Here is a 131,620-nt window from a genome sequence, read left to right on the forward strand (position 1 = left end):
ACTTGGAGCAGTATTCAAGGATGGATGACCTGTTGATATCAGGGCTTGAAATAAAACGCTCTTATGCACAGGCAGCAGCCAGTGGTGGGGGAGAGGAAAACCAGCTAAATCCTGCTTCAAATCCTGAATTACCAATGTTCGAACAACAGGTAATCAACTTCTTTGATAATAATGGCATTACAATAGACAGTAAGAACATTGCCGCTTGCCATACTTTGCCTCAGAAAGACCGCAAAAAGACAAATATCCTGATTGGCTTTGTCAACAGGAAGCACAAAATGGAGGTGCTTAGGAATGCCAGAAAATTAAAGGGAACGGGTGTTTATGTGAATGAGCACCTAACTAAGAGAAATGCTGCAATTGCAAGAGAAGCAAGGATTCTGAGGAAAGAAAGGAAGATTCAAGACACCTGGACAAGAAACTGTAGAGTTTTCATCAAGCTGAACGGACCTCGTGAAGAAGCAAAAGTGATCGCTGTCAAGGATATAACAGAGCTGGATCAATACAAATGACTGAATATTGCTGTGTATCACCCAGATTGAAAGAAGTCAACGCTATGAAACACAATAAACTGGATATATGACACAACCAGACAACACAGTAAGAGCAGATTCTGGTCATTCTGATTATGAAAATCTGCAATTTAAAACGTTCGATTATACAGAGTATAAACCACAAGACATGCAAAATGATCTTGATCCAGAGAACAATTTTTATACAAAAATAAAGAATACTTGTGAATACTTTACCGAGGACCATTTGAGGCCCAAATGAATCTCAGAGACTTCATTGTCCATTATACATTTCAACTGTAGGAGTCTTAATACACATTTTTCTAAGATCTTAGATTGTTTAGCACAAACAAAAAACTACATTTTCTGCAATAGCAATCTCAGAGACATGGGCTTGGCTATGAAGAGCAATCTTCCTTGTACCAAATAGAAGGATATAATGCGTTCTTCAAAAGTAGAAATTGTCAAAAAGGCGGGGGAGTAGCATTGAACATTGATCAGAACTTGAGAAGTAAACTTGTCAGTAGGAAGTGTCTAATCCTGGATAATATCATGGAATGTGTTACAGTAGAGATTGAGATTGAAAAGTCAAGAAATGCCATAATAAGTTGTGTGTATTGAAAACCAGGGTCCTGTATGGAAAAGTTTCAGGAAACAATGATTGATCTGTATGAGGATATAAATAGTAAAAGGCTCTTTGTCTGTGGAGATTTCAATGTTGATCTGCTCAATCCTCAAAAACAAAATACTGTTACAGAATTTATTCACTCCATGTACAGTTTATGCTTGTATCCATCCATAACAAGACCAACTCGAATAACAAAAGCAGTGCAACCCTGATTGATAACATATTCACTAATGCTACAGAAAGTGAAATAACAAGTGGAGTTTTAATTACTGATATATCCGACCATCTACCAGTCTTTACAGTAATAAAGAGAGTTATCAAATCAGTAACACAAAACAAAAAAAATCATAGTAAAAAGGTTAAAATCTCAAGAGGCTATTTCTAGACTAAAGAATGAACTAAAGGAACAAAACTGGGATAATGTTTATGTAGACGATGTAAATATTGCATATGATGCATTTCTCAAAATATTTATGACTTTGTATGAAAAACATTGCCCTCTAGTTAGTAAAGTAATGAACCATAAATGTACAGAAAAGCCCTGGTTTACTAGGGGTATTCAAAAAGCATGTAAGAGAAAGAATAAAGTGTACAAAGACTTCTTGAGAAAGAGGACAAAAGAGGCAGAATGTACTTATAAGCAATACAAGAACAGATTAACTAGTATTATAAGATCAAGTCAAATGAACTATTATGGAGAAGAATAAAAGTAACATTAAAAATACTTGGAGTGTTTTAAACAAACTAATCAAAAAGGGAAATCAAAATGCTGACATTCCAACTGAATTCCTAACAAACGATAGAACTTTGATCAATCAACCCAATGAAATTGTAAATCAGTTTAACCAATATTTCACGAATATTGGCCCTAAACTGGCTAAAGAAATAGTCAACACTAATCAAGTTGATGCTTTAAGCAAAATACCAACCACTGATAAAACTATATTTATTCAAGCTACTGATGAAAATGAAATAATTTCAGTGGTCAAAAACTGCAAGACTAAGACGTCAGCTGACTGGAATGGACTGGACATGTCAGTATTAAAAGACATTATTGAATGTGTTGTCAAACCAATCTCGTACATTTTTAATCTTTCTTTACAATCGGGGGTTTTCCCAGAAAAAATGAAGATGGCTAAAGTGATGCCTATCCACAAGGCTGGTGATAAACATGAATTCACTCATTATAGACCCATTTCCATTCTGTCACAGTTTTCTAAGATACTGGAGAAGATATTCCATAAAAGATTATTCAGTTATGTAGATAAGCAAAGTATTCTTTGTGAACAGCAGTATGGTTTTAGACCTAATAGGACCACTACCTTAGCATTAGTGGACCTTGTAGAAAAAATATCAAATGCCATAGACAACAAACAATATGCTGTTGGTGTGTTCTTAGACCTCACCAAAGCTTTTGATACAGTGAATCATGAATTGCTACTCCAAAAACTTTACAGATATGGGATGAGAGGAGTGGCCTTTTCTTGGCTCCAGACTTATTTGAAGAATAGATCTCAGTATGTCCACATCAATGGCACTGATTCCCAGTTGCTGACAGTGACCTGCGGCCTCCCACAGGGGGCAGTGTTGGGTCCTTTTCTGTTTCTTATGTATATTAATGACCTTTGCTTAGTTTCAAAAACATTAAACCTTATTTTATTCGCTGATGACACCAACATGCTTAGTTGTGGTAAAAATTTAGAAACATTAATTGATATAGTAGAAAAACAATTATTTTTGTTAAAGAAGTGGTTTGATTCAAATAAGTTAACCCTCAATTTAAACAAAACCAAATGTATAGTTTTTGGAAATCGTGCCATTGATGTTCATAGAAATGTAATAATTAATGACACTGAGATAGAACGAGTGAATGAAATAACATTTCTTGGAGTACTTTTACAAAATAAGCTCAGCTGGAAGCCCCATATAAACCACATCAAGGCAAAACTATGTAAATCTCTTGCAATAATATCTAAAGTCAAAGAACTTTTACATGAAAAAATGTATATATTTTATACTGTTCCCTGGTCCTTCCTTACATGACCTATGGTCTAGAAGTTTGGGGAACACTTATAAAACTAATCTTAATCCAATTACTATAATTCAAAAAAGAGCGATCCGCATTGTGAATAAAGTGGCTTACAGGGAACATACAAATGAGCTTTTCATCAAGCTAAAAGCATTAAAATTAAAGGACTTGGTTGACTTTAAAACAGCACAATTTATGTACAACATAAGCCATAACAAGTTACCTGTGCATATTCAGGGATTATTCCAAAAACGAGACTGTGGTTATAATTTCCGAAAGGAAGAAATGTTTAAAAAAACATATGTGAGAACAAGTGCAAAGCAGCATTGTGTTTCTTTTGTTGGGATTAATGTCTGGAGTAAATTGGGCCAAGAGCAAAAAGACTGTAAAACTTTAATTCAATTTAAAACTCTTTTGAAGATATCATTTATAAAAACATATGTTGAGAATGGATGCTAAGGATGCAAAAATTAAGAAGATTCTTTCTTTTCTTCTTTGGGACGATCTGAAAATAAAAAATGTATGAGTGCATGCATAAGACAAGGGCAGCTTCTATTGTTTATGTGTGTAAATACACTGGGATAGGAGCAATAAGCTTAGCTTCTGCCTATTCCACTTCAGACTTGATGTTTATCTATGTCTTTATCTGTTAAATGTTTAAATGTCTGAATAAATCAAAATAAATCTGAATCTGAATCTGAGTCTCTGTCACTTGGTTCTGTGGCAGAGGTCGGGAACCAACGTCCAATGTTTTCTGATTGATTTATTAGGTATAAATTGTATTTGTTTCTTTGCACAGTAAAACAAAGCAGCAGAAACACAGCAAGAACAAAAAGCAGACTGTGCAGCTGAGATTCAGAAAAGCCCTCCAAGCTTCAAACAGGAATCGGACCTCAAAAGTTCTGACGTCCAAATCCAAAAGTCCTCTAATATAGAAACCTGGTCACAAGTTGACATTGGATCAAACAGCAAGCGTAAGGTGGCCCACAGGAAACAGCAACAACATCCAATAAAATAAAGATGAAGTGATAAATCCAACAAGAGGTTTGTGTGTGTTCTCAGATGTTGTGGTCCTCTTTCACACACACCAACATCCTGTGGCTCACTCTCAGTGTGTGAGGAGAGTGGCAGAGGTGAAGAGGTTCAGGGAGAACAGGGAGAAGCAGCCTGATGGACAGATTGTGTTTCTGTGTATGAGAGTCATGTCATGTCCATGTTTGCATGCTGAAAGAGGATGTGCTGCTCTGACCCCCCTCCTCCTTTCAGGGTGGAGCCTGCTGGAGTCCGATGGTTGACACCAGGTCTGAGGAAGTGTGAGTGTCTTTTTACTGTCATTCATCAAAACACTGTGACATCACTCATTCACATCTGTGATGTCATCATCACACTGATGATGACACATTAATAACTGCAGCTGTGTTGTGTCTTTTTCTCTCCATCAGATTCCTGTGAGCTCACAGTCGACACAAACACAGTCAGCAGAAACATCAAACTGTCTGACAACAACAGGAAGATGACACATGAGGAGGAGGATCAGTCATATCCTGATCATCCAGAGAGGTTTGACTTCTGGCCTCAGCTGCTGTGTAGAACTGGTCTGACTGGTCGCTGTTACTGGGAGGTCGAGTGGAGAGGAGATGTTTCTATATCAGTGAGTTACAGAAGAATCAGCAGGAAAGGAGTCAGTAAAGACTGTTTGTTTGGATTCAATGATCAGTCCTGGAGTCTGGACTGTGATGATGGTCGTTACTCTGTCAGGCACAATAACAGAAAAACAGACATCTCCTCCTCCTCCTCCTCCTCCTCTCCTCCTCCTCCTCCTCCTCCTCCTCCTCCTCCTCCTCCTCCTCCTCCTCCTCCTCCTCCTCCTCCTCCTCCTCCTCCTCCTCCTCCTCCTCCTCCTCCTCCTCTGGTAGAGTAGCAGTGTATGTGGACTGTCCTGCTGGCACTCTGTCCTTCTACAGAGTCTCCTCTGACTCACTGATCCACCTCCACACCTTCAACACCACATTCACTGAACCTCTTTATCCTGGATTTGGGTTCTGGTCCAGTTCTGGTTCCTCCTCAGTGCGTCTGTGTGGTGTTTAGTGTGCAGAGTCTCCTCCTGTCACAGAAACATTGTCAGTGCTGAACAGTTGAGTCTGTACAGGATCACAGTCACATCAATCTTTCAGCTTCTTGGAATAAATTCATCAGTCAACTTTGTACAAAATGATTCAAAGTGATTGAAAAGATTCTTCATTTCCATTTGAAACTTCTTCTTCCATTAAATTGTGGATTAAATTGCGTTGACTTGTACTTTCTGTCATGTGTTGTTTTGAATTCTGGCTCTTGTTCCAATAAAATCCACAACTATTAGTGAAATGTAAGAAAGAGAAAACATTGAGTCGTCTGCAGCTTTAATTGTAAAGAATCATTGTGAACAAAGTTGTAAATGGACAGTAAAATCTGATCAAATGTACTCGACACTCCACCTGAAACACTCTGACTTGTTTCATGTGTTTCTAATGATGAAACTAAAAGTTTGATGGTGTTGGTTAACACATGTAATTCTGTCCGTAGTGACAGAGTCAGAAACTGCACAACATCTCTTCATTTCTGTCTGATTATTCTATGAGAAGAAAACACATTTGAATGACAATCATTGTGTTTCTCTCAGTGTTTTGTGGCTGTTGAAGTCCGGCTGTATTTTCAGGACGTTTGTTGGATTTGAATCTGGTCCGTCAAACTAAACAGCTGTGAGAAAAGTCTTTCTCTGTCTGAGCCGGTTGGCTGAAGATGTTTGGAAGTCTGAGAGCCGGATGAAATACTGAAACACTTTCACACATCACAAACTAAACTGTCCTCGTGAAGTTTTGAAACAAGTGCTGAAGAGATTTGAGCTCATGTTTGATGCTTCTGAACGTTGATGTTCAGAGCAAAGAGTCCAAAACTTGTACAAATGATTCCCTTTAGTTTCAATCTGACTTTGTTTGTGAAACCATCAGCTGACGAGTTTATAATCAGACTGAAAGATGTCGCACAGCATCACTGAAATGTTTCTCCTCTGATAAAGTAGCTCAATATAACAACATCAAATATTTACAATATTAATGAGGTAAGAAGACATTTTGTTCCAACAGAACACTGTTTGAAGCCAGAGAGGTGGCAGGGTCCGCCACATATAAACCCAGTGAAACAGTATAAAGTGTGTTGTCCTTTAAGGTCACTTTGTTTCTTCAGTCATGAAAACAAAGAGAGTTTGTTTCTTTAGTTTGTTGATCAGCTGATGAAGATCTTTGTCTGCTCCTTGTTGTTTCTTCCACTAAACTACAGACTGCTCCTTTAAACTTTCTTTCCTGGCAGCAGAAATCCAGTGAAGAACAAAAACTTTGACTTGATTTTAGAAAATATGTGAAACAAGTATTATTCTGTGTGATTGCAGCACAGCGAGCACAACTTCAACTCCTCTTTTTATTTCATTATTCTGACTCCTTTCAGGATAAAAGAGGTTTTTTTTTAATCTTCTTGAAGCTGAAACATGTTTTCTTTGAGAGAAGGAAGAAATAAATCCTAAAAGCAAAAGAGAATGAGTGTAACAGTTTGCTGAGACATGAATTGATGGTGAAATGAAAGCAGGTGGCAGCACAGAATCAGTGGGACTCAGAGATCTTCTGTCCTGACGACTCTCATCAATCTGTATGTGACTCATTTGTTTAACACTCACATTCAATCATTCATTTTCTCTTCATTTCTTTTGTTCAACGCTTTAAGTTCTCACCAAATCTGTTCAATGCTTCAATATGTGTGTGAATCAATAAGTCATGTAGTGATTATGGGTCGTTCCAACCAGCCAACTCACCCACAATCCAGAACTTTTCCCGCTTCTCCAGAACACTTCATGTAGAAACTTCAATGAACTGAATGTGATCGTGCAGCTGAACTCCAAATACTTTTGAACTTGTGGTTGAGTTTTCAACTTTGACTCTTTCAACTCAATCATTTCAGGACAAAACAACTATTTGGATGTTCCAAGTTGTCATGAATTGAAGCAAAGTTTCAACACAAATGTCTTTAAAAAGAATGTGTGACATGAGCTGGCAGGTCCTGGGTCAGTCGGTGTGGAGCGACCCGTATCTACAGAACATCTAAATATCTTATTTTACTCTGTCCTTTACTGATGTTCTGAAAATAACACACGTGTCATACTTTCCATACCACTTCACTTTTTATATTTCAACACTTTGAGCTGAAAAACATTCAGGACGTGAAATCAAACGTCTGTGAAGCTTTATTTAACAAGATGTGTGTCACTCACATGTTGATGTTTCTGCTTGTTTTATGTGTTTTTATAACCGTGATGAGAAGAAACAAAAACCTGTGATGGTGTTCATAAACTCATCTGATGGTTTCCATGGTGACATAATAAACAGATGGATGTTTTATTACAGAAACAGAATATTAACAGCTGATTAGAATACCAAACAAACAAGTGTGTATTATGATGTATATATTCATTAAAGTGTCTCATTGTGCTGACGTGGTGTTTTTCTGCTCTTCACTTCATGTTATTTATTGTTTTCAGTCTTTCTACTGTTGTGAATTCTGACAACACATGTGACACGTTTGCAGCAGTTTGATGACTTTTACTTTGAAAATACTCAGGCAGGAAGAATGAAAGAGGTGAAAGCTGCTTTTAGAAGCAGGTGAGCATCATCCCAGATGGTCTACTAGACCATCTGGGATGATGCTCACCTGCTTTCACCTCTTTCATTCACAACATGGAGACGGTTGCTGTGTCGGCTGACATCACATCACACCTTCATGAGCTCCAGTTAAAGCTGCAGGGCCGGAACCATTCAGCGGCCCGTTGGATGACAGAACTTTTCAAAGGAGGTGACACAGACGTTGAGGTGGGCTCATGTGGGATCTCTGCAGCTGGAGCTCATTGATCTGTGAGGAAGTGATGCATGAAGAGCATTTAGAGGCCACTGACCTGCTGCTTTCTGGCTGCTGCACACTGTTTTCATGCTCTAACCAAAGCAGCACTGCACACCTGGACCACGTTTGGACCCGCTGACGGCTGCCAGTGGGCTTTTTCCACCCACCGTCAACAATATGAAGAACGAGTGTGGTTCCAGGCTCACAGGTGAACACCTACAGATCTGCATGAGAACGGCAGCGACTCCATTCAGCCCAGATTGAAATCAGTGGCAGGACCATCACATGCCCATTCCTCTCAGGAAGACAAGTCAAAGAAAAGAAGCACATATTCATTTGCACTTTTTATTGACTGTTTTCTCAACATGTTTTGAGCTGAAATGTCGTCCTGAACTTCTTCAGGCTGGAACTTGTTGAAGTGAAGCGTAAAAAAAGCTTATTGGGAGCTGTTTGCACTTTGGATTGATTTCATACTGAGCTTTGTGTTTTCTGTCACTTGAAATAAAGGCCTGAAATGAATTCTCCTGGGACGACTTTTATTGATGGTAGAATATCTGCTTGATGAGTGTCCAAGTGTTGGACAGTGAATGTGGGGAAGGAAGGCTGTAAGACACAAGCTGGACTTTGTGAGGTTCTGACCTTTTACTGGGAGGAGATGTTACTAACTGGACCTCAGAGAGAAACCACATGACAATAAAGCTTTCATTGATTCAATCAGTCAACTGACTGAGGCATTGGAACTAGATGTGCTCAAAGAGAATCACACTCCCCCACCCACAGAAATGGTACATTCCGGGGGCGGGGCCACTGCAGTGCACCTGATCAGCCACCTGTAGCCACACACACACACACACACACACACAGAGACACACACAGACGCAGGTGGGAAACAGCTGGAGAAGTGATGGATGAAAGGAATTTGGTGTGTTTGAATGATGGCAGAGGAACCAGGGTGAACATTACTGCAGGTGCTGAGTCAGCATTAGACATGACTCTAGAAAGAGAGGAAGCACAATGAGTCAGTGTCCAGGTGTGTTAGACAGGAGGGAAGAAACAGGTGAAGCAAGTGATGATGAAGCCTTTACATTGGCAGACATGACGAGGGCCATCAATACATCAGAACCAACCTCTCCTGGGATAGATAGGATTTGCTATGTGAGGCTAAAACACCTGGAGGAAGGAGCGTTATCAAAGCTGCTGCAACTTTATACCAACATATGGAAAGAGGGAAGATTAGCAAGTGCATGGAAAGAAAGAGGCAGCAGTGATTCCTGGAAGAAAACCTGGAGAGGATCCTTCACAGCCCTTCACCAGCTACACACCAACAGCACTAACATCACATGTGTATAGAGGATGATAACACAGAGGTTATCATATGATCCTGACAAGAGAGAAATGCTGCTGCTGCTGCTGCTGCTGCTGGCACTGATTATCAAAGTGCTTTTAGAAAAGGAAGAAACACAATGGATGCAGTGATGAGGCTGCAAACTGAGAGAAGAAGGCAAATAAAGAGCCAGTAGTTGAGTGTTTGTTGATGCTGAACAAGCCTTTGACATGATGTGGAAGGAAGGATTGTTAATAAAGCTGTGCAACATGGCTGTGAGAGGGAGGGAGGGAGGGAGGGAGGGAGGGAGGGCTTTTCATTGGATAAAGGATTTCTTCTTCTCTGTGTGGAAGGAAAATACAGGTACCAGTTGGATCACATTGATCAGATCAGTGTGCAGCTGAGAATGAGACTCCTGGAGGTGGTGTGATCAGTCCGTTACTCTTCACTATGATGATCCATGATCATCCGTGTTCTCTAAAGTAGCAGCAGATACAGGCAGCTCACTCTCTGTGGATGATGATGGGGCCTCGTGGAAAAGAGGAAGGAATGTGGCGCATGTCATTGTCAAAGTGCCAGGGGCTGTTGATGAGCTGGTGGAGTGGGGTTGTTCTCTGAGGAGAAAACCCAGACACTTTATTTCAGCAGGAAAACAAGAGAGGAAGGAATGAAACTAAGGATGTGTGGGAACCACTCACAAAGAGTTTGGGAGCAGTGTTTGATTCACGGCTAACACGGCCAGCAGCTCATATTGGCAGAATGAAAGAAAAAAGTCATGGAGGTGTTGAGATGTCTGACAGGTTGCTGGGCACTGAGAAGAATCTCTGTGGCTGTGATTAGATCTGTGTGTGTGATTATGGCAGTATTGCCTCTGGATCAGCTGCCTGCCAGGTCTCATGTGAAGAAGCTGGATGTGATTCAGGCACTGAGAGTTTGCAGTGGGGCTTTAAAACACCTCCAGTACCTGCTGCTGTACAGGTAGAGATGGAGAGATGCCACTGGGGCTGAGGAGGAAGCAGCTGATGGGGAATTACTGGCCACATTTGCAGGGACACAGTGATTCTCACCCCACAAAACAAGTTGTGCAGGAGTGCTGGGAGAATGGGAAGAGTGGGGAATGATGTGGCAGATGAACTGGGAGTCTTAGCAGTGAGGAGAAGCCCCACAGTGGTGTGTCCACAGACCATCACCACCATGGTTGACTGGGTGGCCACAAACAGACTGCTGAACAGAAAAGGAAAAGCTCCAACAGACAAACTTGGTAAGTGCTGTTAAATATCATGTAACAGTGATTCTATGCTGATATATACAGATGGAGCTACAGAACCTGAGACAGCAGTGGCAGGATTTGGGGCGGCTGAACCAGCAAAGGGAACTGGGAGAAACAGAAGAACATGAAACACGCTGGAGATGCTGCAGTGTTGCTGGAGTTCAGATGGTGGAAGAGTCCAGACACAACAAGGTACTGATGGGCTCACAGTCTTCATCGCTTCTGGCAGCTTGAAATCAGTCAGTCATTCCAACGGCCGTCAGGACGTTTGATATGAAGTTCTTCAGTCACTCTCAAGAAGAGTGAACAGAGGAGGTCCGCTTAGATTGATGTGGAACCAGCATGGAGGGCTGAGGGGGAATAATGAGAGGGCAGGTGAGTTAGCAAAGAGGGCGCTAAGGAAAGGAAGGATAAAAATGGAAGTGAGCATCAGTGAGGCTGCAGGTGAAGAGTGTCGTCTGGGGGAAAACCAAGCAAATGTGGCAAGAGAGGTGAGACAGAGAGGGCAAAGGGAGGCAGCATCAGGATCACCTGGGCAGGTACGGGAACAGGAGACAGGAAGTGGTGATGATGAGCTGAAGGCTGGACCACTGTACACTGAAGAATCACTGAAACTGGCAGGAAGCATCAGACAGGACTGTGTGGGAGGAGTCAGGAAGAGGAGGAGGAGTCTGGATCAGGTACTTCTGAGCTGTAGGGCAGGTATGAATGTTTCCATCATTGAACATTTAAATGAGCCTCTTCACTGGCTGTAATATTAAACATGCTGGTTTCACTTCCTCCGTTTGTTGACTTGAAGGTTTTCTAACTTGCTGTGAAACCTGTTGAGTGTGTTTTTCATTCAGTTCAGGACGTCAGCAGGTTAAAACTCCTCATGACTTGTTGCATGTAGGTGATGTCACCTGTTCCTGTGTCTGGATATATAATCTGAGTATTACGTCACAGTTTCAAACTTTAACAAGTCGTTTGTGAGCGGCTGAAACAAAGAAAGAGAAGCTTGAAGTCAACACAGTACAAACATCCAGCTGTGAAATAAAACTACTTCATGTGACGGCCAGTGAAAAGTATGAAAGGTGTTATTTTCAGAACATCAGTGAAGGAAGAGTTTGGACCTGCAGCACAGATTTCTATGGAAGAAGTAGATAGCAGAAGCAAAGATGGCCCCATTAAACCCAGTGAGAGTGGAGCTGCAGCAGCTGAGTTCAGACAGTGAGAGCAGACAATGGTCAGTCATATACACACTGTATACCTGAACTCTCATATGAATGACATGTGGAGGACTCTTCCTGTCAGCTCACCTTGTAGGAGCACCAGCAGGTGAAGTCCACCCCCCAGTCGTGCAGCTTCAGCTGGGCGTTTCCTGCAGCGTGGGCGCAGTGGAACCCCACGTAACAACCCTGACCCTGCACAACAAGGAAAACATTCTATCTTTATCTGCCTTCTTCAATAATGTCACTGACTGCAAGTTTAAAGGAGCACAACGTGGAAATGTTCCAGTACAAGAACCTCAACGTTGTTGGACTTTAGTGGAGTTAATGACAGTTAAGACATGAAATATATTGTAGGAATGAAAAGAGTTGATATTTCTGTAAGTCTGAGCGATGGATGGATCAAATAAATGCTTTAAATAGTTTACAAAGCTGCTGTTGAACAAAAGGAATATAGAGGTTTAGAAACAGCTGCTGGTGACGATCCAGAACCAGGAAGTGAAACACTGACGGCTTATTTCATCATTTGTTTCTCAACACAAAAACACAAAGAAGTCTGTTTTCCTTCCTTCTGATTGGACGCTCACATCACAAAGAGGGAGTTCCAGAACCGGGCCACGGGCTGAACCTGATGTGGACTTTGAGTGTGTGTGACTGATTGTGTGTGTGTTGAGTCACACAGTAGGTGTGGATCATAAACTGCTCTGTTTGCTGCAGTTTGTCACTTTAACACAGAACTTCCATCCACATTAATATGAAGCATGAAGGTTTGTATTGAACTCATCACTGTTGGGATCAATGTGCTGAACAACACTCATCAATACACTTTAAATAACTAGATTTACGTCTTTGCGTCATCAAGCCCCGCCCCCTGCTGTTTCCGGTTTACAGTTAACTTTCACTTTCACTGATCCTCTGACGCAGCAGCTTCTTCTCTCCGTTTAAAGGTAATTTAACGGACATTTGAAATGTGTTACACTTTAATGACTCGGTGTAATGAGAGTAGAAGTGGAGTGAGTTGGTCAGTGTGTGAACACAGAGTGGTTGTCACTGTGTAGCTCCACTTACTGATGACTGAAGGCAGCTTCTCCTGCCTGAATCAGCCTGTGGAGGAGGCCGAGACGAGCCGCCGCTCTCCCGCTGTCTGACGCACTAAACGCGGCTGGAGAGCAGCTGTTCGCCTGGATGCGGGAGCTGGAGGTGCTGAGGGGGCTGCAGCACCCCCTAAAACGAGGCTGTAACATAGGCCGAATTTACAAGAAGGCCCGAATCATTAAGAATGTGTCATCAACAGCGTTTCACACAGTTTATAAAGGTTCTCTTAACTCAACAACTCACTAAATGGAGCGATTTCTGAAGGGAGTCTGGGGACTTCCTGTCCCTCCTCCTCTCCCTGCTGCTGTTGACTGTAGCTGATGTGACTTATAATATGATGGTGTTCAGGTTCTTGTTCAGAATCATCAGATACTTGTTGGTACATGTCTCCATGACACCATCTAGTGGACTGACAGTAGAAGTGCAGCATTCATGTGACGCTGATATGAAGCAGCCAATCAGAGGAGGAGCAGCTGATGTTCTGACAGGAGACATGATGGAAAGGCTGATTTCAGTTGATGTGCAGATGAATGATTTGTGTTTCCTCTCCAGATGAAAGTGTGTGTGAGTTGAGCAGCATGAATCAGTGTGAGGACAGAGAGGAGGGAGGCCCTCCCTCTAAAACCACAGGACCTGGACCTGGACCTGGACCTGAGCCCAGCTGTGTGTCCTTCAAGAGTGATCAGTCAAAGGATGCGATCATTGATTTCAAACAAGCACTTGTGTCAGACAGACAGTAAGTTGTTGTCCTGTTGCTCTCTGTTGAGGTCTGTCCTCATTAAATCCAGTCTGACCAGTTGCCTGATGGTCTTCATGTTCTCAGAGTGATGATGGAGGTCAGAGCAGGATTAGTATTAAAGGACAGGTTCACATTTCTTCATGTCCATCCCTAAACAACTCTGACAGGACAGTGTTCCTCCTGTGGACAAACAGCAGTGACTCACCTCCTGCTGAAATCTGACCCTGCTGCTGAGGAGAGGAAGGGCTGTGTGTTATATCTGACGTTACAAGGGCCCGACCCATCCGGACCTCATGGGGCCGGTACCCAAACCCATATGAAGAGTAAAAAACTCTGATGACTGATATATCGGCCGATTAGATATAAAATATATAAAAACAAATAACTTATTTTCTGATCTCTTAAATATAGTTCAAACACTTGAGACAAAGATATGAACTGAAGGCAGAACATTTTACTGTTTTACAATATTTATTAAATATGCAACAAATAATAAAGTTTTACAAATACGTTTAAAGTTACGTGGAGCACTTTGAAACTCAGACGTTAAGTATTACAAGTCATGTTTACATGAATATTGCTAATATTTACAAATGATGAATTCATTATTATCTTTATATTTAGGCCGTTGTGTCGTTAATCACACAAAAGCAAAACACAAAAAAGTCAATAAAGACTTTCAGGTCACAAATCAGACAAATTAAATATCAAAATCAAATTTGTACAAAAAACAAACTGGTACTTTAGTTTTTTGGTGTCAGATTAAAATGTATTGCAGAAATAATATAAACAAAAAGACATAATGAATATAAGTTTATTGAGACTCTTCACCAGTTTGCACTGGACAGTTAGCATCCAGCTAGCTTGCGTTAGCTGTGTGTTGCTGTCCACAGTATTAAACGGGTCAATAAGAGCTGGAGGGACTTAACCAGACAAGCTGCTGAACCAACCCAGTAAACTGACTGACTGTTGATTCACAGTGGGATCAGCAGTACGACCAACACTGTGATGTCAGAGGAAACCATCTGATTCAATGATGTCATCAACACTTTAACTCAAAGGACCTTCAGCTTGTGTTTGTCTCTGAGTGGACAGACACAATGTGACTGATTCTTCATGATTCCTCCACAGAGTCGACCAGGAGAGCTCAGAGGTTCCCAGAGGTCCGTCTGTCCAGCAGCATCAGACACACCTGGACTCCATACTTATGGTCTGTACATGAACAACAACTACTTTTACATCCAGTCTGTTCACAATAATCTCCATGCTGCACTTTACAGACCAGTGGTGAATCTGTCCAACATGGATCTGATGTTTGGCTCCATGATGTTAGATGTTGTCATTCACATTATATTCTGTTTCAGCTGCTGGAGGAGAACATTGTGACTTTTGTAAAGAACGAGCTGAAGAAGGTCCAGAAGGTTCTGAGTTCAGATTACCCAGAATGCTACCCAGAGAGTCAGAGGGAGGATGAGGAGGTGTTGGAAGGTGAGGATGAAGAGCAGAGGAGGAGCAGCAGAGAGGCATTTCTGAAGATCACACTTCACTTCCTGAGGAGAATGAAGCAGGAGGAGTTGGCTGACCGTCTGCAGAGCAGTAAGATGATTTCACTAAAGATTTAACATGATGGATCAATGAGACGTTTACTGAAGTCTGATGATGATGAATTTGTTTATATATACAATCTTTAGGGGAAGGAAATTGTCTTATTGTCTTTAAAAATAACTTCATGATCTTTTTTGTTGTGTGTTTATTTAGAAAGTCATTCTGCAGTTTGTCAGCGTAAACTTAAATCTAACCTTCAGAAGAAGTTCCAGTGTGTGTTTGAGGGGATCGCTAAAGCAGGAAACCCAACCCTTCTGAATCAGATCTACACAGAGCTCTACATCACAGAGGGAGGGACTGCAGAGGTCAATGATGAACATGAGGTCAGACAGATTGAAACAGCATCCAGGAAACCACACAGACCAGAAACAACAGTCAGACAAGAAGACTTCTTTAAAGCCTCACCTGGAAGAGACATACCAGTCAGAACAGTGATGACGAAGGGAGTGGCTGGCATCGGGAAAACAGTTTTAACACAGAAGTTCACTCTGGACTGGGCTGAAGACAAAGACAACCAGGACATACAGTTCACATTTCCATTCACTTTTAGAGAGCTGAATGTGCTGAAAGAGAAAAAGTTTAGCTTGGTGGAACTTGTTCATCACTTCTTCACTGAAACCAAAGAAATCTGCAGGTTTGAAGAGTTCCAGGTTGTGTTCATCTTTGACGGTCTGGATGAGTGTCGACTTCCTCTGGACTTCCACAACACTAAAATCCTGACTGATGCCACAAAATCCACCTCAGTGGATGTGCTGCTGACAAACCTCATCAGGGGAAACTTGCTTCCCTCTGCTAGCCTCTGGATAACCACACGACCTGCAGCAGCCAATCAGATCCCTCCTGGGTGTGTTGACATGGTGACAGAGGTCAGAGGGTTCACTGACCCACAGAAGGAGGAGTACTTCAGGAAGAGATTCAGAGATGAGGAGCAGGCCAGCAGAATCATCTCCCACATCAAGACATCACGAAGCCTCCACATCATGTGTCACATCCCAGTCTTCTGCTGGATCACTGCTACAGTTCTGGAGAATGTGTTGAAGACCAGAGAGGGAGGAGAGCTGCCCAAGACCCTGACTGAGATGTACATCCACTTCCTGGTGGTTCAGGCCAAACTGAAGAATGTCAAGTATGATGGAGGAGCTGAGACAGATTCACACTGGACTCCAGAGAGCAGGAAGATGATTGAGTCTCTGGGAAAACTGGCTTTTGATCAGCTGCAGAAAGGAAACCTGATCTTCTATGAATCAGACCTGACAGAGTGTGGCATCGATATCACAGCAGCGTCAGTGTACTCAGGAGTGTTCACACAGATCTTTAAAGAGGAGAGTGGACTGTACCAGGACAAGGTGTTCTGCTTCATCCATCTGAGTGTTCAGGAGTTTCTGGCTGCTCTTCATGTCCATCTGACATTCATCAACTCTGGAGTCAATCTGCTGGCAGAAGAAAAAACAGCAGACCATCAATCTGCAGAGACACGTCTCTACCAGAGTGCTGTGGACCAGGCCTTACAGAGTCCAAATGGACACCTGGACTTGTTCCTCCGCTTCCTCCTGGGTCTTTCACTGCAGACCAATCAGACTCTCCTGCGAGGTCTGCAGACACAGACAGGAAGTAGCTCACAGACCAATCAGGAAACAGTCGGTTACATCAAGAATAAGTTTGAAGAGACTCTGTCTGCAGAGAGAAGCATCAATCTGTTCCACTGTCTGAATGAACTGAACGATCGTTCTCTAGTGGAGGAGATCCAACAGTACCTGACATCAGGAAGTCTCTCCACAGATAAACTGTCTCCTGCTCAGTGGTCAGCTCTGGTCTTCATCTTACTGTCATCAGAAAAACATCTGGATGTGTTTGACCTGAAGAAATACTCTGCTTCAGAGGAGGCTCTTCTGAGGCTGCTGCCAGTGGTCAAAGCCTCCAACAAAGCTCTGTAAGTGTGGAGAAGTTTCTTCAGAATGCAGTAAATGTGCTGTTGCTTACCCAAATACAAATATTATTTTCTTTTTCTGCTCATTATTCTTTATCCAGGCTGAGTGGCTGTAACCTCTCAGAGAGAAGCTGTGAAGCTCTGTCCTCAGTTCTCAGCTCCCAGTCCTCTAGTCTGAGAGAGCTGGACCTGAGTATCAACAACCTGCAGGATTCAGGAGTGAAGCGACTTTCTGCTGAACTGAAGAGTCCACACTGTGTCCTTGAAACTCTCAGGTCTGGATTCATTACTTTATTTCATTATTTCATGTAACAGTACAATTGGAGCAGGTCTGAACCAGACAGGGTAAGAAAACAAGTAAAAAAATATATATCATATATCAGAGGATCACCAAAATAATTACATTTCATCCTGATGGAAGCATGAATGCATTTTATATAAAATGTGGTTCCGTCAGTTTATCCTGTACTTTAGTCCCGATTGTCATGAGGTTTGGTTCAGACATTCATGCTCCCCTCAGGATGAACTGTGATTACTTTGGTGATCCTCTGACTTTTCTTCTAGCTCCATCATCAGTTCATCATTTTAATCTGTACAATATGTTGGTTCATGACCAGGTATTTGCAAAACTAATGGAATTTCCATCAGCTTCAGTTATACTCTGTGTTTAGTGCTGATTAGGGATGAAAAGGTATGAAAATTTCACACCGCGGTAATAGTGACCAAGATTATCACGGTATCGGTATACCACGGTATTTTCAAAATGTCTTCAAAGTGTTGAAAAAACACTGATAAATTGAAATAATTTCATCAAGATTTATATTTAGATATATTTATTATATATTAAAATTGTCCAAATTCAAACCTTAACAAAAAGCTGCAAAATCAACATTAAGTTGTTATAAAATAATGTATCAAAACTGTGCAAAATAGGTCATTGGCTTTTTGTGATGAGGCAGCCTGTTTTTGAAACGTGTCCTTTAATGTGTTACAGTGGTAGAATGAGATGTAGTGGCAGCAGCACTCGATTGGCCAGCAGACTCTCTCTGTGAAAAAAATGAATAGAAAATGTCATTATTAATTATTACTGTTACTTAATACTAAGGGTGCAACCAACAGATCACAAAACTCACAATTTAGATCACATTACTTTTGTGAGGAACAGGTTGGATCATTTTTTTTAGATCAAATCAAAATGGATTATTGTTGTTAAATGAATTATGAATACTCTATTTTGGCTCTTATCTCTATCTAGACACTTGTTATATTCACCATTTTATATTATTCTTTATATACTGTCTATTCTACAAATAATCCACAAGTATGCTATATTTCTGATATTACTCACATATTGGCTGTCTGTCTCTCTGTCTGCCTGCTCATCTGTTGTCAGTGGACTCGGTCAGTCTGATTGGTCAGATGCTGCTGAGCCTCAGGTAGACACTGCTCCAGTGAACAGAGCTCAGATGAAAGTCAGTCATCTCAGTCAGTTTGTGTTCACTAACTCAGTCCACCCAGTACGTGTTTGTCTCAAATCCTCCTCACTGCAGCTCTACATCAATATTTGGGGAATTATTAGATCGACGATTCTTATAATAACCAGAATACACCCAGACTTCAGATTTGGTTCTCTTTGAAGGCGGAAAAATGCTGTGAGGGCCGCTACTATCATGTCCTCCCTCCAAGTCTTCTTCACTACATAACAAGCGCACGTTGCACGCTGCGCATGCGCCTCAAGTTTTCCACTGTTATCGGCCACAGCGGTTCCCATGGTTATTAAAACTTAAACAGTAACCTTCACCGGTGGGAATTTTCGATGGTTTACCTTGACACCGGTAACCGTTATATCCCTAGTGCTGATCATTTCAGGTTTTGCAGTACTGGCACAAGTCTAATTGTCTGTTCAGGACGAATTAATCTGTGTTCGTCTGGTAATGCCTCGCTGCATGTTTAGTATGCAGCTGTTTTTATCTGAAATAGTTACGTTTCGTTTTGATTGAAAGTAAAGAGAGTTGTGTGCATAAGCCTCTTGTTTACAACTCACAACACATGCGCCACCTGCTTATTGCATCTTGCTCAAGCGCAGAACGTACACATTACAGTGGAGTTGACAGCAGCAGTTATCAGGACCCTCAGCTGATGTGTGATGTGTGTTGTTTTGTGTGTCTGCAGGCTGTCAGGCTGTCTGATCACAGAGGAAGGCTGTACTTCTCTGGCCTCAGCTCTGGACTCCAACCCCTCCCATCTGAGAGAGCTGGACCTGAGGTACAATCATCCAGGAGACTCAGGAGTGAAGCAACTGTCTGCTCGACTGGCGGATCCAGGCTGTAGACTGGAAACTCTCAGGTAGGAGGAGTCCTGCTGCAGCCACAGACAGTCAGTGTGAGACTCTGTATCTGAATTGTAGATGGTTCAGTGTCTCGAGGTCTGCTTCATTTACTCCACCTCCAGTTCAGTTCAGGAGAAAAGGCAGCATAGCTTAAAGCCAAGGGTTACGAGTGAAGAGAGGAAGATGAAAAGAAGGGATGAAGATAAGTGACCAGGAGAGTCTTGTCACAAATACTAAGTTACACCTCTTTTTTCAGACTAGTTAAGTGCCTGTTCAAAATGTGCCTTTCTCATCCAAACTCATCCAAACTACTTCACACTCCACACTAACTGCAGAGGGTTATTAAAAAATTAACATTAAATCTAATTTCCACCACGTCACTGCTGTGTTATGACATTAATCATGACAATAGACCCTCTGTGTCAGATGTCTGATCAGAAAATACTGAACCTCAAATGCAAAAGATTTCTGTGACAAATAAATAAAATCAATGAACAGTGGCAGCTCCTGACACATTTCTCGGGAGGGGGCAACTGTTCTGATGATGACTGAGGTGACCCGTTCAATGGGAGAATTAATAGGCAGCAAGACAATTGCCACATCTTGTTATTTTCTGGTCAACTTATATAGCAATACCAAATGTAACGGCTACAGGGAAAAGTTACATCCAGGAGTGTTCAACAAATAAAAGTATCTTGGCTCTACAAATGAAGATCAACAGAGAAATAAACTGTGAATCAGTTTACCTTCAAATATCTTTGAACATGGATGGATACGCTTTACCATTAATTATAAAGGGGACAACATATAAGTCAAAAACAACATCAGAAGTATTTATTTATAGCTCTTTTAAGTACCGTATTGACACGAATATAAGACGACCCCTCTTTTCAAGACTAATCTTCAGAAAAAGACTGATAACCAAAATTGGTTCCTCAGTAACAAACTCACATCCCCTCCTGTCAATCTCTTGGAAGCGGCCGCTTAGAAGACCACGATAAGCTTTTCTCTTACTGTTAGCGTTTTCAGACGATTGGCTCTACAAATGAAGATCAACTGTGAATCAGTTTACCTTCACATATCTTTGAACATGGACGGATAAGATTGCTTTACCAATAGAATAGAATAGATCTTTATTGTTATTGTACATTGTACAACGAAATTGCAAAGCAAACGCATTATTAGTGCAAATTATAGATAAAACATAAGAACAATGATACTGGGATAAATATGAATAAAAATTATAGCTGCTGCGCAGTGATGGGTCGGGTCCAGGCTATTTTTGGCTATTTGAAGACAAGACAGTTGACAACGATGTTCATCTTGGACCACTTCAGGGTGGAACTCACAACTTCTGGAACCAAAGCCTGTCATCTATCACTCTGAGCTAATTGGCAAGTGGCAATACAACAGTGGCTTCACAAATTGATTCACTATTGTGCAGGCAGATTTGAAACCACTGTAAAAAATTCAGTTATCAAGACAAAAATCTGAAAATACACATATTGCAGCATGGAGATGTTGGTAAATAGTTTTTAAAAATGATTGATTTGCTCCATAAGTGAATAACTGATGTTTAAAAATGCCGCTTGCATTGACTGCAATTATTCACATGAGAGCAGAATTCAAAATGTTCTCAAAAATTCAGTTTTTTAGGTAAAATTCCGATTTTTGTCAAACATCATCTACCATGACTCTAAAAAATGTTCAATTTTTTTGTGAACATTTAAAATTTATTTATCAATTTGCAGGTATATATTGTCGTGGAAATGTTCTGCTCTTGGTGAAGAATGAAATAGAGACTTCTTGCCGGCAGACAAAGTTTTATTTTCTTTGCAAAGAAAAGGTCAATCAACATGCGAGCAGTTCAAAATGAAGAAAGACCCTGAACATCAGGAAACTTGAACATTTATGCCTGAGGAAAAACCCACCCCTTGGGTGTGTTTTGCGTCCTTTGTCTGCTGTGGGGTCGGCCCCCTACTCAGAATGTCTTTTCACACTCTTGCCTTTCACAGGTATCGGCACCGACATCCTGGAGTGTGATTGAGGGGTCTAATGAACACAATTTAAAATACAAAAGGGTTTGAGTATATCATGAAACTTGAAAGGTTGGGTGTCTCCGAAACTTGAAATGCAATTACAAGGTCTAGACATTAAAATACACAAATGGGTTGCAAACAAAGAGATCTGATACCTTGGGGGAAAGCAGGGTGTGGAGGCATCTCAAGTAAGAAGGGAATATTAAAATTTACCACTACAATGTTTACAGTAGTGTTCACAGTCAAACATTTTCATGCACTGTAGGCAAAAACTGTTGGAGGAGATAGGTTTTTATAATTTTTGATGGACTTCATAATTTTTAATAGGTTTAAATGTACAAAAATTTCTTTAGTATTGGGGCTACAGTTTGATGAAAGTGTGTTCTAGTGGGTTGATTTGTTATGAATTTTCAATGTTTTGAACTTTAGATGCTTGCCATAGCGCCACCATCAGGACTATTGGCTTGGGTTTACAGCTAAGTTTATCTGGCATGAGACTGGACCTTTATGCAAAATTTGGTTAACTTTCACCCATGATCCGGTCCAAGCTATTTGTTTTTATTTAATTCAGAAGCTTGGTGTGATGCCACCATCAGGACAACTGTCTTGTGTTTCATGTTTAGGACATCTGACATTTTGATCTGTCATCAACATCATCATCCCTGCTGGGTTTCAAACCCACAACCCCTGACAGCAAGAACCAGCTCCTAACTCACTGAGCTAATTGGCTGGAAGTGAGGCCTGCAGTGTAGCTTCATTTATCGACTCAGGGAGTCACTGTCCGGGCAGATTTCAAAAATGGTCAAAATGTCAGAAATTCTGTTACCTGAACAAAAATCTGGTAATACATATATTGCATCTTGACAGCATGGAAATGTTGGTGATTTGTTTTTAACTCTAGGTGTTTTGCTTCATAAGAGAAAATCTGATGTTTAAAAATGCCACTCTTACATTGACTCCAGTTGTTCCCATGAGAGCAGAATTCAAAATGTTCTCAAAAATTCAGTTTTTGAGATAAAATTCTGATATTTGCCAAACTTCATCAACCATGACTCCAAAATATTTATAATTTTCAGGAAGATTGAAAATGTATTTAGCAAGAATTTGATAGTATATGTTTACAGTACTGTTTACAGTCAAACATTTTGATGCACTGTAGGCTTAATTTTTGATAAATAAAAAATCCGAGAAAGAACTTTTGTGGAGGACGGTCTGAAGATGCTCTCTAGCAAGTTTAGTGACAATTGAGCACAAATTGTGGGAGGAGATAGGTTTTATAAGTTTTACAGGTTTTGAAAAAAACTGAGTGATGGACTTCATAATTTGTAATGAGTTTAAGTGGACTAAAGTTTCAGCAGTAATGGGGCTACAGTTTGGTGAAAGTTTGAAAACTGTAGCATGTACTGTTGATTTTGTAGGTATTTTAGTTTTAGTTTTAGTTTAGTTTTTAAAATTTAAACGCTTAATGTGCTGCCCCCCCATTCTTTTTTGCCTTGATTGTATTCAGCGCCACTGTTGCTCTTGGGTAAAAACTGTTCTTGAATCTGTTTGTCCGGCATTTTATCGTCCTGTATCTCCTGCCCAAGGGCAGCAGTTCAAAGAGTTTATGTCCCGGGTGGGTCCCTTTTGATGTTTTGAGCTTTTTCAAGGCACCTCGCACCTCGCAGCGAGTGATCTTCCTGGCAGTGTTTATGACCCACTGAAGTGCTTTCCTCTCTGCCGCTCTGCAGCTGGCATACCAGCGATAGAAAGACACAAGCAGTTTTTGTAGTAAGTAAGTAAAGTCTCTGCTGTGACTTTTTGATGGTCACTGAGGTGTTCGCACTCCACGACAGGTCCTCCTCAATCTGAATGTCCAGGAACCTGAAGTCAGAGACCCTTTCCACATAGTACCCGCTGATGTGCAGTGGTTGGATACTTTCCGTTTTCTTCCTCCGGAAGTCCACGATCAACTCCTTCGTCTTGGTGGTGTTAAGGACCAGGTTATTTTCCCTGCACCACAGACTCAGCTGCTCCACTTCATTCCTGTAGGCAGACTCATCCCCCTCAGACATGAGTCCCACTACTGTGGTGTCATCTGCAAATTTGATAGTGGTGTTGCTGGCATGCGCAGGGGTGTAGTCATGAGTGTAGAGGGATTAGAGTAGGGGGCTCAGCACCCAGCCCTGGGGGGAGCCGGTGCTGAAGCTGATAGATGCTGAGAGGTGGGAGCCTACTCTCACCCTCTGAGAGCAATTTGTCAGGAAGTCCAGTATCCAGTGCGAGATGGAGGAAGCCCCGTCAGTTTGGGCACCAGTCTGTGGGGAGGATGGTATTGAACGCAGAACTAAAATCAACAAAGAGTAGCACTGCATAGCTCCCCTGCTGCTCTAGGTGGTTCAGAGCAGTGTGGAGGGCTGTTGCGATAGGGTCCTCTGTAGATCTGTTTGTCCTGTGCGCAAACTGGTGAGAGTCCAATGCATTTGGCAGACTTAAGATGATGTGCCCCCGAACCAGAGTTTCAAAGCACTTCATAATGATCAATGTAAGTGCCACTCGACGGTAGTCATTCAGGCTGCTTACTGCTGTTTTTTTTGGCAGTGGAACAATAACAGAGGAATTTAGACAGGGTGGGACGGTGTACTGGGACAGGGACTGGTTCAAGATCCTGGTAAAGACAACAGCCAGCTGGTCTGCAAAGTTCTTCAGTACTCGTCCAGGTACGCCATCTGGTACGGCAGCTTTCCTCGGATTCACCCCCCTTAAGGCTGATTTATGCTTCTGCGTCGCGGCGACGGCGTTGCTATGTCGTTGACGCAGACCCCTACGCGGACCCTACGCCGTAGCCTGACGTGTGCCTCCAAAAAATCCTGACTACGCGTCACGTTGACACGTTGAGACGTGAACGGCAAGGACTGTGATTGGTCCGCTCAGAACGTGATTTCCGGCAGTTGCTTTTCCGGTCAACAGTATAACAACACCGCCACCGCATTTGTTGTTCAATATCCACGAGCTCTATCTCCAAAAACACCCGCTCCATCTCAGTTGCCATTGTTTACTGTCTGACTGGAAGAAAACCAAGGAATCCGATATGAACCCCCCGAAACCAAACAGAGACACAGCCACACCCCCCTAGCCGCTTGGCGGAACAACGCGTTTCCTCGACGCAGAACTACGAATGCTCAATGACGGCGTAGGGTCAACGACGTAGCTACGCCGTCGCCGCGGCGCAGAAGCATAAACCAGGCTTTAGTGTGCACCGCACCTCATGTTCCTCCAACACGAGGACGTTGTCACGGGTTGAGGGGTGTGATGTGACTGCATGTGGTTGCTCTGCCTCAAAGCGAGCGAAGAAGATGTTCAGTTTCTCCGCCAGCGAAGCGTCTCCATCAGCCACCACAAGGATGTTGAATTTGTAGCCGGTTATGTGCTGCACCCCCTGCCACACCTGCCTTGTGTTGTTGCTGCTGAGGTGTCCCTCTATCCTCCTCTGGTATGCTGTCTTGGCCTCTCTGATTCCTCTCCTCAGACTGGCTCTGGCAGCACTGTGCTGTGCCCCATCACTACACCTGAAGGCCTTGTTTCTCTCCTTCAGCAGGGTCTTGATCTCTCCTGTCATCCAGGGCTTTTGATTTCGGTAGACCCGGATGCGCTTCTTGGTGGTAACAATATCCATGCAGAACTTGATAAAGCTCAGTATGGATAAAGTGTAGTCCTCCAGGTCCTGGTTCAAAGATGCCCCCGTTTGTTCTGTCAAAGCAATCCTGGAGCTGTTGAGAGGTGTCCTCAGGCCAGATTTTAACAGTCGGGGGAGCACTTTTCCTGAGGGGGGGGGGAGTGTATACTGGGATTAACAGCACGGACAGGTGGTCGGACTGGCCCAGGTGTGGTAGTGGCTTCGCCCTGTAGCTACTCTTGATATTAGAGTATGCCTTGTCCAGAGTTTTCTTACCTAGTTGCACACTTGTGCTGATGGAATTTAGGGAGCTGAGTTTTCAATTCTTTATGGTTTAAGTCCCCAGCAATGATGTGCACCGCCTCAGCATATGCGGTTTGTTGACTGCTAATGGAGTCATGTAACAGTCCGAGAGCTGAGCTAGCACTAGCTGCCGGTATTATGTAAACAGCAGTTAGCATGACAACATTAAACTCCCGTGGAAAGTAGATGGGCCTGCATTTCACAGTAATGTACTCAAGGTCAGAAGGACAGTGACTGGTAACAGTAGCCGTTTTTAGACAGAACACCAAGCCGGCAATTTGCCCGCCCTTTTGGCGGCTCGGTCCGCGGTTTTAGACAGAGGGCGGCAAATTGGGGGTCTGTTGTGGTCCTCCGATTTTCCGCCTCGGAGGGTACACATATTTCCGCCTCGCCTGCTATCTAAAAACGAGGCGGCAATGTGCCGGCCTCTGCGTGACGTGGGAGGAGGTTTAAAACCAGGAAACAGCTGATCACAGCAGTTAGTCCTTCATCTCACCTGCTTGATGTTGTGTCGGAAAGCTAAGGACAGTCGCTTCTAGGGCTGCACAATTCTGGAAAAAATGTGAATCATGATTTTTTTGCTTAGAATTGAGATCACGATTCTCTGGCTCGATTTTTTTCACAAAATATTTATTACACTGATGAGTAAAAACACATTGTGGTATTGGAGGACTTCTGACTGATGTTACTGATGTAGGAGGATGTTGGAGGGAGGCAGAGATCATCTGAGAGGGATTAAAACACAGTGTTTCTTTAAACAGACATCTGGAGACACATGTCAGATGTTATGAACTTGCTGTGAAGCTCCAACTGGACGAGACTTCTGCCTCACAACAATCACTGATCACGTTGGTCATTTTCTCCTGAAGCTAACGTCTGCAGCCATCAATAATAACTGTTACAGCAGCTAATCAGCCGAGATCTGAGGAGCTGCTGTGAACTCTGCTGTCCAGCTCTGAGAGAGGTGTGTGCAGCAGAGTCAGTAAATGTTGGATCTTAAAGCTGCCATGTGAAAACTACATTATTGTAGACAAACGTGAAAGACGCTGCAGATGGAGACAGCTTTTATTTTGTAGCCTGCTGCAGTGTGATTATTGGAAGGACTTTCAGAATAAAAGGGGAATGTAAATGATGAACAGTAGCCGTGTGCAGTGATATAGATCATTGAGGATGACGAACACTGAGATGCATCGAGAATCGTCGACAGCTGAATCGTAATGGAATCGTGAGGCTGCTGAAGATTCACACCTCTAAAATGTTTGTTACATGAAGAATGCAAAAGTCAAATGTAGTTTGTTTTCTAAAGTGCACATAGCACTCCTTCATCCTCCACCATTGATAGTGGCCTCATGTGTGTTAGCAGCATACTGAGGATACCATCAGTCAGAACAGCTGCTGGCTGTGGTGTCATGGGGCGTCCTTCCTCACAACGTAGTCACCATGTTGACTTGTTTCTTTGTCAAGTGACACACACAATATTATATCATATCAGTGCATAGTAGCACAATTGACATGAAGCTCAGTGAACTCAGTACACGCCTTGTTGTTTTAGTTCATATCTGCTGATGTAAAGAGCAAATACAGATCAGGGCCCGTATTCACAAAGACTTTTATCTTAAGGTTAGGAGTACTCCTAAATCGGACTAAAAGTTTTTATGTAGGAGTCGTTTCTTAAAAGTAATTCACAAAGCCGCTGAGACCGACTTTTAGTTATGAAAACAGTGAACTCCTAAACTAGAAGTAACTCTCTGTTGCTATGGATGACGTCATTTTATAAGGACGCACTTCGAAGCGTGACAACGGTGATTGGTTGTGGAGTGACAGGGCAGCCCATTGACAAGTCATTTAGGCTGCGCAATGCATGAAGTGAAAATAAGGAAGTTGCCTACAAGCCCATGACAAAGCCTCTGAAAAAATATTGGATAAAGAAATTTATTTATGATGAGAATTAAGTGCCCCCCCCCCCCCCCAACAAAAACGCTTCGGACAAAAATGACAAATTAGAAGACTGCGATGAAAAACGTGAATTGCCAATAAAAGCGGCATTTGCTCGAAAAGCTGCGTCAAACCACTCTCCATTAAAATTCGGGAATTGTGTGTTGATCCGGCCTATTTCACAACAATGTCCAGTATATTGTAACATGCGTCAAAGACAATTTGTGTATAGATGGGATGCAACTTTTTCCCTCTCCCTCTCACTTTTTCCAATTGACAAAGCTCTATTCACACAGGACTAGTATAACCTGGGACCTCCAGTAATTTGTAATAATTGCGGAGGTCGTCTGTGATCTTAATCCTGTGTGAATCTGCCATGTCCGTAATTTGTAAAGTAAAGATTCCGCAAATTTCCTCCCATATTTCACCAAACACAGAGGTCATGTGATAATATTAGTCCCGTGTGAATCAGCATCTCTGTGATTTGGGGTCGTTTTTTGTTTTTCTTGAGGTTTTTTGTGTTTTCCACCTTTTTCTGCCTTTTTCCCGGTCGAGAATTATGGAGGCTGCGTTGGGAATTATAAATGAAAGTTTTGACAGCATTTTGGGTGCAAATTCAGGAGGCTCATCAGAAGAGCGAAATCTGGAAAGATGATTAGATGGATTACATGCATGGCAGCATGCGGTAAGGAACATGTTTCCATCTTTCAACAGGCTCACCTGTTATTATATAAAAAATATCCATATCTAACAGTTGTGCTGCTCCAGCAAGGGCTCCGGTGCGATCGACCCGGGGGATAATGTCAGTAAATTAGAGTTAAAACCCAGACTTTGCTTATCCTGTGTGAATGCGCTGCAGGAAACACAGACATGGTGGAATAATTTCTAAATCACTGGAGGTCCCCAGATAATACTAGTCCCGTGCGAAGAGCTGCATTTTCGCTGTAGCCAAATACCGGAGTGTTGCAAAACATTTTAACTCTGGCGTTATTGGATTGTTTCGGTTGATTGGGGACGTTATTGCGTCCCTCACCAGTTGGTGACCGCAACTTCAGTCCCTTCGCGGTCCATCAGACATCGTTTTAATAATTCCCTGTTATTTAGCGTCTCCAACACATTCAGCTGTGACCAGGTCTTAGTGAGTCAGGAGTCCTCTGGACTACTTCTAAGGTCTCCCAGACTTAGGTGCTACTTTTAGGCTTAAAATGTTTTGTGAATAACTCTTATTTTCAAAAATTAGGAGTCTTTAAGTTACGACCGACACGCCCATTATTTTTAGGAGTTGCTCCTAAATTCGGATGTTAGGAGCTACTTTTAGCCTTAAGATCCTTTGTGAATACGGGCCCAGGCCTGTACAATAAAACACAACAACAACAGAGCAGCACTTCCTCACAACATGTGAAAAGTAGAAACATATCAGAGAAACACATGTTAAACATGGAATAGATTACATGTTAAACATGTAATAGATTACATGTTAAACATGTAATAGATTACAAAGGCTTTGTTGAGCCAGTAGATGCAGAAACATGAACAGTCCTACTAGGGGAGAACCCAAAGAGCTGTGATCCAGCAGCAGTCTATGTTCTGCTGCCACAAACTGAGGGACAGTGAGTGACAGTCAGCTGACAGTTGTTCATCTTATATGTGATGATACTTATTATTTAGTGTTGTGCTGTTATTGTCAGCTTTGGTTACACTTATATCTATGTTGTGTTTCATCTACTGTACTAGTCTTTACACTACAATCTTCTTCTTCTTTTCTTGCTTTGGCCACATGTTTGTGTCACATCGTGCAATAAACACATTTTGAATTTAGAAAGTAAATAAAAAGATAAATGTACATTGTGAATGCAGCCTGAGCCATGCACTGAGAATAAAAAGGACATGTAATATATATTTTAACACAACAGATGTGCTCAAGTTTCTCTGTGAAGAAATAAAGACTTGACTACGACATGAAATATTGTAAAACCTCCTCTGATGTCCTCCAGTGTCTCTGAGCGTACTTCAGCTAATTACCCACCAGGGGGCGACACTGATCCATCACAGACCTGAGAGCACAGACGGAAGCTGTTTCTGTCTTAAACGTTGGTTGTTACATTGAAACCTGTAATGTAGCCGGGCCCTAATCTTGTGTTTGCAGGAACAACAGGTTTACTAATGGATGAAGTGGATCAGGTCCAAAAGTTCATCCTGTCCAAACTTTAGTCAGTCAGCCTGTCCAACAAACAAACATGCTGCTCATTAAAACACTGAACAATAAGTGACTAAAGGGACAGACACTACGGATCAGTGGAGACAGCTTCTGGCTTTGAAACCTTTACTAAGTCACCCTATTATATCATATCAGTTTGCATAATGGAGGCTGTTGGACCAGGACTCCTGTTTTATCATCAGACTGGCAGAACATGCTTCCAGTTAATGGACTCCTCAGCTGGACATACTCCTTCTTTACCTTGTGACTTATCACTCATGCTGACACCTGCAAAGACAGAAAACATTATCAAGCTAGCTAGTGTTGTTATCTCACTACAAAGGGTCATTTGATGATACATGCTAACACATGCTGTCAACATAATAAATATGAATGTAGGCTACATGTAGCAGCCTAATCGCTACCTCAGAATAATAAGGTTCTATCTGCGTTCACATCAGTTTTCAGATATTGAGGTTTAAAGTTTTAGCATTGCAAATAACAAAACTGAAACATGGAGCACATTTCTTTATAGCAGCAGAGTTACATACACCATAAATGGATTCTACATCTGAGATATCACAATTCTACAAAGGAACAATGATTATCACAGAATTTTAACAATTAACTTATACATACTGTTGGGATGTTCAATTTATATGATAAAAAGTGTCTTTTTATTGGTTAATATGTTAAATCTTCACTTGCTTCAGTCCCTCCTGCAGGTGATCTTTCTTTTATTCCCTCTCCGCCTGCATTTTCCTCTCTACAAGCACATTACAACACCATCAGAGCAACAAATACAGCCACATCCAAACAATGCCTTGCCAAACATCAGTTCAAAGTAGATTTTCATGCCAAGACCTGTGCTAGGTAGCGCTAGCTAATGTTAGCTAGCATTAGCTAACATGATTCAAAAAGATGTCCTCAGCAATCATTTCATGCCTTACATCATTTCCAACTTGATTTGAATAATATTGTAAGGCTAGTTACTGCTAACGCTAACTTGTATCACATTCTTAATCTAGTTACTGCTAGCTGACGTAAGCTAACGCTGATACTAATAAACATTAGCAGGGCTGCCAAGTTTCAGAAAATGACAAGAGTGAGACTTTAGCAGTTTAGCCATAAATTTGGCCTTTTTTAACATCGATTTATTCCTTAAGCCTGATGTCCTCACCTCAAACTTAATAAACCAGATATTAGAAATGAAAATTGTAACAAGAATTTTGACAAAATACATATATCAGGGTTCTAGCAGTTTTCAGTAAGTCAAATTTAAGACCTTTTTAAGACATTTTAAGACCATAAAAATTTAAGACCTTCACGACGCATTAGGAAAAAAAATTTAAATAAATTCTGAAAGAATCATTTTATTACAATCCATCCATCCATCCATCCATTTTTGTCCGCTTATCCGGGGCCGGGTCGAGGGGGCAGCTGCCTGAGCAGGGACACCCATACTTCCCTCTCCCCAGACACTTCCTCTCGCTCTTCTTGGAGGATCCCGCTGGATGGTTTGCCAGAATTTCTTCGAGGCCGACCAGTACTCCTCCTCCATGGCCTCACCGAACTCTTCCCAGACCTGAGTTTTTGCTTCCACGACTGCCCGTGCTGCCGCATGCTTGGCCTGCCGGTACTCGTCAGCTGCCTCAGGAGCCAGCCAGGCTCGGTAGGACTACTTCTTCAGCTTGACAGCAACCCTTACTTCCGGGGTCCACCACCGGGTTCGGGGATTGCACCGGAGACCTTACGGCCACAGCTCCGGACAGCCGCGTCAACAGTGGAAGTGGAGAACATGGTCCATTCGGACTCAATGTCCCCCGCCTCCCTCGGGATCTGGTCAAAGCTCTCCCGGAGGTGGGAGTTAAAGATCTCCCTGACAGAGGGTTCCACCAGACGTTCCCAGCAGACCCTCACGATACGTTTGGGTCTGCCAGGTCTGTCCAGCTTCCTCCCCTGCCAGTAGATCCGACTCACCGCCAGGTGGTGATCAGTTGACAGCTCAGCCCCTCTCTTCACCCGAGTGTCCAAGACATACGGCCGGAGGTCAGATGACACGACCACGAGCACAGAAGTTCAGTAACAAAACACCACTCGGGTTCAGATCGGGGAGGGAGTTCCTCCCAATCACACCCCTCCAGTTAACACTGTCGCTGCCCATGTGGGCGTTGAAGTCCCCCAGTAGAACGACGGAGTCCCCGGTTGGACCACTCTCCAGTACCCCTCCCAGGGACTCCAAGAAGGCCGGGTACTCTGCACCGCTGTTCGGCCCATAAGCCGAGACAAGGGTGAGAGTCCTATCCCTGACCCGAAGGCGAAGGGAAACGACTCCCTCTCGTTAACCGGGGAAAACTCCAACACATGGCGGCTGAGCTGGGGGGCTATAAGCAAGCCCACACCAGCACGCCGCCTCTCACCGCAGGCAACTCCAGAGTAGAAGAGAGTCCAGCCTCTCTCAAGGAGTTGGGTTCCAGAGCCCAGACTGTGCGTGGAGGTGAGCCCGACTATTTCTAGCCGGTACCGCTCAACCTCCCGCACCAGCTCAGGCTCTTTCCCCCCAGTGAGGTGACATTCCATGTCCCCATGGCTAGAGTCACCATCCGGGGATTGGGCCGTCGGGGCCCCCGCCCACGACTGCCACCCATATCCCACTGCACCGGCCCCTTCTGAACCCTCCCTCGAGTGGTGAGCCCATGGGAGGGCGGGCCCACGTCACTCATTCGGGCTGCGCCCGGCCGATCCCAAGGACAAAGACCCAGCCACCAGGCGCTTGCCTGCGAGCCCCAACCCCAGGCCTGGCTCCAGGGTGGGGCCCCGGTAACGCCAATCTGGGCGACATGAACGTCCTCGGTGTTGGTCTTTCATTAGGGGCTTGTGAACCGATCTTAGTCTGACCCATCACCTAGCCTTGGGAGACCCTACCAGGGGCATTAAGCCCCGTACAACATAGCTCCTAGGATCATTCAGGTGCTCAAACCCCTCCACCACGATAAGGTGCCGGTTCAATATCGTATATTTAACGATATAATGATTTCAGTAACATGAACAGGCAAAAAACAAACTTGCCTTTAAATAGAGTATATTTAATTTCATATTAATTAAAAAGCGCACTGCAACTTACAAATGCAAGAAAAAGAAGCACCCGCTCTCTCTCTCTCTCTCACACACACACACACTCACCCACTCTCTCTCAATTTCAACAAGCTTTATTGGCATGACTGTGGTTCACAATATTGCCAAAGCGTACAGGACTACAGAAAAAAAAATGAAATAATAATAAACAATAATAATGATGATGATAACAATAACAATAATAGCAATAATAACAACAATAATAAACAGTATATCAGTGTGCAGGTAAGAACCCAGTCAGGATCAGCTGGTTCAGGTGTTGTTGTGCAGCTCGTCTCTTCTCCTGTGGCAGCATTCACAGATCTCGCTGCGTCTACAGCAGGGCCAGTTTCTTCTCCCAGTAAATGTTGTAGTTTTTCTTGGTCTGATAGTTTGGGGAAGTCTGGGGTTGTACCTGTGATTTTAATGTATATCTGGGTTCTGATGTCTGTGAATGTGTCACAGTGCAACAGGAAGTGCTGCTCTGTCTCCACCTGTCTGTGTGGACAGAACCGACACAGCCGGTCCTCTCTGGACAGCCGGGTCTGTCTGTGTGGACAGAACCGACACGGCCGGTCCTCTCTGGACAGCCGGGTCTGTCTGTGTGGACAGAACCGACACGGCCGGTCCTCTCTGGACAGCCGGGTCTGTCTGTGTGGACAGAACCGACACGGCCGGCCCTCTCTGGACAGCCGGGTCTGTCTGTGTGGACAGAACCGACACGGCCGGCCCTCTCTGGACAGCCGGGTCTGTCTGTGTGGACAGAACCGACACAGCCGGTCCTCTCTGGACAGCCGGGTCTGTCTGTGTCTGCCGCTCTCTAAGGCCCGGCTGTGGTCGCTGAGTCTGTACATAGTCAACGTTTTCCTCAGTCTCGGGTCAGTTACAGAGCTCAGATAATCTGCCATGGAGTATTGTCTGTTTAGGGCCAAATAGCATTGAAGTTTGCTTTGGGTTTTGGTTGTGGATGTCCAGTAGTTGATGTAATTGTCTTTTTCTTTTGCTATAATTTGGTGGGGCTGGATGGTGTGAGAGCGGTCTTGGTGCCCGGTGCTGTTGGAGCTCAGCCTGTGGACCAGCTGACTGAGGGGACTCCCTCCTTTGCTCTCCTCTTGGCATCGTAGGTCTTTGTAGTGGTAGGAGCTGGGCTCGCTGGCTCTGAGGTGTTGGTAGAACTTTATTGCTCTGTTTTGGATCAGAACTAACAGGAACTTGGCCCAGTTCAGCTCTGCATCCGTTATTGGGGGTGTTCCTGGAACTCTGAGGATGCTTTTGCAGACCTCAGTGTGCAAGCTTTCCATTGGGTGTTTGTCCCATTTTTGGAAGTCTTGGTTCATGAGAGGGCCCCACACTTCACTACCATACAGTACAACTGGTTCAATTATCGATTTAAATATTTTGATCCAGATTTTGACAGGGATATCTATGTTTGAAGACTTTTTTATAGTCCAGAAAGCTCTTCTGCCTTTATCTCTGAGATCTTTAATGGCCAGATTGAAATGTCCCGTCGATGTGATATTTAGTCCTAGATATGTGTAGCTGTGTGTGTGTTCTCTGTCTGTAGAGTCCAGGTGGAACCTGTGGGGATGTTTCTGACTCTTGCGTCGTTTCTGGAAGACCATGACTTTTGTCTTCTCCAGGTTAACGGTCAGGGCCCGGGTCTGACAGAACTTTTGCAGGTGATCTAGTTGCTTTAGTAGAGCCTCCTTTGATGGAGCGAGCAGTATTAGGTCATCTGCAAACAGTAAACATTTGACTTCTGTGTCAGAGAGGGTGAGACCAGGGATCTCTGACTCTTCCAGGGATTTGGCCAGTTGGTTGATGTAAATGTTAAACAGGGTGGGGCTCAGACTGCAGCCCTGCTTCACTCCTCTACTTTGGTGGAAGAAGTCTGTTTCCCTAGTTCCAGTTTTGACAGCACATTTATTATTTATATACATTGTCTTAATAATATCGTAGATTTTTCCTCTAATACCTTTTTCTAGTAATTTCAGAAACAGACCATGATGCCAAATTGAGTCGAATGCTTTCTTGAAATCTACAAAACAAGAGAAGATGGTGTTGTTGTTCTGGTGGACGTGTTTCTGGATGAGGGTGTGGAGGGTGTAGATGTGGTCAGTGGTTCTGTGTTGTGGTGTAAAACCAATCTGACTCTTGTTCAGGACTTTGTGCTCACTGAGGAAGTTTTGCAGTTGACTGTTTAAGATGCTGCAGAATAACTTCCCCAGGTTGCTGCTGACACATAGGCCTCTGTTACTGTTTGGATCATATTTGTCTCCACTTTTGAAGATTGGAGTGTTAAGCCCTTGGCTCCAGGTGTCAGGAAAATTTCCAATGTTTAGTATCAGATTGAATAATTTCAACATGGCAGTCTTGATTTTCTGGCTGCTAAACTGGAGCATTTCATTTAAGATGCCATCAGGGCCACTTGCTTTCCTCGGCTGCAGGGCCTGGATCTTAGCCAGCAGCTCCCCTTCATTAATCTCATAATCTAATCTAATCTTGTTTGTCTCTAATGATTGATTCAAGGATTTCTAGTTTGTTGAGCAGATTATTTTGGTCTGAATCCAGTGTGATTGCACTGTATAGATTTTCAAAATGTTTCTTCCATATTTCCCCGTTTTGAATAGCCAATTCTTCCTTGTTTGACTTGTTGAATGAATGCCATTTTTTCCCAAAATTGTTTGAGTCAATGGACTCCTCAATTTCTCCAAGTTGACGCTGTTCATGCTGCTCCTTTTTAGCTCTCAGTGTTTTTCTATATGATTTCAATGTTTCCCAGTACTGGAGGCGGAGCTCATGATTGTCAGGTTGTCAGTGTTTTTCATTGGATAATTTTCGGAGTGTTTTTCTCAGACACCTGCAGTCAGAGTCAAACCACTTTTCATTAGCTGAGTTTGAACTTTGATACTCAGATTTTTTCAGATTGGATAGAGATGCTGTGCTGTCAAATATGGAGTTAATAACCCGCACAGCCTGGTTCAGGCCGTCGGTGCTGTGGGGATATGAGGTGGTGATAAAATAACTGGGATTGGACTGTTGGATGACCGATGGCTCTGTGGTAGTCATCCTTACTATTACTTGTCCATCTATAGGGTTGTTTGGAGGGGTTGAGTTTACTGGGCTCTGCTACATGGGGGTCAGCTGGTGTCTTCCTAATGTATAGGGTGATTTTGCTGTGATCAGATAAGGGTGTGAGGGGGCTGACGGTGAATGCTCTTACACTGAAGGGCTCCAGGTCTGTAATACTGTAGTCCACAGTGCTGTTGCCAAGAGGAGAGCTGTGAGTGTAGAGACCAAACGAGTCCCCTCGAAGCCGACCGTTGACGATGCACAGACCCAGCGTGCGACACAACTGCAGCAGTTGCTGCCCGTTTCTGTTGACGGTTTTGTCGAAGTTGTTCCTGTTTCGGTGTGAAGGAGAGGGGATGTTGATCTGGCCAGGTATATATCTGTCTCCCTGTGCATTGATCAGATCTGGTTCTGTGCCTGTTCTGGCGTTAAGGTCACCACAGATCAGCACTTTTCTTTGTGTCTGGTAGAAGCTGATCTCATCTTCAAGGATGGAGAAGCTGTTTTCGTTATAGTAAGGGGACTCTGATGGGGGATATAGGCTGTACACATGAATATGTCTCTGTCTGTGGAGACCACCTCTTTTTTTATTTTGATCCAAATTGAGAAATCTCCTTTTTTGAGTAATTGGATTGAGTGAGTGAGGTTCGTCTTGTACCAGATCAACATCACTCCTGAATCTCTGCCTTGGCTTACACTTCTCAGTTTGGTTGATGGGAAAATGATTTCTCTATAACCTAAAGGACAACCAGTGGGCATGTCTCCTCTATTCCAAGTCTCCTGCAAAACAATGGGCCTCAGTCACCAATATCTTCTTAGATTCTTTCTTAAGTTGTTCTTAAGAGGTTCCTTAAGAAAATCCTACGTCAGATTCACCAACTTGTTCGTATGCCTCAGAATTGTTCGCAGCTGTGTTCTTACATTGATGAAAGCCGCAGGAGCGATATGCCATGGTTTTGCGGGCCTTGGATGGAGAAATGCCACGTATAAATAGGGTGGGGGGGGTTACTAATTGATGGCATGTTTCCAATTTACTTGATTAATTTTAATTATTTTAATTTACTTAATTTATTTTAACCCTAACCCTGAGTGTTCGTAGGATTTGTTCTTGCCTACGAAAAAATCCTAGATAAGAAAAAATTAATGAATACCACAATCTTCGTAAAATCTTCGTAAGTGGGACTTAAGAACAAATTTGTTCGTAAGAACGGTTCATGGATGAGGCTCATTGATATCTGATTTCTTCAATTCTTTCTTAAAGTCTGGGGTCTTGCTCTTAAGGCCAAAAGCAGAAGACCTCAGACCCTGGATGTTCCAACATGAGATTACAAAAGATTTAAATGTCATTAGGTTTAGAACTCAACATGTAGCGTTCTGTGTTAAAATGAGATAAACCTCCAATCCTTATTGTCAATGAAGAGATTTGGAACATGTTAGGTATCAGGAGTTTGGACCTAATAATATTATAACCCTTTAACATGGATGAATAAATAAATAAGTAAATATGTACAATAATAGATGATAATAATTAAAATAAATCAGTAAAATGATAAAATAATAATAATAAAATAAAACAGAAGTAAACACTCTAGGGTTGTCTACTGTGTTTGACCTATCAGGTGGGAGCAGAGCAGGCTGAGCATGTGCTGGATGTCTCTCAGCTGGCTGTGTGGAGGTGTAGGGGTGGGGTTGGAGGTTGGAAGGGTAAGTGGGGGTCTGCTGCTCTCCTCACCACCTGAGCGTAGCTCAGTGGGCCAGGGCGTGGCTCCTGGTGACGGTGCCGGGGTGGGGCTCCTGGGGGCAGGAGGAGCCCTGGTCAGGTGTGAGGGGGTCCGTAGGCCCCTGGTGGGGTCGTCGTGTAGGGGTATGAAGATGGTGAGGTCTCTGTGTGGGTGGTCTGGATGGTCTGGATGGCAGTCTGGGGGTGCTGCGGACCAACCTGTTCCTTGTGTGGGGGGTGGACTGGTCTCGGTTGAGAGCGACGTCCTTCAGTGTACGGGCGAAGATTGGGACTGTGTTTTTGAGTAGATGGACGTGGTCATGAAGGCAGCTGATGTCCAGGGTGGGGTGGTGGGCCAGCTGGACGTTGGGCCTCAGGACACAGTCTCTGGAGACGCTGCTGTTGATCCTGTGGATGGTGTCAGGGTGGAAGTCTTTCCTGGGCAGCAGGGTTGATATACAGTGAAGAAAATAAGTATTTGAACACCCTGCTATTTTGCAAGTTCTCCCACTTAGAAATCATGGAGGGGTCTGAAATTTTCATGGTAGGTGCATGTCCACTGTGTGAGAGATAATCTAAAAAGAAAAATCCAGAAATCACAATCTATGATTTTCTAACAATTTATTCGTGTGATACAGCTGAAAATAAGTATTTGAACACCAACGTTAATATTTGGTAGAGTAGCCTTTGTTTGCAATTACAGAGGTCAAACGTTTCCTGTAGTTCTTCACCAGGTTTGCACAGACTGCAGGAGGGATTTTGGCCCACTCCTCCACACAGATCTTCTCTAGATCAGTCAGGTTTCTGGGCTGTCGCTGAGAAACACGGAGTTTCAGCTCCCTCCAAAGATTTTCAATTGGATTTAGGTCTGGAGACTGGCTAGGCCACTCCAGAACCTTGATATGCTTCTTACGAAGCCACTCCTTGGTTTTCCTGGCTGTGTGCTTTGGGTCATTGTCATGTTGGAAGATCCAGCCACGACTCATCTTCAATGATCTGACTGAGGGAAAGAGGTTGTTCCCCAAAATCTCACAATACATGGCTGCAGTCATCCTCTCCTTAATACAGTACAGTCGTCCTGTCCCATGAGCAGAAAAACACCCCCAAAGCATGATGCTACCACCCCCATGCTTCATAGTAGGGATGGTGTTCTTGGGATGGTACGCATCATTCTTCTTCCTCCAAACACGCTTAGTGGAATTATGACCAAAAAGGTCCATTTTGGTCTCATCTGACCACAAAACTTTCTCCCATGACTCCTCTGGATCATCCAAATGGTCATTGGCAAACTTAAGACGGGCCTTAACATGTGCTGGTTTAAGCAGGGGAACCTTCCGTGCCATGCATGATTTCAAACCATGACGTCTTAGTGTATTACCAACAGTGACCATGGAAACGGTGGTCCCAGCTCTTTTCAGGTCATTGACCAAGTCCTGCCGTGTAGTTCTGGGCTGATTCCTCACCTTTCTTAGCATCATTGAGACCCCACGAGGTGATATCTTGCATGGGGCTCCACTCCGATTGAGATTGACCGTCATGTTTAGCTTCTTCCATTTTCTAATGATTGCTCCAACAGTGGACCTTTTTTCACCAAGCTGCTTGGCAATTTCTCCGTAGCCCTTTCCAGCCTTGTGGAGTTGTACAATTTTGTCTCTGGTGTCTTTGGACAGCTCTTTGCTCTTAGCCATGCTGAATGTTTGGGTCTTACTGATTGTATGGGGTGGACAGGTGTCTTTATGCAGCTAACGACCTCACACAGGTGCATCTGATTCAGGATAATACAGTGGAGTGGAGGAGGACTTTTAAAGGCGGACTAACAGGTCTTTGAGGGTCAAAATTCTAGCTGATAGACAGGTGTTCAAATACTTATTTTCAGCTGTATCACACGAATAAATTGTTAAAAAATCATAGATTGTGATTTCTGGATTTTTCTTTTTAGATTATCTCTCACACAGTGGACATGCACCTACCATGAAAATTTCAGACCCCTCCATGATTTCTAAGTGGGAGAACTTGCAAAATAGCAGGGTGTTCAAATACTTATTTTCTTCACTGTAACCACTCTACTGTTGGGGAAGGTGCTGGAGGCTTTTTCTATCACTCCTTTGAGTGACTCTGACACTCTCTCTCTCTCTCTCACACACACTAATGACGCTAATGCTATCTAATGTTAGCTAATGCAAGCTAACGGTAACTTGTATCATATTCTAAATCTAGTTACTGCTAGCTGATGCAAGCTGACGCAAGCTAACGCTAACTTGTATGATATTCTCAGTCTAGTAACTGCTAGCTAACGCAAGCTAACGCTAACACTAATTAACATTAGCTAACGCTAACTTGTATCATATTCTTAGTCTAGTTACTGCTAGCTAATGTTAGCTAACGCTAACTAACATAAACTAATTCAAGCTAAGACTTACTAATATTAGCTAACGCTAACTAACATTAACTAATGCATGCTAACACTAACACTTATGTTAGCTAACACAACACAATTTGTACCATATTCTAAGTCTAGTTACTGCTAGCTAACACCAGCAAAATGTTAGCTAATGCAAGCTAACACTAACACTAACTAACGTTAGCTAAAGCAAACTTGTATCATATTCTAAGTCTAGTTACTGCTAGCTAACCCAAGCTAGTGTAAGCTATATGTCACTCCTGTGCAAAGAATAGCATTAGCTAACGCAAGCTAACATAGGAATCATTTCCTTGCCAAACATCATTTCCAACTTGATGTGAATCATATTGTAAGATGAGTTACTGCTAGCTAACGTTAGCTAACGCTAGCAGTAAATAGTCTTAGAATATGATTCAAATCAAGTTGGAAATGATGTTTGGCAAGGAAATGCCAAGCTAATGTTAGCTAACCCTAGCTAGCGAGACTAGACTTAGATAATAACACTAATTTGTATCATATTCGACACTCTCTTCAGCCAGCTCCAGAAGCAGACTCAGTCTTTGTCCGGGGAATCATGCAGCAGTACACACAGTTTTTCTGACTGCAGCGTACATTATTTAATATCAGCAGTAGCAGGCCACCAAATTATAAAGGAACGACTTCCTTTGCGGAAGGTGTTGTATGAACAAGCCTCGACGGCAGCAGTCCCTGGTGCGCGTGGACTGTGAGGGCCCGTTCATTGCTGCTTGCAGCTTTAATATGTTTTTGTTTTGTTTTTTCACTTGCTGTTGATATCTGCCTCTCTTTTGCATAATGTAAGCCAAATGGCCACCCACAATTAATAAAGGGATTTCCACACCTCTACTGTACAAGGTGACAGATGACCTAACAGTTTGGATAGCAATATTGCCCCAGAGGTAAAGTAATATACTGTCTGTTTTCTCTAGTCTAGACTCAGAGATGGACCCTAAAACCAGCAGAGAGGTGGCAGCGCTCGGCCGGCCATTCAGCCTCGGGATGTTGTACGACTGCCGCAGTGATTCTCTTGTTCCTGGTAAGGATTCACATGTAAAGGTTACTAACATTTACAATATGTGTTTGTAAATACTAAGTAATATCCAGTTTAAAGCCAAGTTTATCTGAACTTGAAGAAGTTTCAAACCAGTAAATCAAATGCTGTAAATTAATCAACGAAAGATAACCTTTCCAAGCCTTCCTTAAAAATAAAAGGCAGTTTAACTATTTCTATTCCTTTTGGCAGGCATGACACTGTGGGATGGCAATGAGCTGGAAAAAGATACAAGAGAAAGACCACAATTTAACAGCGAGTTTGAAATAGTTGCATCTGAATCAATTCAGGACAAATCTTCAGCACTAAAAGTTGAAGCTTCTCTTAAAGCAAGTTTCTTGGGTGGACTGGTTGAAGTTGACGGATCTGCAAAATACCTGAACGATAGTAAGACTTCCAAAAATCAGGCCAGAGTAACACTGAAGTACGAAGCTACCACAAAGTTTGAGGCACTCTCTATGGATCATCTTGGAAGAGGCAATGTGAAGCATCCATATGTCTTTGATAAAGGGTTAGCTACACATGTAGTCACAGCTGTTCTTTATGGAGCACAAGCCTTCTTTGTCTTTGACCGTGAGGTGTCAGAAAAGGAAGATCATCAAGACATTGAGGGTAACTTGAAGGTGATGATCAAGAAAATTCCCTGTCTTGCTGTAAAGGGTGAAGGTTCACTGAAAATGGAAGACAAAGACAGAGAAAAGGTTGAGAAATTCTCCTGCAGATTCTTTGGAGACTTTTCACTTCAGAAAATGCCGACATCCTTTCAGGATGCAATACAAGTCTATCAAAGTTTGCCAACATTGCTGGGAGCCAACGGAGAAAACGCCGTACCAATGAAGGTATGGCTGCTGCCACTGACATGTTTAGATTCTTCTGCTGCAAAACTCCTCCGTCAGATAAGTGAAACATTAGTCAAAAAGTCACAGAGAGTCCCGGAGGACTTCAGTGAGCTGGAGATGAGGTGCAATGATGCCCTGAAAACCGCCACTTCACAGCAGTTCCCACAGATTGGCACAAAGATTAAAACCTTTAAAGAGATGTGCTCTGAGTTCAAGCTGGAATTCCAACAAACCTTGGCAAAGAAACTTCCATCAATCAGAGGAGGAGGTGAAGAAGAGGCTGTGCTCGCAGAGATCCTGAAGAAGAGACATTCTTCTCCTTTCAACAGCAAAGACCTGAACAAGTGGATGGACTGTAAAGAGAGAGAAATTCACACCTTAAAGCCTTTCACCAACATGATGAAGAATACTAAGATTGTCTCATCTGAAACAGACCTGTACAAGGGAAGTCTCAGAGCAGATCATACTGTGTGTTTTGTCTTCACCTCACTGGGAAGTGATGAACCGTACCTCTCAACTTTATCAGAGTACTTAGAAGAAACAACCAAACCAGACGAAGCTCGACGGTCTCGTACTCATGATGTAGAGAAGGAACAATGGTACGCCTCAAGAGAAGTAGCAGAGAGAATGAGGAGTAAAGCAAAACTCTTCAGTGACTTTGCAGAGGCCAACAAGGAGAACAAGAACATTAAGTTCTTGGCAGTTGGTTTAACAGATGAGACACAGAAAGGTTCAAGCATCTACCTTTATAAAGACGGCTTCTCTGTCACTAAGAACTTTGAGCCTCCTTCAAAACCTGAAACATTAACAGTCAGAGACATAAACCACAACAGTGTGACGCTGAAGATTTCTCCAGCAAAGTTTGGAGCAGAGAACATCACCTCCTACTCTGTTGAGTACTGTGTCAGTGGACAGGATGGATGGAAAGAAAAGACGGCAGCAGAAGCTGAAGAAGTCACAGTGAGCGATCTGAGTCCAAACACAGAGTACAAGTTCAGATGCAGAGCAGTGACCTCAGTAGGTGTTGGACCAGCCAATGAAGTCAGTGGTTCCATTAAAACTTTACCACCTTGCAGCCCTCCTGGAAAACCTCAAGTTGAACCAAACTCAAGGGAGATATCAGTCAGCTGGGACAAACCTGCTGAACTCAGACAAGATGTCCAGATCTTGTGCTACATCGTGGAGTACGCCAAAACAGACAGCAGGGTGAAAGAGGAAGATCTTCACTGGAACCAAAAGATGTCAAGGACTGAAAAGACGATCATTTCAGGGCTTCAGTCAGAGACAGAATATGTCGTCAGGGTCAGATGTGATTGTGGTGAAGCTGGAAGAAGCAGAGAAAGCATCTCTTCTATTTTTGTTGTGAAAGAACCACTTGCTGATGCTGTTAAAAACAGAAGCAGTCTGCTGGAACATCAGTCAGGTCGTCTTCCTGTTTATGAAGTTCCCCTGAAAGAAGAACGACTGGGTGTTGCAGGCTGCAGGCGTTTTAGTTTTGGGAAAGAGTCTTTCAAACGTAATCGCACCATCATGCTTCTCGGAGCAACAGGAGCTGGAAAGTCAGCACTCATCAATGGGATGATCAATTACATTCTGGGTGTTGAATGGGAGGATTCATATCGGTTTAAATTATTTTATGAGGATCCATCAAAATCACAAGCTCACAGCCAGACTTCTGAAGTCACTGTGTACAAGATCAACCACCAGCAGGGGTTTAAAATAGACCACTCACTGACCGTTGTTGACACTCCAGGATTTGGAGACACAAGAGACATAGAGAGAGACAAGATGATCACAGAACAGCTGCGTAATCTGTTCACTGATCAGCGTGGTGTCAGTGAAGTTGATGCTGTGTGTCTCGTAGCTCAGGCTTCTTCAGCTCGACTCACACCAACACAGAAATATGTGTTTGACTCTGTGCTCTCAATCTTTGGCAGAGATGTGGCAGAAAACATCAGAGTTCTGGTGACGTTTGCAGATGGCCAGCTTCCACCAGTTCTAGAGGCGATCACAGCTTCAGGTGTTCCATGTCCTACAACACAGGACTGGCTGCCACTTCACTTCAAATTCAATAATTCAGCGTTGTTCGCAGACAACAAATCATCTGCAGCAGGCAGCAGGAGTAAATATGGAGGCTTTGATCAGATGTTTTGGGACATGGGAACAAAAAGCATGAAGAGGTTCTTTGTTGCTTTGAATGTGATAGAAACCAAAAGCTTGACACTGACAAAGGAGGTCCTCAGAGAAAGACAGCAGCTCGAGAATTCAGTTGAGAATTTGCAGGTGAGGGTTAAAATTGGCTTAGCCAAGCTTGAGGAGGTAAGAGAGGTAAAAGAGAAACTGAAAGATCACGAGGCAGAGATCAGCAGGAATGAGAACTTTGAGATTGAAATCATTGTCAGAAATTCTCGGAATCAGGAAGTTAAAGAAAGAGTAACAGTCAAAGAGCTGCAAGAAAGGTTCAATCAAGCAAAAGACGCTAAGAAACCTGTTGAAGCGATGATTGCAAGACTGATGGCTGAATATGATCGTGTTCAGGCTGAGGTGATGAAACTGAAGGAGAGCTCTGCTCAGTGTTTAAACAGACTCAAGGAGATATCACTGATGCCAAATCCTCTCTCCACTCCAGACTACATTGACATGCTTATAGAAGGAGAGAAATCTGAGGGAAGACCAGGCTGGAACCAACGAGTTCAGCACCTGATGACTATCAGAGAACAAGCAGAGATCACGGCTAAAGTAGAGAGAGGAGAGAAACTCCTTAGATAGATTGTAGTTAAAATACAATCTCATCTCATGAAGAGCTTCAGGTGTAAACGTAGCAGCAGGTTGATGAAGAGCTTCAGGTGTAAACGTAGCAGCAGACTGATGAAGAGCTTCAGGTGTAAACGTAGCAGCAGGTTGATGAAGAGCTTAAGGTGTAAACGTAGCAGCAGACTGATGAAGAGCTTCAGGTGTAAACGTAGCAGCAGACTGATGAAGAGCTTCAGGTGTGAACGTAGCAGCAGGTTGATGAAGAGCTTCAGGTGTGAACGTAGCAGCAGGTTGATGAAGAGCTGCTGCAGTCCAGTCATGATGTTCAGCAGGTGTAACGTCGACCACGTTCACCATCTTGATTAATGGTATTTAAAGTAAACAGCAGCCTTCAGCTGTCGTCTGCTCTCACAGTGAAGCTCAGTCACTGTAATGTGTGACGCTGTGAGAAACATGAAGAGAGCAGTTCTGCTGTGATGATGTCAGCACACATGTAGAAAGAAATCTGATGGTGAAGAGAACAAATCAAAACATTGACATCATGTTGTGAGAAATGTTGAAGTGCTGAACTAATAGAACAATCTGCTCCAATGCAACCTGATCATCAAAGTCTTTATTTTTGTCTTTTGAACATAAATGTTTGAATGTGTTTCATTGTACCCAGTTTACATAGTTGAGTTTTTACACTGGCTCATCAGCTTCCTGCTGATTTTAACATGTTTAGCTACTATTTTCTTTTTTATTCTAAGCAGGGCCGTAGCCAGCTATGAGGTCACCGAGGTCCGGACCTCGGTAAAAAATTCTTAGAGAATAAAATAGAAGAAGCCCCAAACAGCATCATGTTAAACATATAAACACACCGGACAGCTTTTATTTTGAAACCGCACGCAGGAAGTTATCCGATGTACCGGTGGAAATCGCGGGAGATTTTCAGCTGACAGGTGGAAGATAACGATACTGCGAGGTGAGGTGTGCAGGTCTATTTTTAGAACGGCAATTGAATGAATCGGAGCAAAGATGCAACGTAGTGGTAAGAGGCTGCATCAGCCCAAGTTATCATTTGCATGGGTTAAAGTTCTCCGGCGCTACGACAGATTTCCATCATTCAAACTTCATAGAGGCGACTTATGAGATCAGTGTAGGTCAGAGGAGAACATGTGGCTGATTATTATTGACAGATTGTCACACTCTACAGCCAATGGTATCGTTACCAGCGTGTGCTGCCTCTTTTTAAACAATATTATTAATAACAATAATAATTAATGACAATGATGATGAGAAGAAGAAGTAGAAAAATAGTGTACTGAAAAGTTCTGTAGATGGTTGATTATTTGAAAGAGTAAAACTTGAGAGAAAATGGCATGGTTCCATTTTATAGAATATAACAGCTGTTCAGATCCTCCTCCTCCTGTAAAACACTGTTGGTCAAATATTTAAACTTGATCTCTGCATTAGAGAACATGGTGTGTGGTGAGGCTGTAAATCTTTTTTTTAGCACGTGTCAAGTAAAATGCCCTGTAACATGTTTCACAAATTGGGAACATGACTTGGCTACAGCTCGAAAAAACATTCAGTCAAAAGATTTTTGGTGAGAACTGTACTAAGCTAAGAGAGTGATAAAAATAGTGAACTAGCCAACAGATTATAGCCTACAGCTGCAACAGATAGCCAATAGAGATGCTAACCTGTAACCTACTGTAAATGTAACCGAGGCTAAAAAAATGAAAGTACATGCAATGAATCAGAATATTTTAAGGCCATGTTCAGTCACAGTATGAATTATCCATCAATAATATTATTTGGATGTTTGGATGGATAAGTAATAATGTGACTAAACATGGCATTAAAATATTAGGTCATGACTCAGTAGTGCACTTTCCTCAACAGAGGATGAGACAGGAGAGAGAGATGAAGAGGTTGAAGGGACAGAGACAGGAGGAGAGGAGAGAGAGAGCAGGAGAAGGAACCAGTGAGATGCATGTAGAGTCAGGTCCATTATCAGCCCATGACCCGGCTACATACAAAGGCCAGACTCACTGCTCTGATGAAGAAAAGGATAAGAGTTCTTGTAAGCTTTGGTATTATTGTACTTGTTATTACGTCTCTCTCTCTCTGTATATCTATCTGTCTATCCATCTATCATCTATCTCCATAGCCTATACAATACACTTAATGTATAGAGTAATTTTTCATCTTAGTTGTGTTTTTTTTTTGGGGGGGGGGGGGGTGGAGGACCTCGGACCTCGGTATTTCAAAAATCCTGGCTACGGCCCTGATTCTAAGGGTTGTCTGTTGTCCTCTGCAGTGTGTTTGAGTTTAGAAAGCTTCAAATCAAAGAGTGAAAGCTGCTGAGTGTTTATAAACCTGCAGTTACTGAGACTATCCTCACATTAAAACGCTTTGTGTGAAAATAACCTGCTCAACACGCTGCCTGTCTGTCAATGCTTGTTTAGTCAATAAAGCTCCTTTGAATCGAGTCGAGCCCGTTTGCCCAATCAGAGGTCGAGACGTCACACTTCCGGTCTGCTCAGCTAGCAGCTCTGTGTGTGTCCGCCAACATTCTGACGGTTAAACGCTTCATGTGAGCAGCAGATAAATAAAGTCAGTGCTTCATGTTTTCACCGGCTGTCTGGATCCAGCGACAGTAACCAGCTAACACTGCTGTCCGGGAGCTAACTGACAGCTAGCTAGCATTAGCTTGTTAGCTCAGCTGTCTTGTGCCGTCAACAAACCGTTTCAGTGAAGAATGATGCACTCGGAGTGAAATGAAGCTTTTACTGCACATTTGGACTCACATCATGTTAAACTGAGCGGCAAGAACGCTTCAAATCAAGACATCTGACGAGCCTGTTCCCTGCTAGCTTAGCAACGCTAGCTAATGAGCACTGATTGAAAGTAAGTGAGTGCAGCTGTGCAGCCAGTCTGCATTTACTCAGGGACAAATTAAACTCTTTGTGTCAGAATCTCAAACAGCCAGTGAGGAAATAAAGCAGGTTTGATTGACTCCAGGACTTTGTTAGGAACCATATTCTGCTGCTTTATAGTTCCACTCTGCTGTTTGAAATGAAAAGTGTTAACATGTGCTCGACCCTAACAACACTCTGCTGCTACATCTGATTTAAACACAAAGAAACTAAACTAACACACACATCAGTAGAGAAGAGACGACTGGAAGCTTCTGATTGGACAGTTGATTCATCACTACGTGCTTTGTGAGGATGGAGTTTGTGCTGCTGTTAGAAATAATTATTCTGATCCCAGAAATCTACATTTCACTGACATGTTGAACCTCTTCAGTTATTTCTCTGTAAACTGAATCAACCAGCTGTTTGTCTGAACTCGTGTTCCTGCTGCTGCTGCTTTATGACTGGTGGCGGTTCTAGACCAGTTTTAATAGGGGGGCCAGGTTGGGGCCGGCTTTTTTGTTAGGGGGCACATACAACCCGGAAAAAAGAAATAAAAAGATAAATTCCTCATTCTGACAAAACAGTGTTTACAATTTCAACATTTTTGATTGGGTAGTAAACTGCTGAGACACTTTCCCCTCAAAACAAAATCATTGCAAGAAATCTGTCATTGTATTATTGATGCAGACTCCCTGTCGGGGGGGCCACAGGGGGGTCCAGACTCAGAGGTACGGGGGCACTGGCCCCTGTTGGCCCCCCCCCTAGAACCACCCCTGCTGGACATGTAACAGTTTTAGTCATTGTTAGTTAACCAGCTGATTATAATTGTGTGTAAATGCTCATTTTGTACCTTTTGTAAGAAAAAAATCATCACCTTCCTTGTTGATTTGCCTCAAACATGAATGGAATTTCAACGAGCTCAGCCATGTTTGGTCACGTCTACGGGTAGTACAGAGGGTCAAACTTCACAGCAGCGCCCTGCAGTCCAGCAGAGCTCAGCTGGATTCAACCTGAAGCCTCCTGGCTGCAGCACGCAGATCGGGGAGTGGCTCGCTGTGCTAACTGTTTGACTCCGCCCACTGCGCAGGCGCCCTCTGGTGGCGGACACCAGGCAGCACATCAGACGTCACTGCAGCGCCTCCCTCCGGACAGAGTGACGTATTGATGGCATGTAGAATAAGGATCCAAGTCCAACTTGAGCTGTTAGCTGGAGTTGATCACAACACACAGAGAGCTGATGATCAGTTCAATGTTTCAGGTGTTTGATCATCTGTGTGCTGATATGTTACGTCTCTGCTTCAGCTTCTAGTTCAATAAACAGCTTTTATATGGAGCTGCTTTCATCATCATTTCTATCAGCATCAGGTCTGCTGCAACATGTTTCTGTTGGTCAACACCAGCCCACATGATAACAGTGAGAATACATCATATGGAAATACATTCTGCTCTCATCTTGTGAATAAAATAATGATGTTTCCATGTTGATGAGCCCTCACAGCTGCACACACACCTTCTGTCTGAGGTTCAGTGTGTAACTGGAACAGTGACGTCAGCTCAACACTTCATACTGTATTAAACACACGCAGCTATGAAAAAGCTTCATGCATTTGATAGACTTTCCTGTTTTGAACTCTTTCTGACTGTGAGTCCATGATTGTGTCATGCTGCCACACACACACACACACACACACACACACACACACTGTGGTCCACTCAGTTCTATCAGCTGCAGGAAGCAGATCAGAGACTGAAGTGATGTCTGAGCCACTGACACCAGAACACTTTATTCCTTTCTGTCACTTTCTGTCAGAAGCAGAAAACAGCTGCATCTGCCTCGTGTCCATCATTTCTTTACTGAATGCTTCATAATCTTCCTGCAGACTAAAAAGGAACATGAAGGCTTCCCTCAGTTCCTCCGTCTGCTCTTCATCCAGGCCATCAGACACACGCAGCATCTTCCTCGTCCGTGGTGATGATGACTCGGGGACGGGAAGTTTCCCTCAATGTTTCTGTGCCACTAAGCAGAGCGTCCTCCTGATGAAACATACAGACAACAATGATGGAAATAAAGGCTGGAGAAAGAAGGCAGAAAACAGTGGAAGAAGAAGAAGAAAAGCCCTCAGCAGCAGCAGCAGCAACATGCTCCACTTCTTCCTCCACAAAGGAACCAGATTGTGCTTCTTAAAGGCACAATAACAATGCAGGATGTGAAAAAGATCAGCAGCTGCTTTAATGAAACAGCAACATCCCTCCTCTAGCAGCTTGATGGATGTGAGGACAATAATACTGCTGTGAACACCAGCTGATGCTTCAGAGACACATTGTGAAGGCCTGGACTGTTCTGGAGCCACTTCAGATCCTGAATCAGTGGAGGGATGAAGCTTCAGTCTGCAGGACCAATGAACCACACCACCTCTCACCTGTCCTCACCTTTTTCTCTCCTGCAGTCTGTCTTCTTCACACCTTGGTGATTTCATGACAGCAGACATGAAGTCAGTATGAAAACATGCATGTTGTCTGTTGACAGAGTGAAACAGCTTATTTAAAGGATCTGATTCAACAGGGTGATGTTGAGGGCATGAAGTTCTGCAGGAGAACCAGACAAAAGCAGCTCCTGATCTGCAGCATGTTTCCCTCTGAAGAAGGAAATGCAGGAAGATTCAAATATGTTCAGAAAAATAATACCTCCTATATTAAATGTGTCACAATGCACACATTACAATGTACAGAGCGGACTGTGAGTCCAGAGGTTCATGTCATGCAGATTCCCCCAGGATACAATTTCTCAACACAAATCATGTGATTTGAAAGCAGCAGAAACAGAAACAGAACTGCTGCACTCAAATAAGATCCAGACTTCTGTTTCCATCTGTCTGATGAATGTAAATAGTTCACGTATGGAATATTTGAGCTCCAATAAAAACAGATATAGCATTGATTCAAACAAACAGGAAAGGACACGTGGTTTAAAAGAGAACTACTGTCCAGACAGAACGATGCAAGCTGCCTCCAAACCTGAACAGACGGTTCTACTGTCACCTCTGCAGCCGCTGCACACACGGATCTGTTCAAGGTCCACATTCAGTCAGAACCAGAGACACTGAGCTCCATCATTCCTTCAAGTTCCTTCATGTTCTCATCCTCATCCAGGTTCCTCCTTTCATTTACACACTCGCTAATCATGGCTGTTTAAGGGATCCAGCTCTGTGTGTGTGTGTGTGTGTGTGTGTGAATCCTGACTGAACAAACTCACCTGCACAGGTACAGTAGTTGAGTAAAAGTACTCAGTTCCTCTCCAGGTTCCAAACAGTGATCAGTGATGATGATGTAATGTTCCTCTTTTCTCTTCCTTCGTACTTCCTCTCTTCATTAACGACTTCAGTTACTGTGCAGACGACAGGAGAGACGTGACGTCACAGCTGCTTCTGACTGTTTCACTGCTGCAGAACCTGCTGCTGACTTCCTGTTCTGCTGCTGCTGGACTCAGACTCCCATCATGCACCTCTCCTGTTCTGCTCCTCATTTCTGAGCGGCTCAAACAAAGAAAGAGAAGCTTGAAGTCAACACAGTACAAACATCCAGCTGTGAAATAAAACTACTTCATGTGACGGCCAGTGAAAAGTATGAAAGGTGTTATTTTCAGAACATCAGTGAAGGAAGAGTTTGGACCTGCAGCACAGATTTCTATGGAAGAAGTAGATAGCAGAAGCAAAGATGGCCCCATTAAACCCAGTGAGAGTGGAGCTGCAGCAGCTGAGTTCAGACAGTGAGAGCAGACAATGGTCAGTCATATACACACTGTATACCTGAACTCTCATATGAATGACATGTGGAGGACTCTTCCTGTCAGCTCACCTTGTAGGAGCACCAGCAGGTGAAGTCCACCCCCCAGTCGTGCAGCTTCAGCTGGGCGTTTCCTGCAGCGTGGGCGCAGTGGAACCCCACGTAACAACCCTGACCCTGCACAACAAGGAAAACATTCTATCTTTATCTGCCTTCTTCAATAATGTCACTGACTGCAAGTTTAAAGGAGCACAACGTGGAAATGTTCCAGTACAAGAACCTCAACGTTGTTGGACTTTAGTGGAGTTAATGACAGTTAAGACATGAAATATATTGTAGGAATGAAAAGAGTTGATATTTCTGTAAGTCTGAGCGATGGATGGATCAAATAAATGCTTTAAATAGTTTCTATTCTTCCTGAAAAACACATCAGATTCACAGTTTTGTATCTTTGCCTTTGATATTCAGGTTTCTGAAGAACTTTCCAGAACCGACTCCATAAAAGACCCGACACAGCAAAGTTTGAGATGTGGACAAAGTGAAAGACTTTTTACAACACTGAGACTTTCATAATGTCAACCAGCAAGCTTTAAGCACAGGGTTGAGCACTAGGACCCAGCAGGCATCAGGGCGTGTACACAGAGGCTGTGCCCAAATTCAGGGGCAGCATCCTTCGCCGCCAGCAAAGGCAGGGTCCTTCAGAGAGACCTGCAGGCCTCGTCAGCCTGCTGTGAAATTGGACAGTCTACCCTTCGCAGCATTTCCTGGTTGCGTCACCAGATGTTCCCGCCCCGACCCGCACGTCACTATTTCTGCAGCTCAGGTCCGCGAAAGTAACAAGAAGAGTAAAGTTTGACTGTCAGATCTGTTTGAGCTTCAGGAATTCCTGATTCTTTTTTAATCCTCGTGCTTGTGGAGGAAGAGTAGAAGCGGCTCTGGTTTATCTCCTGCTGAGAGGACCGTGGAGAGGTAAACCTGTTATTGATCCCACATAATGTTATCAATATTATCATTATTAGCTAACTAACAGTTTGGGCTCATTAACATACAGATACATGACGTTAATGCTCACATATAAACTGCTGATCGCCACATATGGTTTTATTTAGATTTTAAAGGCGTTGTATTTAAAATGTTTGGTAGATAGCTTAGTTTGCTGTAATTTATTACGATTATTATTATTATAATTAGAGTATGAAATTATAATTCTTGCCTCTTTCTTAAAACATTCTCAGTGACCAGTGACCAACCGTGGATGGAGTCAGAACTGCAGACCCAGTAGATGGAGGATGTGGTGGACAGAGGAGACTGGACCCCCAAACACCCTGAGTACCGACCCAGATGATGTCCCACTGACACCATCCAGCCCAGCAGCACATCAGCCTGTTACTGTACATCATCTCTAACTGTTTTAATATTGTTTTTAATCATAATTGTTTTTGTTAATAGTGAATAATAAATTGTAATTAGTTATTTATGCTGTAATTTTGTAAATAGTTGTAAATGTTAAGACCTTAATAATAAAAGAAAACATTCAATCCCTTGTTGTCCCTGAAAAGTAGCACTTGATGCCGTTTGCTGTTATAAATTGTACTTATGCTGTGAATACTGAATGGAATAGACAACGTGTAACAATAGAACAATATTTTATTTCATGAATTATATAAAATGAACAATTATGAACAAATAATTTAAAAAATAACTCATAAATTAACTAAATTACCGAAATAATGTCAGGATTGTTGTCTGGAGCAGAGAAGAGCCTCTCCATCCTCTCTGCAGCCTCGTGTCCTTCTTCATCCTCCTCCTCCTCCTCGAAGCAAGAGAAAAGATAAACTCAAGATCACATTAACACAGGGATGCAAAGATTTACAAAAAGTGACATCAGGACTGACAAATCGGCTATTTATTATTTATTATTTATTATTATATATTATAGCCATACTCCCAAATGTTGTTCTGACCTCGGAGAGTGACAAAGCTTCTCTGTTTGCTCCCTAAAACACGATGAAATGTGAAACACACCAAAGAGTTCTAATACAGCAAAAAATATAATCATCATAAGGATAATAATCATAAACTAGCTCTTTATTCAAACGTTTAACTAGACTTTACACGGATCACAGCCTGATCTGAATCTGTTCATCTTGGTCCATTTATGTACATGAAGTAAAACGAGTCTATAACATCTCCACAGTCACAATAAGATATAAGATATGAGAGATATGTGAGAGCTCACCTGGGCTCCTCCTCCTGTGATGAAGCTCACCTGAGAGACCGTCAGCAGCTGAGGACGGACTGTGTTTACTCTCAGCTGCTGCTGTCAGTCCTTTAAAGGTAAGATATGATTTAACTTTACAATAACATTCAGCTAACCAGCTAACATTCAGCTAACCAGCTAACATTCAGCTAACCAGCTAACATCCAGCTAACAGGCTAACATCCAGCTAACCAGCTAACATCCAGCTAACAGGCTAACATCCAGCTAACAGGCTAACATCCAGCTAACCAGCTAACATCCAGCTAACAGGCTAACATCCAGCTAACCAGCTAACATTCAGCTAACAGGCTAACATCCAACTAACCAGCTAACATCCAGCTAACAGGCTAACATCCAGCTAACCAGCTAACATTCAGCTAACAGGCTAACATCCAGCTAACCAGCTAACATTCAGCTAACAGGCTAACATTCAGCTAACAGGCTAACATCCAGCTAACCAGCTAACATCCAGCTAACAGGCTAACATCCAGCTAACAGGCTAACATCCAGCTAACCAGCTAACATCCAGCTAACAGGCTAACATCCAGCTAACCAGCTAACATTCAGCTAACAGGCTAACATCCAGCTAACCAGCTAACATTCAGTTAACAGGCTAACATTCTGAGCAGAGTGAAAGAACAACAGTCCTGTCTTTGAGATAAGGGGAGTGAAATTAGCAGATACAAGGCTCGATAAAGAACGAGTCACGTTAATACCTCAGTATTTAAACCCAGATGGAATAAATTGAAAAGGTGAATCTGACTGTTGAAGATGACGTGCTGCAGTATTAATGGGAAAACACTCACTTTTCCCCAAATTTAATTTTTAACCTGAAAAGGTGCCGAAGTTCTGCAGAATACTTAAAAGAAATACTTAAAGCTGAGGCTTCACACAAATATATGATTTTTACTACAATAAACTTTATTTATACAGCAGCTTTAAACACAGAGTTTACAAAGTGCTCTGACAATCAAGCAGAATCAAGAACATTACAGAATAAACACTGAACAGAAAAAGGTAATGCAAATAAAGAGATGAATAAAAGAATGAAATCAATAAAGGACGATAAGACGACGACATCACATCACAGAAATGAAGAGCAGATTCAAAGATTCAGAGCAGTGTTGGGACCAGCAGATGAAGTCGTTCATTGTGGATTTCAAAATGGACTCTAATACACACATAAAGGAGTTGTTAAGGCTTTGGGTCAGAACGTCTTTCCCCACCACAGTCGTTGAGCCGATGTGATTCTGGTTCCTCTGGTTCACACTCCTCCCTTGATGGAAGGTTAACTCCCTCTCCACTCAGACCATGTGAACACTTCCTGACTGACCTCCTTAGTCCTTGGGAATGAAGTCAGCTCCTCAACCTCCATCCAGACACAGAGATAAGTTACATGACTTCCATCTTTCTGAAACACACAGTGAGGTCACAGGTAGTTTTTCCCCAGAAGATATTCTAGCCACTGTTCCCAGTCTCTGATGCATGACACCTTCATCAGTGCCCATCCCTCTGAAAGGGAGACCAGATCAGTCCAGGAGTGCCCCGCCTCCTCTCTGCACCTCCATGACAGTGATAACAGCTGTCCTGCCCCTGACACATTTGTGACGCCCTTCAGCAGCAAAACCTGCCTGAAGGACCAAATTTAAAATCTGCCAAAATAAGTCTGACTACCACTTAATGAGCATTGTAATCCAAGGAGTGAACACAAACACTGTTGGACACTCCAGAAATGACTCTATCATTGTAGGTGCCACTCTCTGCATCTCACCCTAACAAACTGATATCACTAACTTTCCTGTTCTCACTAACCCAGAGATTAACTGAGAAACAGGTATTTAGTGAGTTCAGTGTCATAATTATAGTGTTTATCTGGGTTTTCCTTTTCTTTGTGTAACTTCTGATCTTGATGTTCTGTTCATGATTCTTGCTGAGCCAAGATGGAGACTAAGCCGATGCCCAGCTGGTTACTGAACTGCCCAGATGTTACCAATATTAATGAACTGACAGATGAACTCCTTAAAACTCTGGATTATACAAGTAGATGTGTGCTCTCAGGATCACATGTGAAGCAACATCCTGACACCTAAGGGGGGATTTGTGGATTTAAAAAATGTGACTGACCAGGTCGTCAAAACTCAGAGAACTTCTCCTCACAGCAGCGATGCGAGATCCTGCTAGTATTCCAGATCAGTCAGCGGCAGAGCTGCGACGCAGAGCTGACCAGCTAACTACACAATCCAAAGAACAAGTTAGCACCGAGCTGCTATCCCTGCAAAGGAAAGGACGGCCAGTTTCCTCCACCTGTTGATTTTCATCAGACTGCTGCTTTATCTTCACTGTTTCACTTCAGTTTCAGCACAAATGAACAATACATGATAAATATTATATATATGACAACATGAAGTTACTTTAAGGCCTGTACTGCTTTCACACACAAACATCAGCTGGGAAACTGCCTGGTCTTTGAGCCAAGATGGCTGCCTGTATGAGCAGGCAGAGAGAAGCTGTGGTTTGTCCTGGTGCTTTGAATGATGACACTGATAAGAAGGTGAGTTCAGTCTGATCTGAGGTCTGATGTGTTTCACAACAGTCAGGACTGTTATTGATGTGGAGGGGAAGGCAGCACAGGGTTGAGCACTAGGAACCAGCAGGCATCAGGGCGTGTACACAGAGTGTGAGAGCTCACCTGGGCTCCTCCTCCTGTGATGAAGCTCACCTTAGAGACCGTCAGCAGCTGAGGACGGACTGTGTTTACTCTCAGCTGCTGCTTTCAGTCCTTTAAAGGTAAGATATGATTTAACTTTACAGTAACATTCAGCTAACCAGCTAACATTCAGCTAACAAGCTAACATTCAGCTAACCAGCTAACATTCAGCTAACCGGCTAACATTCAGCTAACCAGCTAACATTCAGCTAACCAGCTAACATTCTGAGCAGAGTGAAGAACAGCAGTGTTGACGTCCTGTCAAAGACGTCTCTGTGTGTCCGTCCTGTCTCCTAACAGCACTCTGTAGCTCAGAGGTGACAGTCTGACAGCCTGTAGCTTCAGCTGGAGATGGAAAAGCAGCCAGTTCACTACTGAGTCTAATAAGTCAACAACATAAACTCATAATTGTCAGGAAAATAAGTATTTTTACTCCTGTTTTCATTATAAACAGAAAAATCCAACCCTCTGAACTCAAGTTTGTGTCTCTGACTGAACAAATGTACAAATATTTTTATTAGATACCTTCAAAATGTTAAAAGAACATTCATTCTGGTAGATTTCTAGTTAAAAACTTCCTGACTCACAAAGTATTTACAGTGCAGCTGAAGGCTTTTACACGGTCCATCAGTTTAATACTAGTTTTAGTTGTATTTTCTTTTTCCTGAAAATCCGAGAAACAAATGAAGAAAGGACAGTGTTGTTTTTGAGTCTTTGAGTCGACCGTCACTGTGAAAACAACTAAAGTGAGAAGTGAATTTGTGCCAACAAACCAAGTCGACCTGTTTGTTATCTTGTCATCAGATGTGGAGGGCAGAGAACATGAAACTATTCCAGCCTCTCTTTGTTTAAACACTTCCTGAAACTGTCACTCAAACACTAACTGAGAACAGGTCGCCATTTTGTTTGAACTCCACAAAAGTTCTTTCTCATGAAAACTGATTCTTTCCATCAAACTTTCCACACAGCTGTCATATAAATATGTGACAGCATCATTTAGACTCTGATGTGATGGATTTAAACAGCAACATCTAAATACTTGTGTCTTCATGAGGTCATCATGTCACATATTCACCTGTATAAAACCTGAGCTGCTGTTTTATTGTCACAGTCACTGTAGGTTTGTTGTGTCTCTGTATAGGTTTAACTGTGATGGTACGTACAGTATAAAGACTGTTGTCATGTTGTTGTACAGTAACACAACACTGTGAATAGATCAGAGATGATCACTGCACTGACACAATCATTGAAGCAGAGCAGGATTGATGCACATCTGTTTGTCCAGTTAGACTCCAGCTCACTCCGCCTGTCTGCTGTCGCCTGGTTCTGACCCGGCTACATCTGGACCTAAAGAACTGGTGCCAACAAACCAAGTCGACCTGTTTGTTCACATGAAGGTTTGTTATCTTGTCCTCTGTAGGATAGACTGATGATCTAAGATTAGTTGGTCGGTGTGTGAACACAGAGTGGTTGTCACTGTGTAGCTCCACTTACTGATGACTGAAGGCAGCTTCTCCTGCCTGAATCAGCCTGTGGAGGAGGCCGAGACGAGCCGCCGCTCTCCCGCTGTCTGACGCACTAAACGCGGCTGCAGAGCAGCTGTTGGTGTCGGTGAATAATCTGTGGTTGTATTTACAGTCCAGGACTGATGAGGAGGCAGTAAGAGGACATCCAGGAGTCTGAAGCTTTATTTAATGAATACAAATATAACTTCATCACTGAGCAGCAGTCAGCAGGAACACGTCGGCTCTCAGTGTCAGTACTTAAAGTGCCCGTTACGTTACTTGAGTACTTCTGCTCCTGATTACTTCTCAGAGGAAGAGATTCTTATTTTTACTCTGCAGATAAATGTTTTAAATAAACGACAGATGACCAGATTGACTCTTCAGATTAAAAGATATCAGAGAAACGTGTGTGTTGACTCCACCACAGCGTCATGACGTCATCTAGTGGACTGATCCAAGTCCAGCAGCTGATGTTCTGACAGGAGACGTGACGTCAGTGAGAGACGTCATAGCCTCTACAGACAAAACCCACCTGAACACACCTGAGACTGTCATATTTTATAATAACACAACAGGTTATTAGAACAATTTCTGCCTCTTGGTTAAATCAACTTGTCAGTATTTGTGTTTAATCAGTTATTTAACACTCCAAGCTCCACAGAAAGTCTCCACAGTCATGTACAGAAGGACAGTGACTGTTTTTATACCCTTTAAAATGTCATAATGTTTACTTAGAAATAAATATTATAAAACATATAATGAGAGATCGTCCTCTGGAGTCACTGGTGTTACTGTGTGACAGAAGTCTTTTATTTTGAAATAGAACTCAGACTGATGACATCACTGTCCTTCCTGCAGATCAGTGAAGACAGGTCCTGGATCAGTCCACTGTCTCTTTTCTGTCACAAGACATTTTCACATTTGTCTCCAGATTTCACGTCACTGCTGTGAGCGACTTTATTAGTAGAGAACAGTAAAAAACTATGGAGTAAGATCGCTGTCAATAAGACGTGTCCATGATTCTAACATTCGTATTCGTAATCTTAAACTTTTGTGTGCAAATAAAAATGTTGTACACAAAATTCTACTGTCATATACACAAGTCTGAGAAACTGTCTGGGTTAGGATTGTTTTTATGTGAGTATGAATCTAAAAGCTGTGAGTGCAAAGTCTTGTGAGCACAACTCTCATTTCTACGACTAAGAAATCCTCACTTTGAACACGAATTCAAGTTTTTGGGTACGAGTAGAAAAGTGTTGAAATGACGTCACGTAGGTCACAGGCAGGTCACAGGAAAAGTAATCGAACTCCGATTACTCCAAACGCGCATGCGCCAAAGCCTTAGCTAACAGCAGTGGACCGGGTGGAGTGGAGATGACAGCATAGGTGAAGCATCACAGGTAAAGTCAATAACGTGTATGTCCAGGATTTATTCATTAAATTGTACTATTTAAAATAATATGCAGTTCATGGACTTACAGACTTACTGCTTTAGCTTGCAAGCTAACGACATATAGGTGACGCGAAATTAGTGCTACTATTACTAGCATTAGAAGTTGGCTTGTGCTAGTTAATTAGCACTGACCTGCAAAATGTGACATAATCAATTTGAGACATAATTTTGATCAAAATACGACTTTATCGATCAGTTGTGTCAATTTCTGTAAAACAGACAGTTGCTATAGACGCTGCTCTGATCAGAGGAGCACAGATGGAAAGAGGCTAAAAATGAACTATGCGGGACATTTGCCTTATGGTTCATTTTTGCGCTAATTAAACAGCTTCAGAGTAATAGTGCTGATTAAATTAACGACTTGTAACTTGTTACATGGAGAATGGATCCTCCGACCCGGTGTCCCAGCTCTCGTCTCTGCAGCACCGCGACACAAACGCGCCCTGTAACCCGTAATCTATTGTTTATGACAGATACGACTACACAATATACACTTCATAATGTGTGTATGATAATCTATCGATCCACTGATTGATTTCCCGCTGGCTTCCTTGTAGACAAATGCACATGACCGAGAGGAGGGTTAGCAAAGAGGAACAGAAACCGGACTTATATGATGGACAGATTTATGTCAATTTAGCTTGCAGGCTAAAGCAGTAAGTCTGTAAGTCCATGAACTAGAGATTATTTGAAATGGTACCATTTTATGAAATAAATATTGGATATGTACGTTATTGACTGTGATGCTTCACCTGAGCTGGCAGCTCCACCCACAGTGCCGGCCCTGAGTCATTTGGTGCCCTAGGCAAGATCATAGCCATCAATTTCACAATCAGTGTTCATACACTCACACAGAAACTGCATGTATGTATTCAAGATTTTATTTATTTTAAATATCACACCAAATAAAAACCGACGAAAGAAACAAGTGATAAGAATACAATATAAATAAGGCACTGTGCAAACATATTATCTCTCAGCCTCAGAGTGCCATCTCTCTCTTATCTATTGGCAGCCACTTTGCAAAACCACCTCCAACTCCTCCTTGTTGCCATGTGGGTATTGTGCTCCTGGTTATCCTCATCAAACCTTCAGTAAGTGGCATACATTGTTCCAGTCCTTTAGTCCTTCCTTATTAAGTCTGTATTTTTTTGGAGAAAACATTTAGCAGCAGAAGCAGTGCGAGCTATCATTTCTGTTTGAGTACATCAGCCAGCTTCTTTTGATTTTTTTAGCATTGACTAAGACTCTGTTAAAAAAGTCATGTTGACACTCTCCCATCTTTGTTTTTGGAAAATGTGTAACTGCTTTTTATTTGAACTGGTCCTCTGTGAACTAGTCAGAAGAGATGTCCAGTCAGCCTTCAGTCCTGATGCTGTGTCTCTCTGCTGTGCTGAGGTAGAGGACAGGAGCACCTGATGCTGTGTCTCTCTGCTGTGCTGAGGTAGAGGACAGGAGCACCTGATGCTGTGTCTCTCTGCTGTGCTGAGGTAGAGGACAGGAGCACCTGATGCTGTGTCACTCTGCTGTGCTGAGGTAGAGGACAGGAGCACCTGATGCTGTGCTGAGGTAGAGGACAGGAGCACCTGATGCTGTGTCACTCTGCTGTGCTGAGGTAGAGGACAGGAGCACCTGATGCTGTGTCACTCTGCTGTGCTGAGGTAGAGCACAGGAACACCTGATGCTGTGTCTCTCTGCTGTGCTGAGGTAGAGGACAGGAGCACCTGATGCTGTGTCACTGCTGTGCTGAGGTAGAGGACAGGAGCACCTGATGCTGTGTCTCTCTGCTGTGCTGAGGTAGAGGACAGGAGCACCTGATGCTGTGTCTCTCTGCTGTGCTGAGGTAGAGCACAGGAGCACCTGATGCTGTGTCTCTCTGCTGTGCTGAGGTAGAGGACAGGAGCACCTGATGCTGTGTCACTCTGCTGTGCTGAGGTAGAGGACAGGAGCACCTGATGCTGTGTCACTCTGCTGTGCTGAGGTAGAGGACAGGAGCACCTGATGCTGTGTCTCTCTGCTGTGCTGAGGTAGAGGAAAGGAGCACCTGATGCTGTGTCACTCTGCTGTGCTGAGGTAGAGGACAGGAGCACCTGATGCTGTGTCACTCTGCTGTGCTGAGGTAGAGGACAGGAGCACCTGATGCTGTGTCTCTCTGCTGTGCTGAGGTAGAGGAAAGGAGCACCTGATGCTGTGTCACTGGGCTGTGCTGAGGTAGAGGACAGCAGCACCTGATGCTGTGTCTCTCTGCTGTGCTGAGGTAGAGGACAGGAGCACCTGATGCTGTGTCTCTCTGCTGTGCTGAGGTAGAGGACAGGAGCACCAGATGCTGTGTCTCTCTGCTGTGCTGAGGTAGAGGACAGGAGCACCTGATGCTGTGTCTCTCTGCTGTGCTGAGGTAGAGGACAGGAGCACCTGATGCTGTGTCTCTCTGCTGTGCTGAGGTAGAGGACAGGAGCACCTGATGCTGTGTCACTCTGCTGTGCTGAGGTAGAGGACAGGAGCACCTGATGCTGTGTCACTCTGCTGTGCTGAGGTAGAGGACAGGAGCACCTGATGCTGTGTCTCTCTGCTGTGCTGAGGTAGAGGACAGGAGCACCTGATGCTGTGCTGAGGTAGAGGACAGGAGCACCTGATGCTGTGTCTCTCTGCTGTGCTGAGGTAGAGCACAGGAGCACCTGATGCTGTGTCACTCTGCTGTGCTGAGGTAGAGGACAGGAGCACCTGATGCTGTGTCTCTCTGCTGTGCTGAGGTAGAGGACAGGAGCACCTGATGCTGTGTCTCTCTGCTGTGCTGAGGTAGAGGACAGGAGCACCTGATGCTGTGTCTCTCTGCTGTGCTGAGGTAGAGGACAGGAGCACCTGATGCTGTGTCACTCTGCTGTGCTGAGGTAGAGGACAGGAGCACCTGATGCTGTGTCTCTGTGCTGTGCTGAGGTAGAGCACAGGAGCACCTGATGCTGTGTCTCTCTGCTGTGCTGAGGTAGAGGACAGGAGCACCTGATGCTGTGTCAGTCTGCTGTGCTGAGGTAGAGGACAGGAGCACCTGATGCTGTGTCTCTCTGCTGTGCTGAGGTAGAGGACAGGAGCACCTGATGCTGTGTCACTCTGCTGTGCTGAGGTAGAGGACAGGAGCACCTGATGCTGTGTCAGTCTGCTGTGCTGAGGTAGAGGACAGGAGCACCTGATGCTGTGTCTCTCTGCTGTGCTGAGGTAGAGGACAGGAGCACCTGATGCTGTGTCACTCTGCTGTGCTGAGGTAGAGGACAGGAGCACCTGATGCTGTGTCTCTCTGCTGTGCTGAGGTAGAGGACAGGAGCACCTGATGCTGTGTCACTCTGCTGTACTGAGGTAGAGGACAGGAGCACCTGATGCTGTGTCACTCTGCTGTGGTGAGGTAGAGGACAGGAGCACCTGATGCTGTGTCACTCTGCTGTGCTGAGGTAGAGGACAGGAGCACCTGATGCTGTGTCTCTCTGCTGTACTGAGGTAGAGGACAGGAGCACCTGATGCTGTGTCAGTCTGCTGTACTGAGGTAGAGGACAGGAGCACCTGATGCTGTGTCACTCTGCTGTGCTGAGGTAGAGGACAGGAGCACCTGATGCTGTGTCACTCTGCTGTGCTGAGGTAGAGGACAGGAGCACCTGATGCTGTGTCTCTCTGCTGTGCTGAGGTAGAGGACAGGAGCACCTGATGCTGTGCTGAGGTAGAGGACAGGAGCACCTGATGCTGTGTCACTCTGCTGTGCTGAGGTAGAGGACAGGAGCACCTGATGCTGTGTCACTCTGCTGTGCTGAGGTAGAGGACAGGAGCACCTGATGCTGTGTCACTGCTGTACTGAGGTAGAGGACAGGAGCACCTGATGCTGTGTCTCTCTGCTGTGCTGAGGTAGAGGACAGGAACACCTGATGCTGTGTCTCTCTGCTGTGCTGAGGTAGAGGACAGGAGCACCTGATGCTGTGTCTCTCTGCTGTGCTGAGGTAGAGGACAGGAACACCTGATGCTGTGTCACTCTGCTGTGCTGAGGTAGAGGACAGGAGCACCTGATGCTGTGTCTCTCTGCTGTGCTGAGGTAGAGGACAGGAGCACCTGATGCTGTGTCACTCTGCTGTGCTGAGGTAGAGGACAGGAGCACCTGATGCTGTGTCTCTCTGCTGTGCTGAGGTAGAGGACAGGAACACCTGATGCTGTGTCTCTCTGCTGTGCTGAGGTAGAGGACAGGAGCACCTGATGCTGTGTCACTCTGCTGTGCTGAGGTAGAGGACAGGAACACCTGATGCTGTGTCTCTCTGCTGTGCTGAGGTAGAGGACAGGAGCACCTGATGCTGTGTCTCTCTGCTGTGCTGAGGTAGAGGACAGGAGCACCTGATGCTGTGTCTCTCTGCTGTACTGAGGTAGAGGACAGGAGCACCTGATGCTGTGTCTCTCTGCTGTGCTGAGGTAGAGGACAGGAGCACCTGATGCTGTGTCTCTCTGCTGTGCTGAGGTAGAGGACAGGAGCACCTGATGCTGTGTCACTCTGCTGTGCTGAGGTAGAGGACAGGAGCACCTGATGCTGTGTCACTCTGCTGTGCTGAGGTAGAGGACAGGAGCACCTGATGCTGTGTCACTCTGCTGTGCTGAGGTAGAGGACAGGAGCACCTGATGCTGTGTCTCTCTGCTGTGCTGAGGTAGAGGACAGGAGCACCTGATGCTGTGTCTCTCTGCTGTGCTGAGGTAGAGGACAGGAGCACCTGATGCTGTGTCACTCTGCTGTGCTGAGGTAGAGGACAGGAGCACCTGATGCTGTGTCACTCTGCTGTGCTGAGGTAGAGGACAGGAGCACCTGATGCTGTGTCACTCTGCTGTGCTGAGGTAGAGGACAGGAGCACCTGATGCTGTGTCACTCTGCTGTGCTGAGGTAGAGGACAGGAGCACCTGATGCTGTGTTTCTCTGCTGTGCTGAGGTAGAGGACAGGAGCACCTGATGCTGTGTCACTCTGCTGTGCTGAGGTAGAGGACAGGAGCACCTGATGCTGTGTCACTCTGCTGTGCTGAGGTAGAGGACAGGAGCACCTGATGCTGTGTCACTCTGCTGTGCTGAGGTAGAGGACAGGAGCACCTGATGCTGTGTCACTCTGCTGTACTGAGGTAGAGGACAGGAGCACCTGATGCTGTGTCTCTCTGCTGTGCTGAGGTAGAGGACAGGAGCACCTGATGCTGTCTCACTCTGCTGTACTGAGGTAGAGGACAGGAGCACCTGATGCTGTGTCAGTCTGCTGTGCTGAGGTAGAGGACAGGAGCACCTGATGCTGTGTCACTCTGCTGTGCTGAGGTAGAGGACAGGAGCACCTGATGCTGTGTCTCTCTGCTGTACTGAGGTAGAGGACAGGAGCACCTGATGCTGTGTCTGTCTGCTGTGCTGAGGTAGAGGACAGGAGCACCTGATGCTGTGTCTCTCTGCTGTGCTGAGGTAGAGGACAGGAGCACCTGATGCTGTGTCTCTCTGCTGTGCTGAGGTAAAGGACAGGAGCACCTGATGCTGTGTCTCTCTGCTGTGCTGAGGTAGAGGACAGGAGCACCTGATGCTGTGTCAGTCTGCTGTGCTGAGGTAGAGGACAGGAGCACCTGATGCTGTGTCACTCTGCTGTGCTGAGGTAGAGGACAGGAGCACCTGATGCTGTGTCTCTCTGCTGTGCTGAGGTAGAGGACAGGAGCACCTGATGCTGTGTCAGTCTGCTGTGCTGAGGTAGAGGACAGGAGCACCTGATGCTGTGCTGAGGTAGAGGACAGGAGCACCTGATGCTGTGTCTCTCTGCTGTGCTGAGGTAGAGGACAGGAGCACCTGATGCTGTGTCTCTCTGCTGTGCTGAGGTAGAGGACAGGAGCACCTGATGCTGTGTCACTCTGCTGTGCTGAGGTAGAGGACAGGAGCACCTGATGCTGTGTCACTCTGCTGTGCTGAGGTAGAGGACAGGAGCACCTGATGCTGTGTCTCTCTGCTGTGCTGAGGTAGAGGACAGGAGCACCTGATGCTGTGTCACTCTGCTGTGCTGAGGTAGAGGACAGGAGCACCTGATGCTGTGTCACTCTGCTGTGCTGAGGTAGAGGACAGGAGCACCTGATGCTGTGTCACTCTGTGCTGAGGTAGAGGACAGGAGCACCTGATGCTGTGTCACTCTGCTGTGCTGAGGTAGAGGACAGGAGCACCTGATGCTGTGCTGAGGTAGAGGACAGGAGCACCTGATGCTGTGTCTCTCTGCTGTGCTGAGGTAGAGGACAGGAGCACCTGATGCTGTGTCTCTCTGCTGTGCTGAGGTAGAGGACAGGAGCACCTGATGCTGTGTCAGTCTGCTGTGCTGAGGTAGAGGACAGGAACACCTGATGCTGTGTCTCTCTGCTGTGCTGAGGTAGAGGACAGGAGCACCTGATGCTGTGTCACTCTGCTGTGCTGAGGTAGAGGACAGGAGCACCTGATGCTGTGTCTCTCTGCTGTGCTGAGGTAGAGGACAGGAGCACCTGATGCTGTGTCACTCTGCTGTGCTGAGGTAGAGGACAGGAGCACCTGATGCTGTGCTGAGGTAGAGGACAGGAGCACCTGATGCTGTGTCAGTCTGCTGTGCTGAGGTAGAGGACAGGAGCACCTGATGCTGTGTCACTCTGCTGTGCTGAGGTAGAGGACAGGAGCACCTGATGCTGCTGTGCTGAGGTAGAGGACAGGAGCACCTGATGCTGTGTCTCTCTGCTGTGCTGAGGTAGAGGACAGGAGCACCTGATGCTGTGTCTCTCTGCTGTGCTGAGGTTAGAGGACAGGAGCACCTGATGCTGTTCTCTCTGCTGTGCTGAGGTAGAGCACAGGAGCACCTGATGCTGTGTCTCTCTGCTGTGCTGAGGTAGAGGACAGGAGCACCTGATGCTGTGTCACTTGCTGTACTGAGGTAGAGGACAGGAGCACCTGATGCTGATGTGTCACTGCTGTGCTGAGGTAGAGGACAGGAGCACCTGATGCTGTGTCTCTCTGCTGTGCTGAGGTAGAGGACAGGAGCACCTGATGCTGTGTCACTCTGCTGTGCTGAGGTAGAGGACAGGAGCACCTTGATGCTGTGTCTCTCTGCTGTGCTGAGGTAGAGGACAGGAGCACCTGATGCTGTGTCACTGCTGTGCTGAGGTAGAGGACAGGAGCACCTGATCTGAGGTTAGAGGACAGGAGCACCTGATGCTGTGTCCTCTGCTGTGCTGAGGTAGAGGACAGGAGCACCTGATGCTGTGTCATCTCTGCTGTGCTGAGGGTAGAGGACAGGAGCACCTGATGCTGTGTCTCTCTGCTGTGCTGAGGTAGAGGACAGGAGCACCTGATGCTGTGTCACTCTGCTGTGCTGAGGTAGAGGACAGGAGCACCTGATGCTGTGTCTCTCTGCTGTGCTGAGGTAGAGGACAGGAGCACCTGATGCTGTGTCACTCTGCTGTGCTGAGGTAGAGGACAGGAGCACCTGATGCTGTGTCAGTCTGCTGTGCTGAGGTAGAGGACAGGAGCACCTGATGCTGTGTCAGTCTGCTGTGCTGAGGTAGAGGACAGGAGCACCTGATGCTGTGTCAGTCTGCTGTGCTGAGGTAGAGGACAGGAGCACCTGATGCTGTGTCACTCTGCTGTGCTGAGGTAGAGGACAGGAGCACCTGATGCTGTGTCACTCTGCTGTGCTGAGGTAGAGGACAGGAGCACCTGATGCTGTGTCTCTCTGCTGTGCTGAGGTAGAGGACAGGAGCACCTGATGCTGTGTCACTGCTGTGCTGAGGTAGAGGACAGGAGCACCTGATGCTGTGTCAGTCTGCTGTGCTGAGGTAGAGGACAGGAGCACCTGATGCTGTGTCAGTCTGCTGTGCTGAGGTAGAGGACAGGAGCACCTGATGCTGTGCTGAGGTAGAGGACAGGAGCACCTGATGCTGTGTCAGTCTGCTGTGCTGAGGTAGAGGACAGGAACACCTGATGCTGTGTCACTCTGCTGTGCTGAGGTAGAGGACAGGAGCACCTGATGCTGTGTCACTCTGCTGAAGCTGAGGTAGAGGACAGGAGCACCTGATGCTGTGTCACTCTGCTGAGCTGAGGTAGAGGACAGGAGCACCTGATGCTGTGTCACTCTGCTGTGCTGAGGTAGAGGACAGGAGCACCTGATGCTGTGTCACTCTGCTGTGCTGAGGTAGAGGACAGGAGCACCTGATGCTGTGTCACTCTGCTGTGCTGAGGTAGAGGACAGGAGCACCTGATGCTGTGTCACTCTGCTGTGCTGAGGTAGAGGACAGGAGCACCTGATGCTGTGTCACTCTGCTGTGCTGAGGTAGGAGGACAGGAGCACCTGATGCTGTGTCACTCTGCTTGTGCTGAGGTAGAGGACAGGAGCACCTGATGCTGTGTCATCTCTGCTGTGCTGAGGTAGAGGACAGGAGCACCTGATGCTGTGTCTCTCTGCTGTGCTGAGGTAGAGGACAGGAGCACCTGATGCTGTGTCCTCTACCTCTGCTGTGCTGAGGTAGAGGACAGGAGCACCTGATGCTGTGTCACTCTGCTGTGCTGAGGTAGAGGACAGGAGCACCTGATGCTGTGTCACTCTGCTGTGCTGAGGTAGAGGACAGGAGCACCTGATGCTGTGTCACTCTGCTGTGCTGAGGTAGAGGACAGGAGCACCTGATGCTGTGTCACTCTGCTGTGCTGAGGTAGAGGACCGGAGCACCTGATGCTGTGTCACTCTGCTGTGCTGAGGTAGAGGACAGGAGCACCTGATGCTGTGTCTCTCTGCTGTGCTGAGGTAGAGGACAGGAGCACCTGATGCTGTGTCACTCTGCTGTGCTGAGGTAGAGGACAGGAGCACCTGATGCTGTGTCTCTCTGCTGTGCTGAGGTAGAGGACAGGAGCACCTGATGCTGTGTCACTCTGCTGTGCTGAGGTAGAGGACAGGAGCACCTGATGCTGTGTCACTCTGCTGTGCTGAGGTAGAGGACAGGAGCACCTGATGCTGTGTCCTCTCTGCTGTGCTGAGGTAGAGGACAGGAGCACCTGATGCTGTGTCATCTCTGCTGTGCTGAGGTAGAGGACAGGAGCACCTGATGCTGTGTCTCTCTGCTGTGCTGAGGTAGAGGACAGGAGCACCTGATGCTGTGTCTCTCTGCTGTGCTGAGGTAGAGGACAGGAGCAACCTGATGCTGTGTCTCTCTGCTGTGCTGAGGTAGAGGACAGGAGCACCTGATGCTGTGTCACTCTGCTGTGCTGAGGTAGAGGACAGGAGCACCTGATGCTGTGTCTCTCTGCTGTGCTGAGGTAGAGGACAGGAGCACCTGATGCTGTGTCACTCTGCTGTGCTGAGGTAGAGGACAGGAGCACCTGATGCTGTGTCTCTCTGCTGTGCTGAGGTAGAGGACAGGAGCACCTGATGCTGTGTCACTCTGCTGTGCTGAGGTAGAGGACAGGAGCACCTGATGCTGTGTCACTCTGCTGTACTGAGGTAGAGGACAGGAGCACCTGATGCTGTGTCTCTCTGCTGTGCTGAGGTAGAGGACAGGAGCACCTGATGCTGTGTCTCTCTGCTGTGCTGAGGTAGAGGACAGGAGCACCTGATGCTGTGTCTCTCTGCTGTGCTGAGGTAGAGGACAGGAGCACCTGATGCTGTGTCACTGGGCTGGTGAAATATTTTAAAACTGCATCTGAAGAGAGAAGAGAAGTATATGTGACCACTGCATGTTACATTTTAATAAAAAAACAAAAACAGATGCTTTATGGGTGTTATACATAACACTAATAATGAACATGTGATGAGATTCATTCAGTTTATTGTCATTGCAATACAATTAAGTCTAATCAGAGTACAAGTGCAGTGTATATCTATATCTATATCTACATATTCATTCGCCTATGAATGATATGGGAAAGCTAATGTGTGGAGTATTAACAGTAATACACTTTAACACTGATGTAAACTTTAACAAACATAAACTGTGACACAATAAACCAAAAGCTTACATCTACCCTGTTACAAAGGGGATGGAAAACTACTAGCATTTTAACTGACATACTAGCAGTAAAGACACCTGTAAAATAACACCTGAACAGGTCTAATGTTAACTTTCCAAATGTCCCTGATGAATTTAAGGTGGAGTAACATTAACACACGTCGACTCAGCTATTTATTGATTAGTAAACAATGCTGCTATCGTCCGAAGTAAGCTAGCAAGCTAACAACAACGGTAACTACGATCATTAAACTATTAATTTCCTCTCGCTTCATCACATTGACGTTACTGTACCTCTATCTTCTTCACGTCCTCCTCTTCTTTCCTTCTTTTCCTTCACTGGGTGCCGGATGGTTTCAGTCTTTTGGACCTTGTGGTTCCGCTACAGTTTCAGTAAATCTCTCTCTTGGTCTTGGCGTCTCGGTGCGGTCAGATTCCGGCAGCTCGCCTCTCGACCCGCCCCCCTCCCTCACAGAGGACAGGTACAGTGCAACATTTGGAGTGATCGAGGTTCAATTACTTTTCCTGTGACCTGCCTGTGACCTACGTGACGTCATTTCAACACTTTTCTACTCGTACCCAAAAACTTGAATTCGTGTTCACAGTGAGGACTTCGTAGTCGTAGAAATGAGAGTTGTGTTCACAAGACTTTGCACTCACAGCTTTTAGATTCATACTCACATAAAAACAATCCTAACCCAGACAATTTCTCAGACTTGTGTATATGACAGTAGAATTTTGTGTACAACATTTTTATTTGCACACAAATGTTTAAGATTACGAATACAAATGTTAGAATCATGGACACGTCTTATTGACAGCGATCTTACTCCATAAAAAACAGAATACAAATGATTTAATGACATGATTTAGTTTTGGTTTGATGTCCTGTAGCAGCCATTTAGTGAAATATGTATTAATAGAGTCAGTGAGTTGTGGAATAATGTGCTCTGAGTTTAAATGTTAGAAGAGGAAGTCGACTTTCAGACATTTTGTCCTTCAAGAGTGTTTCTGACCCAAAGGCTGATTTCAGTTGATGTGCAGATGAATGATTTGTGTTTCCTCTCCAGATGAAAGTGTGTGTGAGATGAGCAGCATGAATCAGTGTGAGGACAGAGAGGAGGGAGACCCTCCCTCTAAAACCACTGGACCTGGACCTGGACCTGGACCTGGACCTGGACCAGGACCTGGACCTGGACCTGAACCTGGACCTGGACCTGGACCTGGACCTGGACCAGGACCTGCACCTGAACCTGGACCTGGACCTGGACCTGGACCTGGACCTGAGCCCAGCTGTGTCTCATTCAAGAGTGACAGTTCAATGGGTCATCATTTATCAGACAGAAAGTAAGCTGTTCTCATGTCTCATATCCCACAAAGACTCTGGATCTGTAGTAAATTCGCCCCACTCGTGTATTTTCTGCCACATTTAATTGATGTGCTGATTACTTAGTTACAGACTAATTTATGTTTCGAGACAATGTTTCTTTCTTGAACACTCGGTTTATGTCCATTTATGTTCTTTATGATTTTCAAACAAAATATTTCTCCTTTGCAAACACCATGATAATTACTTAAACGCAGCAATAAGCTGGTTCAGCGACAGAGGTCAAAAACTATTTAGGTTCTGGGCGGAAACACCTGCCTGCACAAAGATGGGTTCCTACTAATAACATCCGGTGCTAATTAAATAATGACACCCGATTACATAATTCACATTATAGCAACAACATCCACATTATGTTGAACACTGCTGTGTTGATCCTCTTCTTGTTGACAGCTGCTAGTTTCTCCAACAGCGTCTGTGTCTAAAGAACATTAATTTCTGTCCCTTGTGGTCTTATCTTCTGTCCAACAGGAGACCAGCATCTGCTGAGCCTGAAGCTGAGCCTGAACCCAGCTGTGTTTCCTTCAAGAGCGTCCAGTCAAAGGGATTTGATATTTATTTTGAGCGACAGCGTTTAGCTGACAAAAGGTAAGTTGTTGTGAGCATTAAAGCATTTCAGACAGTCTGATCTAAAATGGTTATATTTCCTCCTCATGATGTCACAGCAGATTCTGGTTGGCATTAAATCCAGTCTGACCATCTGATAATGTTAATGTAGTCATAGAGTAAAGATGGAGGTCAGAGCAGGATTAGTGTTAAAGGACAGGTTAACATTTTTTGTAGTCTGTCCCCAACAAACACTGACGACCTTATGTTCACTGAAACAATCACTGGTCCCTTCTGTGCACACGGGCCCTGAAACATCTCTTCTTATGTGAAAGTGATGGAGGACAAAGTCCACAGTCCTGTCTGTGTGAAAGTACACTGTGAAGTTCAGTGGATGATAATATGAAGCTTGAGCAGTCTGACTGATAGATATCAAGTGTTCCCAAGTCTTTAAAGTCTGAAATGTCCTATTTGAGTTATTTTGTACTAAAACAGCCGCAGCTTCTGTGTCTGAAGAATAAAAATTGAATTAACATCTCTGGTGGTCTTCTTCTCTGTCCAACAGGACACCAGCTTCTACTGGACCTGGACCTGGACCTGGACCTGGACCTGAACCTGAGCCCAGCTGTGTGTCCTTCAAGAGTGACCAATCAAAGCAACATCTCATTGATTCTAAAGAAGAAAAAACTTCTGCTGTAAAGAGGTGAGCTGTTAATAACATAAAATATGACTGATTCATGTTTTTTTCATGTTATTTATTCAGACACATTTGTTTAAACTTGTTGTTTTTTCAGCATTGTTTTTACTGATTCATTTTTTTTTTTCGCTTACATCTTCTTCACTTACATTTGTTTATTTTCTTGACACACATTCTAGCTGTTGTCTGATGGCTGCATGAGTGTAATGCCATGTTCAGACCAAACACAAGAAAAATATTCGCAATACATCTAAAAAAAACTGTTTCAGATTTGTGAGCTCTCTAGAGCAGAGGACACTGGTACAAGAAATCTGCTGGCTGAGATGTTTGTTTTCTGCTTGTTGGATATGACTTTCTTATTTAATTATTTTAATGCTTCAGTATAAAAGCTTGAGGAACTTGAGAAGGGTTAAGCCGATAAACGTTGGCTGATGGCTGCGAGTCATCGACTACTAAACCATAGTAACACCAGTGTTTGTCTGTGAGTGGACAGACACAATGTGACTGATTCTTCATGATTCCTCCACAGAGTCGACCAGGAGAGCTCAGAGGTTCCCAGAGGTCCGTCTGTCCAGCAGCATCAGACACAGCTGGACTCCATATTTATGGTCAGTACATGAACAACAACTACTTTTACATCCAGTCTGTTCACAATAATCTCCATGCTGCACTTTACAGACCAGTGGTGAATCTGTCCAACATGGATCTGATGTTTGGCTCCATGATGTTAAATGTTGTCATTCACATAATATTCTGTTTCAGCTGCTGGAGGAGAACATTGTCACTTTTGTGAAGAACGAGTTGAAGAAGGTCCAGAGGGTTCTGAGTTCAGATTACCCAGAATGCTTAGAGAGTCAGAGGGAGGATGAGGTGATGTTGGACGGTGAGGATGAAGAGCAGAGGAGGAGCAGCAGAGAGGCATTTCTGAAGATCACACTTCACTTCCTGAGGAGAATGAAGCAGGAGGAGCTGGCTGACCGTCTGCAGAGCAGTAAGAGGATTTCTTAGATTGATATGATGCATAAATGAAAGACTGTTGACCATCTGCCCTTTGCCCATTTTTGTTTGTTCTATTTCCAATCAAACTTCATAGAACATGGATTAGAGATAAAATATGTAGGATCTTCCTGAGAAACTATTAATTGACTCATAAATAATCAGTAGAAATGTTAGTCTATAACTGCTATTCAATATTTTGTGAAGAATTTTTACATAATCAGCCATAACATCAAAACTACCTACTTAATATTGTGCAGGTTCCCCTTGTGCAGCCAAAGCGGCTCTAAACCATAGGGATGAGCAAGTACAGCATTACCTGTATCTGTATCTGTACTCGGAGAGGGCGGGGGCTAACCCGGAAGTGGGCGTGGTTTAACCCGGACATGGGTTGAGTTGTCTTGAAATGGGTGTGGCTTTAACCAGTATGTTATTTTAAGCATGCAATTGATATGGGTTGATCAGAAATTGTCAATTGATCAATGGTTTTGATCACGACAGCAAAAAAACTATTTGCAGAACAAGTTTTGCAACAATGAATACAACACATGCAGTTGCAATTATGAAGTTAAATGTAATGAACAAGAGTTTTCACACTCAACATAACTTTCTTTTTTTAACTTTTAATTTTTTTTATGATCAGTGTGATTTTTTTTTTTTTTTTTTTTGGTTCTTTTTAAATTTTTTTTATTTCCACACCAGGTGTGTGTGTGTGTGTGTGTGTGTGTGTGTGTAGCTTAATTTGTAATATTATTTATACCATTACTACCTTTATTTTTTTATGAAATACAGCAAGAAAGTGTCAGACACTCAGTGCGTGACGTCCAAAAAAGTGGTAAAAGCCAGCTGACGGTTTAAACAAAAAAAAAAACTCTGACAACCAGCAGAGAGAGAGAGAGAGAGAGAGAGACAGCTGACGGTTAAAAAAAAAGAAAAGAAAAAATCTCCCATAGGCAGAGACGCAACGTGAGTCACATCCTACCAAGCACCACGTCTGAACGAACCCACGTTTACCAGAACTCTACTGGTAAATAAGTGAGTACAAACCGAAGTAAAAACAAACTGAAGCTGAATAAACCCTACACGTTAACGGAAAACACCGCGAACCTGAATGACTGAGGGAGAGACAGACAGCTGTTCTGTGTGTGAGTGAGCAGAGCGGGACACAGAAACACATCTGTGTGTGTGTGTAAGGGAGGGGTGCTGTGACTACTAGCTAGTCCCCCCAGGAATCTGCAGAGAAAAAGTTTAAATTCCGCGGAGAACAATTTTGATTCCGCGGCTTGAAAATTAAAATTCCGCAAACATAAAAAAAAACATACTTTCTTTTAAAAAACATACTTTTTTAATGTAATAATGAATTAGGTATTCTCTTATGAAATTAATTGTATTACCAGAACACTGCAAAACATTGTGGAACCTACTAATACTGGTTTAAAAATAATCAACATCAACATTTTCTTTTTTCCCCGTTTGGCAGATTTTTTTGCAACATAAAATGTGCAAAACTTCCCAAACTATGGGTGAAGGTTTAGGAACTAGCAGTGAAACCAGTTCCTCTGAAGTTCTGGTGTCACTGCAGGAGAGCTGGTGTCAGTGAACACAGAACCAGACTGAGCTGCTCGTCAGAACATTTCTCTGCATGTTGAGTCAGCCTTCCTGCGGTGGAGTGATTGACAGCATGTGATTAACGCGAGCTCGACAGCAGTTCAAACTGTGACTGTACATTCAGAGCTGCGACACGTTTGCTTGACGATGATTCAGGTGTTCTTCACTTTCATTATCAACGTGTACTTCTACCATGAGTGTAGAGCCCAGTCTATCTGACAGCGACATCTACCGGCTGGGATGAAAACTACATGCAAAATGTGATATTCTGCGGAGGGTTTTTGAATCTGCGGACGGCTGAGAAATCTGCGGACGGCTGAGAAATCTGCGGTAAATTCCGCGATCGCGGAATCACGGATTCCTGGGGTGACTAACTAGCCTATCACAGACACAGTCAGCTAGTTTTTGTGGTGTGTCAGGGCACATTGTCCTGGGGGGGCCACTGCCATTGGTTAATGCTGTCGCCATGACGGGGCTTACTTGGTCCACAAAGATGTTTGGATGTGTGGTGTGAGTTTTTAAACACGTGTGCTGGTGTCCAAATGACAAATGGGAGATACCCCGTGCACAGCAGTGCTTCTCTTTTGGGTGCAGCCAGTACAGGGCGAGTCAAAGTAGATCAAATATATTAATAAGCCAGCACACACCAGAACAGATGCTGTTGGGTTTGTGTTGGCGGCAGTGGTGAGTGCATTGTCCGCCGTACTTACATCTTTAAACACAGCAACTCCTTGGTTCACAGCTGGGTCTCTGGGCCAGAGAGAGTTGACAGGCAGTGTTTCTATAACCCAGCCTAAAAAGAGCAGCGCCTAGTTGTCATTTCGACTGCAACAGCCGAAAAGGCTGGGTGTGTTTACTGGGGAAAGTGCGGGTCACAGTACCCAGTATTAGCTCCACTGGCAAGCACCTGAGGAGAAGCCGGAAAATGCAGTGCTTCCAAGCGGACCAGTCACACTCGCTGTGGTGCAGGTACTTTTCTGGGGAAGTACATACATGCTACGGCACAGGACATGCACTTACGCAGTTGCTGCTCTTTAGGTACGGCATCAATTTCACACAGAAGCATTATGCTTTGATCACAAAAGTTAAAAAGTAATCCTTGAATTCTCCTCGATAAACAGCTCCTGATCAGAGCAGAATCCGATGTAACCCTGGTTGCTTCTTCCTCCAGAAGGTCTGGCCACACTCTACTATCCAGTGCGGGCTTGCTCTGAGACGTTTGGCAAAGCCCTGTGACACACACTAACCCTAACCCTGCCAGTGGGATAAGTTTTTTAATTATTTAATACTTTTTATCTTATCTAATTGTTTTATTAAAAAAAAAAACAACCTCTGTGGATCACTGCTGCAGTCAAGTTGATAAACAGGAGTGAAGATAAGTCCACTTTTTAATCCTAAAAGAGTGGTCCAGCCTTGAGCAGCTGAGTAGCAGCTGCCCCACTTCACTAACCTGGCCCTCCTCATGCAAAGTCCTGAGGCAAACACATTTTTTGCTGAAAGTTAAATATTTTCTATATATCTTCAAATGTTTTCAGCTCATGTAAATACACAAAATTAGTGTAATTTTGTGGCTTTGCACTGACCTTGTATTTAGTGATAACTCACCATTACAAAGGGACTCACTATGGTTCATCTCTTCCAGGTGAGGCTTTAAACATGTCTTCTTGTCTGACTGTTGTTTCTGGTCTGTGTGGTTTCCTGGATGCTGTTTCAATCTGTCTGACCTCATGTTCATCATTGACCTCTGCAGTCCCTCCCTCTGTGATGTAGAGCTCTGTGTAGATCTGGGCCTGTATTCACAAAAGACTTTTATTTTAATGTTAGGAGTACTCCTAAATCAGACCAAAGGTTTTTATGTAGGAGTCGTTTCTTAAAAGTAATTCACAAAGCCGCTGAGACCTTCTTTTAGTTATGAAAACACTGAACTCTTAAACTAGAAGTAACTCTGTTGGAGTGCTGTTTAGCTCAGTTGGTAGTGTGTGTGTCCCATGTGCTCTGCAGTGGACCCGTGTTCGACTCCCGGCCTGGGTCCCATTGCTGCGTGTCACTCTCCTTCTCTCTGTCCCTGTATCCTGTCATATCTTTAGCTGTACTGTCAATAAAGCCATAAAAGGCCAAAAAAATAAAACAAAAGAAGTAGTAACTCTGTTGCTATGGGTGACGTCATTTTATAAGGATGCACTTAGAATAGGGGTGGGAATTGAGAACCGGTTCCAACTGACCAATTCCATCGGAATTGTACGGCTCCGGCGTTATCAATTCTTCTTAACAATTCTCTCATTTCCCTGCCTGCACAAGGACATTTTGCGCCGCGGTACATTTGCTTCACGCTCTCTGACGACTCAGACCTTCAACTGCGAGGCAGCATCATGGAGAAGAAGAAGCGATCTATTCTGCCGTGTGTAATCAGTGCAATCAACCTGGATGCCAGAGGATGCTAGCGGAAATATCGCCACTTCTCAATTCGTAGCAAAACTGCTTTTTTTTTTAGAGATAGAAAGCCAAGTTGTCCCTACAAGCTGTGGGACTGTGCTACTAACTCTGAAGGCTGCACACCTGAACAATCGGCCCCATGGACTCACCTTTCTCCCCTGATCAGCTGTTAGCCCCGCCATCAGCTGTTAGCCCCATCGATCAGCTGTTAGCCTAGCAACGCTAACTTTCAAACGGATGTACTTGTGCCGAGCGTAGGGAGGACACAGGACACAGTAATATCGAATTGCCTGTGTTCAAAGGGTAGTAGGACTGCAACAACGCCACCTTGGGACTTTCACCCAAAGATTTAACTCTTAACACTTATTATTATCGTCAATTGATCTCAGGAAACGCAAGTAAGGTTACTCATTAGGCATGAGACGTGGTTCACAGTCAAATACATTTTTATTGTTAAATATTAAAGCAATGCAGCGCCCACACAAATTGTATTGTCTATTCAGCCCGAGGCTCGCTGGTGTGGAGAGACTAGTGAGGGAAGGGGTCCAAACAAAATATCATAAATCACCCGGGCACGTGACAATCACACACTCACACACACTTTGTGAATAACCAAAAATGCCAGGGAAGCACAGCACACAGGGAAGGGAGGGACACCACCACCCAGGTCACCAGCACCACCACCACCACCAGCCTCTGCAAAGAAAAGTAACAACAAGAGAATAGTCACACAGTTAAACAAAACTAGTTTAAAATGGAAACTGGGCAAATAATAGTCAAACCAAACAAAATATCTATTGCCCAGAATAAACCAACGGCAATGCAACGGCAAAGCTGTGTCACAGCAGCAGACAAAGCAGGAGACAAAGCGGCAGACAAAGCGGCAGACAAAGCAGCAGACAAAGCAGCAGACAAAGCAGGAGACAAAGCAGCAGACAAAGCAGGCAGACAAAGCAGCAGACAAAGCAGCAGACAAAGCAGGAGACAAAGCAGCAGACAAAGCAGGAGACAAAGCAGCAGACAAAGCAGGAGACAAAGCAGGAGACAAAGCAGGAGACAAAGCGGCAGACAAAGCAGCAGACAAAGCAGCAGACAAAGCAGGAGACAAAGCAGCAGACAAAGCAGGAGACAAAGCAGCAGACAAAGCAGGAGACAAAGCAGGAGACAAAGCAGGAGACAAAGCGGCAGACAAAGCGGCAGACAAAGCAGGAGACAAAGCGGCAGACAAAGCAGCAGACAAAGCAGCAGACAAAGCAGCAGACAAAGCAGGAGACAAAGCAGCAGACAAAGCAGGAGACAAAGCAGCAGACAAAGCAGGAGACAAAGCAGGAGACAAAGCGGCAGACAAAGCAGGAGACAAAGCAGCAGACAAAGCAGGAGACAAGCAGGCAGACAAAGCAGGAGACAAAGCAGCAGACAAAGCAGGAGACAAAGCGGCAGACAAAGCCGCAGACACAAGAAGGAGGACCAAAGCGCAGACAAAGCAGCAGACAAAGCAGCAGACAAAGCAGGAGAACAAAGCACGCAGACAAAGCAGGAGACAAAGCCGCAGACAAAGCGGAGACAAAGCAGCGAGACAAAGCGGCAGACAAAGCAAGCAGTACAAGCAGGAGACAAAGCAGGAGGACAACGCAGCAGGACAAAGGCAGGCAGACAAAGCAGCAGACAAAGCCAGGAGACAAAGCAGGCGACAAAGGCAGCAGACAAAGCAGCAGACAAAGCAGCAGACAAAGCAGGAGACAAAGCAGCAGACAAAGCAGCAGGGACAAAGCAGCAGGACAAAGCAGGAGACAAAGCAGCAGACAAAGCAGGAGACAAAGCAGCAGGACAAAGCAGCAGACAAAGCAGGAGACAAAGCAGGAGACAAGGCAGACAAAGCAGCAGACAAAGCAGGGACCAAAGCCGCAGACAAGCAGGAGACAAAGCAGCAGACAAAGCAGGAGACAAAGCAGGCAGACAAAGCAGGAGACAAAGCGGCAGACAAAGCAGGAGACAAAGCAGGCAGACAAAGCAGCAGACAAAGCAGGAGACAAAGCAGCAGACAAAGCAGGAGACAAAGCGGCAGACAAAGCAGCAGACAAAGCAGGAGACAAAGCAGCAGACAAAGCAGGAGACAAAGCAGCAGACAAAGCAGCAGACAAAGCAGGAGACAAAGCAGCAGACAAAGCAGCAGACAAAGCAGGAGACAAAGCAGGAGACAAAGCAGGAGACAAAGCAGGAGACAAAGCGGCAGACAAAGCAGCAGACAAAGCAGGAGACAAAGCAGCAGACAAAGCAGCAGACAAAGCAGCAGACAAAGCAGGAGACAAAGCAGCAGACAAAGCAGGAGACAAAGCAGCAGACAAAGCAGGAGACAAAGCGGCAGACAAAGCGGCAGGCAAAGCAGGAGACAAAGCAGCAGACAAAGCAGGAGACAAAGCAGCAGACAAAGCAGCAGACAAAGCAGCAGACAAAGCAGGAGACAAAGCAGCAGACAAAGCAGGAGACAAAGCAGCAGACAAAGCAGGAGACAAAGCAGGAGACAAAGCAGGAGACAAAGCAGCAGACAAAGCAGCAGACAAAGCAGGAGACAAAGCAGGAGACAAAGCGGCAGACAAAGCGGCAGACAAAGCAGGAGACAAAGCGGCAGACAAAGCAGGAGACAAAGCGGCAGACAAAGCGGCAGACAAAGCAGGAGACAAAGCGGCAGACAAAGCAGCAGACAAAGCAGGAGACAAAGCGGCAGACAAAGCAGGAGACAAAGCAGGAGACAAAGCGGCAGACAAAGCAGGAGACAAAGCGGCAGACAAAGCAGGAGACAAAGCAGCAGACAAAGCAGCAGACAAAGCAGGAGACAAAGCGGCAGACAAAGCAGGAGACAAAGCGGCAGACAAAGCGGCAGACAAAGCGGCAGACAAAGCGGCAGACAAAGCAGCAGACAAAGCAGCAGACAAAGCAGGAGACAAAGCAGCAGACAAAGCAGGAGACAAAGCAGCAGACAAAGCAGCAGACAAAGCAGGAGACAAAGCAGACAAAGCAGGAGACAAAGCGGCAGACAAAGCAGGAGACAAAGCAGGAGACAAAGCAGCAGACAAAGCAGGAGACAAAGCAGCAGACAAAGCAGGAGACAAAGCAGGAGACAAAGCAGCAGACAAAGCAGGAGACAAAGCGGCAGACAAAGCAGGAGACAAAGCAGGAGACAAAGCAGGAGACAAAGCAGGAGACAAAGCGGCAGACAAAGCAGGAGACAAAGCGGCAGACAAAGCGGTAGACAAAGCAGGAGACAAAGCGGCAGACAAAGCAGCAGACAAAGCAGGAGACAAAGCAGCAGACAAAGCAGGAGACAAAGCAGGAGACAAAGCAGGAGACAAAGCAGGAGACAAAGCAGCAGACAAAGCAGGACACAAAGCAGCAGACAAAGCAGGAGACAAAGCAGCAGACAAAGCAGGAGACAAAGCAGGAGACAAAGCAGCAGACAAAGCAGGACACAAAGCAGCAGACAAAGCAGCAGACAAAGCAACAGCGGTCAGCTGATCGTGACTTTTCTTATGTCACACAGATCGTTCGGCCCAATGGCTGTATGTCATTTATAAAGAACAAAATTAACACTATTAAAATGAGCCTACCATACCGGTTTCAAGCGCCACAGTAAAACTACAACATACCTTTTGGCTGGATCAAGTACACACACACGGCCGTGAGAAAGGGAGAGACACATGAGGCTACCAGCATTTACCTGCAACCATGCTAACGTTAGCTTAAAAGTGTATCGACCAAGATCGTGCAGACACTTGCCACCGCAACAAAACGGGACCAGCGCACACCAAGTGGGGCACGTCAGCTCAGCCGCTCTGCAGCAAAACATACATGTGCTATAAGAACAAAGGGATCAACACTTGGCAACACGGAAACGACGAGCAGTGTACAATCCTACCTGCCGAGAGCTAAAACCTCCAGACCGGAAGTGATGCGTCAGACAGGAGCGCAAAGAGAAAGCACCTTCTTCTTCTTCTTTGCGGTTTTACAGCAGCCGGCATCCAAAAGTTGCATTGCTGCCACCTGTGGGACTAGCACCTTAGTGCTCTATACTCTACTATACAGCCCAGTGTCCTTTAAGAATCTGAAAAAACTGAAAAAAGTTTTTTCCCCTCCTGCTTGACCCCACTTCCAAAATACTTTTAAGAGATACTTCTTTTAATCCAATTTTATCGCAATTCTCTGAGAAGCTCTTGTCTTTGGCGGTCATATTTTCTGCAAGACATCAAAACATGTTGTACTGTCTCAGGTTCCAGACAGGAACACAAGCCACTCTGGTGTTTTCCTAAAATAAACAAAGTGCTGTTCAGAAATGTGTGACCAATTCTCATTCTAGAAATAATACCCTCTTCCTTACGTCTAATCCCTCATCTTTTGCAGATGCTAACTGAGTCAGTTACCCTACTAGATCATGAGAACAGGTGCCTTCCTTTGTTTTCTTGCTCCCAGAGCTGCTGCCATTTTAAAATGGTTTCCTGCTACACTATACTTTTACCCTCTGCCTTTGATAGATTTATGTTGACATCTACAGTTTCCTTTAGAGCAGCTTCCTTGGCCAACTTATCAACCTTTTCATTTGTTGCAATACCGACATGAGCTGGGACCCATAGAAATGATATTTCTACCCCTCTCCTTTTCACATCTCTTATTGCCAGAAGAATGTCATATACAAGGTCTTGTCGACTCTTTCCCAACACTATTGATAGCTGACACAGAGTCACTACATATCAAAACTTTATGGTTCTGGATCTGCTCTGTCCATTGCACTGCCATCAGGATTGCATATAATTCCACTGTGAACACACTTCAGGGTTTCCTGCAGGAAAAAACTTTGGCCAGGGGGAGGTGAGTGGGGGGGTTCAACCAAAAAAAAAAAGGATAAATTAATTACTTAATTAGATTGTTCTATTATTATTTTTGCCCTCAAAATGAAAGAGAAGTTGCTTAATCAATTATTATTTTTGGCTCTCAAAATATGAGAGAAGTTGCTTAACAACAAACCCACAAACATGATGATGGAAACACAAACTGTTTATTTTTGGGCTCATGGCCTAATAAGTTTGGGAACCCTTGGCACACAAAGCAAACAGAAAATTCACAAAACAGAAACAGGTATGTGACGCTGTTACTGTGATGATAAATGACACTTAAATATTGAATCTGTGTCTGTAATAACCACACCCTGACATGTAAATGTGACATCTGTCTTGATTCATTTAATTTTACTTAAAATTTGGACAACTGACTGCATAATATATGAATCAGAAACAGAAATGCTTTACAGCAGCTCCCATTCAAAGTCAAGAATATGCAGAAAAATACTAGGTGTAGTAAAAATGATGATAATAATAATTAAAAAAAAAACTATATATATGCTGCATATTTATAAGTCTCCTGCAACTGTACTTTTTTTTTTACCATTAAATGTTATTTTATACATTATCATATTTTATAATGTTCTGTCATGGAGTACATCACTTCACTGCTACAAGAAAAGAGAGCTGCTCACTGCCAGTTGCAGCTTCTCATCGTGATCTGCAGTCTTTGTTAATTTTTTGTCATGATTGTTATTATTAATACTTAGATTTATCAAAAATCACAGTTACATGTCAGGATGTGTTTTTGTTTTAGACAGATTCAATATTTAACTGTCATGTGTCATCACAGTAACAGCGTTACATACATTAGCAGCTGTAAACACATAAAAACATAATAAAACACATCATGTGGTCCACTGACACGCATGATTTTTTTCTTCGCCTTTTTCCCGTATCGTGCTGCTTTCTGTCAGTCATCACACTGATGATCGCCATGACTCAAGTGCAGCAAACTTTCTGTCTTAAAGTATGCAGAGGAAAACTTGGGAGAAGCAGCCGCTAGAAGTTTCTCTGTCGACCCCAAGAGAGGGAGAGATTAGCGAAAAAATAAAACTGAGCTTCAGCGTCTGTCCGAGGAGGACAGCAACAGGACCAGGCTGCCTGCTAGAGGGAGGAAGAAGGCGAGCGAGGAGCTTCAGATAAACATGCGGGAATTAGTTATCAGCAAATGGGCACACCGCGAGAGAGTGTCCCGCAAAATGATTGGGCGATGGAGAGACAAATGTCCGCCACCAGGAGTGACAGCAGAGATGAGGAGTTATCTGTGAGTGCTGGTTGGCTGAATCGTTTCCTCCGCTGCAACAACTTCACTGGCAGAAGACAGCTATTGCCCAGAAGGATGCCAGAGATTTCACCGAGAAGCTGGAGAAGTTTGTGACATTTTCATCCCGGATTTTTGTGAGGAGGGAATTAAACGCCTGTCCCAAATAAACACCTGTTCTGCTAAAACCTATTGGTGGTTAATGGCGGTCCTACCCTGCACTTAGGAAATTTGAGGTTCTCTTAAAAGCTTGGGCATTCCATCCCTGCACAACGAAAGCTGCTCCTGTAACGCCTGTTTCTGGATCCTTTGAACCATCAGTGAATGTGATCCTGATATCGTTCTATTACATGACACTGGAAGTGATGCACCAAATTTGATTCAGGATTATCTGATTTAATCTCAAGTACCTCTAAATCGATCTTTGGGACCTCCAGTTCCCATAAAGGAACTGATGGCCACAGTACTCCTGTACAAAAGTTCTTGTCATATATTGACATTTCCCGTGCCACTGCCTTCCTGGTCCATCCAAAACTTGGAAGTCTTGCCACCTCTCTCTCCCAGCTTTCCTGTATTGTTATTTTAACTGGGTGATCACCCCTTTGACCCATCAAACTGACCCAATAGTTAGCCTGAAGCTGCTTTCTTCTTAGGCAGAGTGGCATTTCTCCTGTTTCTACCTGCAAAGAACATACTGGAGAGGATCGCACAGCTTCTGTACATATTCTAAGTGCCATAGCTTGGACTTTATCTAATCCAGCTAAAACTGATTTGGCTGCAGATCCATAAACCAAACACCCATATTCAATTCTTGCTCTGATTAAATATACATAAATTTGCTTCATAAATAAATTTTACATTTATGTACTTCTTTTGATACATGATCCCTCCATGTAAGTCTTGTATCAAACACACCAAGAAATTTAAAACTTTTAACCCTCTCCAAATTCCTACCATACAGCTCCAGTTTTATACTTTCATCTATTTTCTTTCGAGTAAAAAACATAACCTTAGTCTTCTCAATAGAGAATCTAAAGCCCCATTTCCTTCCCCAGTCCTCCACTAGTGTTATAGCTTCCTGTACCTTCTTCAGGGTGTACTAAAAATTTTTGTTCCCCTTTTCCATAAGCTACCATCATCTGCAAATAGTGATCTTCCAATTCCTGGCTGAACATTGGCAAAAACATCATTAATCATGATGTTGAACAGTAATGAACTAATCACACTTCCTTGTGGTGTCCCATTTTCTACCAAGCACCTTCTAGATGTTTCTTTCCCTATTTTCACCTGAATACTTCTATTATTCAAAAAGTCCTTCACCCAGTTACACATATTTCCCCCAATTCCTAACATATGCATTTTGATTAAAAGGCCCTCTACCCACAACATGTCATATGCTTTTTCCACATCTAAAAATACTGCCACAACAATCTCTTTCTTTACCTGTGCTTTTCTTATTTCATCCTTAAGGCGTATGACTGAATCAACAGTACTTCTCCCCTTTCTAAAACCACTCTGACAACTAGTCATCACCCCCCTTTCTTCAATAAAGTGCATTATCCTTCCATTCATCAACCTTTCCATGAATTTACCTAAGTGAGAAGTTAGAGCTATTGGCCTATAATTAGCTGGATTACTAGCATCTTTTCCTGGTTTTCTTATTGGAACAATAACTGCCTCCTTCCATCCTGCAGGAATATTTCCTTCTTCCCATACTTTATTAAATACATTTAAAACCTTCTGAATTCCTGTTTCACTTAAATGTCTTAACATGCTATAACAGATTTCATCTTTACCAGGAGCTGAGTTCTTACACTTATCAAAAGCATTTCTTAACTCTCTCAGTGTGAATGGAACATTATATTTATCCTCTATTTTGTCTTTCTTTTGAATAATCTCAGTATATAGACTCCTTGTTTCTTCCCTACCCCTTCTTTCTTCTTCTGATAAATTACTTGAACTATGTACCTTACTCAGTGTATTCACCATCATTTCTGCTTTCTCTAGGTTTGATATAGCCAACTATTCTCCATCTGACAGGATTGAATAATTCCATTCTCTTCTGTTACCTTCCATTTTCTTGATCATTCCCCATACACCATTTATATTAATAGTACTTCCAATTGAGCTACAAAAATCTCTCCAGTATGTTCTTTTTCTTTGCCTTATAGACCTTCTCACTACTGCCTGTGCTTGTTTATCAGATGTTGAAAGTTACGAGTTCTTTTTAACCTTCTAAATGCTCTGTTCCTTTCCCGAACTGCCTCTTCACATTTAGCATTCCACCATGGAACCACTTTTCTTACTAGTTTTCCTGAACTTTTTGGTATTGAAGCAATTGCAGCCATATAAATACTGTCGCAACTCACTTTCATTTCTTTCCACATCATTTGTTTCTTGGATTGAACTAATGTACAAATCACTTGTTTCCTTAAATCTCTTCCACTCTGCTTTTTTGAAAATCCACTTTCCATGGCTATCTTCTGAGCTCAACCTTACATCAACATCCAGTTTACATATAATTGGGTAGTGATCACTTCCAATAGTGCCTTCTCCGTGCACTTCCCATTCACATTTTGGAGCCATTCTACTGGACAGAATTGTGAGGTCTAGTGCGGACTCTTTACCAGTTCTAATATCAATCCTAGTCCTTCTACCATCATTCAAACAAACTAAGTTCCTATCATTCATTAATTCTTCAATCACCTGCCCATTGTTGTCTGTCTGTCCCCCCCCTCTTTCAGCATAAACTCTTTTATGCTGAACTGTATCAGAACTGACTTGGATTCTTTTTTCTCAGCTCCCTTGGTTAAGCGCTTTGCACTCTGAACTGCATCACACTTCACTTTTAAGTTCTTAACCAGCTCCTTCATCTAAATTGCTAAAGGAATCCCAAAAATCACTCATTTACTCCCTTGTTCACCCACTTTTACCACCTTTACCACCACTGCTCTCCCAATAGCTTGCAGCTTTAGAGCTCTACCAATCTGCTCTTCAGAGTTACATCCTATTAATACATTGCCATCATTAAGAATTCTAGAATATTTAACCTCGCCAACCTGATTCTTAATTATTTTCATCAATTTTATTGGATCCAAACTCTTCACTCCTGGCTCTTCAAACCTCACCACGACATTCCATTTCTCCTCACTCTCTTTCACTTCTCTAGTCCGCTTTGCTTTATTTATCCTCCTTGTCTGCCATTGCCCTTCGTCTTGTTCCACTTCATCCATACTGCACCAATATCTTCCTGATTCTCTGCCATGGTAGAGAATATGTGCAAGTGTATCGTATACCGGACCTATACAGGTCGTCGGCCGATACTCCCGCAAAATACTCTCTCCACTTAATTTATTCAACCTCTAACAATCCCTAAAATCTTTATTGCGACTTTTAGTTGTACAAAACAAAGCAAAGCAATGCAAACTTTCTCTATTCGCTGATCTCAAAATCATCTACTGCTCTCCCAGCTCAGTCCAACCTCCACACCTCTCGGGGGCGCCGTCCTCAATTTCACATCAAGAGAAAGCACCGGGAAGAGCTGCCACATTTATACTCCGCTCCACCTACAATGGGTGGCTACCATTGGCGCTCAATTAATGACCAAACACAAAAGCACTCTGCTGCTACATATTCAATACTCTGTGGGCTGTCCATCGTTGCTCCGTTGGTCCTCCCTCCATCACAACCTCAGGGTTATTCACCGCTGGGCTCCTTTGTCGCTCTCTGCTGCTGTGCTCTCTCCCGGCTGCAGCGATGTTGGACGGAACCTCCAGACGCAAATCTGTTTATAAAGACGGTGCTATTCCCTCCGTGCAGACTGACAGGCGCTCCATTTGTTCTTTGTTTTGTTTGTTTCACTTTGTTAAGTGTCCTTGGGTACCCTGAAAGGCGCTATATAAATTAAATATATTATTATTAATGCTGTAATATCGTGTTAGGGTGCCTGTGTTGCTACTGGTCAAACAAGCTCCACTGGGACCTCCGTTGACGACGATAACGTTGACATTAAATATCCTGCATTAGCGCACTGTCGCCTTGCAACTGCAAGCCGTATGCACAGTTTTTTGTTGTATGTTTGAGTTGAATATGTTCATGTTTACAGTCTTGTGCAGACATAATTTTGGGAAAAAATAAAATGGTTGCTTTTGGAGCAGAAGACTGTGTAGAACTCCTTTTTTGCCACTCAACGAACTACTCAGGAATCGATATGAGAATTGAGAAGGAATTGAATCGATAGGCAGAATCGACAATGGCATTGATATTGATAAAAACTTATCAATTCCCACCCCTAACTTAGAAGCTGTGACAACGGTGATTGGTGGTTGAGTGGCAGGGCAGCCCATTGAAAAGTCATTTAGGCTACGCAGTGCAGGAAGTGAAAATAAAGAAGTTGCCTACAAGCCCATGACAAAGCCTATGGAAAGATATTGGATAAAGAAATGTATTTATGAGGAGAATTAAGCAAACTCTTTGGACAAAAATTACAAATTAGAAGATTGCAATGAAAAACGTAAATTGCCAATAAAAGCGGCATTTGCTCGAAAAACTGTCAAACCACCCTATTAAAATTCGGGAATCGTGTGTTGATCTGGGCCCTTTCGCAACAATGTCCAGTATATTGTAACATACGTCAAAGACAATTTGTGTATTGTTAGAGTGCAACTTTTTCCGATTGACTAGACCTATTCGCACGGGACTAGTATAACCTGGGGACCTCTAGTTATTTGTAATAATTGCAGAGGTCGTCTGTGATCTTAATGCTGTGCAAATCTGCCATGTCCGTAGTTTGTAAAGTAAAAATTCCACCGCAAATTACCTACCATATTTCACCAAACACAGAGGTCATTTGATAACATTGGTCCTGTGCGAATCGGCATCTCTGTGATTTGGGGTCGTTTTTTGTTTTTCTTGAGGTTTGTTGTGTTTTCCACACCTTTTTTCTGCCTTTTTCCCGGTTGAGAATTATGGAGGCTGTGTTGGGAATTATAAATGAAAGCTTTGACAGCATTTAGGGTGCAAATTCATTAGGCTCATCAGAAGAGCGAAATCTCAAAAAATTATTAGATGGATTACATGCATGGCAGCATGCGGTAAGGAACATTTTTCCATCTTTCAACAGGCTCACCAGTTATTATATAAAAAATATCCATATCTAACCGTTGTGCTGCTCCAACAAGGGCTCCGTTGTGATCGACCCGGGGGATAATCACAGTAAATACGAGTTAAAACACTGACTTCGCTTATCCTGTGTGAATGCACCCCACGAAACACAGACGTGGTGGCATAATTTCTAAATCATTTGAGGGCCCCAGGTAATACCAGCCCCATGCGAAGAGCTGCATTTTCCCCGTAGCCAAATACCGGAGTGTTGCCAAACATTTTAACTCTGGCGTTATTGGATTGTTTCGGTTGGTTGGGGACGTTATTGCGTCCCTCACAAACTCAACCACAACTTCAATCCCTTCGCGGGCCATCCAATATTGTTTTAATAAGTCCCTGTCATTTAGCGTCTCCAAAACATTCAGCTGTGACCAGGACTTAGCGAGTTAGGAGTCCTCTGGACTACTTCGAAGGTCTTCCAGACTTAGGTGCTACTTTTAGGCTTAAAATGTTTTGTGACTAATTCTTATTTTCAAAAATTAGGAGTCCTAAAGTCACAACTGACACGCCCATTATTTTTAGGAGTTGCTCCTAAATTTGCCTGTTAGGAGCTACTTTTAGCCTTAAGATTCTTTGTGAATACGGGCCCAGATTCAGAAGGGTTGGGTTTCCTGCTTTAGTCAGTCATGCTGTCGGTCAAGCTGTTAGTCAGGTTTGCAAAGTTGCTGTTGGCTCAACAGGCAACTCCTTGAGGAAATTAAGTCAAAACAGAAATACTTTTCCCTCTTTGTGTATATTATTAATATTTATCTTCATTATGGACATTTATCTAGTCCATGCCTTTTTTTTCAGAAATAAATTGTGTTTATATTTCTTTGAGAGAATGCTCAATGGTGTTACTTGTACCTTCAGAATCTCCTGCCATGTGCCAACTTCACCTCAAATCCAACCTTCAGAAGAAGTTCCAGTTTGTGTTTGAGGGAATCGCTAAAGCAGGAAACCCAACCCTTCTGAATCAGATCTACACAGAGCTCTACATCACAGAGGGAGGGACTGCAGAGGTCAATGATGAACATGAGGTCAGACAGATTGAAACAGCATACAGGAAACCACACAGACCAGAAACAACAGTCAGACAAGAAGACTTCTTTAAAGCCTCACCTGGAAGAGATGAACCAATCAGAACAGTGATGACAAAGGGAGTGGCTGGCATCGGGAAAACAGTCTTAACACAGAAGTTCACTCTGGACTGGGCTGAAGACAAAGCCAACCAGGACATACAGTTCACATTTCCATTCACTTTCAGAGAGCTGAATGTGCTGAAAGAGGAAAAGTTCAGCTTGGTGGAACTTGTTCATTACTTCTTCACTGAAACCAAAGAAATCTGCAGCTTTGAAGAGTTCCAAGTTGTGTTCATCTTTGACGGTCTAGATGAGTGTCGACTTCATCTGGACTTCCACAACACTGAGATCCTGACTGATGTTACAGAGTCCACCTCAGTGGATGTGCTGCTGACAAACCTTATCAGGGGAAACCTGCTTCCCTCTGCTCGCCTCTGGATAACCACACGACCTGCAGCAGCCAGTCAGATCCCTCCTGAGTGTGTTGACATGATGACAGAGGTCAGAGGGTTCACTGACCCACAGAAGGAGGAGTACTTCAGGAAGAGATTCAGAGATGAGGAGGAGGCCGGCAGAATCATCTCCCACATCAAGACATCACGGAGCCTCCACATCATGTGCCACATCCCAGTCTTCTGCTGGATCACTGCTACAGTTCTGGAGGATGTGTTGAAGACTAGAAGGAGAGGAGAGCTGCCCAAGACCCTGACTGAGATGTACATCCACTTCCTGGTGGTTCAGGCCAAAGTGAAGAGCATCAAGTATGATGGAGGAGCTGAGACAGATCCACACTGGATACCAGAGAGCAGGAAGATGATTGAGTCTCTAGGAAAACTGGCTTTTGAGCATCTGCAGAGAGGAAACCTGATCTTCTATGAATCAGACCTGACAGAGTGTGGCATCGATATCAGAGCAGCCTCAGTGTACTCAGGAGTGTTGACACAGATCTTTAGAGAGGAGAGAGGACTGTATCAGGACAAGGTGTTCTGCTTCGTCCATCTGAGTGTTCAGGAGTTTCTGGCTGCGCTTCATGTTCATCTGACATTCATCAACTCTGGTGTCAATCTGCTGACAGAAAAACAAACAACCTACCATCAGTCTACAGAGACATATTTCTACCAGAGTGCTGTGGACCAGGCCTTGCTGAGTCCAAATGGACACCTGGACTTGTTCCTCCGCTTCCTCCTGGGTTTTTCACTGCAGACCAATCAGAATCTCCTACGAGGGCTGCTGACACAAACAGGAAGGAGCTCACAGAAAGATAAGAAAACAGTGAAGTACATCAAGAAGAAGATCAGTGAGGATCTGTCTTCAGAGAGAAGCATCAATCTGTTTCACTGTCTGAATGAACTGAACGATCGTTCTCTAGTGGAGGAGATCCAACAGTACCTGAGTTCAGGAAGACTTTCCAGAGAGAAACTGTCTCCTGCTCAGTGGTCAGCTCTGGTCTTCATCTTACTATCATCAGAAAAAGATCTGGAGGTGTTTGACCTGAAGAAATACTCTGCTTCAGAGGAGGCTCTTCTGAGGCTGCTGCCAGTGGTGAAAGCCTCCAAGAAAGCTTTGTAAGTAAATAGATATGTACATATGCTTTGAAATACACAAAAATCTGTTCAGCAGGAGAGTAATGCCTTCCTTATTTTCTCATTGTCTCTCCAGATTGAGTGGCTGTAACCTCTCAGATAGAAGCTGTGATGCTCTGACCTCAGTTCTCAGCTCCCAGTCCTCTAGTCTGAGAGAGCTGGACCTGAGTAACAACAACCTGCAGGATTCAGGAGTGAAGCTGCTGTGTCCTGGACTGAAGAGTTCACACTGTAAACTGGGATGTCTAAGGTGAGATCCACTTACAAGTTGCAGTTTCAGCAACCTATCTCAGGTCAGGATATCCGACCATCCAGTTTAAGTCATAGTCATAGTTGCAGCAGACCAAACATAGTACCCTTACACCCAAGCCATGTCTTCTTGCTTTTTTCAATGGAATTCTGAGGCATTCTAGATGTTATTCCTTCAGATTGTTCAGCGTCTTTCCTAAGGTCCGATTCAGTTTGATATACCTGTAATACCTGTACAAGGAGGCGTCCAGGAGGCAATCAGATGATCAAACCATTTGAGCAGATTCCTGATTATTTTTGTAATTACCCAAAACCCATAGCCAATGATGAAGGTTGGAGGGAAACCCTCAAATCAAGATCTTTCTCCCCAGGCTCAGAATCCTTCAAATTCAGGTAAAGCATCCGCCTGACTGTTGGGGTGGTAACTTGATATTCCTGTTATTCTGTGCCTCACACATGAATATAAGCTTGCACACTTTTATTTGGAGTTGGGACTCTGTCTCACTCCAAGGAAGCAATCCAACGTTCTCCAACATTAAACCTTTGCCTCAGACGTGAAGGTGCTGATTCCTATACCTACTTCTTCACAATGTCACAAAAACCATCCCAGTGTGCAATTGAGGTCATGCTCTACCACATCATCCGTAAAAGGGCAGAAATGTAATCCTGAGTCCTTAATACGGCTAGACACTCTCCAAACTTCTACTTTGCCAAGAGGTAACAGAACATGTCCTGCTAAAAGAACATGCTTTCCTGGCTAAGAATGAAAACACAGCTCTAATGCTGCATTCTATTACAAGTCAGACTGTATTTCCAAGTCGGTTTTCCTGAATTCCAATCTAAATCCATCCCAGTGCATGGATGCACTCAAAAAAGAGCTGTCTGTGTCTGTAAATTTCATAAGCCACTACAGCAGCTGATTTAACAGGTTAGGGCACTGAAAAAACAACAGGAGGAGGTGGCTCCCTCCTCATGCTCGCAGAGATCAAGTTTTTAATCAACTAAGAGCTGCTGATAGTCCTTACAAGACATTTACATAAGCTTTCTATGTGTAGCTGAGCACACCGTTTCAATAGTTGAAGTACAGTTTGGCCACAGCCATGTGAGGGAGTGTGATACTTACTTGCTGGCAATGATTCCGCAAGTTCAGATGTCCATCATTTATTACAAAGAGAAGATAATATTACCTGATTTAAAGTTACAATGTCTATGATATGAAAGTACATACAAAGGCAGTCAACAAAAAATCCTCCTCCCTCACCCCATCTCCCTCGCAATATACTGAAGTGTTTTTAAACCGTTTTTGGCGAGTCATTGGCACAACCACATCGTCTTCTGCCTGCCTCTGACATTTGACACTGTAGGAACACCAGCCCTTATGTCTCCATCACGAGGCTCTGCTCCCTTTCCCCGTCCTCTGACCTCTAACCTCTCAACCACAAGACAAGATCAACTTAACAAACAAAGCCTATCTGTTTGACTGAATATTCGCTTCTTCACCCTTAACGATGCTAAACGATGTCCAGTACGTGGCCTCTTCTCCCTATAGAAAAGGACGATGTGGTGCTCTCTTGCTATAAACAGATCACCGGAGAACTTCTGTTACTAATTGACGACTAAGCACAATAGAATCCTCTCTCTCTTCACATCAGATGACAAGAAGTGGGGGTAGATGGTGGTTGGGGTAAAGATGACCCAGTCCCCCTCCCTCACAAGCCAAACCGTTTTTATGACCCTGTCTGTGACATTTCAATCTTTGCTGCATTCTCTATACTCATCCACATTTCAATATGTTCTGAATAACTATTAACTACAATTTCATCTTCTTAATTTTATCAGATCTCCAAATACCCTAAGAAAGCCATACTGCTTGTGTTATTCACCAGTTAAATGTCTGATATGTTTTGTTAAGATAGAACTACAAGAAATATGTATAAGTCCTTGGTCCTACTGTGTATTGTATGCTTTATTGTTTATGTTGTATACTATTGTTTTATGCCTTAATCATGTTTTTAATTCTTTCAATCTTGGATCATCACCATGTTACATCTTTTAACGAAGACAAAAATTCGACTTTTAAGATGGTAAAGTTTTTGGGAAGTTAAAACACGATTTCGAAACATTAAAGCAATAGTTTAGTTAAATTAAAGTGTTGTGGGACAAAACTCCGAACACAGAAGGAGCATTGTCAGCCAGCCCCACCCCTGTTCTCGGTGTGCCTGCTGTAAGCTCATAAAAACAGAGAAGATGCTCTACACATCACTCTCTCCTCTCTCTTCTCTGCTCACTCTCTCCTTTCCGGTCCCGACTTGGTCAGGACTTTGAGTCACCTTTTCTCTCAGTCTCTCTCCTTCACTACCTTCGGTCTGACCTTGGGTCCGGACTTCGGTCATGACTTTGGGTCACTTCTCTGTCTTCTTCTCCTTCTCTCTTCTCTTCTCTTCACCTCTTTGCTTTTCATTTTTATTTTTATTTCTAAAGTAATCTTTACTTTTATTTTTGCAACAAGCTCTAAGAAAGCGAATTGAATAACTTCTTTAAGTGCTCTACTTTTATCCAAGTCTTTAATAGAACAAATTATTTTCTTTTTGATTTTTGATTTGATTTGAATATAACGTTAAAGTATCACCGCCTGATCCAGAAGAAGTTGAATTAGTGAAAGGATCAGAACTTGAGAACCACCTTGAAACATCAAGAAAAAGTCTTTTTCAAGACTGTGATCATCTGATGAAGAACATTGCAGTCCATCGTCTGCCTCAGAAGCCGTGCAAGGAGTCTCCAACAAAAGAGACTTTGTGTGTTCCCAGCCGAGATCGACTCTGCCCCCAGCGCTCCAACCCAAAACTCTCAAAGAGACCAAGCTTCAGTGCCTCCTGACGCCCAGACAAATCAGGCTGAACGTCTTCATACAGCTGGATCCCCACACGTGAGAATGAGTGGTGTCTCAGGTTCTGACTTCTATCTTATGAACTTAAGAAAGCTGAGGTTAGGGTCTCGTTAGTATTAAAAGATTACTCCCGTAATATTTAATATATAAAAACCCGACCCTTTAACTTTACCATCTACCTTATTACATTCTTTACCTTTTCGTTATCTGTTGTTCGTCTAAAATTGTCATGTCATGTGTTACCCCAAAATTATTTAGTCAATAAACATATATAATCATTTGTCTTTGTCTGAAACTTTGAACCGATGGATACGTGCAAAGAATATTGAGATTGAATGATTTGATTTGAAGTTGATACTCTAGCTGTCCAAGTCAAACTTGTACAGTTAGATGTTTGGAATAGTTCCCTCCAGCCTATTTCAGTAAATCAAACAATGGAGGTGGTGCCCCTCTACGAGTGTAAAATTAATCACCTGTGATTAATGACCTCTCCTACATTTATATCTATGGTGCCGTCCACGTGAGGCCCGCATAGTCTCCTACATATCCTACAACACACTGTAACCTGGTTAAGCCTGACCTTGTTCATCTGATTAATCAGTATTTGAAACTGGAAGTACATAAGCCAATAGAATGGGAGAAAGGATTTCATACACAGGAATGTAATATGACTACATATGCAGATTATTACAGGGTAATTCACTGAAAACATAAATCATTCTTAGCTGATTTTAAGAAGCTCATCCATGTAGTAAAAGGTTCTGACATCTATTGATGTCATGCAATTTACAAATTACATCATGGCTGTACTTTCCAAATGTAGTAATAATACAGTGTGACCTTGTGCTATGTTTTCCTCTCTAGACTGAGTGAGTGTGACGTCTCAGAGAGAAGCTGTGAAGTTCTGTCATCAGTTCTCCGCTCTGAGTCCTCTTGTCTCAGAGAGCTGGACCTGAGTAACAACAACCTGCATGACTCGGGGGTGAAGCTGCTGTCACTTGCACTCGGGAGTTCAAAATGTACTCTGGAAACTCTCAGGTCAGAAAAAGCCACTCCTTTGCTTCAGTGACTTGAGTGATATACTTCCCTAAACATCTCTTTTTGGTCTGCTTTGTGTGTCTGCAGGCTGTCAGGCTGTCTGATCACAGAGGAAGGCTGTACTTCTCTGGCCTCAGCTCTGAAATCCAACCCCTCCCATCTGAGAGAGCTGGACCTGACCTACAATCATCCAGGAGACCTAGGAGTACAGCTGCTGTCGGCTAGAGAGCAGGATCCACTCTGGAGGCTAGACATTCTCAGGTATGAAGAGTCCTACTGGCATGTTGGCTTATGCAACCCTAAGAGATTAGCAGGCAGGAGGAGACTTCTTGACTCAGTGCAGGTGGTGGGAGAGAGCAGGATGATGGATAAGCTGTCATCGCTGCTGGTGCAGGAGTCCCAACCCATGCATGCGTACTTTTCCTGTGTTCTCCTTTCAATTGAAATCCGGCTAAGCTAGCAGATGTTTGATGCCATGAACTATGTGCTGGGACCCTATGTGTACTGTTGAAGAAGTCTGGTGCTGTTCTGAGCATTATTTGTGGCTTTTTGATGGTGCTTTCTTGGTGGAGGCATAGTCAACAGTGTATTGTTATCGTGCAGTCTTTTCTGAGGTTGCTAAACCTACATAAGCTAGCGATCGGAAAACTTGATCTCTCAAGGGGGGTCTTACTCAGTGTCACTGTGTGTTAGACCATGGATTAAATTAACGCCAGAATATCCCTTTAAAGGATTTCTGGTTTTGGTAGCTCACAACACACAGTCACACAGAGTTTTTTTTTATTCTGTATAGAGGCAAATAAATGCAGATGACTTTACCATTTTGATATTACTGTAGCACAGCGGAATGCCACCCTATTCAAAAGAATGAATAGGGTCTGTGAATGCAGTATTCAGCTCTAATTAAGTTATCCATGATTCAGAAAAACTGAAACGGGGTCATGCTACAGAAACGGTGAATTCTGCTCAAATTTATTCTGTCTTATTTATCTTTATGATCTTAATGGCAATATTCAGTTGCAGAGTGTGACACTGACACTCATGTGTTTGATTGTATGAAATGCTGAGCTGAGATAAACAGAAATTGCAGCTGTTGGTATTTTCATGGCATCCTCTGTGGATCTCTTAGATCTGAAGGTATTCTGATGAGGGTCCAGGCTGGCAGGGATGTTAGCTTTTGATAAGCAGGAGAGCCGGTTTCTCAAAACACTCTATCAGGATGGGGTGGAGAGCCACAGGGCGTCATTAAGTATGGACATAGCAGACTCTTTAGATACAGGAACAATGAGCTAGCTGATTGGCGCATGGGATGTTATCATGCCCAGAATCTATACTCATATTCATCTCAATAGGAATTTCATACCATCCGCTGTGGTTACTGACAGTAGCTTGTCCTCTTTTGCTCTGGATAGAGCACTTTCATGTATGTTTAAAGTGACAAGACAATTCCTTGAACTAGACATATTTAATAAATCGCAGTAGATGACTGAATTTTGTTTTATTATTGCAAGGACAGTGGATAAATACTATGATTAATGGGCCAATTTTTGGCATCCTTAAAACTCTTAAAATATAAGAGTTTTGTAATGTCCATGTTTGCATGCTGAAAGAGGATGTGCTGCTCTGACCCCCCTCCTCCTTTCAGGGTGGAGCCTGCTGGAGTCCGATGGTTGACACCAGGTCTGAGGAAGTGTGAGTGTCTTTTTACTGTCATTCATCAAAACACTGTGACATCACTCATTCACATCTGTGATATCATCATCACACTGATGACACATTAATAACTGCAGCTGTGTTGTGTCTTTTTCTCTCCATCAGATTCCTGTGAGCTCACAGTCGACACAAACACAGTCAGCAGATACATCAAACTGTCTGACAACAACAGGAAGATGACACGTGTGGATGAGGAGGATCAGTCATATCCTGATCATCCAGAGAGGTTTGAGTCCATGCATCCTCAGCTGCTGTGTAGAACTGGTCTGACTGGTCGCTGTTATTGGGAGGTTGAGTTGACTGGAGAAACTCATATATCAGTGAGTTACAGAGGAATCAGGAGAAGAGGAAAAAAAGAAGACTGTTTATTTGGAGCAAACTATCAGTCTTGGAGTCTGGAGTGCTATGATGGTGATTGTTATGCTGTGTGGCACAACAACCGCGCAACATCCGTGTCCATCTCCTCCCACTCCTCCTCCTCCTCCTCCTCCTCCTCCTCCTCCTCCTCATCCTCTGGTAGAGTAGCAGTGTATGTGGACTGTCCTGCTGGCACTCTGTCCTTCTACAGAGTCTCCTCTGACTCACTGATCCACCTCCACACCTTCAACACCACATTCACTGAACCTCTTTATCCTGGATTTGGGTTTGAGTTCCGTTTCAGATCTGGTTGCTCAGTGTCTCTTTGTTCTCTGTAGGAAACTGTCCTCCCGGTAGAGAAACATTCTCACTACTGAACACATCAGTTAAATATAATATAGATACAAAATATAATGAGTATCAAAAGCAAAATGCATAATCACCTTCATTTTGCATTCTATTTATGTGATTTTGTTACTTAAGGCCCAACAGCAAATGAATTTGGGATAGTATGCTCGAATAAATGGTGTTTACCACAGACCAAGCAGTACAGGGACTGACAGGGAAACAGTCCCAGCTTGCAGAGCTCCGAGAGGGCACCAGGGGACTCTGGGTTCACACCAGCACTTATAGGGCTTGTAGAATCGACTCAGCTTAGCAGTGACTTAATACTAGTGATGTGGAAACTAAAACTTAAAAGATTGAAGCTACAGCAATACAAGAAATCTGTAATGACAGCCATACTTTAAAAAACATCCTTCTCCCTGGTGTCCTGCACAGACATGAGTTGAGAACAGTAAAGCGATCCAGAGGGGGTCCACATTAGGTACGGCTCGGCACAACTCAGTGTGCATAAATTGGTCAAGGCGAAACCATATGGAACAGTTTGAGATGAGTTGTCATGAATAGTCATGTATGTACGTCCTGAACCGTGTCAATATGGATGGCACGTTCTGGTGACTGTCATAATGCAAGAACATGTGCCAGTGGGCCATAACAAAAGTGTTCGGATCCACACCACGCTTGTAAGATGGCATCACCCAGTCACTGCCGCAAGGCAAAAAAACAGGAGTTCAACAACTTCTCTGTGTTGGTTTTAATTTACATTTGTTTTTATATTGGAAATCGTCATAAAAATATGGCCTATGTGAGAGTGCATGCTCACTGTTCACTGCCTAATGCACTAACAAGCAAGGTGCAGCAGATTTGAGGTCTTCTCATTTAAATCATGACACCTATACTGAGATGTGTACCAAACTACAATTTCTGTCAAATGGAAAACCCTCATGAACAGCTCCCTGGGCTTCGGACCTCCCTGGTCTATGGCGTCATTTTAGTGCCAATAATCAGCGCGCATAAAGACCACTCTCTGCACGCGCGGTCACTCTCTACGCGCTCGCTGTCTCCCTCTTTGCCTCCTGCTCGCTCGACTCTGCTGAGTTTTGGCACTCTGGGGGCAGGCTTTGAATAGACTGCCCCGCAACCCCCCCTCCTTTCTGATTGGTCACTTTTAACGCCTACTGTCTAGAGTGCCTTAAGAGAGAGAGCATGGAGCCCCTCAAAAGTTCCGGAAGTTAGCACAAGCTAACTGCCGCTCAATGTAATTCCTATGGAGCAGATGGTAGGAGCAACACTTGTTCAAGGTAAAGATGTTTAAAGAATGACATTTTCATATCGGTATCGGTCATATCGGAATTAAGTATGTTGGTGGATTGTCCCCATCTAGATTTAGAGAATATGAACAGGCTAACTAGCACACTAGATAACAATAGCAACACATGCAACAGGCTGATAAATGTAAATTCTGTTCTCTAAATATAACTAAATCCAACGCTGTCAATTTATACTAGTAGCGAGGTTAATGTGTAGGGAATGTAATTGTAGTTAAACATCAATTTAATATCATTGAGGCTGCAGAATGAAGGGTGAAGCTTATGATATGAGGACATTGATTCTGGAATGCAGGCTCATAATGTCGTCAGTTTATGTTTTTATATATATAAATATATAAGCTAGAAAGAGAGCTATTTTATGAAATATTGCAGCCCATACAATTATACAATAGCCTACTATATTAGGGCTGTCAATTTTCATTTGATATTCGAATATAGGTGCAGTGATGCCGCTTCACAACTTTATTTTGCATGATGCAGGCCAGGAGTGCTGAGTAGACAATGGTGAGACTGAAAAGACATAATGAATTTTTTTCAAGCAGTCATACTAAACGAATGTCCCTAACAGGTAATATCATCTTGCGTATATTTGGGAACCTGCAGTAGGAGCACTTTGTTGTGGAACACAAGTGATGCTGCAGGCCAGGAGTACTGAGTGGACCGCAGTGAGACTGAAAACATAGTAAGGTGGGTCAGGCATAATAAATCATACTAAATGGGTATTACCTTGCAATATAATTAAAGGAATAATACTACACATAACTATTGCTATCAGTCATATTATTTAATACACCTGTGCAACATCATGCAGTGCAGTACAACAGCTGTGCCATAAATTCTGCTTTTATAAATCTTATACATGTTCAGTTTTTGTGGACATTATCAGAAAGCTGTTCATTCTACTTTGTTATTTGTTGAGGTCATAGTGGGTGGTGGTGCTGTGCTGGACTGCATTATCTCAACAATTGTTGCTTATAATTTGCCTTCAAGTATTTTAATGGAGAGGGCAAAATATCAGGAACAGTGATGAATATAATGCACCCCAGCACAGCGGACACTTTATGACAATGTCAGCTAAAACTAGAAATATGTAAGTTTTATAAATGTAAGAATGTATGGCAGAGCAGTTGAACTGGATTGTCTTAGATTGCACAAGTGCGCCTTATGACATGGGTGATGAGTCTGTATATTAGTATGATATGTATATTAGTAACTGTAATGAATATATAGTTAATTAATAATTTTAAGTAATGTAAGTAAGAATTGATGCTGCATGCTGAAGATCAGGAGAACTGAAGAGTAAGGGCCAAAGATCTTATAGCTCCGGAGGATGTTACATGTCTCTTGTTAATGATGGTAGCCGGGTTCTGGTAGTTGGTGGAACAGTGATGTTTGCTGGATACAGGTAGGTGGAGGGGCAGTGATGCTGGCTTTGTCCTGAAACACTTTCAGCTCTTCTGGGGTTGCTTGATGTTGAACCTAGGCCACTGCTCTTTTTCACCTTGTTGGTTTTGCTCTTGCTTCCAAGATGGCCATCTTTTAAGTGTTGTTTTTTCCTGTCATTTTATTCATTTATTTATTTATTTATTTTTATTCAATCCGCAACCTCAACCTAATAAATCTCCTGATGATCTTTTCTTTTACTCCACAGGATGATGGAAGCCTACTGGGGAGTGCCAGAGCTTCATCCTCTGCGTTTGGGCGCTCTATGAGGGAGGAACCAGTCTTTGTGGTAAACAGCTCCTCGATGTGGTGAATGACATCATAGGCTTCTTGGGAGGGGTGGCAACTTGACTTCTCTTGGTTTTGAGTGCCAAAACTCAGCAGAGTCGAGCCATCAGGAGGCAAAGAGGGAGACAGTGAGCACGTAGAGACTGACCGCGAGCGCGCAGACAGTGGCCTTTATGTGCGCTGATTATGGTTTTATGCGCGCGGATTATTGGCACTAAAATGACGCCATACTGGTCTACGATGTGTTAATACATTGCAACACCAAAATTACGAACAAACTACAGATTGAGGCAGCAGTAGACAAGACACTCCCATGTTCTGCAAAGTAGAATTAAGGTTTTAATCAAAGAAGTCTGGTGGATTTGAAGAGAGCACAGATGGATAAAATGGCTTCAGTCCACCGTTGTAAATCCCCCCTATGCATAGAACAGTCAAGTTTACTCATCGCAAGTTGCCTTTGTCGCACTGTCTTTGTAACTTTGTGTCCTTTGTCATATGATACAGGGTGAGGACAAACAAAAATAAACAACAGGTCCGACATTTTCATGAGTTGTGATGTGACGTCTGTTTTGCACTTGCACAACATGATTGGTTGATGCCTTCGTTCGTGCTACAAAAGCTCAGAAAAATGTACCTTCTTCTGAAAAATGTTGTTTGTTGTTGTGTGTTATTTGCTGTCTGTGTGAACATATACGTGACAAAACCAATAGTTAGAAAAAATATATTGATGCCAAACAATAAAAGAAATGAAAATGTAAAGGTCCATTCCTTAATTCCTGTATGTAGTCTTAACAATTTCAGGCCAATCTCCAAGCTTCTGTTTTTATCCAAGGTTTTAGAGAAAGTAGAAACCTCTGTGTACTTTTTGATTCAGAGCTGACTTTCATCCCTCATGTCAATAAACTGGTCCAGTCCTGCTTCTATCAACGACGCTCCGTTCTAGAATAAAACACATGCTCACACCCCCCGATCTGGAAAAGTCATTCACGCATTCATCTTTTCCAGACTAGATTACTGCAACTCCCTTCTCTTTGGCATAAATCAAAAATTTTTAACAGACATCAACACATCACTCCAGTATTAGCTTCCCTCCACTGGCTCCCTGTCTGTTTTAGAATTGATGTTAAGATTTTACTGATCACTTTTAAAGCACGCTCAGGTCTGGCTTCAAACTATATTACAGATATTTTAATTCCCCAGCCTTAGATCCTCAGGCGGGGCCCCCTTAACTGTTCCAAAGTGCCTTCGACATCAGGGCCCCACGACTTTGGAACGCCCTGTCTGAGGAGATAAGGCTCGCAGGATCAGTACATTCTTTCAAATCACTTCTTAAAACCCACTTTTATAGACTTGCCTTTATGTGATGTGGTCCTTTTATGTTTATTTTACTCTAACTTTGTTTGAGTTCTGTTCTACTTACATATATATATATATATATATATTTTGTTTGTTTGTTGTTTTATTTTATTTTATATATTACATTTCTTTTATTTTGCCTACTTTATGTATTTCATCTTTTATCTCACCTACTTTACCAATTTTGTATCATTACCTCTGTTATTTCAATCATTTCATGCAATTGTAATTGTAAATTTTATTCCTGCTTTGTTCTGTCAAAGCACTATAGAAAAAGTGCTATAGAAATAAAGTTGATTATTATTATATATTTTACTTTAAAAGATGATGTCTTAGATCTTATATTTTAAATGGATGGGGTTTATTTTTTTTTAAATAAATCAAGTTACATGCTGCTGTTCTGAGTTAGTCTGAAGTGTCTGCACCAAACATGCGTCATCATCGTCAAAACTTTGTGTTATACTTATTTAAATATTAAGTGATTTCATTTGATTTTTTTCACATACATGAAAAACCTGCGGTGCTTTATAATCTTTTTCTTCTTGTTTACGAAGGCTTTCCCTCTGGGAGGTAGTTTCCTTTTTGATTTGAACTTCAATACCCAGAAATCTTGAGTGGTGACGTCACCAACAGTGTAACCCTGTACTGCACAGTGTGAGGCTGCCCCCTGCTGGCTGCAACTCTGTTGTGTTCAGTTTTCTGAGTTTCTCTGCAGGACACAAACTTCCCTGTTTATTAATATTGTATTACACTTTTGAATAATAAAACAAGGCTCTAGTCTGAACCAAACTGGAAATTAATTGTAATTTACTCTGAACATTTCACTGACAAGCCACTCAGTGAATCATGTAATCTATGTTTAGCTATTAGGCACATCTCAACACATCTCATAGTTCAGCCTCAGTGTTTCTGCTTCATAGTTGCAGTAACACCTGTTTATTTCGACCTTTGTTTACAATAAATCATTAATTAAGAAGTAAAAAAACACAAAGAACACACGCTCCAGTCATCGCACACATCACATCAGTTCAGTTATACTTTTCTGTTTAGTCTTTTGTTTTCATTTTTCCAGGTTGAGTTGAAATAGACACTTTACTCCCGAGTCGCAAGGCTACATTACAAAGGTGTGTGTAATTATACTCATTCATTTATCTATCCATCTATAATGTTATTTATTTATACTTTCATTTAACGGTTGTGCTATTTGCTGCAGCAAAACAAATAAATCTGTCAGCTTTATCCATCAAAAGTGAGGCGGCAGGTTGAAGCCACTGACTGGTGGATTACCAGTATTACAGAGCTCAGCGGTGCAGAGTTGCACTGTGGAACTCGTGTGACTCGTTGTTCCATCTTCGAGTGTTGAAGTCCAACAATCTTTCATGCAAATGTGAAAAGAAGGAAAAGTTCTCTCGTAAATTCAGGTATGTGTGTGAAATGTTTATAGATACATATAAATATACAGTTAAGTTAAAGCACAGCATCAAACTGCATCATCAACTGTTCATTTATTTAAGGATTTAATTATACATACTCACACTGAAGATGCACTCTGTAGTTTTGAATGAATTCAAAATCAGAATTTTAACATTTACAATATTAATGAGGTAAAAACACACTTTTTTATTCAATCAGTGAATAAACCAGCTGTTCTCAGAGGACAATAAGGTCCCAGAACACTGTTTGAAGCTAGATAGGTGGCAGGGTCCGCCACATATAAACACAGTCAAACAGTATGAATGGTGTTGTCCTTTAGTGTGTTTCTTCAGTTTATTCAGTCATGAAACAAAGACAGATTGTTAAAATCTCTCTCTTCAGATTAAAATGTTTTTTTGACAGAACTACGGATTGCTCCTTTAAACAGGGACTTTCCCACAACGTCATTGACTGACAGTCCAGGTGTGTTTCACAGTCACACCTGTTTCCTGTTCAAAGTTGAGTTTCACTTTCTCTGACAGGTGTGTCGCAGGTAGTTTTCTCCGCCTGAACCTCCAGCTGAAGGTAATGTAATGAATCTGACATGTTCGACTCGCTAACACAAGCTCTACTTTTCATTGTTACACCGGAAACAGCACAAAAACTGAAGCTCGGTTGTTTATTTCTCCAAACTCACGAGTTTAAACTGGGAGCGTCCGGACACACATCCGCCATTTAGTGTCTTCCTGAATGAGCCTGTGGAGGAGGCCGAGACGAGCCGCCGCTCTCCCGCTGTGTGACGCACTAAACGCGGCTGCAGAGCAGCTGTTGGTGTCGGTGAATAATCTGTGGTTGTATTTACAGTCCAGGACTGATGAGGAGGCAGTAAGAGGACATCCAGGAGTCTGAAGCTTTATTTAATGAATACAAATATAACTTCATCACTGAGCAGCAGTCAGCAGGAACACGTCGGCTCTCAGTGTCAGTACTTAAAGTGCCCGTTACGTTACTTGAGTACTTCTGCTCCTGATTACTTCTCAGAGGAAGAGATTCTCATTTTGACTTTGCAGATAAATGTTTTAAATAAACAACAGATGACCAGATTGACTCTTTCAGATTAAAAGATATCAGAGAAACGTGTGTGTTGACTCCACCACAGCGTCATGACGTCATCTAGTGGACTGATCCAAGTCCAGCAGCTGATGTTCTGACAGGAGACGTGACGTCAGTGAGAGACGTCATAACCTCTACAGACAAAACCCACCTGAACACACCTGAGACTGTCATATTTTATAATAACACAACAGGTTATTAGAACAATTTCTGCCTCTTGGTTAAATCAACTTGTCAGTATTTGTGTTTAATCAGTTATTTAACACTCCAAGCTCCACAGAAAGTCTCCACAGTCATGTACAGAAGGACACTGACTGTTTTTATACCCTTTAAAATGTCATGATGTTTACTTAGAAATAAATATTATAAAACATATAATGAGAGATCGTCCTCTGGAGTCACTGGTGTTACTGTGTGACAGAAGTCTTTTATTTTGAAATAAACCTCAGACTGATGACATCACTGTCCTTCCTGCAGATCAGTGAAGACAGGTCCTGGATCAGTCCACTGTCTCTTTTCTGTCAGAAGACATTTTCACATTTGTCTCCAGATTTCACGTCGCTGCTGTGAGCGACTTTATTAGTAGAGAACAGTAAAAAACAGAATACAAATGATTTAATGACATGATTTAGTTTTGGTTTGATGTCCTGCAGCAGCCATTTAGTGAAATATGTATTAATAGAGTCAGTGAGTTGTGGAATAATGTGCTCTGAGTTTAAATGTTAGAAGAGGAAGTCGACTTTCAGACATTTTGTCCTTCAAGAGTGTTTCTGACCCAAAGGCTGATTTCAGTTGATGTGCAGATGAATGATTTGTGTTTCCTCTCCAGATGAAAGTGTGTGTGAGATGAGCAGCATGAATCAGTGTGAGGACAGAGAGGAGGGAGGCCCTCCCTCTAAAACCACTGGACCTGGACCTGGACCTGGACCTGGACCTGAGCCTGGACCTGGACCAGGACCTGGAACTGGACCTGAGCCTGGACCTGGACCTGGACCTGAGCCTGGACCTGGACCTGAGCCTGGACCTGAGCCCAGCTGTGTGTCCTGCAAGAGTAACTGGTCAAATGATCGTGTCATTAATTTTAAAGAACAACCAGCTCCTGCTGTAAAGAGGTGAGCTGTTAATAACATTAATATGTGACTGATTCATGTTTTAACTGTGGAGAAAGATGTTTTTTGAAACCTGATGTTTATTTTCAGCTTCGTTCTTCTTCACTTAAATGTATCTTCTCACTTTAGAAAGCTGCCCAATAGAACCAGTCTTCAACTCTTCATTTCACTTTATTGAATTAGTTTGGTCCAATATTCTCTGAAGGTTTATTCCTGATGTTGTCACCTATATTATCAAGAGTGATCAGTCAAAGGATGAGATCATTAGTTTCAAACAAGCACATGTGTCAGCAGTGTTGTGGAGTAACGAATTACATGTAACGACGTTACGTAATTTAATTACAAAATGTACGTAATTGTAATCCGTTACATTACTCGGAGAAAATATGTAATTTCAATGATTACAACTTAAGTTACATTTGAAAAATCGCAGCAAAAACTCAGATTTATCAAATAGTTTTTCGCCCCCCTGGATTCATGTTTGTTTTTAGTTTTTTTCATATCAACATCCTCCTTCCAAAACTGACGCTTGTGATTGGCTCTGTCTGGTCATGTGCCATTCGACTCAACCGACAAACCGTACGGTGGCAGTCAGACTCAGCAGCAACAGTGTCGGCGGCACACAAGATGTTCCTGGGCTGGAAACACAGAAAACACTTCATACAGACAGAAGCCAGGCTTCCCTGTATGACCAGGTTCTGTTCAGAGTTTAATCATAAAATCATCTGTTTCACTATTTAACTCATGTACAGCTGGCGTCACCTTTACTTTGAAGGTCCAGTGGAGCTGGATCAGAACATTTGTACGGAGGGAGAGATCGCGCTGACCCGCTGCTGTTTACTTTCTCTCTGAGCGTCTCCGCCTACAGATGTTCAGCTGAGGGGATACGCTGCTCAGCTGATGATCCGACTCGCGTCAGGAGGTCATTTATTAGACTATAGCCTGTTTACTTTATATACAGTCAGTCACCACTGAAAGAAGTTGTGCGCTCGCAGCAGGACAGATAATTTAACTTAATGTGGCCATGAATAAATTAATTGTTTCGCCTGTTATGTGTTGCCCAAACGCAGTAAATCTTGAGTAGGTCTACTCTGTTTTCTCACATTTAAAAAGGTCTTTGTACTGAGACAACATGAGATTTGCTTGTAGCTACAGCACCTAAAAAACCCACTGTAACCTATTTTCATACTCACACCAGCCTCGCTTTCAATAAAACACACACTGGCATTTTATAATTGCAATCAGTGAAATATATGAAAACAATATAAAACACAGTTTAAAACAACAGTTGTTGTGGCTCTAAAGCTTCATATTTAAAAGCAGCTCAATGTAGAGCTGTCAGAAATTAAAATCAGCCTCCTCTTGTCATATTTGCAGCAACACTGTTGCTTCAGGCTGTGATCAGGCTTTTTTGTATCGCTCATACTCTCTCCATTAAAACAACCTGCTCCTCTTGGCTGAAATCAGCCCGTTGTTGCTCCATTTAGTGAGGAAGTGAGCCTCCTTCAGTACAGGCCGAAGGTCAGACTCATAATATATGGTTCAACCTTTGAACTGAAAGGTTTATCACACTATAGGTCTTAAAATGTGAAAATGGTTAGCAGTTGAGAGATTTCATTCAAAATTAAGAAAAGTAATCATAATGTAATCAAATGTAATTAGTTACATTACTTTGAGAAAGTAATTGAAATAGTTACACTTCTATTACATTTTCAACAGGGTAACTTGTAATTGTAACCAACTACATTTCCAAAGTAATCTTCCCAACAACATGTGTCAGACAGACAGTAAGTTGTTGTCCTGTTGCTCTCTGTTGATGTCTGTCCTCATTAAATCCAGTCTGACCAGTTGTCCTGATGGTCTTCATGTTCTCAGAGTGATGATGGAGGTCAGAGCAGGATTAGTATTAAAGGACAGGTTCACATTTCTTCATGTCCGTCCCTAAACAACTCTGACAGGACAGTGTTCCTCCTGTGGAAAAACAGCAGTGACTCACCTCCTGCTGAAATCTGACCCTGCTGCTGAGGAGAGGAAGGGCTGTGTGTTATATCTGAGGTTACAAGGGCCCGACCCATCCGGACCTCATGGGGCCGGTACTGAAACCCATATGAAGAGTAAAACACTCTGGTAACTGATATATCGGACCGATTAGATATAAAATATATAAAAACAAATAACTTATTTTCTGATCTCTTAAATATAGTTCAAACACTTGAGACAAAGATATGAACTGAAGGCAGAACATTTTACTGTTTACAATATTTATTAAATATCCAACAAATAATAAAGTGTTACAAATACGTCTAAAGTTACGTGGAGCACTTTGAAACTCAGACGTTAAGTATTTCAAGTCATGTCTACATGAATATAGCTGATATTTACAAATGATGAATTCATCATTATCTTTATATTTAGGCCGTTGTGTCGTTAATCACACAAAAACAAAACACAAAAAAGTCAATAAATGACTTTTGGGTCACAAATCAGACAAATTAAATATCAAAATCAAGTTTACGAAAACATAATAAAAACAAAAAGACAGAATGAATATTTTTTCATTCTCCACTGTTGGAATCTCAATTGAATACACGTTTATTGAGACTCTTCACCAGTTTGCACTGGACAGTTAGCATCCAGCTAGCTTGTGTTAGCTGTGTGTTGCTGTCCACAGTATTAAACGGGTCAATAAGAGCTGGAGGGACTAAACCAGACAAGCTGCTGAACCAACCCAGTAAACTGACTGACTGTTGATCCACAGTGGGATCAGCAGTACGACCAACACTGTGATGTCAGAGGAAACCATCTGATTCAATGATGTCATCAACACTTTAACTCAAAGGACCTTCAGCTTGTGTTTGTCTCTGAGTGGACAGACACAATGTGACTGATTCTTCATGATTCCTCCACAGAGTCGACCAGGAGAGCTCAGAGGTTCCCAGAGGTCCGTCTGTCCAGCAGCATCAGACACACCTGGACTCCATATTTATGGTCTGTACATGAACAACAACTACTTTTACATCCAGTCTGTTCACAATAATCTCCATGCTGCATTTTACAGACCAGTGGTGAATCTGTCCAACATGGATCTGATGTTTGGCTCCATGATGTTAGATGTTGTCATTCACATAATATTCTGTTTCAGCTGCTGGAGGAGAACATTGTGACTTTTGTGAAGAACGAGCTGATGAAGATCCAGAAGGTTCTGAGCTCAGATTACCCAGAATGCTCAGAATGCTACCCAGAGAGTCAGAGGGAGGATAAGGAGGTGTTGGATGGTGAGGATGAAGAGCAGAGGAGGAGCAGCAGAGAGGCATTTCTGAAGATCACACTTCACTTCCTGAGGAGAATGAAGCAGGAGGAGCTGGCTGACTGTCTGCAGAGCAGTAAGAGGATTTCTCTAAAGATTTAACATGATGGATCAATGAGACGTTAACTGAAGTCTGATGATGATGAATCTGTTTATATATACAATCTTTAGGGGAAGGAAATTGTGTTATTGTCTTTATAAATAACTTGATGATCTTTTTTGTTGTGTGTTTATTTAGAAAGTCATTCTGCAGTTTGTCAGCGTAAACTCAAATCTAACCTTCAGAAGAAGTTCCAGTGTGTGTTTGAGGGGATCGCTAAAGCAGGAAACCCAACCCTTCTGAATCAGATCTACACAGAGCTCTACATCACAGAGGGGGGGACTGCAGAGGTCAATGATGAACATGAGGTCAGACAGATTGAAACAGCATCCAGGAAACCAGACAGAACAGAAACAGTCAGACAAGGAGACATCTTAAACCCTCACCTGGAAGAGACGAACCAATCAGAACAGTGATGACAAAGGGAGTGGCTGGCATCGGGAAAACAGTCTTAACACAGAAGTTCACTCTGGACTGGGCTGAAGACAAAGACAACCAGGACATACAGTTCACATTTCCATTCACTTTCAGAGAGCTGAATGTGCTGAAAGAGAAAAAGTTCAGCTTGGTGGAACTTGTTCATCACTTCTTCACTGAAACCAAAGAAATCCGCAGCTTTGAAGAGTTCCAGGTTGTGTTCATCTTTGATGGTCTGGATGAGTGTCGACTTCCTCTGGACTTCCACAACACTAAAATCCTGACTGATGCCACAAAATCCACCTCAGTGGATGTGCTGTTGACAAACCTCATCAGGGGAAACCTGCTTCCATCTGCTCACCTCTGGATAACCACACGACCTGCAGCAGCCAATCAGATTCCTCCTGGGTGTGTTGACATGGTGACAGAGGTCAGAGGGTTCACTGACCCACAGAAGGAGGAGTACTTCAGGAGGAGATTCAGAGATGAGGAGCAGGCCAGCAGAATCATCTCCCACATCAAGACATCACGAAGCCTCCACATCATGTGCCACATCCCAGTCTTCTGCTGGATCACTGCTACAGTTCTGGAGGATGTTTTGAAGACCAGAGAGGGAGGAGAGCTGCCCAAGACCCTGACTGAGATGTACATCCACTTCCTGGTGGTTCAGTCCAAAGTGAAGAACGTCAAGTATGATGGAGGAGCTGAGACAGATTCACACTGGACTCCAGAGAGCAGGACGATGATTGAGTCTCTGGGAAAACTGGCTTTTGATCAGCTGCAGAAAGGAAACCTGATCTTCTATGAATCAGACCTGACAGAGTGTGGCATCGATATCAGAGCAGCCTCAGTGTACTCAGGAGTGTTCACACAGATCTTTAAAGAGGAGAGTGGACTGTACCAGTACAAGGTGTTCTGTTTCATTCACCTGAGTGTTCAGGAGTTTCTGGCTGCTCTTCATGTTCATCTGACGTTCATCAACTCTGGGGTCAATCTGCTGGCAGAAGATAAAACAACAGGCTGTGAATCTGCAGAGACATGTCTCTACCAAAGTGCTGTGGACCAGGCATTACAGAGTCCAAATGGACACCTGGACTTGTTCCTCCGCTTCCTCCTGGGTCTTTCACTAAAGGCCAATCAAACTCTCCTCCGAGGTCTGCAGACACAGACAGGAAGTAGCTCACAGACAAATCAGGAAATAGTCGAGTACATGAAGAAGAACATCAGTGAGAATCTGTCTGCAGAAAGAAGCATCAATCTGTTCCACTGCCTGAATGAACTGAACGATCGTTCTCTAGTGGAGGAGATCCAACAGTCCCTGACATCAGGAAGTCTCTCCACAGATAGACTGTCTCCTGCTCAGTGGTCAGCTCTGGTCTTCATCTTACTGTCATCAGAAAAAGATCTGGAATTGTTTGAGCTAAAGAAATATTCTGCTTCAGAGGAGGCTCTTCTGAGGCTGCTGCCAGTGATCAAAGCCTCCAACAAAGTTCTGTAAGTGTGGAGAAGTTTCTTCAGAATGCAGTAAATGTGCTGTTATTGACCCAAATAGAATTATTATTTTCTTGTTCTGCCCATTATTCTTTATCCAGACTGAGTGGCTGTGGCCTCTCAGATGAAAGCTGTGAAGCTCTGTCCTCAGTTCTCAGCTCCCAGTCCTCCAGTCTGAGAGAGCTGGACCTGAGTAGCAACAACCTGCAGGATTCAGGAGTAAAGCTGCTGTTACCTGGACTGGAGAGTCCACACTGCAGTCTGGAAAGTTTGAGGTCAGATGACTGTTTGTTATGAAACCATTCATATATTTTTAGCCATTTCTTTAATTGCTAATTGCTTAATTTTGCTATCAAACTTGTTTTCTTTCAATGTAATTTTCATTAAAGTCCGTGTAAACCAAAATCAGCCATTTTCTTCTAAACACATTAAACGGGTCATAAATGTGTTTACTTAAAACATGTAAAAGCCATACGGCCATGTAGAATTTAATTTTGGAGCTAGGCTCACAAACAGTTTTTCAACATTTCTGTGTTCAGGATTTAATGGGCGGGTCAGAAATCATGCAAATCATGGCCGCGTTACGTAACGCGGCCATATGATTTGCATAAACGCCGCCCTGCTGCGGAAGTAGTATAAATACGTTCAACGCGTCAGCTTCAGCGGTTCTCCCACTCACTCTCCAGTTTCGGATTGCATTGCTTACAATAGTTTGCAGCTAGCTAACCAGCCAACCAGTCAGCTAACCAGCCATGTCTCCTCCACATCGCTCTGCATCTTTCCTGGATGCCACAGTGTGCAGGGTGACTGCGCTGTTAGCTTATTTAAGTTTCCTTCAGATGAAACCTAAGGAAACGGGGGAGTCCATTGATGCTGGTCAACTCCGTCCCCGGCTTGCATCCTCTCCTCCGCCAACGAGGAGATGTGACCGCTGCTGACCGCCGCTGACACTCTCCGTCCCGCTAACGGCGGGTCCCACCGGCATGATGTGGCCGCGCCGCAGCCGGCCCTCCGTCCCGCTAACAGCGGGTCCCACCTTTCAATGTAATTTTCATTAAAGTCCGTGTAAACCAAAATCAGCCATTTTCTTCTAAACACATTAAACGGGTCATAAATGTGTTTACTTAAAACATGTAAAAGCCATTCGGCCATGTAGAATTTAATTTTGGAGCTAGGCTCACAAACAGTTTTTCAACATTTCTGTGTTCAGGATTTAATGGGCGGGTCAGAAATCATGCAAATCATGGCCGCGTTACGTAACGCGGCCATATGATTTGCATAAACGCCGCCCTGCTGCGGAAGTGGTATAAATACGTTCAACGCGTCAGCTTCAGCGGTTCTCCCACTCACTCTCCAGTTTCGGATTGCATTGCTTACAATAGTTTGCAGCTAGCTAACCAGCCAACCAGTCAGCTAACCAGCCATGTCTCCTCCACATCGCTCTGCATCTTTCCTGGATGCCACAGTGTGCAGGATGACTGCGCTGTTAGCTTATTTAAGTTTCCTTCGGATGAAACCTAAGGAAACGGGGGAGTCCATTGATGCTGGTCAACTCCGTCCCCGGCTTGCATCCTCTCCTCCGCCAACGAGGAGATGTGACCGCTGCTGACCGCCGCTGACACTCTCCGTCCCGCTAATGGCGGGTCCCACCGGCATGATGTGGCCGCGCCGCAGCCGGCCCTCCGTCCCGCTAACGGCGGGTCCCACCGGCATGATGTGGCCGCGCCGCAGCCGACCCTCTCCGTCCTGCTAACGGCGGGTCCCACCGGCATGATGTGGCCGCGCCGCAGCCGGCCCTCCGTCCCGCTAACGGCGGGTCCCACCGGCATGATGTGGCCGCGCCGCAGCCGACCCTCTCCGTCCCGCTGACGGCGGGTCCCACCGGCTTGATGTGGCCGCGCCGCAGTCGACCCTCTCCATCCCGCTGACGGCGGGTCCCACCGGCATGATGTGGCCGCGCCGCAGCCGGCCCTCCGTCCCGCTAATGGCGGGTCCCACCGGCATGATGTGGCCGCGCCGCAGCCGGCCCTCTCCGTCCTGCTGACGGCGGGTCCCACCGGCGGTATGTGGAGGTAGTATCAGGGCCGCATTATTGGTGAGCCGTCCCAGTGTGAACGGATAATCCGGAGGCGCGGAGCGAGGGCGTGTCGGTCTGACAGTCTAACTGCACAGGTCCTTCACTCAACTAAATACAGAGAAATGTTCCACAAAGCAACGTTACATGACCGAACAAAAGTAACGTAGTAACTATAACTGTCTTTAGCAACTTATATGAGGAAAACAAATACCACAACTGTATGTGGAGAAGCGTCTGTCCTCCTGTCCGTCCCCTCCCTGTCCTCCCGACTCTTCCTCACATTTCTGCTCACAAAACAGCGTCTGTCACGCTTGTCACAAGAGTGTTTAACTCACCGAGTGTTTGACGAAAATAAATCACCGCGACCGCCAGCCCTCCTGACCGAGACTACAGGAAACTGTCCCCCAGAAAACAGCCTCCGTCCCCGCGAGTGACAGAGTCAGACAGCGTCCTGTTTACTGATGGTGAAAACTTAACTCCGTCACTCTCCAGGATGTTTAGTGGGTCAGGATCTCAATCAATACACGTTATAACAGCATCTATATGATTATAAACTGCCCGCGGGTTTAGATAGACAAGGGCAACACCTGGGGAACACCTGGGGAGACACCTACGTCATTAACATGACGTGTAGCCCCCGCCGCATGGGCGTGGTTCCAGCGCCTCTAACTGACACGCCCCCAGCGTTTCACAGCAGAAAGAAGTGCTTATTTTTCCATGATTTAGAGACCTAATTTTATATACTTAACAATTTTTTTAATCTTTCAAATTTGGCTCAGTGGTCAATGATACATGTTTCTTTGGTGTGACAAACTCATAACACAATTTTTTTGCCGCTTTACACGGACTTTAAGTCATCCCCTGTACAACATGAATAATGAGGATGAAGAACCTCATTTATGCTTGATATCATATGACTTTGATACCTGGATGTTCATTCTCGATTCAGTCATGATTTATTGTCACGTTTACAACATGTCTAGAACTGAACAGCAGTGGAGCAAGAGATTATATACCAGTCATTCCCAGGGAGGATTTTATTTGGGTCACCAAATAAATTAGCAGACTTTCCATTCCTTGTAATTTAAGATTTCAATCTGTAGTACACATTTGAGCCACATGGGGAGCTTGTTGGTATCCACTGCTTGATTTGTAAAGCAGGGGGTCTGGTTCACAGAGACAGTCCTACTCCAGTGGGTCCTTCCTGTGGAATCCGACAATGTCGGGGAGAAATATAATTTAGGCTCAATGTTTTATTTACAAACACAAAAAGCAGCAGGCCAAGAAACCCTGTGAAGTGACATGTTCCATCTGTGTATCAGTCCATGGACAGCGTTACACTTAGACACACATGCTGATTGAGTTCATCATTTCACTGAATCACAGCTAAAACACCCTCTTGCTTGTAAGACTTACAGAGATCTTATGCCAAAAGTATTTAGACACTAAGAGGCATTGAACCACATTCCAGCATAGTTCATGTGACATTCACAAAACTCACAGCTTCAGGAGACACTGAGTGATCTGACCACTCTGTCTCTCTGTGAAAACTGCATTTATGTGATTTCATTTATGATGTATTTGACATGTGTATATGTTTTTGGTAAACAGTAGTTATTTAAGTATCTCTTTGAAATGGCTGGTGTATTCAAGACAATATAAGGGGATGTAGAAATGGCACTGAAAATAGTTTGGAGTGTTTGAAACACTGATACCGTCTCACTAAAACTCAACATTTTACCATGTTCTTATTTATTATTTCCTGTTCAGACTGAGTGGCTGTAACTTCTCAGAGAGAGTCTGTGAAGCTCTGTCCTCAGTTCTCAGCTCCCAGTCCTCTAATCTGAGAGAGCTGGACCTGAGTAACAACAACCTGCGGGATTCAGGAGCGAAGCAACTTTCTGCTGAACTGAAGAGTCCACACTGTGTCCTTGAAACTCTCAGGTCAGAATTCATTTCATATGACAAGTACTCATGTACAATTGGAGCTGGTCTTGAAATGGTGTGTGTGTGTGTGTGTGTGTACATATGTGTATATATATATATATATATATATATATATATATATATATATATATATGTATATGTATATATATATATATATATGTATATATATTAGGGCCGGGACTCGATTACAAAAATTAATCGAACTAATCAGAGACTTTGTAATTAATTAATCGAAATTAATCGCATTTTAATCGCATATAAATATTTGACCTGAGAACAGTGAGAAGCAATTTTTTTCACATGGATTTTAGTATAACATTGAATAATGACTGAATACATAAGCTTAAGCAACAAAACATTGTTGTTGTTTTTTTTCCAAGACCAACAGATCAGTGCAATTTTTGCCATAAAGTGTAGCAATAGCTTATTTAGGAATACATTTCAGAGATTCAGGTAGCCTATAGGTAGGTAGACCTATTGTAAATTATAACACTTTGTTTTTTAAAACACAATACTTTCAAGTACATTCAGAACATTGGAAACCCTGACTATTAGAAAACATCTATCTTCAGAGGCCATAACTGACTTTATCAACAGTTGATCTAAACAAATCAATTTCAGTCCAACTCTCTGTAAATAATCTTGGCCAAAACAATAAAAAGTTCAACATAAAGTGCCAGTTGCAACAACAACATAATAAATAGTTGCTTAGCATTTAGGTGATATCTGAGGCTTGATATGCTGCGGTGATACGCGAACTCCTTCTCGCATAATTTGCACACAACCGTGCTCTTATCTACGCTGCCATCCATCCGCTTTTTAAAACAAAATTTCCCATCCACGGGGCCAACCAGAGCGGTCTCATCTGCTTCTTCGTTCATTGTTGTGTGAAGTCATGCATGCTATGCATGAACGTTAGTTGGTGCTCCAGTATAATCAGTACCCCTGAAACTCATCCAGTGAGAAACGTTCCGCGGTGCAAAAATTAGTGCGATTAAAATGCGTTAATTTTTTTAATGCGTTATTTTTTGTGTAATTAATTAATCGTAATTAACGCGTTAAAATCCCGGCCCTACTATATATCTATATATATATATATATATATATATATATATATATATATATATATATATATATATATAATATATAATATGTATATATATATATAGTATATATATATATATATATATATATATATGTGTATGTGTGTGTATATATATATATGTGTGTGTATATGTATATATATATGTATGTATATATATATATATATATATATATGTATGTATATAATATATATGTAATATATATATGTATATATATATATATGTAATATATAATATATATATATTATATATATATGTATATATATGTATATATATATATATATATATATATATGTATATATATATATGTGTGTATATATATATATGTATATATATATGTGTGTGTGTGTATATATATATATATATATATATATATACATGTGTATATGTATATATATGTATGTGTGTATATGTGTATATATATGATAAATAAATATATGACATAAGATTAACTGTATTACTTTTGTAATTCTTCTAGCTCCATCATCAGGTCATCATTTTAATTTGAACAATATGTTGGCTCATGAACAAATACTTGCAAAACTAATGGCATTTCCATCAGATCAGTTATACTCTTGTGCACTGAATCATCAGGACCCTCAGTTGATGTGTGTTGTTTTGTGTGTCTGCAGGCTGTCAGGCTGTCTGATCACAAAGGAAGGCTGTACTTCTCTGTCCTCAGCTCTGGACTCCAACCCCTCCCATCTGAGAGAGCTGGACCTGAGTAACAACAACCTGCAGGATTCAGGAGTGAAGCGACTTTCTGCTGAACTGAAGAGTCCAAACTGTGTCCTTGAAACTCTCAGGTCAGGATTCATTATTTGCTTTCATTATTTCATGTAACTGTACAATTGGAGCAGGTCTAAACCGACAGGGTAAAAAGAATAAATGGAAAAAATATATAATATGTCAGAGGATCACCAAAATAATTACATTCCATCCTGATGGAAGCATGAATGCATTTTATATATGAAATGTGGGTCAGTCAGTCTATTCTGCTCTTTGGTCCCGATGTACTAATCTCAACAACTATTGGAAGGATTGTCATGAGGTTTGGTTCAGATAGTGTTGTTTTGTGTGTCTGCAGGCTGTCAGGCTGTCTGATCACAGAGGAAGGCTGTACTTCTCTGGCCTCAGCTCTGGACTCCAACCCCTCCCATCTGAGAGAGCTGGACCTGAGCTACAATCATCCAGGAGACTCAGGAATAAAGCAGCTGTCTGCTCGACTGGAGGATCCAGGCTGGAGACTGGACACTCTCAGGTATGAAGAGTCCTGCTGCAGCCACAGACAGTCAGTGTGAGACTCTGTATCTGGATTGTAGATGGTTCAGTGTCGGGAGGTCGGCTTTGTTTATTCCACCTCCAGTTGTTCAGTTCAGTTCAGGAGAAAAGGCAGCATAGCTTGAAGCCAATAGTTACAAGTGAAGAGAGGAAGATGAGGAGAAGAAGAGATGAAGATTAGTGACCAGAAGAGTCTTGGCACAAACACTAAAGTTACACCTCTTTCTTCAGACTAGTTTAGTGTCTGTTCTAATTTTGCCTGTCTGATTTCTTGGCCTCTGGTTTTGCTGCTTGATGAACCGCTCATCCAAACTACTTCACACTCCACACTGACTGCAGAGGATTATCAAAACATTAACATTAAATCTATTTTTGGGGATTTCCGCTTCCGGCCGTATGGAGTAGGTAGCAGGTAGAGCCTGCTCTGTCCATCTTTTCTATAAAATAGTTTCCAAGACCATCTTAAGGCGGGAAATTTGGGAGGCATTTGAGGACTGATCCGGTAAGACTGCACGCCTTATCATGATAAGAGGGAATAGCCCAAGATACATACAAAAACTCTTAATGCCACCGACTGTGGCCGAGAAAGAACAAAAGATGGCGGACAATAAGCAAGATTCACCTATTTCAGTGAAGACCCTGAGAAGCGAGCTACAGTCGTACCGAGAGGGGATAACGACCGACATTAAAGCACAGATAGAAAGCATGCACCGAGAGATAAGGAACGACATCTCCTCTCTCCGTGAAGAAGTCAGGGCGCACGTCGGCGTGCTCCGGGAGGAGATCCTGCAGAAGATGGAGTCCCTATGTAACACACATACACAGACGGCGAAAGATCAGAAAGAAACAGGCAATTTACTCAGTGATGCAACTGACAGGATAGCGGTCTTGGAACAAAGCCATGAAATGTTAATGAAGGATTATAAAAGGTTGCAAGAAAAATGCACAGATGCAACAGAAGCTGTAGACAAAACCTCTGTATCGTCGGAGTCACAGAGGGCAGTGAAGCGGGGAACCCGAGACGCTTTGCCGTGGAGTTTTTGTCCACCGTGCTGGGGGAGGACAACTTTGATGCACCGTTAGTTATTGACAGGGCACACAGGAGCCTCGCCCCGAAACCACAGAATGGAGAGAGGCCACGGGCGCTTATTGTGAGGCTGCAAAAGAAAAGATCTTGAAACTATCCAGAAATAAAGGCCGCTTGATCTACAATGGCTCTCCCGTGCACACCTTCCCTGACATGAGCCCTGAGGTCGGCAGGCTCCGAGCAATCGTTCGACCAAGTGAAGGCTGAGCTGCGCAGCGCGGGAGTCTCCTACAGCATGTTTAACCCGGCGAGGCTGACCGTCACCCTGGACAGCACCAGGCACTCGTTCACTGATCCCTGCGATGCAGAAAAGTTTATTAAAGCAAACATCACACACCCGTCTGAGGACAGTTGAAGAGAGGATTTTCTTCTACACGCCTCCCTGAAACAACTCTGAGAAACTGTAAATCATTATAAAGAACAGTGTCAAGGATTAATGTTATTACTAGAGTTGTCACGATACCAAAAGGAGTAACCACGATACTATACCAGACAAAGTATCACGGTCCCGGGTATGATCGCGATACTGCAGCCTTTTTTTATTAGTATTATTTTTATGAACTGCAATGCATTTTGTACAAGTAATAAATACTTATTTTATAAATTATTTAAATACTTCTACTTTATATGGTTGACATTAAATAATCTTTCAGTTTCCTTTGCACATTAATTTATGTTTAACTAATATAAATAATCAACTTAGGATAACAAATCCACTGTCTTTAAAAAATATACATTTGACAATAATGCTTCTTCTCCAACATAATGAACCATAGAGGACAAAATACAATAAACAGGAACTGATTCCCTGTGAAAACTATATTTTTATGGATTTTCTAGGTGCTTTATACTTTGACATCCTTTAACTCTTCATTCCTCAGCCTGTACACGGAGCATATAGACTAATATTAGCCAATGAGAAAATAAACAGGGCATACTAACCTGGTATTCCACATATAAATCTGGGTGACGACCCTGCAGGTGTTTATGAGGTTGGATGTGTTCCCTCCTTTGGCTTCTATAGCTTGGTGGCAGCGCCTGCACAGTGGACGGCCATCGTCTATTGCTTTACCATCTGTGCCTTGTTTAAAGCTAAAATAGTTCCAAATGTGACTTTTGGAGTTTGGTTTTTTGAGCAAAATTCGTGGTGCCACTGAGACGCCGCCGCGGCAGACTCGCCGCTCGGGCCTGGTGCTTCTGCCATGGTGAGTGTGTTGTCTCGTGTTAGTGACTGTAAGCTCGCATCTGGGCGAGACAGAACTTTAGCTTGTTGTTTGTTTTGAGGTGAATTTCTATCGAAGCGCAGCTGTCTTCACGGAGTTCGTTCTTGCCGGCAGAAACACGCAAACAAAATCTTCTTAAGGATGCAAAAATTAAGAAGATTTTTTCTTTTCTTCTTTGGGACGATCTGAAAATAAAAAATGTATGAGTGCATGCATAAGACAAGGGCAGCTTATATTGTTTATGTTTGTAAATACACTGGGATAGGCGCAATAAGCTTAGCTTCTGCCTATTCCATTTCAGACTTGATGTTTATCTATGTCTTTATCTGTTAAATGTTTAAATGTCTGAATAAGTAGATAAAAAAAATATAAAAAAATCTGAAAACAGCCAATCAGCTAACAGACGGGCGGACCCAGCGTGCGGAAACAGCCTATCATATCCCCGGACATCACCAGTAACAGGCAAACAGCCAATCATTCAGCAGCTGTGTAGCAGGTTGCAGTAGTTAGCATGTGGGTTTGTTTACAAGGGAGTAGCATGCAGTGAGAAGCCGGGAGGAGAGTAGAGGCGGCCGCTATGTAGCGGAAACTGGCACTGGTAGTATAGTAATGCACGGTAGTACCGTCGTGTAGAATTTCTAGTATAGTAGGAACCGTTAGGATTTGGCACCGCGGGTATCGTGCAACTCTATGTAGGGCTGCTCCACACAGCCTTGCTATCTTTAGGCAGACTGAAAAGTGTATTATTATTTGTTTGACTAATATTACGTTCATGTTATCTTATTCCTGTTTGTTTAGAACCTCTCAATGTCTGTTTAATACTTACCGGTACATAAATGCATAGAAGGAGGAGAAGAATCCGGAAAGCATTTATGTACAAAGAGAGATTGTTGGAGATGCAATAAGAATTATTATTATTCTACTTTAATCATTTATTTTCATTTAATCCAGATAAAGTGGGGAAACCTTTATAATCTAACTCTAACAGAGAGTAAGGTAAACATGGAAATGAATAATACAATTTCTGGTGCATATTTTTATTTTATTAGTATTTCTCAGGGAATATAGCACCAACATTTGTATCTAATCTAGATTTACCCCTGTTATCCAAAACTCAAGTTTTTATTATTATTATCATTGTCGGTATTAAGTTTTAATTACCATATATTTACTTGATTCAGTTTTATTTTATTTTATGTATTTATTTATTTTGTAAGATACACACCCATGCTTAATGTATAACCCAAATCTCAGAACATATTCAGGCTGCAGAAGGAGGAAATAAACAAAAATGGTCTAAGAAAAAACAAACATACTTAACACAGGAGCTTAGTGGAATGTCACGCGATGAAGGTTTATGGGATAAAGTTTTTTCTCCCTTCCGTTAAAGGAAGCATGTCTCAGGGGAAGCAGGGAAGGACAACAAGGGGTTTCTGTATAGTTGTAAAGGGAAAGTTCTGTTCCCAGTACAGGAGTATTTTTATGGATTATTTGTGTAAAGGGATGCCACAAAACAAACAGCATACCAAGAATCTGATTTTCAAACATCACAATAATGGTTGATAAGGTCAGTAAGTCTGATGAAGCTATGCCAACAAACCTGGTCCAGTTTGTTACATGGAATTGTAATTGGGATTAAATGGAGCGGTGAAGCGAGGCGATGCACGAGCTCATCTTAAAAAGCTGAGAACAGATGTTGCATTCTTGCAAGAGACGCACTTAAGAAATCCAGATCATCATAGATTACGCTGCAAATGGACAGGACATATATTCCACTCTCCATTTCATTTTAAAAGTAGAGGCACTGCAGTAATAATCAAAAACTCAACACCTTTCACAGCTTCTGAGGTTATTTCTGACCTCCAGGGGAGATTTGTGATTGTGACGGGAAATCTCCATGACTATCAGATTACTCTGGCTAACATATATGCACCTAAAGTCCATGATTGATCCATTTATATCAACTGTTTAGCCAAACTACGTAATATGAACTCTCACCGACTAATAGGTGGAGATTTTAATTTGGTTTTAGACCCCAACCTTGATAGGTCTTGGAACAAGCCTCTAGCTTTATCTAAATCTGCAGGGAGAATTCACACGTTCCTTGACACATATAAATGATCAGACCCATGGAGAACCCTGTTCCCCAACGCACGGCAGGATTCTTACTTTTCAGTCCATCACACTTATTCCAGGATAGATCTCTTTCTAATAGATGAGGGACTTTTGCCTCTGATGAAAAACTGTGAATACAAGCTAATTGTAATATCTGACCATGGCCCACTAACACTTCAGTTAACATTTGGACAGGATACACTTCAAAGGTATGGCGTTTGGATAATAGCCTATTATCAGATAAAAAAGTGGCTGAGAAACTGAGAAATGAAACAGAACTCTATCTTTCATTTAAGATACCTGGAGAGCTACATTATGGGAGGCATTGAAGGCTCACGTACGTGGGCATATTATTTCATATAGCAGTGCAGTTAATAAGCAGCGTAGAGAGAGAAAACAGGATAACAGACGACATTAAGACGATAGACCAACAATATGCAATGAATCCCTCCCCGGACCTTCATAAAAGAAAGGTATCCCTTCAGACTGAACTTAATCTGATCTATTCTATAGAAACAACCAAACTCTGACTCAAGCACAACATGAATATGATGAACATGGAGAAAAAGCTGGTAGGATGTTAGCACACCAAATAAAAGAACAAGTTGCATCAAGAACGTAATGTAAGTTCACCCCAGTTGTACCTGATAACAAGCTGTCAGACTCCAGAAGAGGCGTGGGATACGCTGAGAGGACACTTTGAGAGAGACACTCTGCAAATAAACTGTTCCTAAAGAAGAAATACTGCAGATGTGAAATGAAGGAAGGAGAAAGTTGAAGTGGACATTTAAAAGGAATGAAGAGAAAGAAGCTCCCCTCTGTGAAGCCTGTGTGGAGGGCAAGCTGTCTAGAAAAGCACACAAGCCAGATTCTCTCCAAACGTAAGCTGCAGTTGATCCATAGTGACGTCTGTGGACTGCAGACTGAGTCAACAGCTGGAGCAAAGGACTTTGTGACTTTTACTGAGGATTCTTCCAGATGCTGCAAGGTGAACTTCCTCAAACACAAAAGTCAACTTCTTTCTCCAGTGAGTGTGGACAGAAAGTCACCAGGCTGAGAACAGATAATGGTGGAATACACATCCAGTGAATTTCAAGAATACTTGAAAGCTCAAGGTCTCCACCATGAGATGACTGTACCTCACACACCGCGGCAAAATGCTGCTGCAGAAAGAAAAACAGGAGACTCCTTGAAGCAGCTAGAAGTGTGCTGTCTCATGCTAAGTTACCCAACATGTCCTGAGCAGAGGCTGTAGCAGCTGCAGCTAACATACAGAACAGGCTGCCCACATCTGTTCTGAACAAAGAGACACCCTGCCAGAGGTGGAGAGGCAAGAAGCCGGACATGAGTCACAGGAGAGTGTTTGGCTGTGCTGCTTATGCACATGTCCCACACAGAAAGAAGAAAACTGGACAAAAAAGCTGTGAAGCTTCACTTCATGGGACATGCAGACAATGCAAAGGGCCGCCGTCTGTTGGATGAAGAAGAAAGAAGAATCCTGTCAATCATTCAAGGACTAAACACAAACACATTCACTGCCATTACATTCATGAATGTGTGCAGAATGTGCAGATCCCAGAGCAGTATTGTCCAACAGCTGATATGAAGGCAGATGTCTGACAAGAAGAAGGTCTGAGTACCAGTTTGAGTCTGCTGAATATGCTGAATATGTACTCTGCTGTTTACTGTTCAATATGTTACGGACACTGTAAGCAAGGTGAAAGGAAGTAAGAAGGATTTATTATTTCTTGATATTATTTGTGAGGTCAAGCACTGATCTTAGTTATGGAAGTTGCTTAAATGCTTAAATGCCACTGAAACATTAAGTGGGACTGTTGTAAAAACAGTAAGTTGGCGTTTTACCGCCACCTAGTGACAACAACAGGAGTCACCATGTTGACTTGTTTCTGTGTCAAGTGACACACACAATATTATATCATATCAGTTTGCATAATGGAGGCTGTTGGACCAGGACTCCTGTTTTATCATCAGACTGGCAGAACATGCTTCCAGTTAATGGACTCCTCAGCTTGACATACTCCTTCTTTACCTTGTGACTTATCACTCATGCTGACACCTGCAAAGACAGAAAATATTATCAAGCTAGCTAGTGTTGTTATCTAACTACAAAGGGTCATTTGATGATACATGCTAACACATGCTGTCAACATAATAATTATGAATGTAGGCTACATGTAGCAGCCTAATCGCTACCTCAGAATAATAAGGTTCTATCTGCGTTCACATCAGTTTTCAGATATTGAGGTTTAAAGTTTTAGCATTGCAAGTAACAAAACTGAAACATGGAGCACATTTCTTTATAGCAGCAGAGTTACATACACCATAAATGTATTCTACATCTGAGATATCACAATTCTACATGAAGTGTAAATGAGGGTTTTTGAAACAGGTCAATTGTAGATAGAACCTTATAGTTCTAAAAACTAACAGCCGCCTTGGAATTATAAGGTTCTATCTTCAAAAACAGAAAAAGGAACAATGATTATCAAAGAATTTTAACAATTTACTGATACATACTGTTGGAATGTTCAATTTATATGATAAAAAGTGTCTTTTTATTGGTTAATATGTTAAATCTTCACTTGCTTCAGTCCCTCCTGCAGGTGATCTCTTTCTTTTATTCCCTCTCCGCCTGCATTTTCCTCTCTACAAGCACATTACAACACCATCAGAGCAACAAATACAGTCACATCCAAACAATGCCTTGCCAAACATCAGTTCAAAGTAGATTTTTATGCTAAGACTAGCGCTACCTAACGTTAGCTAGCATTAGCTAACATGACCCAATTCTGAAAGTTGTCTTCAGCAATCATTTCCATGATTCAACGTTAGCAAATGTTAGCTATCTGTCATTCCTGTGCAAAAAATGGATAATGCCAGCTAACATTAGCTAACACAAGCTAACATTCATTTCAACAATTCAACAATCATTTCCTTGCCAAACATCATTTTAAACTTAATTTGAGTCATATTCTAACTAGTCTGAGAATATGATTCAAATCAAGTCAGAAGTTATCTTTGGCAAGGAAATGCCAAGCTAGCTAATTTTAGCTAATGCTAGCAGTAACTCTCTTAGAATATGAATCAAATAAAGTCGGAAATGAATTTTGGCAAGGAAATATCAAGCTAGCTCATGTGAGCTAAAGCTAGCTAACGCAAGTTAACGTTATGTAACACTAGCTAACGTTGGCTAGTGTTAGCTATCTGTCATTCCTGCAAAAAATAGCTAATGCTAGCTACCATTAGCTAACGCAAACTAGCAAGAGAAGCAAACGTTAGCTAGCATTAGCTAGCGTTAGCTATCTGTCATTCCTGTGTAAAAAATAATTAATGCTAGCTAGCACAAGCTGACATAGCAATCATTTCCTTGCCAAACATAATTTCCAACTTGAGTTGAATCGTATTCTCAGACTAGTTACTGCTAGCGTTAGTTAACACCTGCAGTTACTGCTAGCTTGTTACTGCTAGCTAATTTTAGCTAATGCTAGTAGTAACTATCTTAGAATATGAATCAAATGAAGTCGGAAATGAATTTTGGCAAGGAAATATCAAGCTAGCTCATGTTAGCTAACGTTATGTAACATTTGCTAACGTTAGCTAGTGTTAGCTATCTGTTATTCCTGCAGAAAATAGCCAAACATCTTTTCCAACTTGAGTTGAATCATATTCTCAGACCTAGTTACTGCTAGCTAACGCAAGCTAATGATAACACCTACTTGTATCATATTCTAAGTCCAGTTACTGCTAGCTAACACAAGCAAACGTTATCTAACACTATTTAACATTAGCTAGTGTTAGTTCTCTGTCATTCCTGTGCTAAAAATAGCTAATGCTAGCTAACATTAGCTAACGCAAGCTGACATAGTAATCATGTCCTTGCCAACATCAAGCTAACACAAACTAATGTTAGCTAATGCTTACTTGTATCATATTCTAAGTCTAGTTACTGCTAGCTAACGTTGGCTAATGCTAGCAGTAACTGGTCTTTGTTAGTTGGAGATGAGTTTTGGCAAGGAAATGTCAAGCTAGCTAATGTTAGCTAAAGCTAGCTAGCGAGAAGCGTTAATGTTAGCTAACACAAGCTAACACCAACTAATGTTAGCTAATGCTAAAGCCTACTTGTATCATATTCTAAGTCTAGTTACTGCTACCAATGCAAGCTAACGTTAGCTAACGTTGGCTAGCGCTGGCTTACATTAGCTAGTGTCAGCTATCTGTCATTCCTGTGCCAAAAGTGGTTAATGTTCTAAGTCTAGTTACTGCTAGCTAACGCAAGCTAATGCTTAAGCTTACTTGTATCATATTCAAAGTCTAGTTTCTGCTAGCTAACACAAGTTAATGTTAGCTAACCCTGGCTAACGTTTGCTTGTGTTAGCTAGCTGTCATTCCTGTGCCAAAAATACCAAATGCTAGCTAACATTAGCTAAAGCAAGCTGACATAGCAATCGTGCCAAGCTAGCTAATGTGAGCTAATGGTAACGCTAACTTGTATCATATTCTAAGTCTAGTTACTGCTAGCTAATGTTGGCTGATGCTAGCAGTAACTGGTCTTAGTTAGTTGGAGATTAATTTTGGCAAGGAAATGTAAAACTAGCTGATGTTAGCTGAAGCTAGCTAGCGAGAGGAGTTAATGTTAGCTAACACAAGCTAACACCAACTGATGTTAGCTAACACTTAAGCTAACTTGTATCATATTCTAAGTCTAGTTACTGCTAGCCAACGCAAGCTAACGTTAGGTAACGTTGGCTAGCGCTGGCTAACATCAGCTAGTGTTAGCTATCTGTCATTCCTGTGCCAAAAGTAGTTAACGTAGTAAATCATTTCCAGCTTGATTTGAATAATATTCTAATACTAGTTACTGCTAGCTAATGCAAGCTAATGCTGACGCTTACTTGTATCATATTCTAAGTCTCGCTACTGCTAGCTAACTTTATCAAACGCTAGCTAACGTTAGCTAGTGTTAGCTATCTGCCATTCATGTGCAAAAGATAGCTAATGCTAGCTAACATTAGCTATCTTTTGCAATGTTAACTAACCCTGGATAACGTTTGCTACTGTTAGCTGACGCTAATAATAACTTGTATCCTATTCTAAGTCTAGTTACTGCTAGCTAGCGCAAGTTAATGTTAGCTAACTAAAATAAATAATAAATAATAAATAAATAATAAATAATTAAATAATTTCCCAGTCTGGGATCATTAAAGTAATTCTATCTATCTATCTAACCCTGGCTAACGTTTGCTAGTGTTAGCTAACGCTAACGGTAACTTGTATCCTATTCTAAGTCTAGTTACTGCTAGCTAACGCAAGTTGATGTTAGCTAACCCCGGCTAACGTTTGCTAGTGTTAGCTAACGTTAACTTTTGTCTTATTCTAAGTCCAGTTTCTGCTAGCTAACACAAGTTAATGTTAGCTAACCCTGGCTAACGTTTGCTTGTGTTAGCTAACTGTCATTCTTGTGCCAAAAATAACTAATGCTAGCTAACATCAGCTAATGCAAGCTAACATAGTAAATTATTTCTAGAGTTACTGCTAGCTAACGCAAGTTAATGTTAGCTAACCCCGGCTAACGTTTGCTAGTGTTAGCTAACGGTAACTTTTGTCTTAATCTAAGTCCAGTTTCTGCTAGCTAACACAAGTTAATGTTAGCTAACCCTGGCTAACGTTTGCTAGTATTAGCTATCTGCCATTCCTGTGCAAAAGATAGCTAATGCTAGCTAACATTAGCTAACGCAAGCTTACATTAGCTATTTTCTGCACAGTAATGACAGCTTCAGGTACACTTGTGAGGTTCTGGAGGGAAACAGTCTGCGAAACAGCAGATACTGAAGAAATCACAAGACCAAGCCTGCTTGCATACCTATCTGTACAATCTTCATTGAAGCAATGGCTAATAAGAAGTTGGCCGAAGATATTGAAGAAATCAAGAAGTCTCTGGGCTTCCTGTCACAGGAAATAACTCAAGTGGTAACTGAACAAAGAGGCCTAAAGGAATTGCTGGAGGAAATTAAACAACTGAAAAAAGAGGTACAAGTTAAGGACAAGAAAATCGAACAACTGGAAAAAAGAATTGATGACTTGGAGCAGTATTCAAGGATGGATGACCTGTTGATATCAGGGCTTGAAATAAAACGCTCTTATGCACAGGCAGCAGCCAGTGGTGGGGGAGAGGAAAACCAGCTAAATCCTGCTTCAAATCCTGAATTACCAATGTTCGAACAACAGGTAATCAACTTCTTTGATAATAATGGCATTACAATAGACAGTAAGAACATTGCCGCTTGCCATACTTTGCCTCAGAAAGACCGCAAAAAGACAAATATCCTGATTCGCTTTGTCAACAGGAAGGACAAAATGGAGGTGCTTAGGAATGCCAGAAAATTAAAGGGAACGGGTGTTTATGTGAATGAGCACCTAACTAAGAGAAATGCTGCAATTGCAAGAGAAGCAAGGATTCTGAGGAAAGAAAGGAAGATTCAAGACACCTGGACAAGAAACTGTAGAGTTTTCATCAAGCTGAACGGACCTCGTGAAGAAGCAAAAGTGATCGCTGTCAAGGATATAACAGAGCTGGATCAATACAAATGACTGAATATTGCTGTGTATCACCCAGATTGAAAGAAGTCAACGCTATGAAACACAATAAACTGGATATATGACACAACCAGATGGACCTATTTCAACTGCAAACACAGTAAGAGCATGTAAATGTAGACGATGTAAATATTGCATATGATGCATTTCTCAAAATATTTATGACTTTGTATGAAAAACATTGCCCTCTAGTTATGTAAAGTAATGAACCATAAATGTACAGAAAAGCCCTGGTTTACTAGGGGTATTCAAAAGCATGTAAGAGAAAGAATAAACTGTACAAAGACTTCTTGAGAAGAGGACAAAAGAGGCAGAATGTACTTATAAGCAATACAAGAACAGATTAACTAGTATTATAAGATCAAGTCAAATGAACTATTATGGAGAAGAATAAAAGTAACATTAAAAATACTTGGAGTGTTTTAAACAAACTAATCAAAAAGGGAAATCAAAATGCTGACATTCCAACTGAATTCCTAACAAACGATAGAACTTTGATCAATCAACCCAATGAAATTGTAAATCAGTTTAACCAATATTTCACGAATATTGGCCCTAAACTGGCTAAAGAAATAGTCAACACTAATCAAGTTGATGCTTTAAGCAAAATACCAACCACTGATAAAACTATATTTATTCAAGCTACTGATGAAAATGAAATAATTTCAGTGGTCAAAAACTGCAAGACTAAGACGTCAGCTGACTGGAATGGACTGGACATGTCAGTATTAAAAGACATTATTGAATGTGTTGTCAAACCAATCTCGTACATTTTTAATCTTTCTTTACAATCGGGGGTTTTCCCAGAAAAAATGAAGATGGCTAAAGTGATGCCTATCCACAAGGCTGGTGATAAACATGAATTCACTCATTATAGACCCATTTCCATTCTGTCACAGTTTTCTAAGATACTGGAGAAGATATTCCATAAAAGATTATTCAGTTATGTAGATAAGCAAAGTATTCTTTGTGAACAGCAGTATGGTTTTAGACCTAATAGGACCACTACCTTAGCATTAGTGGACCTTGTAGAAAAAATATCAAATGCCATAGACAACAAACAATATGCTGTTGGTGTGTTCTTAGACCTCACCAAAGCTTTTGATACAGTGAATCATGAATTGCTACTCCAAAAACTTTACAGATATGGGATGAGAGGAGTGGCCTTTTCTTGGCTCCAGACTTATTTGAAGAATAGATCTCAGTATGTCCACATCAATGGCACTGATTCCCAGTTGCTGACAGTGACCTGCGGCCTCCCACAGGGGGCAGTGTTGGGTCCTTTTCTGTTTCTTATGTATATTAATGACCTTTGCTTAGTTTCAAAAACATTAAACCTTATTTTATTCGCTGATGACACCAACATGCTTAGTTGTGGTAAAAATTTAGAAACATTAATTGATATAGTAGAAAAACAATTATTTTTGTTAAAGAAGTGGTTTGATTCAAATAAGTTAACCCTCAATTTAAACAAAACCAAATGTATAGTTTTTGGAAATCGTGCCATTGATGTTCATAGAAATGTAATAATTAATGACACTGAGATAGAACGAATGAATAACATTTCTTGGAGTACTTTTACAAAATAAGCTCAGCTGGAAGCCCCATATAACCACATCAAGGCAAAACTATGTAAATCTCTTGCAATAATATCTAAAGTCAAAGAACTTTTACATGAAAAAATGTATATATTTTATACTGTTCCCTGGTCCTTCCTTACATGACCTATGGTCTAGAAGTTTGGGGAAACACTTATAAAACTAATCTTAATCCAATTACTATAATTCAAAAAAGAGCGATCCGCATTGTGAATAAAGTGGCTTACAGGGAACATACAAATGAGCTTTTCATCAAGCTAAAAGCATTAAAATTAAAGGACTTGGTTGACTTTAAAACAGCACAATTTATGTACAACATAAGCCATAACAAGTTACCTGTGCATATTCAGGGATTATTCCAAAAACGAGACTGTGGTTATAATTTCCGAAAGGAAGAAATGTTTAAAGAAACATGTGTGAGAACAAGTGCAAAGCAGCATTGTGTTTCTTTTGTTGGGATTAATGTCTGGAGTAAATTGGGCCAAGAGCAAAAAGACTGTAAAACTTTAATTCAATTTAAAACTCTTTTGAAGATATCATTTATAAAAACATATGTTGAGAATGGATGCTAAGGATGCAAAAATTAAGAAGATTCTTTCTTTTCTTCTTTGGGACGATCTGAAAATAAAAAATGTATGAGTGCATGCATAAGACAAGGGCAGCTTCTATTGTTTATGTGTGTAAATACACTGGGATAGGAGCAATAAGCTTAGCTTCTGCCTATTCCACTTCAGACTTGATGTTTATCTATGTCTTTATCTGTTAAATGTTTAAATGTCTGAATAAATCAAAATAAATCTGAATCTGAATCTGAGTCTCTGTCACTTGGTTCTGTGGCAGAGGTCGGGAACCAACGTCCAATGTTTTCTGATTGATTTATTAGGTATAAATTGTATTTGTTTCTTTGCACAGTAAAACAAAGCAGCAGAAACACAGCAAGAACAAAAAGCAGACTGTGCAGCTGAGATTCAGAAAAGCCCTCCAAGCTTCAAACAGGAATCGGACCTCAAAAGTTCTGACGTCCAAATCCAAAAGTCCTCTAATATAGAAACCTGGTCACAAGTTGACATTGGATCAAACAGCAAGCGTAAGGTGGCCCACAGGAAACAGCAACAACATCCAATAAAATAAAGATGAAGTGATAAATCCAACAAGAGGTTTGTGTGTGTTCTCAGATGTTGTGGTCCTCTTTCACACACACCAACATCCTGTGGCTCACTCTCAGTGTGTGAGGAGAGTGGCAGAGGTGAAGAGGTTCAGGGAGAACAGGGAGAAGCAGCCTGATGGACAGATTGTGTTTCTGTGTATGAGAGTCATGTCATGTCCATGTTTGCATGCTGAAAGAGGATGTGCTGCTCTGACCCCCCTCCTCCTTTCAGGGTGGAGCCTGCTGGAGTCCGATGGTTGACACCAGGTCTGAGGAAGTGTGAGTGTCTTTTTACTGTCATTCATCAAAACACTGTGACATCACTCATTCACATCTGTGATGTCATCATCACACTGATGATGACACATTAATAACTGCAGCTGTGTTGTGTCTTTTTTCTCTCCATCAGATTCCTGTGAGCTCACAGTCGACACAAACACAGTCAGCAGAGACATCAAACTGTCTGACAACAACAGGAAGATGACATGTGGAGGAGGATCAGTCATATCCTGATCATCCGAGAGGTTTGAGTCCTTCTGTCAGCTGCTGTGTAGAACTGGTCTGACTGGTCGC

At 43.0% G+C, this 131,620-nt stretch overlaps 1 protein-coding gene and 1 long non-coding RNA gene across 2 annotated transcripts; both read left to right on the top strand.

Annotated features, from left to right (window-relative positions):
* The first annotated feature begins 11,668 nt into the window (after positions 1-11,668).
* Positions 11,669-99,434, top strand: LOC115577918 (NLR family CARD domain-containing protein 3-like). The gene is made up of 12 exons (XM_030410776.1): positions 11,669-12,838; positions 13,539-13,722; positions 14,857-14,935; positions 15,090-15,321; positions 15,484-17,260; positions 17,359-17,532; positions 19,430-19,603; positions 90,977-91,150; positions 94,901-95,074; positions 95,162-95,357; positions 96,727-96,766; positions 96,893-99,434. Exons 2-12 carry the CDS (start codon positions 13,565-13,567, stop codon positions 97,480-97,482), a joined length of 3,768 nt encoding a protein of 1,255 aa, XP_030266636.1. The 5' UTR covers positions 11,669-12,838; positions 13,539-13,564; the 3' UTR covers positions 97,483-99,434.
* LOC115577919 (uncharacterized) lies at positions 48,318-52,750 on the top strand. The gene is made up of 3 exons (XR_003983303.1): positions 48,318-50,851; positions 50,973-52,342; positions 52,609-52,750. It is a non-coding gene; the product is annotated as an uncharacterized LOC115577919 (long non-coding RNA).
* Positions 99,435-131,620: the final 32,186 nt, after the last annotated feature.

Source organism: Sparus aurata, unplaced genomic scaffold, assembly GCF_900880675.1.
Source record: "Sparus aurata unplaced genomic scaffold, fSpaAur1.1, whole genome shotgun sequence".
Lineage (NCBI taxonomy): Eukaryota > Metazoa > Chordata > Actinopteri > Spariformes > Sparidae > Sparus > Sparus aurata.

Excerpts from the sequence above, each read along its gene's own strand:
- LOC115577918 (XM_030410776.1), top strand. The coding sequence starts at position 13,565 with ATGAATCAGTGTGAGGACAGAGAGGAGGGAGGCCCTCCCTCTAAAACC. Across the intron at positions 14,936-15,089 it reads ACCTGGACTCCATACTTATG|CTGCTGGAGGAGAACATTGT; the intron begins GTCTGTACATGA and ends ATTCTGTTTCAG. Across the intron at positions 15,322-15,483 it reads GGCTGACCGTCTGCAGAGCA|AAAGTCATTCTGCAGTTTGT; the intron begins GTAAGATGATTT and ends GTGTTTATTTAG.